Genomic DNA, 144,179 nt, shown 5'->3' with positions numbered 1-144,179 from the left:
GGCACATAACAACACATATAATTTTTTTTTTATTACAAAAGAATGTAATGCCTGTCTATAATCCAAAGGGAAATGAAAAGAATGGAATTTATAATAAAATAATATGAATGTCAATAGGTGACTGCTCAGATACAACTGTACCAGAACACACAGTGAAGGAATCAATTTATCCACACCTGGAATCAATGGGAACTCAACAACTATAAATGCAGACTAATTGAAGCATATTGTGTTGGTGATTTGAATGCCAAATGCAGCATGGCCATTGGGTAATGTGGTTTTCCAAAATGGGGAACGACCCTTGGTAAATCTCCAAATAAATCAAACGCACACTTCCTTCAATTTACATAGTAGCTTTGTTTGTGGAAAATTTTGTCAGTTTTAAAGCCATGCAAAACATACTCTGAGGTTGTATGTAAAAGGTAATTAGGTTCTAGACTCATAATTGTAAACAAGTTTTTCACCTACATAAATAACTACTACACCACCACACCACTAGGGCTCACAGATAAAAGGGAAGCCCTGGTGGCATAGTGGCTAAGAGCTATGGCCGTTAACCAAAATGTCCCCAGTTTGAATCCACCAGCTGCTCGTTGGAAACTTTATGGGACAGTTCTACACTGTCCGTACACTATAAGTCGAAATCAACTTGACGGTCAAGGGAAGAGAATTTCAAGACACATTACTCTCTTCTGTTCTTTTTCCCTATCTCCTTGGTCAAGAAAGGCAGTGAACTGGCTTTTCTTTAATTCTCATACATTATGCTTTCTCTATACAATGGGGACTCCTCTATAATATGAGTTTTCTGTGCTCAGTTAGTGATGTGTTAAATGGGAATTAAAGTAATTTAACAAACTCTTTCTCTCCACAACACCTGGCTCAGAGGTCAAGTGCTACCTTGTCTTTATCTGGGAAAATAAGCCCTGTGGTTTCTCTTTAGGGCCCAGCTCTTTGAAATAAAATGACTTAAGGGGGAAAATAAAATGTATCCGTTTAACATTTGCAAAAATATTAAGCCAAGAATCTCTGTTTTCCTGGTTGATTTTCAGAATTTCATAAATAACATGTTAAGCAACTAGCACAGTTCAGTAAACAGTAGGTAAACATATTAGGTTCCTTCTCTTTGAGCAGCTGATATTATATTGTTGTTGTTGTTGCTGTTAATTACTGTCAAGCAGCCTCCAATTCATGGTGACCCCATGCACAGCAGAACCAAACACTGTCAGCCCAGAGTCATCCACATGATGGGTTACAGATCGGAAATTGTGAGCCACAGTGTTTTCATTGGCTGATTTACAGACGTAGATCACCAGGTCTTTCTTCCTAGTCCATCTTAGTCTGGAAGCTCCACTGAAACTTGTTCAGCATCACAGCATCATGCAAGCCTCCACAAGAGGTGCACTGGTCGGGAATCAAATTCCGCTCTCCCACTGAACCACAAATGCCCCGTGATATTAAATGTTGTTCTTGTTGTCAGGTACTGTCCAGTCAGTTCTGACTCATAGTGACCCTATGTACCACAGAACAAAACACTGCCTGGTCCTGTGCCATCCTTACAATCCTTGTTATGCTTGAGCCCATTGTTGCAGCCACTGTGTCAATCCATCTCACTGAGGGTCTTCTTCTTTTCCATCGACCCTGTACTTTACCAAGCATGATGTCCTTTTCCAGGGACAGATCCCTCCTGACAGCATGTCCAAAGTATGTAACATGTAGTCTCGCCATCCTTGCTTCTAAGGAGCGTTCTGGTTGCACCTCTTCCAAGACAGATTTGTTCATTCTTTTGATAGTCCATGGTATACTCAATGTTCTTCGCCAACACCACAATTCAAAGGCTCAATTCTTCTTCTGTCTTCCTTGTTCATTTTCCACTTTCACATGCATATGATGCTATTGAAAATACCATGGCTTGGGTCAGGCACACATGTCTGTCAGTTTGTCGTACTGTGGGGGCTTGCATGTTGCTGTGATGCTGGAAGCTATGCCACCACTATTCAGATACTGTCAGGGTCACCCATGGAGGACAGGTTTCAGCTGAGCTTCCAGACCAAGACAGGCTAGGAAGAATGACCCAGCGGCAATCTACTTCTGAAAAGAATTAGCCAGTGAAAACCTTGCGATGTTATATAGAAAAATCTTACTTAGGCATGTTAAGCAGTGCTCAGGATTATGTATAGAATAAACCTACTTTTTTCTTTTCCAATTAATTTTTCATTACATACAAGATTCTGAAAATCAAGCAGAGAGCCTGCATATGATAATTCAGGGATGAAATTAACTCGACTCCAGACCGCTTCCTGAATCCTAGTTCTATATCTTTTCCTGAATAGCCTACCAGATCCTCAGACTCAGCATTTCCAAAACTGAATCCATTCACCTTTCCCCAAAACTAGCTGTATTCGTTTCCTAGGGCTGCAGCAACAAGCCACAAGTTGAGTGACTCAAAGAAATTTATTCTCTCATAGCTTTGGAAGCTGGAAGCCTGAAATCAAGGGCTTGACAGGGCCATGCTCTCTCTAAAAACTCTAGGAGAGAATACGTTCCTTGACTTTCTCCTAGCTTCTGATGTTGCTGGCAATCTTTGGTGTTCCCTAGTTGTAGATGCATCACCCCAACCTCAGCTTCCACCGTCACGTGCCTGTGTGATTGTGTCTGTGTCTCTTCTTATAAGAACACCAGTCATATTGGTTTAGAGCCCACCCTAATGACCTCATCTTAACTTGATTACATCTGCAAAAACTCCATTTCCAAATAAGGTCACATTCGTAGGTGAGGACTTCAATGTCTTTTGGGGGAGACACAATTTAACCTATAACACTAGCTTTCCTTCCTTCCTGTCTTCTTTTTATCAGTAATAGAAGCTGAGGCTCAGACAGCAATTCTCAAACTTTCTTGAGTCATGGCACCATTAGTGACTTTGTAATTTTTTCACTAGAACAAAAGAAATGCTTATTTATTAAGTAGTTAAGTCCAAACAACTTAGAAAGTATAGATGACCTAACAACTTAGTTACCATTTGAAAAATAATACACGTAAGTTTTTTTAAATAATATTTTACTTCATTCTTTAAAAAACCCATTGCCATTGAGTCAATTCCAACTCAAAGCAACCCTATTGGATAGAGTAGAACTGCCCCATAGGGTTTCCAAGGTGTGGCTGGTAGATTCAAACTGCAGAACTTTTGGTTAGCAGCTGAGCTCTTAACCACTGCACCACCAGGGCTCCTCATTCTTTAAAAGCTACAATTAATAATGAGATAGATATATGTATCTATTGAACACTACACAACTTCTGAAACCTTGGAATCAGATTGGACACCACTTCTCTCTTTTCTAGTTCCACACTGATTTTCACACTGTACTTGCTTTTCATCACACAGCCACCAAAATTCCAGCTTTGCAAAGATATGACTACACCAAAAAGAATGCACCATTAAGATACTGACACTGTGAACCTCATCAAGCTAATAGTTTGTGCAGTGTCCAACATTTGTACAGTATGACTGCTGTGTCCTGGATTGAATTGTGTCCCCCCAAAAATGTGTGTTTCAGTTGGGCTGGGTCATGATTCTCAGTATTGTGTGATTTTCCTATAGGTTGTAAATCCTGCCTCTCTGATGTTAATGAGGGAAGATGGGCTGTAGTTGTGTTAGTGAGGCAGGACTCAACCTACAGGATGGGATTGTGTCTTGTGGCAATCTCTTGAGGTAGAAAAGAAAGAAGTGAGCAGAGAGACGGGGGGACCTCATACCACCAAGAAAGCAGTGCCAGGAGTAGAGTGTATCCTTTGGACCTGGGGTTCCTGTACAAAGAAGTTCCTAGTCCAGGGAAGACTGATGAGAAAGCTAACAGAGAGAGAAAGACTTCACCTGGAGCTGACACCCTGAATTTGGACTTGAACCTATAGCTTTTTGTTAAAGCTATCCACTTGTGGTATTTCTGTTATAGCAGCACTAGATAACTAAGACAGACTGTTTCCCTGGAAAATTTAAAATATCCCACAACATCCCTTGGAATTCACCTCAGTTGCAGTTTGATAATGATGGGGTTAGAATGAGAGGAACATGCTGCAGTAGATCATTTGCAGTAATGGCCCCAGCGAATCTCTCCTCCCCTCCTCCCCGTACCCGTGACCTTGCAATGTCCCTGTCACACTGACTCAGGCTGAGGGGACATTAGCAAATGTAACACAGGCAGAGGCTGAAAAAGTGTAAGGGTGTCTCTAGTTTCCTAATGCTGCTGTAACAGAAACACCATAAACCGGTGGCTTTGAAGAACAAAAATTTATTTTCTCACAGTTAAAGAGTGCAGAAGTTCACACTTCTAGCTTACAGCTCTAGCTATAGGGGAAAGCTGTCTCTGTCAACTCTGGGTAGATATTCTTGTCCCTTTCAGCTTCTGTAGCCTCTGAGGTCCTTGGTTCCTGGTGATCTTCATGTGGCATCTATCTTCCCCATTTTGTGCTTGCTTGCCTCTGTGTCTGATCTGCTCTTTTTATAGCTTAGAAGTGAGTAGGTTTAGGACACACCCTGCACGAGCATGGTCTCATTAATATAACAAAGAAAACCCTATTTCTAAAAAGCATTATATCCACAGGTATAGGGATTAAGATTCCCAACCCATATTTTGGGGGGACACAATTCATAACAGTGGGCATTGGGGGTACTCTCTCTTGCTGTTAGAAACCTTTCTGCCACCATGTGAAAAGTCCAAGCGAGCTCCCTGAAGGATGAAAGACCTGGTGGAGAGAGACCCTACTCATACCAGCCATCCTTACTGAGACTCCAGACATGTGGGTGAGGCTACCCTAGACCATCCAGCTCCAGCCAAGCCAACCCAGACCTACAGAGCTGCCCAAGAGACCCACAGAATCATGAAACATAACAAACAATTTTTTGTTTTAAGCCACTACATTTTGGGATGATTTTTAGGCAACAAAAAAATGGGTTGATACAATGCTAAAACATTGGGGTTTATACTTAGGAAATGGAAAGCCAATAAAAGAATCCATTTCTTAATTAAGTTGACTATTTTTTTTATGGTTATTAAGTAGATGAATGCATGATCATTCAATTGTTCCCTTGGAATGTGACCCCGTCTCACAGACTCAGGAACAGATCCTGAATTTCATAAACATTTCATCGTGAACAGTATCAGATAATTAGCATTATTTGCTTGAGCCACACTTCCTAAAATTACAAATGTAAATGACCAGTAATGAAGCCTGTTGTAAAGGAAAATGTGAGATTTAATTTGGCTGTCAAAATTTGACAAATAGAAAGTCTGTTACAAAGTACAATAATGGTCTATTGAACCAGAGGTCAGACTTCTGATCACTACAACCACAGTTGGCCAAAACCCAGCAGCAAGCTCAAAAACAAATGGAAATGGCTTCACAGTGGCAGAGAGGTGTCTAACCAGCACCATCTGGAAGCTGTATTTTGTTGCTAATCAGAGCCATTCCCAAGCAAATACTCGTATAACGTATCAGGGTCTCAGAAGAACCAGAATACACTGATCATCAAAAGGAACGTTTCCAATAGGGAAGCAGGCCAACAGTCTAAAAAATACAGACATAACCTTGAAAGTTATGCACACAGGAGCTGCTTGCAGAACATTACCATTCCATAGCACAAAAAAATATGTTCTTTATATGGATGAGACTGAGTCATCAAGAAAAAGTCCAAAGCTTTTTTACATAAACTGAAGATTCTTCAGTAAGATTTCCACTAAGAACAATATTAAAAAATAGTACAGACTCTCAAAGTGGGAAATGCTAGCTATGTGGAAAATTCCCCTTCCCAAGAGCCATTGCAAATGATTGTGATTTTGGCATCTCTGTGAACTGGAGGTAACTCTGTGCACCAGAGTGCCCTGAGCTTATTATCTGTGGCTTTATTCTGTGAGTGGGAGAACTCTCCCATTCCTCAATGGCCCCAGCATGACTAAGGCACTGGTTCTCCTCAGACAGCATTTCCAGCCTCCTGAGAAGGCGATGGAATGGTGCAAGGGAGGAACAGGACTACTATTGCCTCAGAGGGGCCCACAGTTTAGCTCCTTTCTGACCAGGTGAGAGTCTGCAGAGAAGGGGGTCAGTAGACACAGATCACCAGGGGCTCTGGTCCTATGAGAGATGTCCCCGCGAAAGAGTCTGGCTAGAAAAAGCTAAACCAATGCTAGACCTTCTATCAGTGACCAAAACCTTACTCACCTCACCATGGAAACTCTGATGACAAAAGCAATAGAGCAAGCACCAGCCACCTTAACCAGAACAAAAATACAGCCTGTTGTTGTTAAGATGCCATCGTGTCAATTCTGACTCATAGCGACCCCATGTGACAGAGTAGAACTGCCCCATAGGGTTTACTTGGCTGTAATCTTTATGGAAGCAGGTCACCAGGTCTTTCTCCTGCAGAGTCACTGGGTGGGGGCAAGCCACCAACCCTTTTGGTTAGTAGTCAAGAGCTTAACTCTTTGTACCACCAGGGCTCCTTAAACACAGCCTACACAGAGGCAAAATGTAACTAACTCATTTTTATTTACATTTTACAAAAGCAGTTATAGAAGCTTTAGAAAATACAGATGAGGAAGGAAGGAAAAAAAGAGAAAAGGGAGCAGACTATATGCATATTTAACAAATGAGTTACTATGCAAAATGCCATATTGGAATCTACTTTTCTTCATTTATCAGTATGGTATGTTCACAGACAAGACTGGGCAGTGTTTTGTTCTGTTCTACATGGGGTCGCTATGAGTTGAAACCAACTCAATGGCAGCTAACAACAACAACAAAATCCATGGGATCATTTTAAATGGCTATATCATATCCAAATTTATAGTATACTTTTTTAACCTCGTGTTTTTGGGTACCCTTTTTTTTTTTCTTTCTGTTTCTTGGAGTGTCAGGAAGTGCCAGCTCAAAACGAGCTGAGCAACAGAGGGGAGTCACACTTATGGAAATCAAAACATCAGCCTTATTTCTGATAAGAGCTGGAATGGATGGTGTGGCTGATACGTGCAGCCCAATGAGACTCCCAGCACATTGATCTGGAATTAAGCAGAGTTTCCTACACAGGCATAGGCAGAACGGCCCCTGAGAAAAGGCCTTCCCCGTAAAACCTACCACTTGGCAGGAGTCAGTGAGCCCACGTGCTCTCTGCAGGCAGGCAAATCCAAAGTGGGAGAGCAGAGGGGAGAACCCTGGCTCACCAACACAACAAGTCACTCCTTTTCCCCCGCACGGGGTGTGTAGTGAGAGCAGTATCAGAAGTATTAGAGGTCGCTGTGCCTCCACACAGAAACAGAATGCCAGGCAAGAGGAGGCTACCCACCCAACACCATTTTATAAGCAAAGTTTCTTAAATTTACACCTTTCTATAGGAAACCCTGGTGGCGTAGTGGTTAAGAGCTACGGCTGCTAACCAAAGGGTCGGCATTTCGAATCCACCAGGCGCTCCTTGGAAACTCTCTATGTGGCAGTTCTGCTCTGTCCTACAGGGTCACTGTGAGTCCCAATCTACTCTACGGCACTGGGTTTGGTTTTTTGGTTTTTTATACTTGTACACTCTTAAGCGTATGAAAGCTGGATAATGAAAAAGGAAGATCAAAGGAGAACTGACACACTTGAATGGGGGCGTTAGCGAAGGGTATTAAATACACCGTGGACTGCCAGAAAAACAGTAAATCAGTCTTGCAGGAAGTACAGCCAGAACGCTCCTTAGAAGCAAGGATCTTCTGGCATACTTTGCACATGTCGTCAGGAAAGACCAATCGCTAAAAAAGGATATTGTGTTTGGTGAAGTGGAGGGTCAGTGAAAATGAGAGAAATCCTCCATGAGACGCAACAAGGTGCTTAAGCACACGAACTACCGTGAGGATGGCACAGGACAGGGCAAGGTTTTTGTTCTGTTATACATAAGGTTGCCATGAGTCACAGCTGACTCAACAGCAACTAACAATAACAACACACTTGTCCTATTATTTTCTTAAGACACATTTCTAGAAGTGGGGTTACTAAGTCAAAGCTAAAAGCATTTCTAAAGCTTTTCCTCAATGCTAGGAGGCTGCAGAGCAAGGCTGTACAGATTTACATTCCCACCAGTAACGGATAAGGACTTGTTTCCTCACACCCTTTGCTACTGAGATAGGAAAAAGTGATATCTCACTATTGGCTTGATTTGCGTTTTCTTGATTACTAAAAACCAAAAAACCAAACGCAGTGCTGTCGAGTCGATTTCGACTGGTAGCGGCCCTATAGGACAGAGTAGAACTGCCCCCATAGAGTTTCCAAGGACTGTCTGGCAGATTCCAACTGCCAACCCTTTGGTTAACAGCAGAGCACTTAACCACTACGCTACCAGGGTTTCTTCTTGTTTACCGGTGTGGTTTAAACGTTTCCTTTTTTTTTTTTTTATCTTTTTTCTTTCCCATTTTCTAAATTTTTTCATTTGCTCTTTGCCGATTTTTCTCCTACAGTTTTCATTTATTCTTATTCATTTATAAGATGCAAAAATATTTAAGCAAGTCACTCTTCTTAATCTTAGAATTGTGACTCATTGGGTGGCAGTTAGAATCATAAGCCTAACAAAGCATGATGTTGAGAGTGATTATTTCCATATTTATTGAAACTTTTACTTAAGCCAAAGCAAGGACATATTTAGAGACCTGTTTTGGAAGAGGCCAATACCTATAAACCACAGAAGAGCTTAGACTTAACATCTTCCAGATGCACTGACATTTTTATTCCAATTTTTAAGAAACTGAATGATTACTGATCCAGAAATTTCTAACATTAATAAAAAAAAAAAAACCTGCAAGCATCTGGTGTCTCATGTACACGATGTATACTCAGTACACAAAAATCTGAAGTTTCAGGGGAAAAAACTGAGAGAGTAATTATTTATTCTCTTTATAAAAAGATAACCACTGGAAACTTCCAATATGAACCTACTGACTGAGGCAAGTACACTGTTAAAAAGATTGAGCTCATGCAGACATTACAGAATTAGCAGAGAGTTCCCAGGATGTTGATCCAAAATTTGCCAAGGCTATGTACTTTATGGAAACCCTAGTGGCGTCCTTTATGGAAACCGTAGTGGCGTAGTGGTCAAGTGCTACGGCTGCTAACCGAAGGGTCCGCAGTTCAAACCCACCAGGCGCTCCTTGGAAACTCTATAGGGCAGTTCTACTCTGTCCTATGGGGTCGCTATGAGTTGGAATCGACTAGACAGCACTGGGATCTACGTTTTGGAAGCCCTGGTGGCATAGTCATTAAGTGCTATGGCTGCTAACCGAAAGGCCAGTAGTTCAAATCCACCAGCAGCTCCTTGGAAACTGTGGGGCAGTTCTACTCTGTCCTACAGGGTCGCTATGAGTTGGAATCGACTCGACGGCAGCAGGTTTGGTTTTTTTTTGTTGTTCTTATCTACTTTATATTTTTAAGAATTAAAATTGACTATCGATAAACAGTTTTTCTTTAAATGACTTTTCCTAGATTATTCAATATTTTTGTAAAACGTCTTAAAGTAATAGATTGAACAAATGCTAGTAAACAATGCCTTGGCAAAAATGTCCTTACTCTATTGAGAGAATTTCGATTATTAATGGCAACACGTGCACTTTGAAACCTGCCAAATCACTGGATTTTAGAATTCTAGAATTTCTGCTACTATACACTCTCCCGAAGTCATCCCTCCATCACTTTTCTATTTCTCCCCAAAACTTATCAATGCCTATTAGAGCCCTCCTCATTCAACACCATGCATTAATTCAAAAAGCATCTTTTAAGAAAAAGCTGACAAATGTTACTAAGAATTTAGTATGTGCTAGATTAAGAGCCCCACCGGAGCCCCACTGCCTGTCAATTTGTTGTACTGTGGTGGCTTGCATGTTGTTGTGATGCTGGAATCTATGCCACCAGTATTCCAGGGCTACCCAAGGTGCAGAGGTTTCAGCAGAGCTTCCAGACTGAGACAGACTAGGAAGAAAGGCCTGGCAATTTATTTCCAAAAATTAGCCAATGAAAACCTTATGGATCACAACAGAACATAGTCCAACTCACATGCTTTGGACACATCATCAGGAGGGATCAAATGCTGGAGGAGGACATTATGTTTGGTGGAGCAGAGGGCCAGTGAGGGCAAGGGATACTCTCAGGGAGATGCAATGGCACAATAGTCACAACAATGACTCAGACATGCCAGTGATCTTGAAGATGAGGCAGAACTGGGCAACATTTTTGTCTGTTGTACATAATGTCGCCATGAGTCATAATCAACTTGATAGCAGCTATCTATATAGATTAAGTAAGAGCTAAGGATACAAAGGCAAAAAAATATAGTTTCTAATCTCAAGGAAAATATAGCCTAAAGTTTATGGTCTGAGGGAGGAGATAGTTAGCCTATACCTTATACGGGAGGTGAGATAGTCAGGTAACACAACAACAGAGTTCATTGTGATTTACTCAAGTACTGATTGCTAAGACAGCACAAGGGAGCAGCCACTAACTGAGGGGGAGGGAGTTTGCTCTGGACTGAGTACTGTCAAGGAACAGAAACCAGTTGCCTTTGAGGCGATTCCAAATCATGGTTACCCCATGTGTGTCAGAGTAGAGCTCTGCTCCATAGGGTTTTCAGTGGCTGCGATCTTTCAGAAGATCACCAGGTCTTTCTTCCAAGAAGCCTCTAGGTGGATTCTAATTTCCAACCTTTCATTTAGTAGTGAGTGCTTAACAATTTGCACCACCCAGGGACTCCATTCATAAGTACAAAAAATAAACCCAAACAAACACATTGCCATCGAGTCAATTCTGACTCATAGTGACCCTACAGGATGGAGTAGAACTGCCCCGTAGGGTTCCCAAGGCAGCAGACTGCCACATCTTTCTCCTGAAGAATGGCTGGTAGATTTGAACCAATGACCAGTAATTGCTGTATGTTTTCCATTACTCTCTTTCCTAAAGGAGGGTTTTTACTGTAGAGATGCTGTTCCTGCTCCACCATTGTGTATAAGAAAAAGGAAGGGGAAACAGTTGGTCTTTTTAATTCATAGGTCACTGGACCACAAGAAGCCCCCTTTGGACACGATGGAGCAGAGTGTGCAACATCTGGAGATCCTGAACTTTCTGCCGCTGCCAAAACTGCATGGGTCTTTGGGTTGCCTCCTATGGGGAAAGGATAGTGTGTTCTATATAAGGGAAGAAGGGTGAATAGATATTTTGGAACTAAAAGGAAGGACTGTGGAGGAGACCAGCTAGCTATTCACAAAAACTGGAGGGTTTTTGTTTTGTTTTGTTTTGTTTTGTTTTGTTTTGTTTTTTCCTCCTGGCACACTGCTAGACTATGCTTCCCAGCTTCCTTATGGTTAGACACAGCCATGTGTCTGAGTTCTGGCCCATGAAATGTAGGCAAAAGCAGCAATTCTGCTGCTTCCAGGCCTGGTCCATTTAACCTCTGACCCATGACTCTCCATGCCCTTTACCTTTCAGTGGGCTAGAGTGGAGATGACTTGGAGAACTTTGGGAAACATGGTTTTAAGACGGTAGAGCCGAAAGGCCACTGTATTAGTTTCTTAGGGCTGTTATAACAAAGTACCACAAACTGGGTGACTTATAAGAACAGAAATTTATTCTCTCACTGTTTTGGAGGGTAGTAGTCTAAATTCAGAGCCCTGGTGGCACAGTGGTTAGAGTTTGGCTGCTAACCGAAAGGTCAGCAGTTCAAATCCACCAGCTGCTCCTTGGAAACCCTATCAGGCAGTTCTACTCTGCCCTAGAGGGTCGCTATGAGTCGGAATCGACTTGATGGCATCGGGTTTGATTTTTGTTTGTTTTTGTTTTAGTTCAAATTCAGAGTGTTGGCAAAGTAATGTTCTCTGCAAAGGCTCTAGGGGAAGATCCTTTCTTGTCTCTCTCAGTTACTGGCAGCCCCAGGCGTTCATTGACTTGTATCAGCAAAACTCCAATCTCTGCCTTCATCTTCACGTGGCTGTCTCCCATGTGTGTCTGAGTATGTTTCTGTGTATCTTCTCTCTTTTAGAAGAATATGAGTCCTACAGGGTTAGGTCCCATCGTACTCCATTGTAATGTCATGTTAACCGATAACATCTTCCAAGACACTGATTCCAAACAAGGTCACATTCATAGGTACCAAAGGTTAATTAGAACTTCCACATAAATTTTGGGGGGACACAATTTAATCCATAACAGTCATCCTCTAGGAGTGATTGCCTTTGACAATCATCTGAGCAAAAAAATAAACTTTAATTGACTAAAGCTCCTGAGATTTTGGGATTCATCTGTTACAACCTCTAGGTAACCCTAACATATGCACAGGCAGAGGGAAGGGCACAGGCAAAGAAAGGAAGATAAATTAGACGACATAGCCTGAGGAGAGAGAGGACGTGCATCTGCCTGAAATGTAGACACACAGGGAGCATGCCAGAAGATGAGCTGAAAAAGTCCCTCTGAAAAAAATTAATAAGGGTTTTGAATACTATATAAAAACAACTGTACTTTATCCTGTAGAAAATGAGGACCCATCATGGGTTGTTTTTTTTTTTTTAAATATCTTTAGTTTAAAACTGCTCTGGTAAATGCTGCCAACCATGTGCCTTTTATGAGACAACTGAGAATCCAAATGTTCCCCCAGAACTGAGAATATGAAGTGTAATCACCAGGCTGACCACAGCTTTTGCAGTCTGTGAAAGCTGCAACTCATATCAGAAGGGATCCTGCCAAAATCACTAAGAAAACCGAAAATCAATAACCATCAAAGAAAACACTCAACTTGTAAGATTTTGCTTCTTTATCAAATTGTGGTGTGTCTATGTGTGCATTTGAGAGAGAGAAAGTGTGCGTGTGAGTGTATGTGTGTGTGTGTTTTGTTTGTTTTCAGGTAATGAATGATACTCATTAAACACAACAAAATTTGAAATGAGGATTCAATTAAAGCCATATTTACCAAGCTCCTTCCATGAGGCAGGTGTTGTACTAGGTGCCTATGAGGGAGAGATTAAATAAGTGACTGACCAAACCTCAGATCCCTCAAACTAATACATAGATTAATCAGGAAGCAACAGTACACATGCCATTATAGAAATAGGACCCACTAACTCTATAGGGGGTGGGGGAGAATCAGGGATAACCGAAATTCCTTAGCAGGACTCTGAAGTTGGTTGATCCGGTCCAACCTACCTTTTCAGGCTGAATTCCACTGCTTTTCTACACACAATTACTTGTTCTTGTACCTATCCTGTGCTTTTCCACCTCCATGCCTTGCTCTCTAGTAAAAATCCTCTTTCCCACAGCCACACATTATTCAAGATACCTCTAAGTTTCCCTCCATGAAATCTTTCCTGGTCCCACTGGGGTGGACTCTCTCCCTTCTCTGAAGTCCCTTTGGTTCTCTCTCTTGAGAAGTTACCATTCTCTACTTTGCATTATAGCTATTTCCTCTCTTACCTGGTCTCATCTGATCTCCACTTTAAGCCCCCTGAGGATCAGTTTCTCAGTTGAAGGAAGTATTTTAATTCATTTTTTATATTCTCAGTGCCAGGTGAAGCATCTTATATTTACTTAGTAAATGTTCAATAAATGTTTTCTGAATGTTATAATTTCACCCCAAAATCACTTCCTGCAGATACTGACTCTCTACACGCCAATAGTCACTGCAACCCACTCTTTGGTCCAGAGTATTACTTGTTGTGTGATGTGTGATATTTTCTTATAGGACAGGGATAATTTTCTAAGAGGATTCAGTGATAATGAACAGGGAGAGTAAAAATAGTGCTAGATCCCATGTTCCAAATAGTGCCTACTTGTATCACAAAAATTAAGACCAACCAATGAGCTCGCCAGTTAGAAAAGATTGAAAGCGCTAGGTTTTCTTTACTGTAAAACAATCCTTAAAATGTCACATCGGCATTTTTCTCTTAAACAATTGAGCAAGGAGAAAATGAGCAATTGCCTCCTTTTCCAATATCAACACCATTAGCAGATGGTATTGACATGAGGGCAGCTGGGTGGGGAGGAAATATTGACTATCTAGAGTGTTCCCACACTGGTGCAATAAGAGAGCTGGAAGCTTAATTACAAAGACAAATCAGCATTATTCAGCCTGGAATGGTCAAAGCCAAAAGTAGAAATGATCAATGTCTATAAAATATTGAAGTATACAGAATTTGTCCACTAAGATCTGGAATATAAATAAAGGAGATATACACTTGAAGTTTAAGTAGAGAAGTTTAGGGTAGACAGAAACATATACACGTTTTTTCTAAGTGAGGTAAACTTTTTTGTTGTTGTTAGGTGCCATCGAGTCAGCTCTGAATTGTAAGGTCCTTAATGTATTTTTTTATATGTATAACAGAACAAAATGTTCCCCGGTCTTGTGCCATCTTCACAATCATTACTATGTTTGAGTCCACTATTGCGTTATTGTGCCAATCCAAGGAGTAAACTTTGTCTTTGTTAAATTAAGAGACAGGCCAGACACAAGTGAAAACACAAATAAATGCATGAATACTGTCTCCATAAAGTGTATGGATCATGGATTTTTATGGGAGCTATCCCCAACTTGTTGAGTTATGGGGTCCCTGAAGCACTGCAATTATTATAAGGAGACCTTAAATAAATCTACACACCAAGCCTTGTCTATGGATTGTACAAAGGATATGCTCAACACATATGTTCTACCATTTGACACAAACACGTAGATACTTTACTGATGAGTAAAAGAATGCCAGCCAGTTTGGGGAAAGCAAGCAGGCTGTCTAGGAAGGACCCAATCCCACGGGAGATGCTGGGAAAGGACTCCTATTCTTCAGGGGAACACATAATTGATGGGGAGGACTATGGTGAGAGCACAGGCTTTGAAAGGCCTGAGTAAGAGGAGAAAGGGGTAGAATCAGCAAGATGTGTAAGTTGTGTGATGACCAATGGACCCTCTCAGATCTTCAGGAAAACTACTACATTCATGAAATTCTGTATATGGTTACATTTTTTGTGGAAAATGATGAAGGAGCTGAGCTTCTGGATTTGGTGCAAGAGTCATCCCAGACAGCAACAAGTGAGTGTGGAGGGAAGCATAGGGAATTAAAGAGTGAGAAACTCAAAAAAAACGATAGGCAGCATTTTGCCAGTAAAAGGCCCTGAAAATGGAGGTCAAGCCAAATTTAACCTTACCTCAAATGATTTGGGTCCCTTGGAAAATATCTAAATTTCTTATATAAATTCATTGAGGAGTATTCCTGAATCCTCAGACGCTCTTTGCCATTATACATATTGTCTCAGTTGATGAAATAATGCAAGTAGTTCTAAAAAAAAAAAAAAGTTTTACATTTTAAAAAATCAGTCCTTACACTACAAGAATTAAGAACCAGGGGTGGGGGTTTGGGAACCCTGGCTTCAGGGGACATCTAAGTCAATTGGCATGATAAAATCTATCAAGAAAACATTCTGTATCCCACTTTGAAGAGTGGCATCTGAGGTCTGAAATGCTAGCAAGCAGCCATGTAAGATGCATCAGTTGGTTTCAATCCACCTGGAGCAAAGGAGAATGAAGAACACCAAAGACACAAGGTAATTACGAGCCCAAGAAACAGAAAGGGCCACATAAACCAGAAACTGCATGAACCTGAGATCAGAAGAACTAGATGGCGCCCGGCTACAACCGATGACTGCCCTGACAGGGAACACAACAGAGAACCCCGAGGGAGCAGGAGAGCAGTGGGATGCAGACCCCAACTTCTTGTAAAAAGACCAGATTTAATGGTCTGACTGAGACTACAAGGACCCAGTGGTGATGGCCGCCAGACCTTCTCTTGGCCCAGGACAGGAACCGTTCCCAAAGCCAACTCTTCAGACAGGGATTCGACTGGACAATGGGTTGGAGAGGGATGCTGGTGAGGGGTGAGCTTCTTGGATCAGGTGGACACTTGAGACTATGTTGGCATCTCCTGCCTGGAGGGGAGGTGAGAGGGTAGAGGGGGTTAGAAGCAGGCGAAATGGACAAGAAAAGAGACAGTGGAGGAAGGGAGCAGGCTGTCTCATTAGGGGGAGAGTAATTAGGAGTATGTAGCAAGGTGTATATAAGTTTTTGTGTGAGATACTGACTTGATTTGTAAACTTTTACTTAAAGCACAATAAAATTATTTTTTAAAAAATTAAGAACTGTTTTCAGAGCGTGGCCTGTTATGACTGATGTCAAAAGTAACATAAGGTTGTTAGCCTTATCAAAGAGGGAACGCAGAGCTGAGCCCACCACAGGTCTGTGAAACACCATGTAGGCCACTGTCTTTGCTGAGAGCATCTACTGACCACATCCTGGCCCCATGTGCTATTGGATAAATAAGAACGCTGGTCACAAGGAAGGCCCAGAATAGGTGTAAATGGTCAGAGCTTTGATCAAAGCTTCTACCTTCCCAATGTCTATTCTTAGGATACAATCTAATATTTATCAATGTGCTGACTTAGAACAAGTTAAGCACTGTGCTACACACTTTTCTGGCATTACTTCATTTAACCCTCATAACAACCTATATGAAACTTGCTATTATCCCAGTATTAAAACAAGGAAACTGAGGCACAGAAGTACCCGAAATCGCACAGCTAATAAGTGGCAGAGCCAAAACTCAAACCCAGGTTAATCTGACTGCAAAGCCCAAGAGCATAACCATTAATAAATCAATTAATCTGCTGCTAATTGAGTGTCTACAACTGTACAAAGCACTGAGATAAGCATTATTAGAAAATATTACATAAATTACATTTAAAACGAATCTTTCTCTCAACCCTTTCTTATGCTTATAATAACTTTTGAATTTTTTTTTTTTTTCTAATCTGGAATTTAATAGAAGCACTTTTTAGTCCTGCAGTGCGGTTGATTATGGATTGATTAATTTTGTGTGGCCTTTCTAGCCGTGGTCTTATAAATCCCGCCCAGGTGACTGTGTGATAAGGTAATTGTGGCCCACCAAGGGGATTGGTCAGTTTTGCCTTAAAAAAGAGCCAATTCCAGAGCAAGAGAAGGATCCTACCACCACCAAGGAAGAAAAGCCAGGAGCAGAGAGTGAGTCCTTTGGACTGGCGATTCCTGAGCTAAAAGACTCCTGGAAGCAAGAGACCAAGAGAGAGAGCAAGCTGTAACCCTGAAGCTGCTGAGAAACAGTGGCAGGAGACACCTGACAGCAGGAGATGGCGCGGTGGGCTTCCTGGCCCCCAGAGAGAGAAAGCTGAGGGCCAGGGAGAAGCATGCCTGCCAGCACGCCTGGGAAGCGGCTCTCCTAATGGAAGAACTGTATCCTGAGTGTTCCTGAGCCTGAATTTTAACCTGTTACTTCCCTAATAAACCCCATAATCATGAGTATGGTCTTTAAGTTCTGTGTGGCCATTGCAATGAATTGTCAAACCCAGCAGAAAAGTTGAGAGTATTATGGGAGGAATGGTTGGTGTCAGAATTAGTAAATATGGCAGACAGAGGAGGCTTGTCTGACCCTCATCTCATAGGAATCAGCCTAGGACTGTTAGTCTTGGTTCTCCTTCCCCCTTAAGGGGTTGCAGGAGGTCAGACACCTCCCCCAGGCCGTTTTTACAAGTCCCAATACTTAAGAGCTCACAATTCTCTTTATAGCAATTGAGGATATCATTTACATTTACGTATCTTATGTTTTAATTTCAAATTTGATTTTAAATGTAGACTTTCAATTACTGTGTTCTCAGGGAACTCCTAAACTTATTAAGATATAAATTTGACATAATTTTTTTCAGTTAAATACCTTTTTGATAAAAATCTTAAGTAAAGTTTATTATTTTTCATATTTGTTGTTGTCAGCTGCTGTCGAGTTGGTCCCTGACTCGTGGGGACCCCATGCATAGTGGAACAAAATGCTGCCCCATCCTACGCCACACCCAAGAACAGTTGGGGATCAGATCATTATGATCCCCATATTGAAAACTGGGTTTTCATTCGTTGATTTTTGGAAGTAGATCACCAAGCCCTTCTTCCTATGCTGTCTTAGTCTGGAAGCTCCACTGAGACCTGTTCAGCATCATAGAAATACGCAAGACGCCACTGACATAGTGGTGGCTGTGCATAAGTTGCGTTGGCTGGGCATTAAACCTGGGCCTCTGTATGGAGGTCAAAATTCTACCTCTGAACCACCGATTTCCTGTTTTTCAAATTTACCGAATAGATAAAGACAAGAAAAAAGCCTGAGTGGGGGAAATGTGTACAGAGGGGACAGGAAGGACAATTTATGTCTTGTAGTGAAAAGTAGTAACAAAATTACAGACAGCAGCTAATAGAGTACTGGGTAAAAGAGAAAGAAACTTCAGGGCTGTGAGAATGATGTTTAGAACAAGCAATGAGGTTCCACCTTCTAGTCCAGAGTTTAGGGTTAGTGTTAGAAAGGATTAGGTCTCAGGGTTAGGGTTCTCTGATGGCAGGAATCATACATTATTCACCTTTACATTCTTCATCATATGGCAAAATGTAGATATATGCAATAGGTGCTCAATAAATGATTTTTGAAGTTAAAAGAAAATGGATATTTGTGGGAAATATTTCAGCAGGAGGGATTAGAAGGGAAAAGAGATAGGCCAGGCACATGATGTAGCTGCTCGTTAGGTGCTATCTTGTCGATTTTTTACCATAGTGATCCAGTGTGACAGAATAGAACTGCTCCATATAGCGGCTCAATGTGACAGAGTAGAATTGCCCCCTAGAGATTTTTTTACCTATGGGGCGGTTCTACTTTGTCATATAGTGTCCCTCTGCGTCAGAATTGACTTAATGGCACTCAACAACTACGTTTACAAGAACAGATGGCAAGGTCTTTTCTCCTCAGAGCCATTGGGTGTGTTCAAACTGCCAACCTTTTGGTTAGCAGTCGAGTGTTTAACCATCGCACCACCAGGGCTCCTTTGATATGGCTCAGCTACAGGCTTATCGGGTACAGAGTCTGAGTGTCCAAGACCTTCTCTGGATTATCAAAGGAGCAGAGTTTATATGAAGGCTCATTTCCAATGTCTGATATGCTTACTTAATTCAAAAAATGCTTATATTTTTCCCATGGAAATAAAACATAATGAAAATTGGGTATTTCCACTCCATCCCGCACCAACCTGATTTTTTTCTTTTTCTTTTTTTTAATTCCCCCCCTGCCCCCCCCACCCCCGACTAGCTGGTGATTAACTTTTCTTAAATAGAGAGAAATCTTGTTCATTTCCAATTCTCCTTTTCTGATCTCTGCCTTCCTACCAACTTCAAATATTTGAGTTTTATTTTCCAGCTTGAAAGCTCTTTTTTGAAACACACACCTAGGATTTATATCAGTTTCAGTTCTGACTAGAAATGCATGGTCAGCTTCACTTGATATCTAGCATTATGGGAATTCTGATGTAATTAGAGGTCAGACATTCCTTCGACACCACCAGAATTCTTACATAGAAACCAAAACCAAACCCACTGCTATGGGTTTGACTCATAGCAACCCTATCAGACAGAGTAGAACTGCCTCAAATGGTTTCCAAGGAGCAGCTGGTGGATCCAACTGCTGATCTTTTTGGTTAGCAGCTGTAGCTCTTAACCACTATGCCAGCAGAGCTCCACAGGGTTTACCAAGGAATGGCTGGTAGACTCAAACAGCTGACATTCTGGTTAGCAGCCAAGTTTTTAACCACTGTGCCACCAGGGCTCTCACAGATATGTATAGCACTACAAAAATCTTTTCACTTCATATAGTACATTTCCCTGGAAGAAACCCAAAAATTTTCGCAATTGAGATGCGTAGAACACCAATAAAATAAAGCCATCGCCTCAAAGCTTTTGGGAGTGAGAAGAACTTCTGGTCTGGGACAAAGAGTCCAGAACTATGCATCTGGGAAAAGTACCCTGAGGTCCTTCAAACTCCAAATTCCATCTGAAATAATCAGCAGGATCTCTTGTGTGGACACAGTGTCAGCTTACATGGAAAGAGATACAGAAAGGGAGACTTCACAGAAGAACAAGATGGTGCCCGGCTAACACCACCAACCACTTTGATAGGGATCGCAAGAGACAGTCCTGAACAGAAAGGGAGAAAAATGTAGAACAGAATTCAAATTCACAAAAAAAGACTGGACTTACCGGTCTGATAGAGACTGGAGGAACCCCCAAGACTATGCCCCCTACACTCTTCTAACTCAAAACTGAAACCACTCCTGAAGCCCACTTTCCAGACAAGATTAGACAGCCCTATAAAAAAATAATATATGTGAGGAATGTGCTTCTTAGTTCAATCAAATATATGAGACCAAATGGGCAACTCCTGTCCAAAATCAAACGAGAAGACAGGAAGGGACAGGAACTGGATGAATGGACACAGGGAACCCGGGGCAGAAAGGGGGAGCATGCTGTCATCATTGTGGGGATTGTGGTTGTCACAAAACAATATGTACATAAATTTTTGAATGAGAAAAAAAAGGGGGGGGAGACTTCATTAGAATTGAGGAGTGATCAGAGAGGAATGAAAACCATTAACCCAAGGGCTAGATGTCACCCAGTGATTTTTCTAACAACTGTTAATAATGAAATCATAAAATCACAGAATCTTAGCATTGAAAGGAGGTGTTAACATATCATCAAGGTTCTAAAGGAAAACAATGCATCAGATATACTACTATCCATATTTTGCTAAATCATTTCCTACGTTTAATGAGATATGTTTGGAGATAAGGAAAGAAGACATGAATTTAGCATTTTTTCAGTTGTTGGCAATTTTACTTCCAGCTTGAATTAAAAAACAACTTGCCAAAACCCCATGAAGTATAGTATGAAATATTTAAGAAGATAGTTATTTGGGAAATTCTGATAAGCAGTTTTTTTTTTTTTTTTTTTTAATGTTTAAGCATCTGTTTTGAAACTGATTTTAGACAACAGAGAAGACAAGGTTAACAATCAGAAGGAAGAAAGTAGAAAATATCACATGTACACTACTTCTTTGTCAAATGATGAAAACGAAGGTCACAAACATGTGTCCCTGCTGGTTCTAGTGCCCACAGTGGGACCTACGTACATAGGCCATCTGCTTAATCCTTCCAGCTCTACTAAGCAGATGGAGGCAGGTATTTTTTTCTAACATGTCTCCATGGCTTTATATCAGCTAAATTCCTAAAGACTACTTTTCCCCTGGAGTCCAAAGTTTTATTTAAATGATGTGATCTTAGATCACCACTTCCCAAGCTTACATCCATGAGTCAGTCATTTTCTCATTTTGGTTCAATTATCTAAGGCCTTTCACCTAACACAGGGAAAAATGGCCCTGATGAGACTCTTGGGGAGTAATGTGCAGCCTGCCTGGGGGAACAGGCTTTAACAATTATGCCCTCCTTTAAAAATGCACCACTTATGTCTTTGAGATAAAGCAAGGCATGAAGCAAATCACAACCATCATCATGTAACATGGATTTTCTGGGAGAGTCCAAATATCATTTATTGAAATATAGTATTAAGTGTCTGATAGGAGCTTGGTTAAATAAATTGTGATATATCATATATACATCATACAGCTATGCAGCAATTAAAAGATGTTGTGGAAGAATATGCAGTGAAAATGTTTGTACTGTGTGGCTAGGTCAGAAGCCAGGTTACAAAACATTATTAGAGTATAATCCTGATTTTGTAGGAAAAAAAAAAGGGGGGGGGCTAGAAAATGTACAACAAAATAATAATTAGTTATATTTGGGTAGTAATTACCTGCACTTTTTTTTTCTTTGAACTTTTCCTTGTTAACTTTTTTACAAAAAAAATTAAGTGGTTTAAAAATAATTGTAAAAGGAAAATGCAGCAACTGTCAGCCATTAGCGTAAAATGCTCTGAAAAAGAAAACGTTGCCATGTTTCCTATAATCTTCAGTTGAAGCATCTTTTTTACGGTCTTTGAATTTGTTCTTACCCTTCCTTCTATCCAAATCTGTATTATTATCTATTGCTACATTAAAAAAAAATTACCCCACAATCTAATGGCTAAAAGCAGCACACATGGAATATCTCACAGTTTCTGTGGGTCAGGAATCCATGAAAGACTTGTATGGGCCCTCTGCTTCATGGCCACTCACAGTCAAGATGTCCATCAGGGTCTAAAAACTCATCTCAAAGCTCAACTTCCAAAATGGGAGCAGGATCGACTTCCCAAGTTCACTCAGTCATTGTTGGCAGCATTTTGTTCCTCATAAACTACGAGACTAAGGGCCTCAGTTCTTCATATTTGTTGGTTGGAGGTTGCCCTCGGTTCCTTGACACGTGGGCCTCTCTCACATGGAAGTTTGCTTCATCAAAGCATCAAGCCAAGAAGGCAATAGAGTCTGTTAGCAAGATGGAAGTTACAATCTTATGTAATCTGATCACAGAAATGACAACCTTTGGCAAATTCTGTTGCCTAAAAGCAAGTCACTAAGTCCAACTCATTCAAGGGGAGGAGATTACACAAGAGTACGTATACCAGGAGGCAAGGATCTTTGGGACCATCCTAGAAGTTTGCCTACCACGTCATTCTTCCCAATTAGTTCCTTTCTCTGATATACCTTACAGTCAATTATTCTCTTTTACATTTTTCTATTTCTCTTCCTTCCTAGTCTATAAATTACAAAAATACACCAAAAATCAAGTCTTTTGTTTTACACCTCAAAGTTTTTAGATAAAATAAATAATTTTTAAAATCACCTTTTTTTGATACCAAATTGCTGGGTCTTGTGTGTGTGTGTGTGTGTGTGTGTGTGTGTGTGTGTGTCTTGGAAAGGTCTTATATCCCTTTAAAGGGAAAAAGAAAAACTCTATCACCGTGCTCTTTATAATACCAATAAGCTGATTTTAAAAACCTAAACTTTCTGCATATATAAATTATGATAGAGTTATCAGATGGAATAATATGGAATCATCAAAATCATGTTGTAGAAGAACATTTATGACATCAGAAATACTCTGTATTTTTGAATGAAAAAAATCAGAATCTAAAAAAAATAGAGAGTATGATCCCAATTTGTCAAAATATATAAGTAAATGGGAATCCAACTGAAAGTACGCACACCAAATATTAACCTATAGAGTCACTATGAGTCAGAATTGACTTGAAAGCAACGGGTTTGGTTTGGTTTGGTTTGATATCTGGGTATTAAAATTTCAAGTGATTTTTTTTCTTTCCACAATATTTTTAGAACTTGAATATTTTATTAATTACTATGTTATTTTCTTCTTTCTCTTCTTTCAACAAAGCAATATTTAAAATTAACATTGAAAAACAAAAAAAACATTGTCACTAAAATTTAATTAATACGATTTAATGAGACCAATATTATACACAAATTCCTAATAGAATCTTTGATTAATTCTTATAATACTAAATGATTCTGAAATTCAAGTAATACAAATGGATTTTAAAAGATGTGTAAGAGTGGAGAATGTTATAACGATCTCACACAGTGAAGAGAATATTATCTGTTAAAACTAAGAGCAAAATGGAGCATAAATGCTGCAGAATCCTTCCAGATGAAATTTCTTTGGGGCCTGAGATGGGTGGAATAAAAATTAATAAAGTCTAAAATTTTTTTTTTAATTTTTTCACATAGTATTGTCTATTGTATGAAGGGAGGTACCCTATTAGCTCTAAATTCTATTTGTTAGGTGGGAAACATAAAATCCAAGTTAGCATACAAAATTTTCCTGTTTGAGAACCCCTGAGGGAGCAGGAGAGCAGTGGGATGCAGGCCCCAAATTCTTGTAAAAGGACCAGCCAGACTTAATGGTCTGACTGAGACTAGAAGGACCCTGGTGGTCACGGTCCCCAGACCTTCTGTTGGCCAAGGGGACAGGAACCGTTCCCAAAGCCAACTCTTCAGACAGGGATTGGACTGGACAATGGGACAGAAAATGATACTGGTGAAGAATGAGCTTCTTGGATCAAGTAGACACATGAGACTATGTTGGCACCTCCTGTCTGGAGGGGAGATGAGAGGGCAGAGGGGATTAGAAGCTAGCCAAATGGACACGAAAAGAGAGAGCAGAGGGAGGGAATGTGCTGTCTCATTAGGGGGAGAGCAATTAGGATTATATAGCAAGGTGTCTGAGAGGCTGACTTGATTTGTAAACTTTCACTTAAAGCACAATAAAAATTTTAAAAATTTTCCTGTTCATTGTATTAAATTATATTTTTAAAAATTCCAACAGTATTTTCTAGTTTACTTATTGGATTTATTTGTACATGCTTTAAACTTTTGGTACAAGTTGCTTGTCGAATTTTCAGTAAACCAGCCTCCTTCCATTTTTATAACTTTATGGGAAGCAGACAAAAAAAAAAATTAAAACAGAAAGCCCATCAACATTAAAACATCACCAAGAAAATACTGCTGTATTTCAGACTGAGCATTCACCACAGCATCAAGTAGATGAAATTTATTGCTAATAAATAAATAAATATATATATAAAATGAAAAGGAGGAAAATTAAAAGATAAATCTCCCAAAGCTTACTGAAGACAAAGTTAGCCAAGTGAAATTGTCTAACCACTCTGTTTTCATAAATAATATCAATTTTATGATCTTTCTCATGCTTCCATTTCTATAACCACTGCTTTATCTTTAATACTGTTCCTTTTCTGATTAAAAAAGTAATACATAATCATTTTAGAGAATATGGAAAATAGACAAAGACACAAAGGAGAACACAAAAGTCACCCACTATTTTACAACCCATGTTTTATTCAAAACTTTTATCATTTTGTATCAGATGAGCTTTATGCTACATTTGTAAATCAATTGATGTAATTTTGGCATGACACCTCTATGCATTGCAACAGTTTCTATAAAATAGGAAAAGGAACAATAAAAATAAGGCAGTGGTTATAGAAATGGAAGCATGAAAAATATCATAAAATTGACATTGCTTATGAAGAGATTGGTACTATTACCTTTTGTTTATGTTTTTTGCTAACAAAAGGGGGTCCTGCTGAGTATAAACTTATGTGGTCTTCTTTTTTACTAAATATTGGACTATAAACATTTTCTCATGGTACTAAATGTCTTTTGAAAACAACATTTTAACACTTTCCATCATGCTTGGACATTTGGATTATTTCCAGTATTCTGTTTCCATAAATAACGCCAGGGTGATCATCTTTGTATCCAAATCTTTATTCAAGCATTCAAAAATTTTATCATTTGTATCAGATGCACCTCAAGCTACGTATGTAAATTAATTGATATAATTTTGGCAGGACGCCTCTATGCATTGTGGATGGTTTCTATAAAATAGGAATCATAAAACAGAATTATCTGTTTCTAAAACTTAAAAACTCACCTTTTCTAACTATCTGCATATAGAGTCATTTTAGGGGAAAATTCCTTGATCATTATTGAACTATTCAGGTTTTCTACTCATGTTGAATCAATTTTGGTAATTTATTTTTTCATGAAAATTTATCTTTTATCTGTATTTCACTGGCGGAATTTCTTTTTAAAATGGAGCAGACTGTTGCTGTCAATATTCTAGTTTTCAGTATATTTCAAGGTAATTTAAATGGGAAAGTGATGGAAGGCAGATTAGGTACATGTAGCTAGCTGCTGGGGCCCTGGTGGAGCAACAGTTAAGAGCGCAGCTGTTAACCAGAAGGTCGGTAATTCAAATCCACCGGCCACTCCTTGGAAATCCTACAGGGCAGTTATACTCTGTCTTATAGGGTCGTTATGAGTTGGAATCAGTTTGAAGGCAATGGGTTTGGTTTGGTTTGGTTTGGTAGCTAGCTGCCATCCTATTCAAAATCCTCTCTTACAGCTTTTGAAAACTCAATCTCTGCCTGGAATAGTATCAATACAATAATAATTTTATTAGATATTTACTATGTGCCAGGTACTATGCTAAGTGTGTTAGGTAGATTAATATAATCCTTTCAAGAACCTTACAACAAGAAGGTATTTTCCTCATGTTCAAGATGAGGAATGAAATATTGGAGAAGTTAAGCAGCTTATCCGAGCTGTGGCTGGTGTGGCACCCAAGTCTGTACAACTCCAGCCCTTTTTTCTTAATCATTATGCAATATTATCTCTCATTGTGAGCCATTTTGCTCTATCATTCTTCAATGTATTACTTAATTTGATATATTTACATGAATTAACAATTTCACCTGTTACAGAATATGAAAGAATTGGAAAGAAAACAAGAGGAATCCAAGCCTATAATATGTGGAAGGCTCTACCACCACGCTGCAAAGGGATAGGCTTAGAAAACCCCAGAATTTTCCAAAAACTGAAAATGTTATACATCCCACAAATTTTCTTGTCAAAATTAAACTCTAAGTGCAAGCCTTGTTCTGTCGTACCTCAAGTGATATAGCAATGATATTTTACTTACATAACTACCTTTATATCTTAGAGCCAAGAAATTTACAGCAACACGGATATCTCAATGTATACAATGTTTAAAAGAAATGCCATTATATTATCTACAATTTTGAAAACAAAAAAGAAAACATCTATTATGAGAATGGCTGAACTAGTGCCTCACCAATCAAATAATCATGGACAAAATTATACTCATTAAGAGTCAGTGACTAAAAGAACGAAAGAAAAATAAGCATGCATTTAAATCCGACCTTAGAATGAATAAAAGGAAATATCACTATCGTTTAGCATCGCTTGTAAAATCCAATTTGGAAAGTAAATATGTAATTCATTGAGAAGATGCTTTGGCATGGACACAACAGCCTATTCATTCCCTAATGTGATTTTTCTATAGCCTTTGCATTGAGATCCTCTATAATAACATGGAGAAAAAAAACAGTTGCTGACAAGTAATTCCAACTCATGGTGACCACGTGTATGTCAGAGTAGAACTGTACTTCACAGTGTTTTCAATCCCTGTGATCTTCAGGAAGTAGATCGCCAAGTCCTTTTTTTTTTTTAGGCATCTCTGGGTGGATTCAAATGATCAACATTTGGTTCGTAGCTGAGTGCTTAGCCATTTGTGCTACCCAAAATCCACTGCCATTGAATCAATCCCAACTCATAGTGACCCTGTAGGACAGAGTAGACCTGCCCCATAGGGTTCCCAAGGAGCAGCTGATGAATTTGAGCTGCTAACCTTTTGGTTAGCAGCCGTAGCTCTTAACCACTGAGCCATCCAGGCACTCCTATAATAATGAAGTTAGCTTAATAAAATTCTTTCAAGGTAATGATCATTTGCTAGGAACAAAGGATTTTTTTAAAGGAAAAGTAAGAAAATTGGAAGGCCTCAATCATCCAATAAGAGAAGTAAAATACAACTGAAATAAAAACACAGTGGATGGTTTCCCACTTGCTGAGTTCCAGATGAAAGCAGCCCTGATGGTGCCATATCACCAAAGCTCCACAGAAATGTGGAGAGAGGAGTGTCCAAACAACTTGCCTCATACTACACAACTCAACAATTAATCTTGAAGCTTACTTTTACTTGATGTCTCCAAAAATAAAATCCTCTAATGCAGATGGTTTTGTCTTGAGGCAATAGTCTCTGCTTGGGTTATATTGTTTGGTCCTATGTCCAGTAGTTCTTTTCATCAACTTTGCCATAAGCCTCAAGCAAAGACGATGTTAGCTATTTCTTATCCATTATACTACCAATTTGGTATCAAAGGAAAGCACGGTTGCGCAGATAAAGAAAAAATAGTTTACTAATCTATATAAATATGTTCTGGCTAGCTACTTGGGCGTCATGCCACAAAAGGCTGGATGGGTTTTTACCAAATTGGAAAGTATGTTTGGGTTGGTGTGACTGTTAAATATAGACTATTTGGTAGCAACAAACATTGTAGATTGGCACGCTCAACATGTATTCCAGTTTCCTTGCGTTATGCCTTCTTACACTGTGTTGTTTACGTTGTTAGGTGCGGTCAAGTCAGCTGTGATTTATAGTGACCCAATGTATAACAGAACAAAATGTTGCCCAGTCCTGTACCATCCTCACAATAGTAGGTATATTTGAGCCCATTGTTGAAGCCACGTGTCTATCCATCTGCCTCTTTTTCACTGACCCTCTCCACTTTAACATAAAGAAAACAAAAATCCTCACAAGTGGGCCAATAAGCAATAACATGATAAACAGAGAAAATGTTAAATTTATCAAGGATTTCATTTTACTTGGATCCATAATCAACGTCCATGAAAGCAGCAGTCAAGAAATCAAATGACACACCCTTCTAACTTACAACTGAAGATGCTCCCAGAGGTCATCTTTCAGCCACGTAAAACACAGGCCTATAAAGTGAACAATAACACCCAGGAGGAACATGCTCCTCAGAACAATCAACCGAATGAGACCAAAAGGGCAACATTTGCCAAAAAGCAGAAGGGGCAGGAAAACTGGGCAAAAAGAAACAGGGAACCCAAGGTGGAAATGGGGAGAGTGCTGACACATTGTGGGGACTGCAACCAATGTTACAGAATAATCTGTGTATAAATTGCTAAATCAGAAGCTAATCCGCTCTGTAAACTTTCACCTAAACCACAAAGCAAAGATTTCAGGTTCACCCAAACTTAAAAAGCAAACATCTCACTTTGAAGACTAAGGTGCACCTAATCCAAGGCACGGTATTTTCAATCACCTCATATGCATGCAAAAGCTGGACAATGAATAAGGAAGACCAAAGAAGAATTGATGCTTTTATGGTGTTGGCAAAGAATATTGAATATACCATGGACTGCCAGAAGAAGAAATATGTCTTAGAGAAAGTATAGCCAGAATGCTCATTAGAAGCGAGGATGGTGAGACTTCATCTCGCATACTTTGGACACGTTGTCAAGAGGGACCAGACACTGGAGAAGGGCATCACGCTTGGTAAAGTAAAGGGTCTTATACTAAAGAGGCAGAAAACAAAACAACCTTTGCCAGTTTCCCTCACAGCTACTGGTTCCGGATATGATTTAAGTCCTGCCAGTCATATGCACTCAAGACTTAAATTCAGAGCTAAGTTAGTGGTGCGAGAGGCAGGGCATGTGGCATCGTTCTTGCTGGTACAGACCAGAGCAGAAGTGGCATGGCCCCAGATTTGGCACTGATTTAGCAGGAACAGCTTCCTGGCCAGAGCAGCAGTTCCCTTAACCCTCCAAAAACCAGATACCATTGAGTTAATTCCCACTCTTAGCGATCCTATGTGTGTCAGAGTACAACTGTGCTCCATACGGGTTTGTTTCAGTGGCTCATTTTTCACAAGTAGATTGCCAGATCCTTCTGATCCAATGCCTGTGGGTGGACTCGAACCTCCCATCTTTATGTTAGCAGCTAAATGTATTAACCATTTGCACCTCCCAGTGACTCCATAGTTCCCTGAGCAGCCGATTTTGATAGCAAGGCTTTGGAAACTCATCTTAGTGTCTGCCTTCTCAGGTTAGAGACTTCTCTTCAGCTCTTCTAACAATTTGGGGGCCCTTTTAATAATCTATTATAAGTCCCTCTCTGCTTAAAATCACTAGAGCAGATTCTATTCTTTCTAAATGAATCCTAGCTAATAGGATGATTTATATAAAATTTGGTTTAGAGGGTCCAAGGGAAAATGAGAGGTCCAAGAGCATCAATCAGGAGAGACACTCTCTCAATGGCAATTGAGACTGATGCTCAAAGTAGAAATTGAGATGAGCCATAATCTTCCAGATGCCAAAAAAAAAAAAATATGTAACACATAGATAGGCTCCTATGACTGCCTATCAGGAGAGTATGGCCTCTCACGGGCTACTGAAATTCAAGCCCAATTGGGAGATACATGTCATATCTAAAAAAACATTGTGGACAGAGAAAACAAACAAGAGTGTGTAAATGAGCCCCAAATCAGTTATGTTAAGAAATCTAACAATAGTTCAAGTCTGTCATTCATCCTCTAATTGTCCATGCTATTTCTGGAACCAAGCCCTAAGCTCTGGAGATGATGAAAGCCTTTTTATCAAAACATCATGAAGAATTTGGACATTTAAAATGAAATTAGTGCTTAAAACTGGGCTTTTCAGCAGATATACCCAGTTGCTGTCATGTCAATTCTAACTCGGCAACACCATGTGTGTCAGAATAGAACCATGCTTCATAGAATTTTTAATGGCTGGTTTTTCAGAAGTAGATCATCAGATCTTTCTTCTGAGGCACCAGTAGGTAGACTCAGACCTCCAAACTTTTAGTTAGCAGCCAAGTGCAGTAACTGTCTACACCACCCAGGGACTCCCTCAGGAAGTATGCCTGTTGCCGTCCAGTCAATCCTGACTCATGGTGACTCCACGTTTTACAGAGCAGAACTGTTCCATAGGGTTCTCTTGGCTGTAATCTTCAGGGGGAAACCCTGGTGGTGTAGTGGTTAAGAGCTACGGCTGCTAACAAAAAGGTCAGTGGTTTGAATCCCCCAGGCACTCCTTGGAAACCCTATGAGGCAGTTCTACTCTGTCCTTTAAGGTCACTATGAGTCGGAATCAACTAGCCCGCAATGGTTTTTCTTTTTTTTTTTTAATCTTTAGGGAAGCAGATTGACAGGCTTTTTTCTGCGGTGCCACTGGGTGGGTTCAAACTGCCAACCTTTAGTTACTCAGCTGAGCACAAACCATTTGTGCACCCAAGGACCTTTTTCAGTAGACAGTAAATTCTCTAGAAGTCATTGATTTCTTTTGACTTCCCCTTTGCTTTTGCATTTCATCTTTGCTATTCTCACCATGAGCCTCCATTACACCAAGACCAGTTATAAAGCGAAAAGACAATTATTCCAAATTGAGGGTGTTAATTTGTGATCAGCTGCTTCTCTCATGGGTAACTCTGCTTCATACAGCAGCGGGAAATCACATAGTCTGTGTAATGTAGAATGAGTAGTGTGGTCTATCAGAAAGCCAGTTCTGTATTATTATAATTACAGAAAACTATTAAAATTCCAACATAAAAATCTCTTGGTGCTCAACTTGTCTTATTTATTCAGGCAAAGAGCAATTCACAATGCACTGCTTGAAACTTATTTCAAAAACTTTTGGAGCTATGAATGAGATTTGATGGTTTTTAATGTACCTATTTAATTGTTTCTAACAAGTGTCATTTAGCTATAGTTAATGAGTTTCCCAAGCAACATCAGGAACTATACGGCTAATACACAATAAATAAGAGGAAATATCCTATGATAAAGACAAAGTATTGTACCTCAAAAGATCAGTAAGTTACTTAAAGATAAAAAATATCAGAAAGAGGAAAAAGTTCATTGAAGTAACAGTTGTTGAAATAGTAATATACAAATCAATATCTGGCCAGAATTTTATCTCAGTACAGACAAGGTCTCCTCACAGCATGAACAAGTCACATAAGATTGTTTACTAAATGCAAAGAAGAGCTGCCTAAAAGAAGCTCAACTTGTTAATATTTATTCAAGCAAAGAACAACTGAATTCACAATTAACTGCCTGAAACTTATTTAAAAGTTCTGAAGTTATGAATGAGATTTGAAAGTTTTTAATGTACCTATTTAATTTTATGCTTGGTATGAAGCCATCTATAACTTTCACAGGATATTAACCATAATCACCTTTGCAGCACTTCAGTGCTCAGTCATTTCTTCGCCTCTCAGGTCTACAGGAACCTTGGTTCGTTTTGTAGAATCAGGCTTTCGCTCTGAATACTCTCCACGACCAAATGATATAAACCCCAAGGTTCTGAGAAGCTTTCTGGATATCAAAGACACTTTAGCTCTCAAGGGGCTGTTGTTAGTGGGAGCACAGATGAAAATATGAGCTCAAAAATCAGACTGGGATAAATCAGAAAGAATGATAAGAATATAACAAATACCTGATTTGCTATTCAGGTTCACAGAAGAAAATGGGCTTGAGGTAGCAGCCAGAGCAGGCAATGCCACCTACTGGTCAGCCACGTTAGGGGAAAAAATGCCTAATGAGTTCATTTCTGCCATTTTGGGCAACTTGGGTTTCTGGAGAGTAGGGAGATCTGAAAGAGCATTAAGTCATCTGGAGGAATTTTCTGTAAGCTAACTAATTTATTTGAAAGGATTAAACCAAGGTGACTAACAATATCTATCATGAAAGTAGAAAAGGAGAGCCACAGACATACTCCATAGAATTTTAGAATGCTTACTCTTTAAACTGCCACCTGTCTCTATTTCAGTCTATCTTCCTGTTTCAGAATTTCCCTAGACCTCACTTAAGACAGCAATTCAATAAACATGTCCCAATTACAAGTGAATATCTGACCTGCTGCAAAGGAACATGACTGATTTTATTTTTTAAATCACTATAGTTTATAAATAATCTTATTACAGAGTTAATACTAAGGGAGCCCTCACCAATACTCCCTGTTCATTAACTGGCAAGTTAATATGTTGAAATTGATCATTTTTATGGATAGGAAAATACTGAGTAGGGAATACGTAAAGGGAATTTATAATCATCTCCATAAACTCACCCTCTTCGGCATACAAATTAGAGTTTTAGTCCAGAAATGGGCCTTCTGAAGCAATATAGCTTCACAATTCGTTTCTCAGATTCAAGTATCTCAGGGTTTCAAAGTGGTTAATGATACGGCTCCATGCTCCATGAAACCTCAAATGCTGATACCACACGGTATTTGATAACAAGGTGCTGCGTTTTAAAATTTCTGTTTCATAGAATTAAAAAAAAAAAAAGGCCTAAAGAAAAATGGCAATATCCCCTTAAAAGTTCTCTGAAACATAAACTAAACAATAATGACCCCAGAAAATAAAATACAGCCCAAGTCAAAGCAATTAAGCCACCAAATCACTTTAACCAGAAGTTAGAAGGCTTTCTAAGGCCAGTCTTCATGGCCCACAAAATGATTAGAACCTTTCTTTTCTTTTTTTTTTTTTTAATTTTAGCCAAAGTTGGGACCCTTGTGGCACAGCAGTTAGGAGCTATGGTGTGCTACAGCTGCCAACCAAAAGGTGGGCAGTTCGAATCCACCAGCCACTCCTTGAAAACCCTAGGGAGCAGTTCTACTCTGTCAAACTTGCAGGAACTTGTTATGCTAGTTACAACAATCTTCAAAAAAAAAAAAAAAAATCAGACTTGATTACTACTAAATACAATTTTGAACTTAAATTTTACAACCCACACCACTAAAATCCTTCATTATATGGTTTCTAACCTAAAATCCAACATTTAACCACTTAAATCTAATTCTCCTTGGCCTGACCTCTGTGGAGCTGTTCTCTTACTCAGGCTGAGGACGGCAGTTAACTGAATCTATAACTTTTGTTCTCCTGGCTTCACTCCCCTCCACAGCTTTCTTTGGTTGAGTGACTTAGAACATTGCTCTGGTAAGGTATTAACAGGACCAGCTTTGGAGAGAGCACAGGACTTAAAGCCAAAATTGGGTTCAAATTCTGTCTTTACCATTAGCCAAATATGTGTTTTTGAGCAAGTTACTTAATTTCCCTGGACTTGTTTGTCTTTTAAATGGAGATAATCATTACTTATCTCAGGAGGGTGCTGAGGATTAAGTCAGGTGACCCATTTCCTAGGACTGAGTACACAGTAAGCACTCAACAGATGTTTGTTAAACTTACTCATCAATAACTGGTTTTGAGTGCTTATTATATATCAGGCTCCATGCTAGGCTCCATGCTAAGGGCTGGGGATTCAAAGGTGAGAAAAACAGAAACAACCCCATCCCCACAAAGCTGATATTTTAGAGGGGAATAACATAGAATAACAATTACAAATAGCAATGGGTTACAGTGATGCAAACAGTTAACGTGCTCAGCTGCTGACTGAAAGGTTGGAGATTCAAGTCCACACAGAGGCCTGTTGAAAGAAAGGCCTGGCAATCTTCTTTTGGCATTGAAGCCATTGAAAACCCTTTGGAGCACAGTTCTACTCTGACACATATGAGGTTGCCATGAATCAGAATCAACTCAACGGCAACTGGTGTTTTACAATGGAAACAAACAAGCCCTGAGATAGAGAATACAGAGAGAATAAAGGAAAGACAGCAGTCAAGAAAGCTATCTCCAAAGAAGTGGAATTTAAGGCAATAACTGAAGTTATCAGTACCTAGTTACACAAAGAATAGAAGGAAAGGGGGTCAAGGCTGCCAAAATAGCAAATGTGAAAGTCAGAGGAAGGTCAGAGCTTGGAAGTGAAAGAAAATTCACTGTAATGGTAGCACAGAACTGGGGGGTTGGGGGAGGTGGTATGAGGTCAGGTTAGAGATGGGCAGGGTTTTGGAGGCCACAGTAAGGAGCTTGAATGGGAGTGATGTGTTTAATGGTAACAGGTAGCAGGCAGGGTCATTCTCCAATGTCTCTATAGGACAGGGTAGAACTGCCCCATAGGATTTCCAAGGCTGTGATCTTTACGGTAACGGACTGCCACATCTTTCTCCCTTGGAGCGGCTGGTGGGTTTGAACTGCCAGCATCTTGGTTAGCAGCCGAGCACTTAACCACTGTGCAATCAGGGCTTCTTATCTGAACCACAGGGGCAGGGATAGAAATTCTTTTACGAAAACTACTTTTTCAAGGCTAAATTCATTTATGAGATCTTTAAGTTTTAAAAGTCATATTATTTCCACTGTATTTTTAGGTGACTTATAATAATAAACCACAAATTGTGTTTTACACTCTACCCCCTATAGGAAGGGGCCCTACCGAAGAGGAAAATCCATACAAGTAAAATCCAAGTAGCTATTCTATAATCAAAACACCCATTGAAGTTACTCTCATGGAGAGAGGTTAACCTTATCATGCATGTCAATTCTATTCTACGGAAGCCAAAAATGTCCTTTGGAAACCATTAACAGGAGCATCATCTGCAAAACTAGAGGAAGATAACATACCTATCAAGGGTAAAATAAATAGCTGATATTTATTTGTATTAATGGCAGCATCAAACTGCGTATAAACTAAAGCAAAACCATTACATGGGTCTAACCCATAGTTGGAGCCCTAGTGGTGTAGTGGTTAGGAGCTCAGCTGCTAACCAAAAATGTCATCAGTTCAAATCCACCAGTTGCTCCTTGGAAGCCCCATGTGGCAGTTCTACAGGGTCACTAAGAGTCGGAACTGACTTGGTGGCACCTAATAACAATCCATAGTTTGCAAATGAGGAAGTCTATTCCTCTAAGATAACAAATTCTTCCAGTATTGTTGTTGTTGGTAGCCACCGTAGAGTTAGCACCCCACTCATAGTGAACTGATCCTATGATCCGACCGTTGTGATCCATAGGCTCTTCACTGGCTAATTTTTGGAGGCGGATCACCAGGCCTTTCTTTCTAGTCCATCTTAGTCTGGAAGCTCTGCTGAAACCTGTTGAGCATAACAACACAAAAGCCTCCATTGACAGACAGGTGGTGGCTGCATATGAGGTACATTGGCTGAGAACTCAGGTTTCCCACGTGGAAGGCAAGCATTCTACCACTGAACCACCAATGCCCTCTTATTCTAATGTAGCAAGTTACATTTAGAAGATGGCCCACTTTGTAAAAGAAATTCTATTGTCACATATAGCTTTTTTCCTTACATCCATTTTAGCACTTACCTAATTGCATTAGATCTTTTTTGTCTTTGCTTATCCTGATAGATTTTGAGTTCTTGATGTCATATCTATCTATCTACCCTAGTGCTAGGGCCTTCATAGACCTCACAGGAAAAGGCTATAATTCACCTCCATTGGAATCACCTGGAAGACATGTAAAACATGCAAATTCCTGGACCCCACCCCAAACATACAGAATGAGCACAATATTTCTAGGGATTTTTAAGAGCTCTGATAGGACCTTCAAACTGTATCAAGAAGATAATTAACCTGGACATCTAGGTCAATTGGCATAACATAGTTCATAAAGAAAATGTTCTATAGTCTACCTTGGTGAGTAGCCCCTGGGGTCTTAAAAGCTGGTGAGTGGCCATCTAAGATACATTTATTGGTCCAACCCATTTGGAGCAAAGAATGAAGAAAACCAGAGACACAAGTAAAATATTAGTCCAAAGGGCTAATGGACCACATGAACCACAGGCTTCACCAGCCTGAGCCCAGAACTAGACAGTGCCCAGCTACCATCACCAACCACTCTGACAGGAATCACAATAAAGGGTCCCAGACAGAACTGGAGAAAAATGTAGAACAAATTTCAAATTCATAAAAAGACCAGATTTACTGGTCTAACAGACACTCTGACACCATGCTAACTCAGAACTGAAGCTACTCCCAAAGTTTACCTGTCAAAGATTAGATGGGCCTATAAAACAAACAGTAGCCCTGGTGGCACAGTGGCTAAAGTACTCAACTGCTAACCAAAAGGTTGGCAGTTTGAACCCACCAGCTGCTCCGCAGGAGAAAGATGTGTCAATCTGCTTCCATAAAAGTTACAGCCTTGGAAACCCTTGGGGAATCGAACAATAACACACGTGAGGAATGTGCTTCTTAGATCAATCAAGTATACCAAGACCAAACGGGCAATGCCTGCCCAAAATCGAAGACAAGGAGGCACGAAGGGGCAGAAAAACCGGACAAATGGAAATGGGGAACCCAGGGTGGAAAGGGAGAGAGTGCTGACACATTGTGGGGACTACAACCAATGTCACAAAATAATGCGTACAAATTTTTGAATGAGAAACCAACTTGCTCTGTAAATTGTCACCTAAAGCATGATTAAAAAAAAAAAAAACCCAAAACCCAAAAGGAGTAAATACCTAAGGGCTATAGGCTGGTATTTCTTCAAGTTATTTACTCACATTATTATTTATTATTTGGAATCTAATGTCATAAATACTGGTTGAATTAAGGGAGTAAAGGCAAAAGTGTCACCCTGGGTAAGCCTCTACTTATAGCAGAAACATCTTACACTATTTTGTCTTAGGGATAATTAAAGAGTATTGTAGCAGTGCATATCTCATATGTTTTTACTGAAATCTAAGCAAATAATTTTGGGATTTTAAAGCTAAATGGACCTTAGAGGTCATGCCTTGTAGAAAATATGTTAAGAAAAATATACTAAAGATATGTTAAAAAACAAAGACCTGAACAATCATGTTATTTCCATCATTTATTTAAACAAAATTAAAAAGTCTAAAACTCAAAACCCCAAGCCCCTTTGTTTTGGTTTGGTTTTGTTTTACTTAAGGATGAAGCCATTCAGCACCTTTTCATGAAAAGATTTTTATTATAAGGAGCCACACTTTAAATATAAGAAATATTATAACTTATATTTAACTAACATATTATAGAAATATTATAACTAGTATTATAATTATAACTTTACAAATAATTGACATTTTGATCAACACTATGAAATTTGAACACCTACAGATGTTCAGTGTTACTATATAGAAATACAGCAAATAATACATTTTAGAATAGTATCAAAATACAATTTACAATATATTAATTAACAGACATCCAAAATTCAATCTCAAAAAAATTTTTAGTGTATGCTATGATTTTTATAAAAGATAAAATTTTTTCCCCAAAAAAATAGAATATTTTGTGTCTGTAGCAATACAATTACATGAAACAAACTGTTCAAAATAAAAAAATGTTTATTTAAAACTATAGAATTTTTTTTAATTTCTCCTTTTCACTACTGCTTAAAAAATATCTCTGGCTATACAACTTAACGTCTCCAGTTGAAACAAAGATGTCGTATTCAACTTTCACCATCATAGCAGAGAACTGTGAGTCACTTTTTAGAACTCAGTTTTCAGTTAATAGGATAGGAACAGGCTGAGCCATTTTGTACACTTCACAATTTTAAAAACATTTTAGAACAATGATTTGTGTAGGGGCTTGTAATTACTCAGGTATCTTCTTCAACTGTTTCGAGAAAACAATAAATGTGCATTTTCCACAGGACACTAAATACTTGCAGCTGTGAGTTGAATAGCACCTATCTCTTTATTCCCTAATAGCTTGAGTAAAACACTTAACTGGCCTTCTAACCTATTACCTCCATCAAAATAATAGCAAAGCTACTAGTGCCCATGTATTTTTAGATGTATCAGAGAGAGAAAGGGATATTATATCATCAGTCTTTTGCATCTTTGGTGAATAGCTGTGATCTATTTATAAAAACATTTATTCTTTTGAAAACTCCATTTGCAGATGAAATTCATTTTGCTACTGTCTTAGTCATCTAGTGCTCCTACAACAGAAATACAAGTGGATGGCTTTAACAAAGAGAAGTTTATTTTCTCACAGTAAGTTGGCTGAAAGTCCAAATTCAGGGGGCAGCTCCAGGGGAAGGCTTTCTCATCAATCTTCCCCCAGACTAGGAGCTTCTCAGTGCAGGGACCCCAAGTCTAAGGGACATGCTCTGCTCCGGGCACTGCTTTCTCAGCAATATGAGGTCCCTCCTTGTCTCTCTGCTCTCTTCTCTCTTCTATAGCTCAAGAGATTGCCTCAAGACACAATCCAGTCTTGTAGGTTGAGTCCTGCCTCACTAACACAACTGCCGCTCATCCTCCCTCATTGACATCATAGAGGCAAGAGTTATAACATATAGAAAAATCACACGATACCAGCAATCATGGCCTAGCCAAACTGATACACACATTTTGAGGAGACATAATTCAATCCATGATAGCTACCATGCATGGTAAAAATGATAATTAAAGAAGACCAGGAGTCTCTCCAGAATTGGCAAAGGCCTAGCAATAACATGGGCCTAAAACAAGTGTGATTCACTTGGAAAAAAACGTCTATTTGCTAAAGTAACAGGTGAAAATATTATAAATTATACATCATGTGAAAAATTAAGTTTTGTCTCTTCAGTTAATTATCAGTCACATTATAATGCTGGATATAGCAGCTCCAAATAGGAGTGATTACTGCCTTTACGATTGAATTCTTAAAGGATTTCACATCATATATTTTGGAAACATCACAGGAACATAAAATGTGCCTATTTATAATCATCAGAATGTGTACATGTGATGAGGACAGAGTTGTGTTCAAGGCCACACTGAGCCCAAGTTCAATCAGCATCTGCATTCTCTGCCACAATAAAAGAAAATACATCATGTGCTCTTTGTGGCCACAAAAAGAAGATGCTGCTTTATATGAAAGGAAATTAAAAAAAAAAACCTCATCCTTGACTGGAAAAAACTTTCACACGACAAGAGAAAACAAAAGAGTCCTTCTGAAAATATCCGGTGGTACCAATGAAATGTTTTTTTTTTTTTTTTAACTTGGCTCAGCATATCAGCAGGAGGGAAGCCAGCACTTGTAGGTTATGTGATAAAACAGACCCTGCTCCTTTTTGTGCACTGAGAGTTACAAAAAGGTGCAAAGCCCACAAATAGATATATTTCCAAGTATGGAAATGAAATGTCATAAAGAACTGGCCTTGCTACCAGTTTAGCAAGAAAGATGAGAGATAAGGATGTTTCAAAGCAAAATCTATTAGTATATAAAGCACCTGGGCCCAGCCAAAGCCCTTATTAAAGATAACTGCCCATTTAATGCTAAAGGTGGAGCACTGTCCTGGTGGTGCAGTGGTTAAAATGCTTAGCTCCTAACCAAAAGGTAGGCTGTCTGAACCCACCAGCTACTCCCTGAGAGAAAGATGTGGCAATCTGCTTCCAGAAAGCTTAAACCAAAACCAAACCAAATCTGTTGCCATCAATTCCAACTCATAGCAACCCCTTATAGGACAGAGTACAACTGTCCCATAGGGTTTCCAAGGAGCAACTGGTAGATTCAAACTGTCAACCTTTTCAGTTAGCAGCCAAGCTCTTAACCACTGCACCACCAGGGCTCCCCATAAAATTACAGCCTTGGAAAACTTATGGGGCAGTTCTCCTTTGTCCTATAGGGTCACCATGAGTCAGAATCAACTCAATGGCAATGAGTTAAATGAGTATAATTACAGCTGTACATGGATATGGGTACCTTACACATAAAAATTCTAGAAAGATCATTGTGGGCACGGTCACTTTGGGAATATGACCTTCAGTTAATCACAGAGAACCAACATCAAGTGTCAGTCTTCATGCATGCCCAAAAAGGAAGGAGAAACTGACATTCACCAATAATAAACAATGACTCATCATTTCAAATCTAACATCTGGTGCCAAGAAAATTTTGTTGTTGTTTAAATATTTCTGTGGGATGCTTTAAATCATCCAATAACTTTCCCATCCCTAAAAATATCAGTTCTTTTTTTTGTGTGTCCTTCTAAGAGAGATGGTATTAAGAATTAAGAAGTATTTGGGGATCTCCAAGAGAAATCCACTAAGCAAATACCAATGAATTACAAACTGAGCTGGATCCTATTTTCAAATGGCAAGCACAATAATGAGACAATCCACATTCTATAAGCTACTTTTGTTACACAGTAATGGCTGAAACAGCTTCTCTGTGCAAGTTTCAGATTAATCAGACAAAGAAAATCAGCTTTATAGCATTAAACTTGCTATGAGAAAGACGGAGTGGATGGCAGTAAAACTAAAGTTTCACCAGAAAATAACAGAATTATTTAAGCAATAACCCAGCATGAAAAGGGAACTACTTCTGACTTCTTAGATGACATCCCTCACAGGTTATTATTTATGATTACTGTGGTAGAACATAACATTTTTCTTCTAAAGCTTTAGAAGAACACTTGGTCACACCATGCTCTGCCTTATTTAATGATTTATGTAGAAACCATTCATTTCCATTTTCTCTTACATCTGTAAAATGTCAAATAAGAGTGGTAAGACAATTTACCCTCAATTTTCTCCATAAAGTAAGGTTCTGGAAAGTGTGTATAAGAACTCTAAAATAATAGGCTAATAGATTTTCTCAATTCTCCCTTTTCCTTATTCCACTGAGGGGAAGGGGAGGATCTATTTCTGATATTATCTCCTCTAAAGTTCAAGGGTTCTCAAACATAGATACTTTCTAAGTAAATATCTTTCAAAAGAAAATTCTGCAAAGACTATAAAACCTTCCCTGGAGCGTTTATAAAACGTATTGTAAGAGTAGCTGTGAGTGAAAGATGAAATAATGTTTTAAGAACTACTAAAAAATCAAATGTAAGTGGTTCTCCTCAGCCTGCCTCTTTTTCACCCTTCTTCCACACAAGCAAAATACACGCTCAAAGGCAGCACAATAGATTTCACTATAAGTTTTAAGGGCAGTGACAAAGAAGCAAAAGAGAAAGTCAATCAATTCTTGTTGTACAAGTAGGGAAAGTGGGCCATAAATCAAGAGGCCGTAGGAATCTCCCTCACCTTCCTCAGTGAATCAGAAAGAATGCCTCCAAACCCATAACAAGCATAATTCACATATCATTTCCTGAACATATCCTGTTCAAACTAGTATAAACAAAATTGAGGTGTCACAAGGTAAATTATACTCCAATCCTAATTTTCACTGCATTAATATTTACAAAAGAATTACAGAACTACTGCAACAACAACATTGCACTGCAACAACAATGTGCAATTTTCCACATGTATGTGGAAAACAGTGTGGGTGTTAATAGGGAACAAAATCATCATCTATCTAGAAATATTCCTTAAAATTGCCTTCAAAAAAAAACTTCTGAATGAATATTAAAATTGACCATAATTTCAAGTAATTTATCTTAAGCATACTACATAAGCAAGTGCATTAAAAAGGACTCAGAAATCAAAATTATATTTCAAAGAATGTACTCCATACAAATAACTAAACCAGAGTTCATAAAGGTGTACAAAACCAGATCTTCTAAGTTGATGTTTTGTTGTTGTTTTAATAAACAATGAATGGTTCATCCTTCAGACGGATCATCACATCATAATCGTCCTTGTTTGGCATCACCAACAGCTCCCCAAACATCAAAGACAAATTCATCTGGGAACGCAAAGTCTCCAAGAGTTTCGTCAAGTGCCACAGCAAATTCATCTGGATTAACTTTGTCCTTTCCAGCTTCAAACATTGTGGTAGCTATCAAAAGTAATGTGAAGAAATTCATGATAAATGAGATAAGCATCAGACAACTGAGAGAAAATGCTTTCTAGAAGTAACATGCATACATATTCTAATGCAAATTTAAAAAATTATACCCTCTATCATGTCTCAAAGTAGCAAAGATATTTTTTAACAACCTTCCCACTGTACCCAGGTTTGAGGCTGCTACCATTGCCCTCTCCCTCACCTTGGATCCCATCATCCTTGGGATACCTGTGGGTGGAACATGACACCCTGAAAGAAGGCCTGTCACTAACCGTGGCAGGAAACTCAGGGTATGCTCCTTCCTCTACCTCCCCAAAGTCACTAGCTCTCCAGGTCCCATCCACCAGTTCCCTACCCCCAGCTATGATGTAGTCTAGTCCTCCTTCCCCAATGAAAAAAGTCAAAGGATTACAGCTTGTTTTGGGGCACTCAAACTAGGAAAGGGAGGGAAACATTTATATACTCATGAAATTAAGGCCCCTTTTCTGAGCCCTTCTCCAATTTGGATAAAAAGTAACAGTGGTGCCTTTGTTCTGTTTTTCTACTAAGCTGCCTGAGCTCCACTGTTTACCTCCAGAGAGTACACATTCCCGCGGGACCTGTTCCTGCTGGCTGGGAGCCCATGCGATTCAGTGGGTTCTTGCTCAGCCCGCAATGAGCACCAGCGACCAGGAAGAGAAACTGTGAATGTGATTTGGGACTTGGGTAAAGTTCACTCCCCAAACCTCTAGATAAAAGGGAACACTAAACCCAAGAGAAAAGCTCCAGCCCCTCCTTCAATTACAGATTAAGGCCCTGGTGGGTAGTGGTTAAGAGCTCCACTACTAGCCAAAATGTTGGCAGTTTGAATCCACCAGCCACTCCTTGGAAACCTTATGGGGTAGTTCTACTCTGTCCTATAGGGTTGCTATGAATCAGAATCAACTCACTGGCAATGGTTTTGGTTTTTTTGGTTAATCAAAGGTTGCATGATTTCTCTGAAAATGACCCACAAGATCTGGTCTTTCAGCTAAAATTCACTAGGCCTCTTAAGAGCTTTTCCCTTCTCAGGCACTTCAGTAATAACACAAGGCTGGGGGGAAAGGGGAAGAGATGACTTATAGCAGAGCATCGCCAGTCAGAGCAGAAGCTAGGTGGGGTTGGGGTAACCTGGTGCAGGGGTGCAAGCCTAAGCAAGGTGAAGAGGGGCAGCCTGCTGTGGAAGGGGGTCCAGGTGTGGTGAGGAGGACATCGGGAAAGGGGTTGGGGGAGGCAGGCCAGCAGCCACAGTGATGAAAGTGTTTACATACAAGAGAATTGATCACATAAATACAAGTACTGAGAATAATGACAGCCAGGTTTGTCACTGTCGGAGAAGGACAAATAGTGAAAGGGAAAAAAACTGAATCAACCCCATGGCATTGAACTGGAATTGTAGACATCAGAAGGGTTAAAAAAAAATAACATATACGCACACATATTCAATAGAGAGAAGAAGTTTTAAAATATAGATATAGGACAATGGGTTGGAGAGAGATGCTGATGAGGAGTGAGCTACTTGTACCAGGTGGACACTTGAGACTGTGTTGGCATCTCCTGTCTGGAGGGGAGGGTAGAGAGGGTTAGAAACTGGCAAAACGGTCACGAAAGGAGAGACTGGAAGGAGTGAGCGGGCTGACTCATTACGGGGAGAGTAAATGGGAGTATGTTGTAAGGCGTATATAAGTTTATATATGAGAGACTGACTTGATTTGTAAACTTTCACTTAAAGCACAATAAAAACTATTACAATATCTATATATATATAGATATAAAAGCATACACATATTCTTAGCTCAGTCCACTGAGAGGACTGAGAGCAAGACACCCCAATAGCAATGAGCACACAAAGCACCTAGATCTTGGCTTTTAGTAGAAATATTATTCTCTACTAAAAGGAATCAGAGTTCCCTGGAGAAACGGCTGATTTCAGGGCTGGAACAGACACAGTACAATAGAGCCAAGAACATTTAGTGGCAGCAAGTGTCAAGAAGTGATGAGAACATGTGAAAAGGTCGTAGAAGTCAGAGTGAAAGGGCTCCCAATGACCACATCAGGGACAATACGAGCATCAAAAAGTGATGGAAACAGATTATAACCCCATCGAATAAAACAGAAAACTATGAATCCACACTGAAATAGATATAGATGGATGGACGGATGAACAGATAGATAGATATGGAAGGGAATAAGCTAGTTTGATGAAGAACAGCATGCTTAAATAATTTCAAAATATCTCCTCACCAAACAATTAATTACAAAGAAATAACTTTACTGTTGAGAAGTAAGATATGGTTCCTCCTGGTCTTGTGGAAAACAGCAAGAGGGAAGCTGCATACTTGTGTTGGAAATGTTATATGTAATACTGCACTCCATAAATCTTTTAAAAATCAATAATCTGCTATATGAATTCAAAAAAATTAAGAATGGAGCAGGCATTTTGAATTTTTGCCGATGAATAAAGTATAAACATAGTTTTCAAAAATCCTTACATGAGAAATAAGTATAATTTTATTCCTTTCTATAAAAGATTGTATCTCAGATTTAAGAGAAAAGCAAAAGAAACTATAGCAAAATTAAGTAATTTTCAGAAAGTTATTTCACATTAAGATAATGATAACTACTAAAATGTGTTTCACCTGTTAACTATGGTAAATCTGCAATACACTGCAATCATATTTAATGCCTGAATACAAACTGGCAAAAAATAATCTACTAAAAGAGTAGAATTTTTTTCTTTTTTTTTACATATAGCAGCTAAGTGCTGACCTCTAGTGGTCACTGAGACTAAATTTTTATATCCAAAACCAAAACCAAACCCGTTGCCGTTAAGGCTACCGATCTATTTTTCTATTACTGAACTTTCTCAGTATTGTTGACAAACTTATTTTGGTGATTAAGGCCAATCTATATTTTTCCATTAAGTTTTAAACTATTTAAACAGCGATTTTAAGTATAAAATATTACTACATAGTGAAAATCTTGATATCGGTCCCAGGGATTAAATCTCAGCTCTTTCTTGTTAGCGGACTTGGGGCAAGTTACCAAACTTCTCCAAACCTCAATTTTCAAAGCTGTATAATGGCACATAGCAGGATTTAGGTAAAGAGTAGTCATTATCATTGTTAATTTAGCCACTAAATCTGTAACTGTATCTCCTTCTATGGACAGTCCTCAGCACTTATTTTCTCTAAGACTTATCATAAATATCTACCCATTTCAAGCAACTCACACAACAGTCAAACATAAAAAAAAACACAGCCAGTGTAGAATATGTTTTATTTTTGTTTTTTTAATGAACATCTATTTCCAAAACTTCACTGACTTTATCTGAGGATGACTTTGTATAGTATTCACTGTCTTGAATTTGCTGAATAAAGACAGTCATCCCAAAAAGAAATGTAATTATCTCTATAAAAACTCCATTGCTGTATACTTTTAAGACGGCAATAGAAGATTTTATAGGAAAAAATAACTTAGAAACTCATTCATATTTCCTTCCTGCACATTTCTGGATGTCTTAATAAATCAGAAATGCTAAGGCTGCAAAGTTGCCAGGGTGTTCTCCAAACTCCTAAACTGGCACCATCAGAAAATACTGTTACTCTATATACAACTTTCACACAGTTCCCTTAAATATTCAAGAAGAAGTTTATATTTTACAACTTTCCATTAAGTTAGATCAATCCCACATAAAGGTTAATGGAACTCCACATCTTCCAGAATTCCTTCCTCCTACTCCCATCCTCCATGGGTAACATCTGAGATCATTTATATTGGCATTGGATCCACTGAAAAATCATAGTTTGCAACCTAACTTTACAACCAAACATAGCACTTCTACCTTCAGGGTTACTTCCTAAATAAACTTATTTGAATTATTTTCCATTTCCAATTAGCAGATACATCCCAATATTTTGGTTGAGGATGTGTTTTATTTTTAGTCATTTTATTGTCATCTTTTAACATTTTTTTAATATAAAGTTACATTAACAGCTACAGAATAATGTGATGTCAATGTGATTTGAATTAAGAATTAACATTTCTGAAAACTAAGAAAACTGGGAATACAAACAAGTAAATATATTCATCTCTTAAACCAGTATTACTACTTGGGATTTACGTTTCATGCTAATCATATTTGAATGAGAGAAACTCCTAAGTGAACAATGGCTGACATTCTTCAAATAATTACTTTCCTTACTCTTTACCTCCCTAGGTAACTGATCTCATTGCTAATCAGTGCATAATGGTAATGACTTTTCATGTCAATTGGAGGAATTTGCGACATGATTAATTAATTTTACAAGAGGATTACTAGCTAATTTATAAGAAATTGTGAGGAATGTTTAGAGACCTAAATTTGTCAGAGTAAAAGAAAACTGTTAAAGAACCATTGCTTAATTCGCTTATAACTATTTATACCATGGTCCAATGCTCTGCCCTATATAACTACATTTTTTATAACAGAGAGCAAAACTAATTTATTTAACTATCCCCAATTTATAATTAAATAACTGTGAGTCCTATACCCAAAGTTAAGTTCTACGGTTGGGTACTGTTTTAAGTTCTCATCTTTCAAAATTGTGGTTCTCCTAAATTTGAGCTCACTAAGACTCAGCAATTAATAAATTAATTCCTTAATCTTGTAATATTCATAGTTACACTATTTAGAATTTCTCAGCTGAATGGAGATGTATCATATTACTTTTCCAACAAATACTACCTAGTTAACCTAAGTTTAAGAGCACTGCCATTTCTAAATCACCTTTACTCTCATTTGCATACTCATTTGCGTAACTGTCACAGGCTCACATGGTTTGTGTAAATCCCTATATTTTTCCAAATGCAAAAGACCTGGAGTGAAAAGCTGTAAGACACTTTCTACAGGATTAGTTCAGCTTTACCTTCTTGTCTGAATGGAGAATGATCTACTATATGCAAATTTTATATTTCACTTCAAGGAGCTAGAAAAAAACACCAGTTTTTTTTTCTTTTTTTTCCCAGTTACAGACATTACCTCTAAAACCAACATACAAATTTTATTTTAAAAGTTCAGGCAGGCAAGAAAAAATAAGAACAAATTCCATAAGGAAAAATAAAGATCGAGAATGGAAAAGAGAAGGAAGAGTGAGCTTCAACTACTGTACCTAGTAGCGAGCAGGTAAATGAAATAGTCCAAGTTCTTGACTTTAAAAAATGTATTAAATACAAACACACACACATATGCACACATACATGGATGCATGCAGGCACAAATCCCACCACTGCAGTATACATTTACTCCGTTTCCTACCCACCATCCACCTCCCCTCCTTAAGGGAATATTTATCTTGATTCCTCATGGAAGGGGCCAAGCCTTTTCTACTTACAACCCTTGTATTTTGGGGACACTCAGAGTAGAGCATGGGACCCAGACCTAAGTATCCCTCTGTCCTCATAGACTGGCTCAAGTGAGTCAATCAGACCAATCAGAGACAATCCTTGGCATTTTGTCTGAATGACTTGGAAGAGTCCGTCACTCTTTCCCATTAGCTTAAAGCCAAGAGAATTATACTGTAAAAGTTGGAGCTATGGTAGTCATTTTGCGTCCATGAGGGAAAGGCTGAAGCTGCCAGGGGACACCATAAACCTGTGTCGATTCTGACTCGTAGCAACCCCAAAGAACAGAGAACTGTCCCATAAGATTTCCAAGGAGTGACTAGTGGATTAGAACTGCCGACCTTTTGGTTACCAGCCAAGCTCTTAACCACTGCACCACCAGGGTTCCAGGGGGACACCATGGGGGCCTTAAATGAAGCCAGAGTTGAGAGATGGAGGAAAACCACAACCAAAAGACAGCTTGACAACTCTGGACCCAGGCATTCTTAAAGCTAAGATCTACTTTGGACTTTCGAGTCATGTGAACCAATAAATTTCCCTCTTTTTTTTCTTCTTAAGCCGGATGGGGTTAGATAGAGTCTTAATTGATAAATCAATTTGCTGATGTTATCATTCTCAGATGTTCACTCGAAGATGTTCAAAGATCAGATTTATAAAGACGCTGACAATAAAAGATAATAACAAACACTAAAAAAAGAGGTATTCAACTTACATCAGAACCAACTTATAAACAAGTCGAGGAAAGAGAACCCCATCCTAAAGTGGGGTATAAAAAAAAAAGTGGGGTATATGTACATAGAAATTCAACTACTTAACTTCCCTTATCAGTACACATCAAGTATGTTCTTTTTCTTCATATTTCTAATTCACTGCTCACAGGGTTTTAGTAATCTTATTAAGTGATACAGGATTTTAATATAATAACTATGAAATTTAGTCAATATAAATCTGACGTATCACATAATAATGCCATTCTTATGGATCATTTATAAAGTTCTTTCAAATATATATTTTTAAATCCACATAACAATCCTATGAAATAGATATTATATTCACATTTTGTAGGTTAAGAACAAAAATTTAGAAAAGTTAACTTGGCTGTAAGACCTCACAGCTAGTAAATGGTATGGCAAGGCATCCTTTACATTATTCTTTATTATCTTTATTTTCAGTATTCTTTTTTCATCACGCCATAAATACCCTATCTTGAAAAGACTACTTGGCTATGAATGCAAACAAGACATAAGCATTAAAAAAAATTAGGGTCCATCAAATTAAGGGATATAAGACTTTTAATAAGAGTAAATTCTTACCCAAATCAGAATCTCGAATTCCCATGTACAATTCAAGCAGGTCATCAATTTTTTGAATTGCCTTTGTTTCAGTTTCAGATGGCTTTACGAAAGGAGAGAGAAAACATTTTCTTACAATAAATTTTTTTTAATGTCATGATATACACAGGGGCAAATGTGATGCAGAATCAGTCCATGGTTGTGTACTTCAGCTGATTTTAATGGAAACGTATCTAGAATCTGCTCTGTACTCAATACAAATCAATACAGCACATACTTATTTTAGCATCAACATAAAGTGTTATGGATCCAAACATGAAAAGTCAGTGGACACAGCCCCAAGTACCTAACAATCTAGATGAGACAGATATGAATATAATAATTATGCAACAATAATAAGGGCAATTTTAAATATATATATAAAGTACATAAGCATCACAGGAGAGAAGCAAATCAAAAGGGTTTCAGAAAGATGATGATGTAAGAACTGCATTTTCAGAGATGAACAGTTGTCAGATAAGCAGGTGAGGGTACTGCAGGTAGAAAGCAATTACATCTAGGTGAGGTCGCAGAGCCTGACAGAGATTTCAGCATGCTACAGGGTCTGCAGAAGTCCGGTGCGACGGCCAGACAATGAGGGGTCCTATATGCCATGAGATGGGCTTTAGTTTCTATCGTGCAGGTCAGGGGCTCCAAAGTTTTTTTTATGGTTAGCCCAATAGTAAAACATTTCTGGACACATACCATTATTTACTTTTTAATTTTTATTTTACTACAGATACTTTTTAAGTTTTATTTTACTACAGATATTTTTTAATAAACTACATACATGTATTCCCACAGTGACGTTTACATTAGGTTGTTATGTACCATCAAGTCAATTCTGACTTACAGCAACCCCATGTGACAGAGTAGAACTGCCCCATGGGATTTTCTTGGCTGTGATCTTCACAAAAGCAAATCACCAAGTCTTTTTCTGCTGGAGCCTATTATGGGTGGGTGCAAATCAACTTTTTGGCTAGCAGCCCAATGTTTAACCATCAAGTACACAAATACAGAAACTTTAAAAGAATGATGTATAAATATTTTTAAAATAACATATTTTATGTATTTGTGGTACCAAAACACTATTATTAAAAATAATTTTAATGAAAACATGACTGAATGTTTAATGGTATATGTTCAGTTTATACTGATAGTTGGTTTTAAATGGTTTCATATCTGAAAAGAAAATTGTCCAAAGATGCTAAATACACAACTGCAGGTACAACTGTAGAACTCACGATTATATTATAAAAAATTCATATTACTTTTAAGGCTGTCATAGATATGTGTTGCTTTGAATCTTCTAAATTTATTAAAATCATGGGTTTTATTGCAGAAAATATATTTTTTACTTTCTTGAGGATATTTTAGTATAACTTTCTCACATTTTTATTTACATAAGCTAAGCCTTAAAAAGTATTAATGGACACAATGTAGACCTCTTGCTTCATTACAGTGTATCTTGAATTGTCCATGTAAAGCAATAGGCTATGTAAAGTAACCCAGGTATTTATCTGTATATATCCAGCTAGACTGCAAGTTCATCCTTATCATCAGTACGCATACACAATTGGCCACCAATATTTTACCGTTCTACCTCCAAAAAACTTCTGATCTTTTTAACCTCTTCTCCAACCGCATTCTGATTGCTTTGGATCAGCCTTCATCTTTTCTAATTTGCAGTTCCCTAATTTGTCTCCCTGCCTACAGTCTTCACCCTCTCCAATCCATCCTACCTAACAACCCACTCCCTCAAACCCATTGCCGTTGAGCCGACTCCAACTCATAGCAACCCTAAGAACTAAGAGATTTTTCGAAAACACAGAATCAACTGCATTGCTCCCAATTCTTATACGGTTCCCATTATCCACAAGGCGCTCACATCCTGACCTCACCTATACCTCCAGCCTTATCCCTCCCCACCAAGTACCTCCAGCACCCAACACTCCAGTCTCCGTGGAGGGCTTACAAGGTCCCCATGTCCACGCGTAAAACACTCTTCTCCCCATTGTTAATCATCTCAGGCATTTCTTCTGCAGGAGCGCTCTCCCTGACCTCTCGGCCTTTGCCACCTCATCAGCAGCTGATCGCCAACCCACTCTGTGTGACACAAATATATCATATACATACTTCCTTTAACCCTTATCCCACTGTTGTAGTAGCTTCTTTTCATGCCTCTCTCCCTTTAGAGAAATAGTAGCCTATTCATCCTTGTATCACCATCACCTGGATTGTGCCTGTTTCAACAAACACATATTGAATAAATTATGAGACATGGAAGTGAAGAATCTTCCCCAGTTTTCACAATTTGTTCTAAGTTATAAGGCAGTGATTTATTTCAAATGCTATAAATCCTTTAAATCCTTTGGCATTTGAAATTAGATTATAAGTAATTTGTATCAAATTTAATATTAGCACCAAACTAGCTTTTTCCTTTCGTTGTGAGCTATTTTTAATTGCCCTATATAATGAAATAGGCTAGGAAAATAGGAATTGATTTTAGACATTTACCCTTGAGTAAATTTTTCCTACCTCCCCAGACAAGATCTTAAGCTAGTTCTTTTCATCCCATCACCTTACACATAGCAGGAGCTCAACAAATATTTATGGATCATGTTAACTATTAGAAGATGACCCTCCTCCTGTGAGGCGTGGGTTCGTCTTGCTGACCCTGCTTCCTTTGCAAGCTATTTTAAGGTCTATGTCATGTTCCTTCACAGCCTTGACAGGAAAGCAGAGTTGGTGTTTGGTGTTTTCCTAGCTCCCCACTGCCAGTCCCATTTACTGCTCTTCCATTCTCTTAGAAATTGTTTTCTTCCACTGAGGTTTGTTCATTGACTCGCTACGCTTGTATGGCCTTCAAAAGATGCCAAGGACTGTTCTAGGTCCTCAAGAAGTTAAGACCAGAAGTTACTGCCCTGGGTTTTTTCACTTACCTCATTTTTCAAAATGCTTTTTGCTCTACCAGGTCTCTTGGTTACCATTTACCACCAAATCAATCCTTTCACTCACCCAGGATCAAGGTACCTGGCTCATAATCTTCCTCTGGATTCCTGAAAACTGATAGCATCCTGGGTGACTCAAATATTCACAAGGACAGCCTTGGCCTCATGGTTCCTTGAGTGTCTCTGCTCCAAAGAACCACTGCCATGAATGATCCTGGGCTTTGTCACCCAACAAACTCTGGAAAACAGCCACGTAACTTTTCACCTGCCTCACTCCTTTGCTCTTCATACACACGAAGAGTCCTAGTCCAGTATTACAAATAGAGAGACTAGAAGTACCCGATGCCTGGGCCTCTGCCTTCAGGAGCTCTTGAGCCTCAGATGCTTGCCCAACCTCCCCTCTTCCTACAGAATCACCTCATCACCACTGTCTTTACTGTTGTGAGCAAATTTGCTGCACTGCCACCCCTAACCTCAGTTGGCCTCTTCTTCCACTCTTCTTTCCTTCCGTTTTCTCTTCTCCTTCTGGTATTCTTCACTCAAACACTGACATTGTGGTTATTAACTGCCATCAAATTGGTTCTGACACAAGCCAACCCCATGTATAACAGAATGAAATATTGCCTAGGCCTTTGTTATCTTCATGATTGTTGGTATGCTTGTTGCCATCATGTCCATCCGTCTCATTGAGGGTTTCCTTCATTTTCATTGGCTTCTACTTCACCAAACATGATGTCCTTTTCTAACTACCGGTGTTTACTGGTGACATGTTCAAAGGAAGCAAGCCAAAATCTCACCATCCTCACTTCAAAGGAACATTCCAGTTGTACTTCTTCTAAGATTGATTTGTTTGTTCTTTTAGCAGTCCATGGTATATTCAATATTCTTCACGAACACCACAGTTGGAATACACCAGTTCTTCTACTGTCCTTTTTCACTATCCGCTTTCACATGCATATAAGGCAATTGAAAAGGTCATGGATACAACTAATGAATCAGAGCAATCCTTGCTTTTCTCAAGCTAAAATGAACCATTAATTCAGAAAAGATTTGAGTTTTTTTGATGTACCCAGGTACTGTTCTAAGTGCTGGGGATACTTCAGTGAACAAAACGTATAAGCTAGTCAGTAGACAAAAGGTAAACAAGTAAAGGTATAATGAGTCATATGATATTTAGTACTTTAAAGAAAATTAAGGGTGGGAAAGACTGTACAGTGGGAAGGGTGATGGGAATTGCTATTTATACAGGATATTCAGAGAAGGCTTTTAGATAGCTGATACTTGAGCAGAAACCTGAAGAAGGAGAGGGCCATGCAGATAAATAAGGCAAGGCAAGGCCTTCAGGTAGAGGCAATGCAAGTACACAGACACTGAGTTGGGGATACAGGTGGAGTGTTTGGGGATAGCAAGGAGGCCAACATGGCTAAAGCACAGGGAACCAAGGGGAATGACAGGAAATGAGAGAAATAACAGGAATTACACCATTTTGGTCAGTATGAGAACTTTAACTTTTATATTCTGAGTGACATGAGAACCCACTGCAGGGTTTTGAACAGAGAAGCAACAAAATCCCCTCCTCCGCCCCCTCGCCCACGCCCTTGTATTTTCAAAGTATCATTCTGGCTGCCATGCAGAGCCCAGACTGAAAGAGCAGGGTAAAGGCAGAGGCAACAAGTAGGAGGCAACAGCAATATCCAGATGCCAGTGCCTTAAGGCAGAGTGGTGGGGGCAGAGGTGGTGAGAAGCGTTGGTTGTTGTATATCATGGGGGTACATCCACTGGAATTCACTGATGGAAAGCATGTGGGACATGAAAGAGAAGAGTCAAAGATAACTACAAAACGTTCTGCCTGAAGGGATTAGAGTTCAGGAATATAAACTTTCATTAACTAAATCTCCTGAAATATGCTTACTTCTGCAGGTGGCCCTGAGACTTTTTTCTTGGCTCCCAGAGATCTTCGGTTGACTTCTTTTAAGTTTCTAAGCCAGGCAATATGTCTATAGACTCTAGAAAAAGTTGTCTGCAGATAGCTGAGGACTGCTACAGATCACAGTCCCTATGCACTTAGTTTCTATGTTTCCTTCTTAAATGCTTTCAATGATTTTCAGACTGTTTCATTAGGCAGTGAATTAAAATTCATGCTTTAGTTAGAATGTACATATGGCTTTTTATTTAACTTTGTGATTTTACCTTTATTTCCAGCTCTAATAAACATGATCATTCATATATTTCCAAACAAAATAGGAGTTAATTGACTATAACATACCACTTCTTCCACAGTGGCAGGACCTTTTGATCTCAGTCGAAGTGTCCCCTTTCCAGTATCAGTTTTTCCTGCTGATGACTTCCCAGCTTTTGATCTCGGCTCTATTTCTATAAACATACAATGAATGGGAAAAGGTAAATACATTCAGAAAGAATTCCAACAGGTTGCTGTAAAAGCTAATGTAGTTTCCATCACAAAATTTATCTGCAATTATTGCAGCAATTTTATTGATAAAAGATATACCTTTTTATAGAATTTCTCAAAACAAAATAAATCCACCCTCCATCCATTATTCTCAGATGGGAGTCTCTAAATGAGTACTGCCTATGAAAAGTAAAGTTAATATGTGAAAAATACTGATGGAAAAGTCTGGAATTTATAAGGAAGAAACCATAAAAAGAACAAATAAAACAGTTGGTTTTATTATAAGGCTGATATATGTGATAGTTAAGGTTCAATGTCAACTTGGCTGGGCCATGATTTTCAGTAGTTTGGCAATTATGACATAGTCTGGCAGTTATATAATCATGTAATCACCTTTATGATGAGATCTGCTATGAGCAGCCAATCAGTTGAAAGGAAGTTTCCAGGGGCATGGCCTGCATCCAATATATATGGACTTTCTGGCAAAGCTCACTGGCTTTTGCTCTACTCTGGATCCTACACTCGGCTCCTCATCATCTGATCTCCAGTTCTTGGGACTGGAGCCAGCAGCCTGCCATCTCACCTGCTCGTCTTGGATTTGTCAGCCTCCACAGCCCGAGGGCCAGCAGCCTACCTACTGACTTGCTGATTCAGGGGTTCATCAGACCGTACAGCTACATAAGTCAGGAGAAGCCTCCAGCGTACCACCTGACCCACAGACTTGGGAATATACAGTTCAATGGGTTTGCTTCTCTAGAGGACCCAGCCTAAGACAATACAGGTGGTAGGAAAGCAGAGGTAAAGGTTCGGCTGGACTTCATCCAAGTTGTGAAGATGGGAAAGAGTCAAGTCCCAACAGAATGGAGGAACAAAGTAACTAATAATCAAGTACCTACCTTCTGATAGATGCTTTATGTACAAAATTCCATTTAACACTCATACAACCTACGAGGCAAGTTATTGCCCTGGCTTTACAGATAATGAAATTGAACTCAGTAAGAAGCAGAGCTGGGATTCAAATCCAAGTCTTGTGATCCCAAAGTCCATGTTCTTTCCTCAACCACACCCCACCATGTAGAAGCACAAGGGATAAATTCAGAAATGACATACTGAGAGAAGCAGGGTCCTAAAGATAAAGAGGGAGGCTAGGAACAGGTTCTAAGGAAGGCATTCCCCACAGAAGACAGAGAAGAGGGAGTGAGAGTTCACAGGAAGCCACACCTTTCCTTATGCTTAATTTTTGTGTTTTTCCAAAGCACCAAGAGTCATCCCTCCAGTTCACTCAGTAACATCAATGAGTGAAAGAGTAGGGTGAAGACTGAGGATAATCAACGTCATCAAGAAACCTACCCAGTATAATCTGTCTTCCCATATAGATTTCTACAGAAAATGAACTGCTTGGCCAACACATTCATTTTGATTTACCATCACATATCTGTTTCTAATTATAAAGTAATACATCGGCATTCTGACTTACTGACAAGTCTTACAAGTTTGGTGAGTACGACATATTCCTGTAAAATTTAAAAACTCTAGATATACCAAAAAAACTAAAAGCTTTCTAGTACTTACAAAGCTAAAGACCCAGATTCTGAAAGTGGGGACTTCATACAGGTATTGTAATCCCTGCTTGAGAAGTCAGCTGCCCTCCCAAGTAGATGCCTCTGTCTTATCTTGCTCTTACCTACAACACCAGTAGCTAGAAGAAAATGTATGTAGAACGGAAGTGGGTTTTGTTTTGTTTTTACCTTTATGTATTTGTCAAGCCAGCTTGTCTCCTAGAGTAATATCTCAAAACTAACCACGTGGTGGCACCAAAGCAAAAGTTAAATTTTAAGTTCTAGCTTGAAACCAGCTCCAGAGAGGTTATTCTCACTGCTAAGGGAACATTAGCCACGTTTCCCTATGATTCTATGGTTGAGGTACATAAACTAACCTATTTATACATGAAAACAGGCAGGCTGGTCCTGTTCACCCACAGGGGAAAAAAGTTCAGTGTTTTTTGAATGTTTTGAAGATTGTGAACGTTTTTAGTCTGGCCTACTTTGTCCCATCAACCAGGTCAAGCCCTAAATCACTTCACAAGAATGGATTTGCACGAGGCCTTTCTTGGTGCCAAATTATGAGAGGGAAGAGGCTTCTACAACAGACTTTGATAATGAGCCTGCAGCTAGCTGATTCACTAAACTCCCAAGTCCTCCTGAAAAGCGTACAGACTATGTGTCCACCTAAGGCACAAGAGCACTCGGCTCATAGGTGCACAGATACTCCCAGAGTTGGGTTGTATGGCACCAAGAAGTAGTCCTGTTTGCTCTAAACCCTTTTATGGTAGTTATATCTGCTGCCATAATTATATAAGGTAATAATAAAGTGCACGAACTGACTAAATGAGTGCAAGGGGAAAAACTTATTGTTGCTATGAAAACTAGGTTGACTGCTTTGCAGACCTACAAAAGTGGAAAAACATACCTTGCTCATGAATAAGAAGACTCAACATAGTGAAAATGTCTATTCTACCCAAAGTGATCTACAGATACACTGTGATCCTGATCCAAATCCCAATGGCATTTTTTAATGAGATGGAGAAACAAATCACAAACTTCATATGGAAACGGAAGAGGCCCCAGATAAGTAAAGCATTAATGAAGAAGAACAAAGTGGGAGGCCTCACACTACCTGATTTTAGAACCTATTATACCGCCACGGTAGTCAAAACAGCCTGGTACTGGTACAACAACAGATACACAGACCAATGGAACAGAATTGGGAATCCAGACGTAAATTCATCCACCTATACCAAAAAAGCCAAACCCATTACTGTCAAGTCAATTGCAACTCATAGTGACTCTACAGGACAGAGTAGAACTGCCCCATAAGGCTTCCAAGGAGCACCTGGTGGATTCAAACTGCAGACCTTTTGGTTAGCAGCCATAGCACTTAACCACTACGCCACCAGGGTTTCCAAGAGCAGCAGATATTTGGCAAAGTCCCAAAGTCCGTTAATTGGGGAAAAGACAGTCTCTTTAACAAATGGTGCTGTCATAACTGGATATCCATCCAGAAAAAAATGAAACAAGACCCATACCTCACACCATGCACAAAAACTAACTCAAAATGGATCAAAGACCTAAATATAAAATCTAAAATGATAAAGATCATGGAAGAAAAAAATAGGGACAACACTAGGAGCCCTAATACTTGGCATATACAGAATACGAAACATCAATAATAATGCACAAACACCAGAAGACAAACTAGATAACTGTGAGCTCCTAAAAATCAAATACTTATGCTCAACCAAAGACTTCACCAAAAGAATAAAAAGACAACCTACAGACTGGGAAAACATTTTTGGCTACGACAAATCCTATCAGCATCTAATCTCTAAAATCTACAAGATACTGCAAAACCTCAACAACAAAAAGACAAATAACCCAATTAAAAAATGGGCAAAGGATATGAATAGGCACTTCACCAAAGAAGACATCTGAGCAGCTACCAGGACACATGAGGAAATGCTCACAATCATCAGCCATTAAAGAAATGCAAATCGAAACTACAATGAGATACCATCTCACCCCAACAAGGCTGGCATTAATCCAAAAAATGCAAAATAAATGTTGGAGAAGTTGTGGAGAGACTGGAACACTTAAACACTGCTGGTGGGAATGTAAAATGGTAAAACCACTTTGGAAATCGATTTAGCACTTCCTTAAAGAGGCAGAAATAGAAATACCATATGATCCAGCAATCCTACTCCTTGGAATATATCCTAGAGAAATAAGAACCATCATGAGAATAAATCTATGCACACCTATGTTCATTGCTGCAGTATCCACAATAGCAAAAAGATGGAAACAATCTAGGTGCCCATCAATAGATGAATGGATAAACAAATAATGGTATAGTCACAGAATGGAATACTACAGAACGATAAAGAACAATGATGAATCTGCAAAACATCTCATAGCATGGATGAATCTGGAAGGCATTACACTGAGTAAAATTAATCAGCCACGAACAGACAAACATTGTATGAGACCACTGTCATGAGAACTCAAGAAAAGGCTTGAACACAGAAGAAAACATTCTTTGATGGTTATGGGGTGGGGGGGGAAGGAAAGGGGTATTCACTAACTAGATAGTAAAAACAAAAAACCAAACCCAGTGCCGTCGAGTCGATTCCGGCTCATAGCGACCCTATAGGACAGAGTAGAACTGCCCCACAGAGTTTCCAAGGAGCACTTGGCAGATTCGAGCTCCAACCCTTTGGTTAGTAGCTGTAGCACTTAATCACTACACCACCATGGTTTCCAACTAGATAGTAGATAAGAATTATCATAGGTGAAGGGAAGGACAACACACAGTACAGGGGAAGTCAGCACAACTGTACTAAACCAAAAGCTAAGAAGTTTCCTGAATACAACCAAACACTTTGAGTAGCAGAGGCGGGGTCTGGGCACCATGGTTTCAGGGGACTTCTAGGTCAACTGGCATAACAAATCTTATTAAGATAATGTTCTGCATCCCATTTTGGTGAGTGGCATCTGGGGTCTTAAAAGCTAGCCAAGTAGCCATCTAAGATACATCTATTGGTCCCAACCCACCTGGAGCAAAGGAGAATGAAGAACACCAAAGACTCAAGGAAAATATGAGCCCAAGAGACAGAAAGGGCCACATAAACCAGAGATTCCATCAGCCTGAGACCTCACCAACTAGATGGTGCCCGGCTACCATCAACGACTGCCCTGACAGGGAACACAACAGAGTCCCCGATGGAGCAGAAGAAAAGTGGGGTGCAGAACTCAAACTCTAGTAAAAAGACCAGACTTAATGGTCAGACTGAGACTGGAGGGACCCCAGAAGACATGGCTTCCGGACCCCTGGACTCTCTGTTAGCCCAGAACTGAAACCATTCCCAAGGGCAACTCTTCAAACAAAGATTAGACTGGACTGCAAGACATAAAACAATACTCATGAAGAGAGTGCCTCTTAGCTCAAGTAGACACATGAGACTAAATGGGCAGCACATGTCCAGAGGTGAGATGAAAAGGCAAAAGAGGACAGGAGCTGGTTGAATGGACACAGGACATCTGGGGTGAAAAGGAGGAGTGTGCTGCCACATTACAGGGAGAGCATCTAGGGTCACATAACAATGTATGTATAAATTTTTGTATGAGAAACTAGAACTGTAAACTTTCACTTAAAGCACAATAAAAAAAAAAGCAATTAGATTGACTGCTTTGCAAAAAATAAAGATGAGTTGCTGAAAAAAAACTGGTGTGGTAAGATGACTCTAAGAGATAAGGAAGAATATCTTTTACAATCTGGGATTTCACATAGATCATTTATTGAGTATATTTAAATTCTTGTCTTCTTTTAAAAAATGAAATATAACACAAAGACAATGCATTATGGTGTAGTTTACAAAAGAAAGACTTCACAGGACCCCTATTTATATCCTCTACTCAAAGAAAGGCATTTTATATCAAAAATAGGTAAATTAAAATGTTTATATATAAAAGTATCATTCTTTATGATGTCCCATTTTAACTGGCATTGTCAACGTTCAGACCAACTCTTAGCCTCTGCTATATTCTGAAGTTTAGAATGGAGGGAAGGGAAAATGAAAGGGCAGAAAGATGGCTATCTATCTCACTTTTCAATCAAACAACCACTGTGTGAGTCCTAGGGAAAGAAGGTGGGCTGGCAAAGCCCAAGGTGCTGTTTTCAAGAGGGGCACATGAAACATGGTTTGGATGCCCCAACTGACAAAGGGTGACACACTGGGAAAACTGGAGTTCTCCCCACTTTTGCACAGATAGGGCCTTGTTCTGGTCCCACGATGGCCCTTGTTGGCCTGCAGCCTGGAGCATCACTGTCATAGAGCAGGGGCAGGGACCATGACTTCTGTGGGAGGTGGACTCAGATGGACACAGCTCTACCCAGCTCTTGTTCAGTGGACAAGAGATGGCCCAAAAAGACTGGGATGCTTAGGAAACACAGTGGGTCAACAGGGGTACCTAACAGAATCAGACTTCTTTTGAGGACCTCAGACACCCTTCAGAACATCTACAAACAGTAATAAGGGGTAACATAGCAGATGGATGGCAGTCTTGAATGAAAAGTAGGTGGAAGGAAAAAAAATTAGTGACATTTTGGTCACAGAAAAGAAATAAATCACTTGGAGTTCAAATCTGTGAGATAAAAGTTCTAACATTTCCCACTAGATTTCACCTGAAAGTATAGATCCCTTTTTATTTTTCTGACATCTCAAAAAGATAGTTATTAACCTGTCCCTTACAAAATGTCTTGAAAGGTCTTTACTACTGAAATCTGATCATCTCTACCTTCACACGCAGCTGTTCTCCAATGCGGTATCATAAAGCCTGTAAGTTTATCAATTGCATTCTATTAACAATGGTTTTACCCCACAAGAAAATTAATATTTTGGTTGAATCTGTACTGTTATCTATAGTCTCATGGTTAAGAGCATGGACTTTGAAATCAGAGCACCTGGGTTAAGCCCTCCGCTCCTCCATATACAAACTGTGTAAACTTGTGCAATACCTCCTTATCTGTAAAATGAGAAAAGCACCTAATTACAGCAATTGTTTTAAGCATTACAAGGGATAATGTATGAAAGGAGCTTAGCCCAGTGGCCTGGCCCATATTAATATAATGCTGCTGCTAGAGTCTGTAATTTGTTTCTGCTGGTACATTTCAGCCTGTCAAAACAAAAATCTGTTCTTCCCGCACCCTCCCCACAAAACCATTTGCCTTGGTTTTCATTCTGAAAATGAGGAATATGCAAAGGGCCCTCTTCAAATGTTCAGAAAGTTGTAACTTCAAATACCAGGGGCAAATGTCTCTCTATTCTGTTTATCTTTTCTAGAAAACAAGCAAATTTTCTCCTTCAGTTTAGAGGAGGGCAACTGGCTCTCTTATTACTACTCCATTTCAACTTTCACCAAAATGGCTGAGTTTAAGCCCAGCACCTCATGGGAGCACTCAGTAGTGGAGGCCCTCTGGTGTCCATCTTATTGGTAGGGAGGATTCAAATGGAAGGGGAAAGAGAAGGGCCCACTGAAGAGCCAGAGAACTGGAGAGTGAAATCCCTGGTCTCTGTGATCTCATCCACCCCTCACCTGGCAACACCTCCTACTAGGGTTACATGATACCATGTAGGCAAGTGACCAGACCCCTTCATTAACCACCCATAGAAAAGTGAACTAAGCTACATCACCAAACTAACTGATCAGTTTTAGAAATTTCTGTCGTTAAGTTACCCAGCATCAAGAGAAACATCAAAATGATGGCCAGCTGTCAACTCAGACAGTTTTGCAGAATGTATGCCCCAATGACCCTGAGCTTTGCAGGCACAAATACGCTTACATTTTTCAGTGTTCCGAGTTGGTCTGAACCTCAGGGATTGATTTACACTAACCAAATTCACAAGGAACAGGCATCATCACATCACAAAGTGAGGATGGTATCAAATGTTCCTATGCTTCATCCTCATGATCCTGAGGGGGAAACTTCATAGGGAAGATGATGTCCAGAGACCTGAACATCCAGAGCTAAGACGGCAAGGCTAAGTGGGAAAGAAGACAGGGAAAGGGAGGGGAAAGTGTTCTGGGCCATGGATTCAGCAAGTGAGAAAACACCAAAATCAAGGAGTGGAGAGTATATGTTTCAGAGCCCTCCAGATGGGTGACTCTCAGTTAGCCAGAGCTCTAACTGTCCTGGGAATTATTCACTAGAATCTTTCTTATCACTGGGTCCTGTGGGAATGAGACAACAGGAGTTTGCTTGGTGAGCCTGGCACCAAGACTTATGCAAATTCTCCTAGGCCAAGGTTGCAAACAGACAGCTCACCGTTACATGTGATCCACAAATACATTTATTGGGTTTGCAGTGTTCTTTTTTTTGTTTGTTTGTTTTGTTTTTTTTTAATTAGTTACCAGATTTTAAACACTGGGTGATTTCTGATAAAAATTCGAATTTCAAGTTGCTCTTGGAGACAGACACATTCTTACAGGGCAATAAGAGGGTCAACAGCTCTACCTGGGGCCTGCAGCTCTCCAGGTCCCACGGACCTCACCTGTCCCTGTTTTTCTTGCAGTAGGATTAGGTTACTGCTTGGCCCCTACAGGCATCAAAAGTTCTGACCTTTAACCTAGACTCTAGGAAGGCTTGGTCAATATCCCTTATCCCAACAGAGTATGGCTCTCTCGTGACCAGAATAACCATGGCCCCAAATCCAGCGCCTGCCTCCCATGCACTGCACTGAAGAAGTACTGTAATCCTTGCTCTCTGAATCTGCACTTTCTAGGGTTCATGCAGACCACCATGGTCTTCGGGTAATATACAAAATAACTGAAAACTACTATGTTTTGGCTTACTTAGCTTGGATTACCCACTTGAACTAGGCAATCCACCCTGGGAACAGACGCTAGTAACCCAGTCTGTATCAAATCCTTTCCTGCCCTCATCTTCAGACCTTCTCTCAAGGCATGTAAGTTTCCTCTACCAATGGCTACTATCAACCATTTCATGCCATTTCTTATACCAGTGTTAGGAAACCCTGGGTGGTGCAAACAGGAAAGGGCTCGACTACCAGCCAAAAGACTGACAGCTGGAACCCACACAGAGGCTCCTCAGAAGACAGGTCTGGCAACCAACAATACTAGTGTGATTATTAGAGTGTGATTGTATTTCAAAGGAATAAATACACACACACACAATAATTCATCTAGGCACAGTGATGTAAATCATCTGGGGAAAGAAAATTTAAAGGTAATGTCTTTTTTAACTGAGCGTTTAATATGTTCCAGGTAACAGCTAATGTCTTCATATGCTCTCTTATTTAATCCTCACAATATTATTATGAGATAGCTATTATAATTATTATCCTAATTTTATTATTTAGGAAACCAAGGCTTAGAGAAGTGAAATAGTTTCACCAAAGTCATAGGCAACTGGAAAGTGGCTGGAATAAAAGGTCAGGCAGGTCTACTCTGGAACCACTACCTGATTTTACCTTCTATTAAAGACTTTGAGTTACCAGGGGTAATAGGCATTCACTGGTTGCCTTCCCAGTAACCCCTTGTCATTTAGGGATCACTGTGGTTCAGGGAGGAGCCCTTGTGGCACGGTGGTTAAGCGCTCAGCTGCTAACCAAAACGTCGGTGGTTTGAAACCACCAGCTGCTTCATGCGAGAAAGACGTGGCAGTCTGCCTCTGTAAAGACTTATAGCCTTTAAATCCTACGGGGCAGTTCTATTCTGTCCTATAGTGTCAGTAGGAGTCAGAATAGACTCGACAGCAGTGAGTTTGATTGATTTGGTTGGTTTGGTGATTCAGGGAAGCAGATTGCTCCCAGCTGTAGGGGTGGGAAATACGAATGGGCCAAGCCAACTGATCCTCTTCACTGGTGATTGTTTCAGAGGTGGGCATGTGACCTAAGCTGATACAGTCAGAATTAATCTCAGAACTCTTGCTGGAAGTTCTGAGACAAGAGCACCCTCCTATTCTTCTCTATGCGAATATGGAAGGAGATGGCCCCAGAAGTTGCTGACTGCCACCTTGAGAACCTGAATCCTGAAGATGATGCTTTGGGCAGCAGAGCAGAAAGAAAAGGCAAGAAACTGGGTTTGGATCACATTATGTGGGAGCCCCTGCATGGCTCAAGCAGTTAAGTGCTAGGCTACTAACCAAAAGGTTGGTGATTTGAGCTTGCCCAGAGGTGCCTCAGAAGAAAGGCCTGTTGATCTACTTTCAAAAGGTCACAGCCATGAAAACCCTATGGAGCCAGTTCTACGCTGAAGCACATGGGGTTCAACATTAGTTGGAATTGACTCAACGGCAACTGATTTGATTTTTTTTTTTTTCCTAGATGGAGTCTTGCTAATGCTAGCATCATTCATGAACCACTGATTTATAAGATACTCTTTTGTGCTTAAGGCAGTTTGGTATGGTTTTCCACTATGACTGAAAAACACCTCACTAATACTGTGTCTAAACTATGAAGCAACCTATCCAGAAAGACCTTTCCATGCTTGCACATACACAAATGGCACTGTCCATAAACAGCTTATATGATCGTCTCCCCACATCCACCTCTAACGCACACACACACACACACACACACACACAGCTTTCAGAAGAGTTGACAGAAAACCTAGCTTGGGTCCCAAAATTTAAAATTTTAGCTGTGCATTCCTTTATCACAAACATTTTCCTATATGTTAAATGGAATTGCTTATCTTTTTCTAAGAACATACTCTGGCCAAATTTTGAGCATAATTTGTTAGATCCATTTTCTTATAATTACGTGACAATTCCCATTGTACAAATACTCTTGGATCAGAATATATATTATCTGTATAATTGCTGTTTTCCTAATAAAGTACATTATATTCATACTATTCAGTCATATTAAAGGAAGCCGTTTACATTTTAGCATAATTTTTTATTCCTTCATCCCACATTGCTAGTTTAAGCACTAAGCTTAAAAACAGTTTAAAAATGTTATCTACCTGTCATGAATTCCAAATGCTTCTTAAAACACATTACAGTTCTAAGAAATCAGTCATTGTTTAGGATAACGGTCTTGGGAAAAACAGCTTATAAAGTTTTCTGTATCATAAATAGTTATACTAAAGTTTATAATAATTTCACTTTTCTCAGATTAAAAATATGAGCCCAGAAATATTTTAAATGAAAGTTTAAAACTAGAGTAGAAAAGAATACATATTTACATATCCAGCTGAATCTTTCAATTGAAAACACATTTATCAGTCACATTCGGTATTCATCCAACACTTCTGCCACACGCCACAAAAGAACTTCACTCTTCATTTATCTTCTCCTACAGTACCTTTGTGGTAAATGCCAAACCAACGTCTAGCTAGATACAAGGAAACCAAAACGAACTCTATTACACAAAAAGATGATTAAGTGACATGCACTACCCAAAAAAAATCTGTCATTGTGAGCACTTCAAAACTTTGCCAGAATTACACGAATAACAGTGCTACTGTCAGAGAAAATGCAATGTATCTAAAACTGATCTTCTCTTCCCTGACTTTCCCCCAAACCATTTCTATATCCTACTGCTTCATTTCCAATTACAGAATCACTGTTATCCCAGCTCCTAGATGAAATCTTGGGAGTGACATTTGCTCCTTCCAAGCCTACTCTCCTATCCTCCTCATTCCCTTCATCAAATTCTACCCTCCATTCTTTGCAATACCACTCAGGCTTTTTTTTTAAAATCCTCCTAATTACCACTGCTTCTCCTAACCCACCACACCTCCTAACCCCAGCCCTTATCATTTATTCCTGGACTGTTGCAAAAACCTCCTACATGGTTTCTTCTCTAATCAAATATAGCCCACGTTGGTCTTCCAGGCTTGATTTCCAAAAATCAATTTCATCATGTCATTCTTCAGTTCCAATATCTAAATGAGTCCCTATTACCTACTAAAGAAATTGCAGATTCCCTACCCAGTTTTCAGAGCTTCTCTTAATACGGCCTTGAGCTGCTTTTCTAGCCTGACTTGCTGCAGCCCCTGCAAGGCTAAGCTCTTCATGGTACTGAAATTCTCCTTCCACGTCTATATTTTCCTTTCTATCCTCCAAGGCCAAGTTCAACTGCAATCTTCTCTAGGAGTCTTTCTCATCTAGTCCAGCCTACTCATATCTTTCCCTTCTCTGAGCACCCATTTAAATTTCTGTAGTGGATTAAAAAAAATTTTTTTTATTGTGCTTGGGATGAAGGTTTACAGAGCAAATGAGTTTCTTCTTAAACCATGATACACATTGTTTTGAGACATTGTTGCCAACCCCACAACATGTCAACACTTTCCCCTTCTGGACCCTTGGTTCCCCACTTTCATTCATCCAGCTTTCCTGTCCCCCTCTGCCTTCTCATCCTTGCCCCTGGGCTGGTGTGCCCATTTAGTCTCATATACATGGTTGAGCTACATGTATTATTGTTTTATGGGCCTGTCTAATCTTTGGCTGAACCTCAGACGTGGCTTCAATACTGAGTTAAAAGGGTATCTGGGGGCCATACTCTCAGGGTTTCTCCAGTCTCTGTCAGACCAGTAAATCTGATCTTTTTTTGTGAGTTAGAATTCTGTTCTACTTTTTCTCCAGCTCTGTTTGGGACTCTCTATTGTGACCCCTGTCAGAGTAGTTGGTGGTGGTAGCTGGGCACCATCTAGTTGTGCTGGACTTGGTCTGGTGGGGGCTGTGGTAGTTGTGGTCCATTAGTCCTTTGGATTCATCTCTCCCTTGTGTCTTTGGTTTTCTTCATTCGCCCTTGCTCCAGATGGGGTGGGACCAGTGGAGTATCTTAGATGGCCACTTACAAGCTTTTAAGACCCCAGGCACTACTCATCTTAGTAGGAAGTAGAACATTTTCTTTATAAACTATAACAATTGAGCTAGATGTCTGCCAAGATGATGGTACTGTGTCTATGAAACTTCCATGACCTTGCCTTGGTCAAGCTGTGCTGACTTCCCCAGTATTGTGTACTGTCTTACCCTTCAACAAAGCTACCACTTATCTATTGTCTAATTAATGTTTTTCCCTTCCCGCCCCTCCCCTCCTTCATAACCATCAAAGATCGTTTCTTTCTGTGTGTAAAACTTTTCATGAGTTTTTATAATAGTGGTCTCATACACTATTTGTCCATTTGTGATTAACTGATTTCACTAGCATAATGCCCTCCAGATTCACCCATGTTGTGAGATGTTTCACGGATTCATCGTTATTCTTTATAGTTGAGAGAATTCCATTGTGTGTATGTACTACAGTTTGTTTATCCATTCATCTGTTGATGGGCTCTGAGGTTGTTTCCATCATTTTGCTACTGTGAATAATGCTGCAATGAACATGGGTGTGCATATGTCTATTTGTGTGACGGCTCTTATTTCTCTAGGATACATTCCTAGGAATGGGATTGCAGGATCGTACAGTATTTCTATTCTTAGCTTTTTAAGGAAATGCCATATTGTTTTCCAAAATGTTTGTACCATTTTGCATTCCCACCAGCAGTACGTAAGAGTTCCAAGTTCCCCACAGCTTCTCCAACATTTGTTATTTTCTGTTTGTTTTGATTCGTGCCAGTAATGTCAGGGTGAGATATGTCTTACTGCACGTATTTGCATTTCTCTAATGGCTAGTGATCACTAGCATTTCCTCATGTGTCTGTTAGACAACTGAATATTTTCTTTGGTGAAGTGTCTTTTCATATCTTTTGCCCATGTTTTTAATTGGATTATTTGTCTTTTCGTTGTAGAGGTGCTGGATTTTCCTATAGATTTTACAGATTAGACCTTTGTCAAGTACGTCAAAGACAATTTTTTTTTCCCAGTCGGTAGGTTCTCTTTTCACACTTCTCTTGAGCATACATGTTTAATTTTTAGAAGATCCCGGTTATCTAGCGTATCTTTAGTGTTTGTGTATTGTTAATTATGGTTTGTATCATATTTATGTCATGTATTAGGGCCTCTAGCATTGACTTTATTTTTTCTTCTATGATCTTTGTAGTTTTGGGTTTTATATTTAGGTCCTTGATCCATTTTGAATTAGTTTTTGTGTATGGTGTGAGGTATGGGTCCTGTTTCACTTTTTTACAGCGGACATCCAGTTTTCCCAGCACCATTTGTTAAAAAGACTATCTTTTCCTCATCTAACGGACTTTAGGCCTTTGTCAAAGATGAGGTGACCGTAGGTGGATGGATTTACATCTGGGTTCTTGATTCTGTTCCATTGATCAATGTGTCTGTCATTGCACCAGTACCAGGCTGTTTTGATTACTGTAGCTGTACAGTAGGTTCTGAGGTCAGGTAGTACAAGGTCTCCTACTTAATTTCTTTTTCAATAGTGCTTTTCTTATCCGGGTCCTCTTTCCTTTTCATATAAAGTTAATGATTAGTTTTTCCATCTTGCTAAAGAATGCTGTTGGTATTTTGAATGAGATTGCACTGTGTTTGCAAGTAGTGGATTTAAATTTTTATTTTACAATGCCAGATATAAGAAACTTCTAACTGAATCCGACTTTGAGCCCCTATTCTACAAGTTTGGTAGGAAATTCGGCCTTGATTTTGTTTTGGAAGTCTCTCTCCTCCTTCCAGGATCCAGAAGTCTGATGTTCTGCTCAGTCCATCATAGATCCTGCCCTGAAGCTCTATATACAAGTCAGCATGTCCACAGGGGCGCTTTCACATCAGATTGCTCTAATATCCCTATATTACCCTATCAGGCATCCTGTCACCTCACAGGGAATTACATGGGAATGACAGGGATTCTGGTCCCTGATAATGGTGGGACCACCTGTGCCATACTTTCCTGTCCACACTTTCCTCTTCAGGGAAGTTTTTCCCAACTTCACCACTTCTCCCTGCCCCCAACACTCTCCAAGCCTTAAAATCCCTCCTAAACTTGGACAATTCACCTCTCAGCTGAATTGTACATTGTTTAAATATGTATTACAGCACTTACCACAGTCTGAGTTATGACTTATGTTCTAAGGAGGCAGTAACACAGAATGTTTAAGAGCACAAGTCTTGCAAGCAAAAAGGACTGCATATCAGCACTTCCCATCTACCACTGGGTGACCTATGCAATTTATTTAACTGCCCAAACCTCAGTTTACCTATCCAGAAAACCCTCACAGGAATATCATGAGGATTAAATCCAGCCATAATAGCAGTAGTCCCAGTAGCAAAAGCTTACATTCATGTAGCACTATGTGCCAAGCGGGGCCCTAGTGGCTCATTGGTCAAGCGTTTGGCTGCTAACCAAAAGGTCAGCAGTTCCAATCCACCAGCTGCTCCTTAGAAACCCTATGGGGCCATTCTACTCTGCCCTATAGGGTTGCTATGAGTCAGAATCAACTCAACAGCAACAGGCTTTTGGTTTGGTATGTGCCAAACACTATTCTAAGCACTTTACATACATTAACTAATCTAATCCTCACAACACTTTCTGGATAAGTCATCAGGCACAAAGGGGTTAAGTAACTAGCCCAAGATCACACAGCTAATAACTAGCAGACAGAGGAATCAAACCCAGGCAGTTTGACTCATAGTCTATGCCCTTAACCACTACACTACATTACTTCTAATAAGCACCCAGTAAATAATAGTTATCATCATTAACGATAGAATTTCTTGAGTCTTAACTTACATCTCTTTATATAAACTATAAGCTCCTGGGGGACAGCAAGTATACTAACTCATCTGTAACAGTTGTTAGAGAGCCAATTCCAGAGGCTGACTATGCAGGTTAGAATTCCAGCTCTGTCACTCACTAGCTATAAAACCCTGGGCAAACTGCTTAATCTTTTTGGATGGTTGAGAGAATTAAATGAGTTGATACTTAGAAAGTGCTTAGAAAAGTGAATGGCAGTATTTAGAAAGGTGAATGGCATCTACCATTACAATACATAATATATTTCATTATCTGAGATGTGATATCATTATTATCATTTGTCCTTTCAGAATCTGGAAAAGTACCAGGGTTCTCAAAAAATAACTGCAAATCACCAACCCACCTACACTGAGCACTCCTGTTTCATGTGAATTTGTCTTGTTACTAAAATTACTCCTTAAAGAAAAGGCTACACCTTCATAATAACAGTAATAATAATAGCTATTATAAGTCCTTAACACTTACAAAGTGCCAGGGACTGTTCTATGCTTTTTTCGTGTATTTAATCATTTTGTAATCCTCACAACTGGCTGATGTGGTAGATACTACAATCATCTTCTCTTTTATATGAGGAAATCCCGGGACAGAAAGGTTAAGTAATGCACCAATGTCACATTATCACACAGCCAATACATGGCAGAGTCTACATACTTAACTATTGTGCTTTGTTGTCTCACTTGTAACTTTTTTTTATATTCCCCAGTATATCTGAAGAATTCAGTATATATAAAAAAGTCCCAATAAATATTTATTGGTTGAAACTTTTTCACTAGAAATAGTATGAATATTTTTTAAGAGTTGTTTTAAATATTTTTTAAATGTTTGAAATGTCTATCAAAAAAGTCATACGAAAGTCAAAAGCTGAAGTTTATCTCTTAATATGAAATAGGCTTAGCCTGTAAAGATGAGTGCATCAGTTAAGCTGAATCACAAAGATGAGGTCCGAGTTTTCCAGCTGTGAATGACTCAAAGGACTAAGAGGTCCTTCACATACTTAACATCCTATTCTGGTGGATACATAGCACAGAAATGAACCCTCTAAAAGAAGACACAGTTTAGAGATCTGTTACAAAATCTAACCTCAAAGAAAGATTATAACTGCTTTAGGAGATAAACTTTTTCTTTTAAGTTCCTTTTGAACCGCTAAAACACTTACAGAAATATTTCAGTTCTCCCCCTGCAAACTTCTTTCCATAAAGGGCTGCAATTAAAAATTACAGAAGTTCTTCAGGATAAATGAAGTAGAGAGACTCATGTAGGAAAAACTGAATCAAAGCATCACGGATTTGATTGTTATTTCTCTGCAATTAAAAGGCCTCATAAGGAAACAAACAAGTTGGACTAGTCTGGTCATAGTCATTTAAATGGAAGAGCAGATTTTCATAGCTTTGGGAAAATTGAGGTTTACAGGGCAAACTCTGCAGGGCTGATCTCATCGTGGAGACATGCTCCTTTTCATTGGCAAAAGGGGAAAGGAAGTGAGCCATGCCCTAAAAAATATCACTAGAGACATTCCAGCTGATACTTGATAAGGGCTGGGAAGGTTGCCATCAACTCATGGCTGGAAGAAGGAAAATTTGGATCAGAAAGCAGCTGACTAGGAGAAACCATGTTAGGTATGTAGCTTTTCCACTAAACTACAAATTTTCAACAAGGGAGTCATTTAAACCAATGGCTTTCACATTTTTTTTTTTTACTATGACCCACATTAAGAAATATATACATAAATATACACAAACATATATATAAAACTGAAATACACGTATATATGTAACTGAAACAATACCCTTACTACACACAAAGCACTATGATATTTTCTATTCTATTCTGCTTCATGTTCTGAACACACTGGTTGAGACCCACTAGTTTGAAAAACTAATGACTCATAAATCCAGCTTTCTAAACCCTAATTTCCAATACTCACCCACCTTTTACACATGTACAACTGAACTGTCCCACAGATTTCAAACTCACAGTGTCAAAAATTATAGTTATAATCTCTCTTTCCTATCTCCTCACTCAAATCTACTTATTTTCCAATATTCCTTATCTCAAAGAATGGCACCACACTCCAGCCTTTACCTAAGCCACAAATCTGTGGGTATTCATTTGCAATCTTTCTTTCCTTTGCCTCTACACTCAGTGGGTAACCAATTATATCTTCTTAGCATTGGGTGGTATTCAAGTAAACGTTTAACAATCAGATCTCCAGGGGAAAAGAGCCCTGTTTGCAGTGTTTGCCTATTTCTGCAGTGTAAATACCTCTACCATAGCCAATTTCAAGTAACCAGCCTGAAGCTATTGAATGTGAGTTGGGAAGAGATGTGCACAAATGGTTCCCGCACACCACTGTCTATCCCTCAGAATCATTTCCTTCTCTCCATACCCACTGGTACTGCCTTAATTCAGGCCTTCATCTTCTTTCTCCTAGATTAGCATAATAGAATCTTTATGGATCACCTGACCTCCATCTCATATTCCACCCCTTCATCTGACACAGTGTCCAAAATATCTTTCTAAAATCAAAGTCTCATCATGTTACTCCCCTACCTAAACACCTTCAATGGTTTTCCATTGCTACTCTTTACCTTTATATAGAGGGCACTTGATAGTTTGGTCCCTATCTACTCTTCAGCTTCATCTCCTGTCACACCGCCATCATAACCTCTATTCTAATCACAATGACTTACATGGTATTCCCAAATATATCATGCTGTTCCATACCTATGCACCTTTGATCATTGTGTTCTCGCTCTCTAAACAACTTTCCCCAATTTGTCCACCTAGCAAGCACCAACTCATCTTTCAAGATTCAGCTAAAATTTCCTCTCTGGGGAGCTTTTCTTGAACTTCTTAAGTAGATTTGATGCCTCCCATTTTTTTACCACTGCTATATTTTAGCACCTTTTATATATTTTAGTACCTTTTATTGGATCTACTTCTTTTCTTATCCATGTCCTTTCAGTAGACATAAACTTGTTGAGGGCAAAACTTGATCTTATTCATCTTTGAACCAAGCATGTAGCATGGTGATGGTATATAGTAAACTCTCAATAAACGATGATTTATTATCCCAAGCAACTACCACAGTAAGACCAGAATATACTAATTGTTTGATAAATGTCTGTTGAATGAAAACATATCAATATGTTCTTGCCATCTGCCCAAAGCCATTGAACTGCTAAGATACCCAATAATCACCTTCTAGATTGTTAAAAAAAAAAAATTAGGGAGCCCAAAATCTACTCCCATAATCAAATAACTTGTTCTGTAATTTCTTCTTCCCTACTGGCCTCCCACTAGACCGTGCACTCCTCAAAAGACAGGAGCTATAGCTTAGTCTTCTTTCTTAGTGTCCTCTGTATCTTACAGAGTTATCTGGAACACAGAAGATCCTCAATAAATATTTGTGTGGTACATAAATGAAGGTCCTTTCCTGAAGTACAGTCCAGAAGCTTTGGAACTGTGGCCCCCTCCAAATCTAATGGCCAACACCAAGAAAAACGTGGCTTTTCTCTTTCCCTGAAAGAAAGTTCCATTGTATCATGGTCTGTAGGTAATATACTGCCAAATACCTATCTATATGGCACCCAACACATAGCAGAAAAATAAACCCCTTAAGGCCAGACACCTAAAATCAACTGTATCCATCCTGATACAACTAGACTGAAAGCTATCATGCATGGCTAGAGTCAGATTCAGAATCAAGAGAAAACCAATACTTCTCTGCCTGTAGAACAAGGTGTAACAGCTTGGGAGAGTTGACAAAATGGACATCTTCTACATTTTTCCTACCTTCACTGTTAGGTGTGATTTTGGGCGGGCCTAACAATCATTTGGAGCCCTGGTGTTGCATTGGTTGGGAGCTACGTCTACTAACCAAAAGGTCGGCAGTTCAAATCCACTAGTTGCTCCTTGGAAATAATTATAGGGCAGTTCTACTCTGTCCTGTAGGGTTGTTATGAATCGGAATTGACTCAACGGCAATGGATTTGGTTTGGTTTGTTTTGGTATCAATCACGTAGCCTGCCTTCCTCACTATCAAGATTGGCACATGACCTAATCATCTCCCTCCTCTCTTCCAGGAATTTAAATATTGAGTGGAGTGACATGAAGACAGAAAATAATTGGAGGGAGTCAATTAAGTCAGTACCATGAAGGGTTCCTGGTACACATGTCCCTGGAATGGACTTAGATCCTGACCTTCTCAAGGCCAATTCTATCCTGGTTTCTGACTCACATGGTAATCTTCCAATAAATTCATTTTTCCTTAAATTAGCCAATTTTATTCTGTTGCTCTCAGTCAAGAATCTTGACACACATTGTGGTCTCTGGAAGTTGGGTGTGGCTAATGGTGGACCTAAAATAAGGAAATGGGAGCAGGCAGTAAGGGTTCTCCTATCCACTGATGAGAATTTGTGTTCATAATCCTTATTATGCAGTTGCAAAACAGTTATTTTACACTATTCCCTCTTGTATTTTGGGACATAGTTCACATGCCTCCCCAGCCTAAATCTTTAGGAAGATATCAAAATACTGGTGTGTATTGACCATTCCTGGCAACTTTTGGTAAGATCCTGGAAATAACTTAGCTTCAGCTAAAGTCTGAATACAGAGAGAATAAAATTGTGCCTCACTTAGTTTGGCCCTTTCTCCTGGTAGCAATCCAAGATGACAGAGAGTCGAATAATCATTAACTATAAAATCTGAATTCTTGGCCCCAAGCCAAAGATAATCTAGAAAACACAAGGAAGGAAGGAAACACCGCAAAAGAAAAGATTAGGACCAAGAGAAGCCAGGAGAATTGGAGGAAGCCTGATTCCCCAAGTATCTTCTGATACATACTCCCTCCCTGAAAAAGAGCTAAGGGCTGGGATGAAGCTAGGGTATGAGGGACAAGTTAGCTTTGCCTTTATCCCAGAGGCAAAAAATAAACAGCAAAATTAGGGCTGGAAAATGGGCAGAGCACCAAAGCCTACTTCTAAGAGAGGCCCCCCTCCCCCCACCCAGGCTAGGGCCTAGAGTCAAGGATCAACCCAGAGTGGAAATGTATATAGACCAACAGCCTGAGTTGAACTGTCCTACAAACTTTGGCAAATAAAATCCTATTATTACTTCAAAAGCAGTCTCCTAGCCTCCTAACCCACATCACCACCAGCATTTAGGATGATAAAATAATATCCCCATTAGAAAAATCTAACCTAGTGTCCTCTCAACATGCCCATGGAATTCATGGGAGGCAACAAAGAGCAGGTTCAACAGTAGCCAGATCTATAAGGCAAGGGACTACATCAACCATCCACACATGTGCCCCTAATGTTGAAGGAAAAAAATCTAATCATAGAATTAGCTAGTACTAACCAGTTGCCATCAAATCAATCCCTACTCACAGTGACTCCAAGTGTGTCAGAGTAGAACTGTGCTCCATAAGGTTTTCAGTGATTGATTTTTTTGGAAGTAAATTGCCAAGCCTTCTTCTGAGTACCTCTGGGTAGACACGAACCTCCAATCTTTCAGTTAGCAGATGTGTACATGAACCATTTGCACCAGCCAGGGACTTCAATCATGGAACCAAACCAAAAACCAAACCCACTGCCATCGAGTAGATTCTGACTCATAGCAACCCTATCAGACAGAGTAGAACTGCCCTCATAGAGTTTCCAAGGATCGCCTGGAGGATTTGAACTGCCGACCTCTTGGTTACCAGCTGTAGCACTTAACCGCTACGCCCCCAGGGTTTCCAATCATGGAACAGTAGTGGCTAAATACAATGGCCTGTATGACATCCAAGACTATTATCAACCTGACATCCAAGTCAAGGTGTATCAGCAACTTTGTACAGACAGACAAGGAAAAACTGGAAAAGTACCGACTCTAGGAATTAAATTATGTGGTGGAGATAAACGTGCAAAGAAATTATATTTCTTGAGTTGCACTAAGAGAATGATACAAACAGTTAAAATAAGAATATTTATTTCAAACAGCCTACACTATCAGTTGATACTCTGCAATACCTGGGGACTTGGGTTATCAAACTCAGCCATTTCAGAGGGAGCTGCTGGACAGAATCCTGAGCTCTGTCCGTCTTCCCATGTGAGATCTCTCACAACCTTGGGTCAATAGCACTGGTTCCTAGAGTGGTCCCTCCAGGAGCAGCACTAATATAAGGCATCCTTTTCTTACATCTTCTGTGAAACTTTGTCTCCCAGAGGTAATATAAGCTATACTGTATTTCTACTAAATGGCACTGAATCATTTGGAAGCAGAGAAAAATTTTCAATTCTTTATGGTGAGGGTCTGTTCCTTGCTTGCTAAAGGAGAGAAAACTGTGATTTCCCCAGACCCTCTCCATTCGTCCTTCATTTTTATTAACTGCCATGAGAAACCCTATTAGAAACAAACTACTGTGAGAGCTGGAACTCAGTGGGACTGCCTTGTTCTTCCAGGTCTCGCAAGTTTTCCGCCTTTGACAGGGTGCAGTCTTATCACTTTCCTGTCTCTCTTTTTAGTGGAAAATGTTTGAGTTTTCCTTCTCTGACAGGTTTCTGCCTTACACGGGTTCCAGTTTTTGCAGGCTTTACTGTATAAGGAATATTTATTTCTGTGAGCAGAGGGAAGAACATAGGGTGGGTGGGGTTGTGGATGAGTAATGGCAGGCCTGGAATGATCCTGCTGAAGATATTTTAACACTGATGAGCACTAGGCCATTATCTGTGCTCATTGAAATAGTGCTGGGTAGTGAGAGAGAGGCTGGCACATTTTCCTGTGGAGGAAATGGCCCTAGGGGTTTGAACAACAGTTGGGATACAGCTGCCATGGCTAAACCTAGGCAAGTATAGATGTCACACCAAAGATGAAGTAATTTCATACCATCCCATGCTGCCCAATTTAAAAGCCAGTGAAGGAAAACTATCAGTTAAGGAAGTCTTTAAAATAGATAATTATTTTAAATACCAATTCCACGCGTAACTAAAATTTTTGTTGTTGAGGTCCATGAAAGGCAGTTATTATGGTGTCAAGAGCTCAATCAACAATTGCACTGCTCAGCAACATGAGTGAAATACACTGTGTTGTTCTTAGAGGGTAGAACAGGCACACCAAATTCAAAGCCACTAGATGATGGACTTCTTGATTCCAAATTTTTTTTTTTAGAAAACATCCTGTATAAGGCAAGTCCTTTTACCTTTGTCTTTCTTTAATAGTTCTTTTCCTTATAAGCATTTTTGTTTGGGTCCATCATTTTCTGTGTTCCTGATATGTTAGATAAGGAGCTACACTAATGGCATGTGGCACCACAACACACATTTCCCTCAGAAAGATAAGCCAGAGATGGAAACATTCCACATACAGAGAGAAAGACACACATACACTCACCAAATGCCTTCTTAGGTTCTATTAACTTCAAGGTAAACAGCTCCTCTTTTTTTAATTCCTTTAACTTCTTAGCAACATCATAATGACGCCATCCAACGATATTTTCTCCATTTATGGATTCGATATGATCTCCCACACAGATTGTTTTAACTGAGTCAATAAGGCTACCATCTTTGATACCCTGAAAGAAAATTAACTATTACACCTAATATAAAATAGAACCATATAACATTACTTTTCATGCTCATAGTGTACTGTATACAATGTACTGACATATTAACAATGCAGTTCAAGGCTCTGTTAAAGATGGAAGACTAAGAAACAAAAGACAACCATCTTACCTCCATCTCTTCCTCTTCCTTATTATTCAGAATTCAACCTCCATCTTGGTCCCGCCTCCGCTGTAAAGCTTTCCCTGACATTCCCCAACCTCCCTCCCCAAACAGGGCAAGGCGCATCTCTCGTGTGCTACAGTACTTTTTCTACTTGTGCTGCGCTCTAAGCTAAGCACTTTACATTTGCTATCTCATTTTTTTTTTTTTTTTCATTTAATTTTAACAACCTTTATGAGACTCTCATGTCACAGGTGAGAAAAATCAAGGCTGGGGAAGATCAAGTAACTTGCTGAAGTTCAACATTTATTGTTGTTAGTTGCCATCAAGTAGATTCCGACTCATGGCAACCCCATGTGTGCACAGTAGAACGGCTCCATAGGATTTTCAAGGCTGTGATCTTTCAGAAGCAGATTGCCAGGGCTGTCTTCTAAGGTGCCTCTAGGTAGGTTCGAACCACCAACATTTTGGCTAGTAGCCAAGTGCTTAACTGCTGCACCACCCAGGGACTCCTAGGCTCAACATACTATACTGCAATTGTTCATTTATTTCCCAGTCTCCATTACTAAACTGTGTTATCCTTAACTGTGTTATCCTTGGGGTCATTCACTATTGTATGCCCTGCACCTAGCACAATGCTTGCCATGGAAAAATCCTCCCATAAATGATCTTTGAATCACTTCAACATGAGGCGCATTACATAAGAATAGAGGTTGAGTTTTTCCTACTGGCTACGTTTTCCAAAACCTCAACTACAAATGCAAAGACTCAAAGAATGGTAAACCTTAGCTAAGACTGATACCTAACAAGAGATAGGTGTGGTTACCATTTTAGGAGCCAGAAAGGGTGATTTTATGTTATCATTTTTTATTTATGTAGATGAGGACAACTTAGAACTCAAGGAGAAACTTCAAGTTGATCTTTCTTAAATTTTTCTTACTTCTGTACACCACATCCAAAGTGTAAAGTCTCAAAATAAGGCCTAACTCACCAAGACAGCACCAAAAATTTCTGAAAGGACCTTTGGGATAAGAACTCCAGGAAACACTGCAGGAATAACCGCCCTACAGAAGGATCTACAAGCTCTTCCACAGTAGTGAGGAGTTGGGCAACATGAAGGCAACAACCTGCCTTAGGAGTCACAGGATACTTCACAGGGATGAACAGATAGAAATACTAGGGGTTGCTGCTAATGTGTAATAAAATTAAACATATTCTCCACCTTGCTTCTGAATCAGCAAGGTGATCCTTCTGTCTGGGAGTTATAAGACAAACTGATCTCACGTACCTAAGCATCTCCATCATAATATTATCAGGAAAAAAAAAGTTCTAAGACACTTAACTGGAAATGTTAGTCACCTTTTAAATTTTTAAGTTATTATATGCCGAAACTCATAGTTCATTTCTTTTTACTCCAAAATTTTAAGAATATTTCTGTGTTCATTGCCATGGTAACTGTTATGTCATTGCTTTACGCAAATGACACAATTATGCCATTTCAAACAGAACATATTATTTTATCACCACTAAGAGTTAATTATAAAGCAAGGAAACCATGGCTTTCAAAATCTGACATTATTATAAACCTGTATTAGCCTTATATACCTAACAGAAACAAATAATGGTAACCACAACATACCACTAGTACAACTGGAGTTACTACACTGTCAGAAAAATAAACAAGGTCAAATGAAAGACTTGTGTCTAAAGAAAAAAAGATAAGAATTCTCTATTAAGTACTCTGTTACATAACCATTCCTAAGCCATTAAGGGAATTCAAAAAAGTCTATATTTGATGTTTTTCTTAATTTGTATTCCAATACAATAAGTTGTATTCCAATTTATTCTTTAATTTACTATACTGTACAAATTTCAGTGCCCAGCTACATAATACTTTCCATTTCTAAGACTGTTATAATTTTATTTAAAGTAAGAATTATATGGAAACCCTGGTGACGCAGTAGTTAAGTGCTGTGGCTGCTAACCAGAAGGTCGGCAGTTCGGTTCCACCAGGCGCTCCTTGGAAACTGTATGGGACAGTTCTACTCTGTCCTATAGGGTTCCTGTGAGTTGGACTTGTTATAATTTTATTTAAAATAAGAATTATATAGAATTAATAAAATGAAAGACTTTAAAGACATGTATGAACCTTATCAGTGAATAAAAGGGCAGAGTAACAGGAACCTAGAGTTGCCTAGGCCTATGAGTAGTCACAGAAGTCACCAGAAGGGTGTCCAGGCACAGGAAAGAAAGGCAGTTACCAGAAGTCAGAACAGGCAGCAGGGCAAGGATCCAGATGGGCAAGAGAAAAGTCAAAGCATGTATTATCAGAGGCAGCAGATGAGGATCTGGGATGAGAGACAAGATGATATAAGAAACCTAGAGAAGAGCATCGTAAAATGAACTAGACATAGAGGCAAAGTCGAAAAATTTGAATATACATTCTGTGGGCTTCCTGAGCCTTACTCTTCTAAGTGTATAGAATAAAGCATGAAGTAGCAATTAAGTTTCTGAAATCTAATGTACTTTGATAATCATTTCATAACTTGCTTAAAGAAACAAAAAAACATTGCCCTCAAGTTGATTCCAGCTCATAGCAACCCTACAGGACAGAGTAGAACTGCCCCATAGGGTTTCCAAGGAGTGACTGGTGGATTCAAACTGCCGACCTTTTGGTTAGCAGCTGTAGTTCTTAACCACTGTGCCACCAGGGCTCCCATAACTTGTTAGAGATTAATAATATTGCTAAACATGGTACTCAGGAACAAAGGGTTAAAAGAGATGAATTAATTCTATATATTTACTAGGTCACTTATATCATTCTCTATTAACATTTATGAACTTTCTCTTACCTGGTTTTCCAATTTAACACTGCATAGGGCAGAAAGGACTTTTTACTAAATGTTTTTTGGTAGACAGACTTTACAACATTAAACAAACCTAAAGGTTCCCAACCATTTCAGATCATCCCTAAAGGTTCCCAGCCATTTCAGATTATTATTATAGTATCTTCCAATGCGTTCATCCCATATATTTATAGAACTCTATCTTCTCATCACAGACATTGGCAGAGCTCTAGTATGGCATCCTGCCCTCCTCAAAACTTTGAGCACAAGGCACAGTGGTTGTTTGAGCCATATGTCATGCAGTCATTACCACAATTTTTAAATATATGCTGTTGACCCTTTGTGGTGTAATGGATTGCTTTTCGTGTGGCCTTTCTAGCCATGGTCTTATAACTCCCACCCACATAATTGGGTGGGACAGTGTGACAGGGTAATTGTTGCCCACTAAGGTGATTGGTCAGTTTTACCATCCCACTGGGCTTGAAATGAGCCACCCTGGAGGCAGGAAAGAGAAGAGCCCACAACCACTAAGGAAAGAGAGACTGGCAAGAGATGGCACAGTGGGCTTTCCAGTCCATGGAGCAAAAGAGCTGAGTGTCTCTGGGCAGTGACTGAGGGCCAGGAAAAGCCTACGCTTGACCCAAAAGTTTGGGACTTGCTAGCCTCCACAACCGTGTGAGCCATTCCTTTACACTGGTTTATGAGTTCTGTGAGACGCTGAAGCAAATTAGGGAACCCAAAGAAGGGAGAATACTGAGAGGAGAGGGAGTAGTTGTTAGTGATGATGGAGTGGTACAGCAGCTTGGAAAAGTTGGGCATTTGGGACATCTTTGACCTCTGCCTCATAGGAACCAACTTTGTGCTGATCCTTATAAAAGAAATTATTCCAACACTATTCCCAAACCTTGTTCATAATAATAAATTAACATTCATATAACAATTCTAAATATTGTAAACAGTTATATCATTTAATCCTCACAACAACCCTAAAATCCTTGCCATCTAATCGATTCTGACTTATAGGGACCCTGTAGGACAGGGCAAAACTGATCCATAGGTCTCCCAAGGATATGATCTTTATGGAAGCAGACTGCCACATCTTTCTCGTGTGGAGTGGCTGGTGGGTTTGAATCACTACCTTTTGGTTAGCAGCTGCGTACTTAAACACTGGAATATTTGATATTCCATTTAATGAATGAGAAAATCAAGGGACAATGATGGCTTGACCAAAATAGCACAACTACTAAACAACAAAACTGGGTCTCAGACTGGGGTGGTATAATTATAAAATATCATGCCCTTTCCACAAAACACTCAGAATCAGACATACCTAACTACCAGGATCAAACGGCTAGTTAAAAAAAGAAAGAAAAGGTCAGGTCTAGAACCCAAAGTCTTCTGACTCCAAGGCAGCGTTTGGGGTAGAGCTATCCAAAATGATCTATCACCTTTGAACTGAGAAACTTCTCTGAGTTATTTTTGTTATTTCTGCTGAAGCTGTTCCTCATCTACATCATGCTCTCTAGATCTTAGACATTACCTATTTTCTTAGATAATCACTTCTATTCCTACTTTATATCCCTCTGTTCATAAATTCAAGCTATGGGTCCCCTGTCCTCTTGGCCTCCTACATTTCCATCCTTGCAGTTGCTTTGCTGCTGTTACTTTTGTTGTTAGGTGCCATAGAGTCGGTTCCAACTCATAGCAACCCCATGTACGACAAAACAAAACACTGCCTGATCCTATGCCATCTTCACAATCGTTGCTATGTTTGAGCCCATTGTTGAAGCCACTGTGTAAATCCATCTCGCTGAGGATTTTCCTCTTTTTTGCTGACCCTCTGCTTTACCAAGCATGACGTCCATTCTTCATGGACTGGCCCCTCCTGATAACACATCCAAAGTATATTATGTAAAGTATCGCCATCTACCCTTCTAAGGAGCATTCTGGCTACACTTCTTCCAAGACAGATTTGTTCGTTCTTCTGGCAGTCCATGGTATATTCAATATTCTTTGCCAACACCATAATTCAAAGGCATCAATTCTTCTTCAGTCTTCCTTATTCACAGTCTAGCTTTCAGATGCATATAAGACAATTGAAAATACCACAGCTTGGTATTTAAAGCCAGCATTACAAAATGGTAAAAAACTGGTGAATCTGGATAAGGGGTTCTTTGTACTATTATTGCAACTTTTCCATAATTTTGAAATTATTTCCAAAATTTTTTTTTGATGGTATCAATCTTGTATACAGTATGATATTCAATTCTCTTCTAAGTAGAACCGCATGTTGGCAGTTTGGCATATGCTCCACTTTCTCCTTTGCCAACATGCTCCCTGTCTCCAGAGGGATAGTGACTAGTACTCTGCGGCAGGTACATGTCTCACACAGCATTAAAAAAAAAAAAAAGAAACACAAGCTTTAAACATCAGAGGACAAGATCTAGAAAATCCACGTATGTTTGAAAACTTCCAAGCCCTTCTCTGCTAACATTAGAAAGGCATTGCTGCATGTGCCTCATGTCCTGAGCTTCCCTTGGATAATCCCACATGACTTTCCCAACTCTCGGATTTTCCATTTGGTCACCCTCTCAACCTTCAGCACAGTCAAATCTTTTGCTGAGCTAAAAATAGCCAATTTATCAAGTGGGAAGTTAAATAAAGCACCATTTACAGTTAAGCAGATAACTTTCCCAAGACAGTTTCTTCAATGATGACAATGCAGAAGCAAATTAGGAATCTGGATAAAAAAAGGCACGAAACTTGCTCTGTGTCATGAAGTTTAGCACTAATTCTTAGTTAAGTGGTTAGGAATGCTGGTTTTGGAGTCAGATCACTTGGATTCAAATTCTGAATTTGTCCAGTTGTGTCACTTTGAGCAAGTTACTTGACCTTCCCGGCCCTGATTCTGCATCTGCCAAAGAGGGGTTGCTAATAGTATCTAAAAAAAAAAAAAAAACTAGTGCCATCTACCCTGGGATAAATCTCACAGACATAATGCTGAGTAAAAAAAAGCCAGAAACACTAGGGCACATAATGCATGCTTCCACTTATACACAGATGAGCAAGTGAAACTCTGGTGATGGAGGTCAGATAGTGGTATCTTTGGAGGGTGAAGAGGATTGACAGGCAAGGGACAAAAGGGAGCCTTCGGGGTGGTGGAAATGTTCTAAACCTTCATTTGGGTATTGGTTATACAGATGTGTGTATGTAAACATTTATTGAGCTGTACATTAAAAATTTGTGCATTTTAACTTGAAAGATTAGATAGGAAATTTAGGGGGCAGTAAGTTTATGTTAATGAGGATGGAACAACCCAGAAAAGGAGAATGAAAATGGTAGCACAACTCAAAGAACGTAATCAATGTCACTGAATTGTCTGTGTAAAAATGTCGAATTGGTGTATGTTTTGTTGTATATATTCTGAACAACAAAATAAGTAAATTTTTTTTTTTTAATCTGTGCCTTTTAACCATCTGTTACACCTGGACAAAAAATGAAAAAAAGAAAGCACAGTACAAACCAAAAAGAATTATTGCCAAGGATTAAATGAGAAAACATAAGCAAAGTTCTTAGTACCTGGTGAGTACTTGATATGTTAGCTGTTGTTATTATTACAACTACTTATTACAATAATACAACTGTTATTGTTAAGAGGTAAGCCTGTGTTTCTTTTTACCACTCCTCAATTCTCACAATTTTTCACACCATTTCCAAACTTCTTTTCCTTGCCTTTACAGCTCTATACTGATGTTTACATTTTAAAAAAGGAATTTTTTGGTTCAGATAATTTTGAAGAGCATTTTTAAAGAAATAAATAAGGTTTAACCAAAAATATATGCAGTTGGAAATAATCCTAAATGAATGGAAATCAGCAAGGAAGCCATCAGATGTTAATAAACTGCAAGAGCTTATATGGGACCAAGACCAGACTTTTCTTTTCAATAAATTCTAAATCCTAGAGGAAGTTTAAACTGAAGGGAAGAAAGTCAGTAAGATGATGAACAGATATGATATATTAGAAACATTTTAAGATGAAAGTGAAACATTACCAGTCCATCCCTTGCTGCTGAGGGGCTCTTACTCTTGAGACCATTTCTAACTTTCTTTGACATGGTAGCTTTTCTTAAATGTTACTCTCAGTTAGGTCACACAGTTCTATTTTGTTTTTCTTAAACTTACCTTTATAAAAGCACACCCAATGCCATTATCTGTAATGGTGAGACCAAGTGAATCCTCAGATTTATATACATTTACTTCTTTTTTAATTCCTTTCACATGGGCAAATATGAAATCTTCAAGGCCTATTTGTACTCCTAAGAGTCTTCTCATGTCAACTTTTGGTGTATTTAAAGTACAGTACAAAATCTGCAAAAAGAAAAAAAAAAATTAAGGTCACTTTCCCTCAGGAAAATATTCTGGTCATTAATTAATTTATTCAATAAATATTTAGTGAATGAAACAGCACCCAATTTATGATGTAAGTGGTTATATCATAAAATGTGTTTACATGTTGGTTAGGAAGAATCTGGGACATATTTTCTTTTAATAACATTAAAACCAAACAACAACAACAAAAAAAACTTCTTGCTGTCAAGTAGATTTCAACTCAGAGCGACACTACAGTACAGGGTAGAATTGCCCCAGAGGGTTTCTTATATAAACAAACTGCCACACCTCTCTCCTGTGGAGTAGCTGGTGGGTTCGAACCTCTTCCCTTTCAGTTAGCAGCCGAGCACTTAACCACTGCACCACCACGGCTCCTTTTAATAACATTAAGTAACATGCATTGGGGAGTTCTGGTGGTACAATGGTTAAGCGCTCAGTTGTCAGCCAAAAAGTCAGCAGTTCAAACCCACCAGCCACTCCATAGAAGAAAGAAGCGGCAGTCTGCATTCATAAAGATTACAGCCTCAGAAACCCTATGGAACAGTTCTACTCTGTCCTGTAAGGGTCGCTATGAGTCGGGATTGACTTGATGGCAATGGGTAGCATGTATTGTTTCCTATAGGCCAGGCTTTGTGTTAAGCACTTTACATATTTATTATCTCATCTAATCCTCACAATAAATTTATAAAGTACATTATTATCCTCATCTTGCTGTTGCTAGGTGCCATTAAGTCAGTTCTGATTCATAACAACATATGTATAACAGAACAAAATGTTGCCCAGTCCCGTGCCATCCTCACAATTGTTGCTTTGTTTGAGCCCACTGTTTTAGTCACTGCATCAATACAACTTGTTGAGGGTCTTCCTCTTTTTCACGGGCCTTCTACTTTACTTAGCAATAGGAAATTGAAACCTAGCAAGATCAAGTAATTTGCCTAAGGTCACAAAGCCAGTACTTGTCAGAGCCAGGATTCAGCAACATCAAAGAGGCTTAAACTTCTGTGTTACATACCATTTACAACACTGAAATAAAATGTTGCATTCCCAAAGGTAAAATCATGATACAATACTACAGTGAAAATATAGACAAGGTTATCTTTAAAAACTGGTCATTGCTTTTTTAAAACATAAGGAAAATTTTATTTATCTTAAATTCTAGTGCTTGAGAAAAGCAATTTAATTAGCGAGAAGTTACAGTAAAAGTGTTTTAAACCTAAAATGGACCTTAAACCCAAAGCCCGTTGCCGTTAAGTCGATTCTGACTCATAGTGACCCTAAAGGACAGAGTAAAACTTCTCCATTGAGCTTCAAAGGCTGTAAATCTTTCGGAAGCAGACTGCCACATCCTTCTCCTGTGGGTCAGCTGGTGGGTTCAAACTGCTACCTTTCTGTTAGTAGCCGACTGCTTTAACAACTGTGCTACTAGGGCTCCTTAACATGGACCTTAAAGATTAATTAATCCAATCCCTTAATTTAAAAAAAAAAAAAAAGAGGTAACAGCGGTCTAGAGATCTTAAAAAGCAATTTGTCCAAAATCACATGGTGGCAGAAACAAAACAAAAAGAAACTGGAACCACGAAAAATCTCCACAAGAGATTTTAAAGGAATTTCTTATGTTTACCAAATCGTGATTTAGGCTAATTTTCCTTCAAAAATATGACTCATTTTACTAAAACTCGCAGTGCTACTCTTAAGCTTGTCAACTGTAACTTGAGTAATTGCGGAGCCCAAATAGAAAACTACAGAAGAGGATGAGGAGAGGAAGGTTGAGAACATGTCACTGGTTAAATGATTAAGTTCAACAAACATCTATTGAGCACCTTAAAGAACATCTTAATATGGTTGTTGCTAAATAAAACTTTTTAAATTTTTTTTATTATTAAATAATATTTGCTGCAAGTATTGCTAGCCCTTCCTCCACCCGTGTCTTCAGCCCTCACTCTCAACCATCTCTCTCTCTCTCTCTCAGTTTTAAACCATTCCCAACTGTCATTCAAACCTTGAGCCTTAACGTATCCATAAGTCATGAAGTTCAGAAACTGGGTGCAGTTACTACTTTTTGAACTGCTTTTTAGGCCTTATCTAAATGGGTCTGAATTGAAAGGGCTTTGTAAAATAACATGTCTAGTATGCAAGCCAGGTTTTGAACCAGAGACTAAAGATTCAATGATAAATAAGACACATCACCCGTCCTTGACTCACAATTTACAGGGAGAAGCAAACACGTGAACAGACCATTTTAGTACAAAGCCATAAGCTCTAGAGCAGAAATACGCACATGGCTTCACAGGAGCCTGAAAAGCAAGCATCTAAAAGGTAGCTGATCCAACTTCGATTGTTCAGGGAAAGCTTTCAGGAGATGACACCCGTTCCTGAATCTTACGCAGGATTCAGCTGAGTAAAGGAAAAGGGGGAAGACATTCCAGCCAACGAAAACAGCTTTTCAGAAAGGCCCATGTGGTATAGCAAATTGTTCCTGGTATTTCAGTACAACTGAGGCTCAAAGTGGGTAGAGAGATGAGCAGTATTTCCTGGGCTGGAATTAACTGAACTGTGAAAAATCAATGAGAGAAAGAAAAAAGCATGGGTTCACATGAACCTCTCTTCAACAATAATTTCACTATATGTCCCTAGTACCATATTATACTGTTCTGTGTATATTATGGGATACAGTGAGTAAGTATGTTGATATCACTGGGAATCAGAATTTTCAGCACGGACGAAAGAAGATTTTAAAAAAAAAATTGTCATCAAGTCGATGTCGACTCATGGGGACCCCACATGTGTCAGAGTAGAACTGTGCTCTACAGGATTTTTAATGGTGGATTTTTCATGAGAGGATCACCAGGTCTTTCTTCCAAGGTACCTCCGGATAGACTCAAACCTGCAACTTTTCAGTTAGCAGCCAACTGGCTTAACCATTTGTGCCATCCTGGGACCCCATGAAATTGATAGAGTTACATAAAAGTACTAAAGTCTGGGAGGCGGGGTCAAGATGGCAGAGTAGTCAGATGCTTCCAGTGGTCCCTCTTACAAAAAGAACCTGAAAAAACAAGTGAATCGATTATATATGACAATCTAGGAGCCCTGAACATCAAAGGCAAAGTTCAAGAATCAGAATGAGTCACATGGGGAGAGAGAGATGGTTCAGAAGCAGCGAGAAGTGGCCAGATCAGACCCAGTGGGAACCGGCACCCTGCAGGCCAGATCCTCAGGCACAAGTATAGTGAACCATGCAGTGTTGTTCGGGATGTGTTTTCCACATCGGGAGAGACCGAGTGACGGAGAGTTCACTCATGCCTCCAGAATCAGCAAAAAGCGGCACTCTCGTCAAAAGATAAATACGTGCATCTAATCTACCACGCAGACCAAAAAAATACCCCTTTGGAAAAAATTCTCTCTCATTTAACTGACCCCTCCCTGTTCTGCACTGGGTCCCAAGCCGGCTTCAGAAATAGCCACTTTAGCTGGGCTGGAAGTAAGACCTATTGTGCGCCCTAAGCCATCCTCCCAGCCTCGGAGAAGGAATAAATTAACAAACGGGACAAAAAAAGAAAAATCTGCTGGCTTCCCTAAGCTGGGAACTCAGGGCAGAAACAGGGCCTTTGCCTAGGCACAGGCACAAGTGGTCCACAGCCTTTGAATGCCTTTCACCCCTGCGTAGACATGTGTAGGCCTGTTTTAATAGCATAGGCCCTCATTAACACAGTACAACAGTGTATATACCTGAAGTCTAACTTCAATTGTTTCAGCTACATGGTGGAGAGGCAGGTTCGTAACATTTGATACCACTCTCCGTATTAAGCAGGGTCCTCACCTATCCATATCAGGGGCCTGAGAACTGGTGGCTTCGCCCATGCCATATACCCACCATTGATGGGGGTCCAAGGTTAAGTGATGCCTCCCAGTCCTTACAGCCAACAGCACTGGGAGCCCATAGTCCATCTGCAAAACCCACCCACATATGCTCTCTAGGGATCAGGGGCACACTTTCCTCACAGATACTCAGAGGTGGATGTCAGTCCACTGTCTTGTTCAGCGTGTGACCCCCTACTACAGCCATATACCTGTGCCTACACCAATCACCCCCACTTGTCTAAGACTGTAGATGAGAGCCTATACCACACACTTGGTGACCAACTACCTGGACACCTGAGCTGAATCCATACAAGAAAATTAAATGGACTCCTCGGTTCCTTACCTAGTAACAGCTCTAACCACTTGGTAACAGGACGTTAGAGCTTCAAAGGTGCCAATAATCAAACTAGGCCTCACAAGCAGCCTATATGGGCATATCAAAACAAAACAAGAAGCTAGGACACGGTAAGCAAACATCAAATAAATAAATACAATAACTTATTAATGGCTCGAAGACAACAGTCAATATCAAATCACATAAAGAGGAAGATCATGACAGCTTCAGCAAGCTCTCAAAACAAAAAATCAAGAAATCTTCCAGGGGAAGAGAATTTCCTGGAATTACTGGTGGCAGAATACAAAAGATTAACATACAGAACTCCTCAAGAGATCAGAAAGGACATCAGCCAAAACACAGAACAAGCCAAGAAAGGCATACATATGGCATTAGAGGAACTTAAGAAGATTAAAGAAGAGTATAATGACAAATTTAATAGGCTGCAGGAATCCAGAGAGAGACAGAAAACAGAAATTCAGAATATTAACAATAAATTTTTAGAATTAAACAACAGAAAGTCAGAGGAGCAGAATTGAGAAAATGGAAGGAAAAATTAGTAAGATTGAAGATAAAACATTTGACACCAAATTATTTGAGCAAAAACCAGATAGAAGAATTTTAGGAAACCCTAAGAATTATGTGGGACTCTACCAAGAGAAATATATATATTTTTTTTCTTTCTACCAAGAGAAATAACCTATCAGTGACTGGAGTACCAGGACAGCAGGAATAAGAGAAAATGCAGGGAGAATTGTTGAAGATTTGTTGGCAGAATATTTCCCTGATATCGTGAGAGATCAGAAGATAATCTATCCAAGATGCTCATCGAAACCCACACAAGGTAGATTCCAAAAGAAAGTCACCAAGACATATCATAACCAAACCTGCCAAAAGCAAACATAAAGAGAGAATTTAAAGAGCTGCTAAGGATAAATGAAAAGTTACCTAAAAAGAAGAGTAAATAAGACTAAGCTTGGACTGCTCAGCAGAAACCATTCAGGCAAGAAGGCAATGGGATGACATATATAAAGCCTTGAAGGGAAAAAAATGCCAGCCAAGAATTATGTATCTAGCAAATACGAAGGTGAATTTAGGACATTTCCAGATAAACAGAAGTTTAGGAAATTTGCAAAAACCAAACCAAAATTACAAGAAATACTAAAGGGAGTCCTCCAGATAGAAAAACAATAACATCAGAAAACAACCCAATACAAGAACACAGAACAGAGCAACTAGGTATCAGCCCAGATAAGGAAATCACAAAAATAAATCAAAGCTAAAATGCTCAAAACAGGGAAATGGAGACATCACTATGTAAAAAAGAACAATATTAAATCAGAAAATAGGGACTAAAAAGTATAGTCATAGATCTTTCAATGGAGAGGAAGTCAAGGCAATATAAAGAAACAAAAATTTGGTTTAAACTTAGAAAATAGGGGTAAATATTAAGGTAACCAGAAAGGAAACTGACAATCCTACACATCCAAATAAAAAACAAGAAAAACATAAAGACTCAGCAACTACAAAAGCAACAACAATGAAAAAGAAGAAAAGGAAATGCATAAAGAAAAATGACTCAGTACAGAAAATTAAGTGGAACAAAGAGACTGTCAACAACGAACAGAAAAAGATATCAAAATGACAGCACTAAACTCATAAAAAAAAAAATCAATAATTACACTCAATGTAAACAGACTAAATGCATCAATAAAGAAACAGACAGTGACAGAGTGGATTGAAAAAAAACACGATCCGTCCATATGCTGCCTACAAAAGACACACCTAAGACTTAAACACACAAACTAAAACTCAAAGGATCACAAATACATCAAGTAAACAACAATCAAAAGAGAGCAGGAGTGGCAATATTAATTTCTGACAAAATAGATTTTAAAGTAAAATATACCACAAAGGATAACGAAGGACACTATATCGTGATTAAAGGGTCAATATATTTTTTATATCAGGAGGACATAACCATAATAAATAATTACGCACCCAATGACAGGGCTCCAAAATACATGAAATAAACAGCATTGAAAAAAGAGACAGACAGCTCCATCATAATAATAGGAGGCTTCAACACACTACTTTCGGTGAAGGACAGAATATCCAGAAAGCAGCTCAATAAAGACAAGGAAGATCTAAATGCCACAACCAACTTGACTTCATAGACATATACAGAACACTCCACCCAACAGCAGCAAAGTATATTTTCTTTTCCAATGCACATGGAACATCCTCCAGAACAGGTTATAAAGTAAGCCTGAACAGAATCAAAAACATCAAAATAATGCAAAGCATCTTTTCTGACAATAAAGCCATAAAGGTAGAAATCAATAACAGAAAAGGCAAGGAAAAAAAAAAAAATCAAAGACAAGGAAACTGAACAACACCTTGCTCAAAAACTACTGGATTATAGAAGAAATTTTAAGGCCTTAATGAAGAAAGAAATTCACAGAATCAAATGAGAATGAAAACACTTCCTACCAGAACCTTTGCAACACAGCAAATCAGTGCTCAGAAGTCAATTTATAGCAATAAATGCACACATGCAAAAAGAAGAAAGGGCCAAAATCAAAACATTAACACTACAACTCCAACAAATTGAAAGAGAGCAACAAAAGAAGCCCTCAGGCACCAATTAAGAAAGCAAATAATAAAAATTAGGGCAGGATTAAATGAAACAGAAAACAGAAAAACAATCAAAAAAGTTAACAAGACCAAAACCTCGTTTCTTGAAAAGATCAACAAATCGATAAACCACTGGCCAAACTGACAAAAGAAAAACAGCAGAAGAAGCAAATAACCCAAATAAGAAATTAGATGGGCAATATCACAACACACCCAACTGAACTTAGAAGAATCATAACAGAATACTATGAAAAATTATACTCTAAGAAATTTGAAAACCTAGAGGAAATGGACAAATTTCTAGAAACACACTACCTACCTAAACACAAACAGAGATAGAACAACTAAATAAACCTATAACAAAAGGTAATTTAAAAACTCTGAACAGAAGAAAGCCCTGGCCCGGACGGCATCACTGGAAAATTCTACCAAAATTCCAGAGAAGAGTTAACACCACTACTACTAAAGGTATTTCAGAGCATAGAAAAGGGTGGAATAATCCCAAACTCATTCTATGAAGCCAGCATAAGCCTGTTACCAAAACCAGGTAAAGACATCATAAAAAAAGAAAAGTACAGACCAATATCCCTCATGAACTTAGACGCAAAAATCCTCAACAAAATTCTAGCCAAAAGAATTCAACAATATATCAAAAAAAAAAAAAAAAAAAATTCACCATGACCAAGTGGGGTTCATACCAGGTATGCAGGGATGGTTCAACATTAGAAAAACAATCAATATAACCCATCACATAAATAAGACATAAGACAAGAACCACATGATCTTATCAATTGATGCAGAAAAGGCATTTGACAAAGTCCAACATGCATTCATGATAAAAAAAAAAAAAAACTCTCAGCAAAACAGGAATAGAAGGGAAATTCCTCAACATAATAAAGGGCATTTATACAAAGCCAACACCCAACATCATCTTAAATGAAGAGAGTCTGAGAGCATTCCCCTTAAGAATGGGAACCAGACAAGGATGCCCTTTATCACCACTCTTATTTAATATTGTGCAGGAGGTCTTAGCCAGAGCAATTAGGCTAGGAAAAAAAAAAGGCAACCAAACTGGTAAGGAAGAAGTAAAAGTATATCTGCAGATGATATGATCTTATTCACAGAAAAGTCTTAAGAATCCACAAGAAAGCTACTGGAACTAATAGAAGAATTCAGCAGATTATCAGGATACAAGATAAACATACAAAAATCAGTTGGATTCCTCTACACCAACAAAGAGAATGTCAAAGATGAAATCATCAAATCAATACCATTTACAGTAGTCCCCAAGAAGATAAAATACTTCGGAATAAATCTTACCAGAGACATAAAAGACCTATACAAAGAAAACTACAAGACGCTACCGCAAGAAACCAAAACAGACCTACGTAAGTGGAAAAACATTATCTTGCTCATAGATAGGAAGACTCACCATTGTGAAAATGTCTATTTTACCCAAAGTGATGTGTAGATACAATGCAATCCCAATCCAAATTTCAATAGCATTTTTTAATGAGATGGAGAAACAAATCACCAACTTCATATGGACAGGGAAGAGGCCCGGGATAAGTAAAGCATTACTGAAAAAGAAGAATAAAGTGGAAGGCCTCACACCACCTGATTTTAGGGCTTATTATGCCTCCACAGTAGTCAAAACACCCTGGTACTGGTACAACAACAGATACAGAGACCAGTGGAACAGAATTGGGAATCCAGGCATAAATTCATCCACTTACAGAGCAGCTGATATTTGACAAAGGCCCAAAGTCCATTAAATGGGGAAAAGATAGTCTCTTCAATACATGGTGCTGGCATAACTGGATATCCATCCAGAAAAAAATGAAAGACCCATACCTCATACCATTCACAATAACTAATTCAAAATGGATCAAAGACCTAAATATAAAATCTAAAATGATAAAAATCATGGAAGAAAAAATAGGGACAATGTTAGGAGCCCTAATACATGGCAAAAACAGCATACGAAACATTACTAACAATACACAAACACCAGGAGAGAAACTAGATAACTGGGAGCTCCTAAATATCAAACACTTATGCTCATCCAAAGACTTCACCAAAAGAATAAAAAGACAATTGACAGACTGGGAAAAAGTTTTTGGCTACAACAAATCCAAACCAGTATCTAATCTCTAAAATATATAGGATACTGCAAAACCGCAACAACAAAAAGACAAACAACTCAATTAAAAAATGGGCAAAGGATACGAACAGGCACTTCACCAAAGAAGGCTTTCAGGAGGGCTACCAGATACATGAGGAAATGTTCACAATCATTACCCATTAGAGAAATGCAAATCAAAACTACAATAAGATACCATCTCACCCCAACAAGGCTGGCATTAATCCAAAAAACAAAACAACACATGTTGGAGAGGTTGTGGGGAGACTTAGACACTTAGACACTGCCAGTGGGAATGTAAAGTGGTAAAATCACTTTGGAAATCAATTGGCACTTCCTTAAAAAGCTAGAAATACAACTACCATACAATCTAGCAATCCCACTCTTTGGAATATCAAACCCATCAAACCAAACCCACTGCCGTCGAATCAATTCCAACCCATAGCAACCCTATATGAGTCTTTGGAATATATCCTAGAGAAATAAGAGCCCTCACACAAACAGATATATGAACACCCATGTTCACTGTGGCACTATTTACAACAGCAAAAAGATAGAAACAACCAAGGTGCCCATCAGCAGGATGAATGGATAAACAAATTATGGTATCTTCACAAAATGGAATACTGTGCAACAATAAAGAACAATGATGAATCCATGAAACATAACATGGAGGAATCTGGAAGGTTGTATGCTGAGTGAAATTACTTAGTCGCAAAAGGACAAATCTTATACGAGACCACTATTATAAGAACACAAGAAAAGGTTTAAACACAGAAAGAAATACTCTTTGATGGTTAGGAGGGTGGGGAGGGAGGGGGAGGGATATTCACAAATTAGATAGCAGATAAGAATTAGTTTCAGTGAAGGGAAGGACAACACAATACAGGGGAAGTCAGCATAACTGAACAAAACCAAAAGCTAAGAAGTTTGCTGAATACAACCAAACACTTTGAGGGACAGAGTAGCAGGGATGGGGGTCAGGGGACATGTAGGTCAATTGGCCTAACAAAGTATATTAAGAAAACATTCTGCATCCCACTTTGGTGAATGGCACCTGGGGTCTTAAAAGCTAGGGAGCGGCCATCTAAGATGCATCACGTGGTCTCAACCCACCTGGAGCAAAGAACACCAAAGACACAAGGAAAATATGAGCCCAAGAGACAGAAAGGGGCACATAAACCAGAGACTACATCAGCCTGCAATTGGAAGAACTAGATGGTGCCTGGCTACCACCAATGACTGCCTTGACAGGGAACACAACAGAGAATCCCTGATGGAGTAGGAGAAAAGTGGGATGCAGTCTTCAAATTCTAGTAAAAACAGCAGACTTAATGGTCTGACTGAGACTGGAGGTACCCCAGAGGTCATGGCCCCCAGACACTCTGTTAGCCCAAAACTAATACCATTACCAAAGCCAACTCTTCAGACAAAGATTAGACTGAACTATAAGACATGATACTGGTGAGCAGTGTACTTCTTAGCTCAAGTAAACATATTAGACTATGCGGGCAGCTCCTCTCTGGAGGCAAGATGAGAAAGCAGAGGGGGACAGGAGCTAGCTGAATAAAAAAAAAAAAAAAAAAAAAGACAAGGGAAATACAGGGTAGAGAGAAGGGATGTGCTGTCACATGGTGGGGAGAACAACTAGGGTCACATAACAATGTGTGTATAAGTTTTTGTATGAGAAACTGACTTGAATTGTAAACTTTCACTTAAAACACAATTAAAAAAAAAAAAGTACTGTAGTCCTGAATTTTAATTAGAACTATAAGTATGAACTTAGAATGCATTTTCTCTTTTTTAAAAAAATAATTACTACTATTTCCTAGCTGTGGTAGACATGGAGATGAGCTGCCCAGATCCCCCTTCAAGGAAAGATCTCAGTAGCACAAAATCTGCCTCAGCTGCAGAGAGCCTCTTCACCCAAGTCCCTTCCCAGAGCAAATCGCATTCAATGACTGAGACAGAAATACAAAGCCCTGGCAATCTCGGCCAGACAGGAGATAACTCTGAATGACAATATTCACTCCAGAGATCCCTGATGGGTCAGCCAAAGCTTTACAAGTCAATTTCCACCTTTGTTCAATCCTGCCTCTTCTCCCTTCCTTTCACAGATGTCTATCCGTAAGGATTATCCTGCATAACAAACTTCATCTCAGTGTCTGCTTCCAGAAAACCCAACCTACAACACTAGCTTAGTTCACTGAAAGACCCAGAAACAATGACCAACCCAGTAGTATGACCACCTGAAGTACCCAATATTTCTAAATACCATTTTCCACTAAAAGAAATGGGGCTCATTTCAGGAATTGGAACACGGAATTTGCAAAATGAGACTAAAATGTCTTGTCATGCTAGAAAGCAAGGAAATTCTCAAAAACTACTGAGGTCATGTCAAAATTATTCAGAAGCCAATTTGAAGAGGCTACTTCTGGCTAAAGAAGGACAATTTGCACACCAATAAGAACAATAATTACAACGGGCTGAAATATGTCACATATATTTGAAACAATGAATTAACACCAATACTCTTTTTTAAAAACTGCATTGTTCACCTTTGGGGGATGTGAAGGATCAGCTCATTACTTTGAAAACTAATAAAGAATGAATCAACATTTACCTTGAGCTATGAGTCGGAATCGACTCAACGGCAGTGGGTTTGGGTTTTTTTGGTTTTGTCTACACAGACAATGCGTCAGAGTAATCAAATAGTTATAGAAGAATTCTAGCTAATAAATAAGTTATCATTATTTTGCAATTCTTTTTGAAATAATAGATCTAGGCAATGATCATTAATGGCTGCTAACATTTCAAAAGAAAGACAGCCAGACTTTAGGTACCACCTGAAGGAAGTACAGAACCTCATCTATAAAGTACTCTTGCAGTACTTTATAAGAAAACAAAAACAGGTTGAATCTGATTAAGCCTCTGCTCTGAATACCAATTTACAGAAGACACAGGAGACAGAGGAACATATTTAACAACTCCACAGGTATCAATCAGCAAAATTCAAACCATGGGAAACTCTAGAAAATAAAATGATTTCTTCAATAAATAAATGGCAAGAGAAAAGCATTTAGAAAAAAGGGGAAGAGGTGAACCAATGTCAATAGGTACCTGCCTCTGAACTTAAATGAGGTAAATAAACTATAAAATGGAGGGGAGGGTTAGTTAAGAGACATCCACTGATTGCAATAAATGGACTTTATGTGGATCCTTATTTGAACAAACTGTAAAAACATGATTTATGGGAAAGCTGGAAAATTTGTTGTTGGTGATTACATGTAATTATGGTATTCTGATTATGCTTTTTTTAAATAGTCTTTATTTTTTAGAAATATATACTAAAACGTTTATGGATGAAATGAAATACGATATGGAATTTGTTTTGAAATAAGCTGGGGGAGGTGAGTGGGGGAGATGCGTTGATGGAAAAGATAGGCCATGAGTTGATAACAGTTGAACCTGGGTGATGGGTACACAGGGATTCATTATACTATTTTTGTACGTATCAGGAAATTTTCCACAATAAAATTTTGTTCTTTTTTTTTAAATGTTGTAATCAAAAGGGTTTTTCTGTTAAATCAAAGGTTATTATCAAAATTTATAAAAACTTTAAGTAATGAATTGTACTTATTATTATAAGGTGGGGCTGAAGCTTTGGATTTTCTTTTTTTCTCAGTGTCAGGCTGTTGTTAAGTTACAGACTTACAAAACTTTGGAGCAGAAAAAACACAACAGCTCTAGCAGCTTGGCTCTCACTGCTATAGGATTAAAGAAAGGCTCAGGCAGCCAGCAAAGTGCAGACCAAATCCCAGAGGTGTGTGAAAGGAGCCGGCTAAGGACAAAAAGGCGCCAGGGTACAAAATACTGAATGCCCAAAAAGAAAAACTCCTCCTCCCTCCCCTTCCTCTTTTCACCCGGTCAGGGGTGAGCAGAGTTGATGGGTAGGACTTTAACTTATTCTGTGTTCCTGGGGAGCCCTGGTGGTGCAGTGGTTAAGCACTCAGCTGCTAAACAAAAGGTTGGCAGTTTGAACCCACCAGCTGCTTTGTGGGAGAAAGGTGTGGCAGTCTGCTTCCCTAAAGATTTATAGCCTTGGAAACTTATGGGGCAGTTCTACTCTGTCCTGTAGGGTCACTATGAGTTGGAATGAACTCGATGGCAATGGGTTTGGTTTTTTTGTTTGTTTTTGTGTTCCTGCAGGGCAAAATATATTTGCCTTTGCAGATAAGTTTTGTAAATATTCTCTCGTGTAAGAACTATATTATTCCATGAAAGGAAAAAAAAAGTCATATAAACCAAGAATGGCTCCTATTTCTGACTTTACTATGAAACCAATGACTTAGTCTACTAAAAAAAAAAAATCAATTGGAGGCACATACATAGAAAACAATTTTTCTGACTTCCTTTCTCAAAATAATGGAAAGTGAACCACAATGAAATACTATATCACTCCCATTAGAATGCCACTGAACAAAAAAATGGAAACAATAGGTATTGGCAAGGTTGTCAAGAAACTGGAACCCTCGTTCATTGCTGGTGGGAATGTAAAATGGTACAGCTGCTGTGGAGAACACTTTGGTGATTCCTCAAAAAGTCAAACCAGAACTACCATCTGACTCCACGATTCCAATCCTAGGTATATACTCATAAGAAGTGAAGGCAGGATCGTAAAAAGAAACCTGTATATCAACGTTCATTCCAGCACTTTTCACAACAGCCAAAAAGTGGAAACAACCAAAATGTCCATCAACAGATAAATGGATAAACAAAATGTGGTACGTACATACAATGGAATTTACTCAGTTATAAAAAGAAATGAAGTCTTGATGCATGCCACAATATGGATGAATCTCAAAAACATTATGCCAAACAATATTACATCAGTCACAAAAGAACAAGGACTGCATGATCTCACTTATATGAAATAAGCAAGTATATAGAAACCAATTAAGTTATAGAGTATTATAATGACATGTGCAAAGACCTGGAGATGGAAAACCAAAAGGGAAGAACACGCTTAGCATTTTTCAAGCTGAAAGAACTGATGAAAAAATTCAACCCTCAAGTTGCAATACTGAAGGGTTCTATGGGGAAAATACTAAACGAAGCAGAAAGCATCAAAAGAAGACGGAAGGAATACACAGTCTCTATATCAAAAACAACTGATTTTGATGTTCAACCATTTCAGGAGGTACCATATGAGCAGGAACTGATGGTACTGAAAGAAAGGTCAAAGCTGCACTGTAGGCACTGGCGAAAAACAAGGCTCCAGGAATTGACGAATACCAACTGAGATGTTTCAAGAAACAGGTGCAGCACTGGAAGTACTCACTCATCTATGCCAAGAAATTTGGAAGACAGCTACCTGGCCAACCAACTGGAAAAGATTCATATTTATGCCCATTCCCAAGAAAGGCAATCCACCGAATGCAGACATTATAGAGCAATATCATTAATATCACACACAAGTAAAATGTTACTGAAGATCACTCAAAAGTAGCTACAGCAGTATATCCAAAGGGAATTATTGGACATTCAAGACGGACTGAGAAGAGGATGTGGAACCACGAATATCGTTGCTGATGTCAGATGGATCATGGCTGAAAGCGGAGAATACCAGAAAGATGTTTATCTGTTTCATTTACTATACAAAGGCATTTGACTGTGTGGATCACAACAAATTATGGATAACACTGCAAAGAATGGGAATTCCAGAACACTTAATTGTGCTCATGAGGAACCTGTACATAGATCAAAAAGCAGTCTCTTGAAGAGTGCAAGGGGATATTGCGTGGTTTAATGTCAGGAAAGGTATACATCAGGGTTGTATCTTTTCACCATACCTATTAAATTTGTATGCTAAGGAAATAATCCGAGAAGCTGAACTGTATGAAGAACAGGGCATCAGGATTGGAGAAAGACTCATTAACAACCTGGGTTACATAGATAACACAACCTTGCTTGCTGAAAGTAAAGTGGACTTGAAGCACTTACAACTGAAAATCAAAGACCTCAGCCTTCAGTATGGATTACGCCACAACATAAAGAAAACAAAAATCCTCACAACTGGACCAGTAAGCAACATCATGATAAATGAAGAAAAAATTGAAGTTATCAAGGGTTTCATTTTTCTTGGATCCACAGTCAATACCCATGGAAGTAGCGGTCGAGAAATTAAAAGACACATTGCATTGGGCAAATCTGCTGCAAAAGAACTCTTTAAAGTGTTGAAAAGCAAAGATGTCACCTTTAGGGTAAGGGGCACCTGACCAAAGCCATGGTGTTATCAATTGCCTCATATGCATGTGAAAGCTGGACAATGAATAAGGAAGACTAAAGAAGAATTGATGCCTTTGAATTATCGTATTAGTGAAGAATATTGAATATACCATGGACTGCCAAAAGAACGAACAAATCTGTCTTGGAAGAAATATAACCAGAATGCTCTTTAGAAGCCAGGATGGCAAGACTACTACGTCTCACATACTTTGGACATGTTGTCAGGAGGGATCAGTCCCTGGAGAAGGACATCATGCTTGGTAAAGTAGAGGGTCAGCAAAAAAGAAAAGACCCTCAATGAGATGGACTGACACAGTGGCTGCGACAATGGGCTCAAGCATAACAATTGTGAGGATGACACATGACTGGGCAGTGTTTCATTCTGTTGTACATAGGGTCACTAGGAGTTGGAACTAACTCGATGGCACTTAACAACAACAACGACATAGAAATCAAAAATTATCGGTGGTTACCAAGGATGGGAGGGAGGAGTTTTTGCTTAGGGGGCATTGAGTTTATGTTTATGGTGGTGGAATAATTTGGAAAAAGACAGTAATAATGGTTGTACAACATGAAGAATATAGTCAATAATCAATGTCACTGAAATATACATATAGAAATTTTTGAATTGGGGAATGTTTTGTTACGTATAAATTCACCAGAATTAAAAAAAAAATCCTGGCCAATAAAAAAGGGGGGAGGAGAGTGAGTAGAAAAAAGCAATAATGAGCAAAGGTAGTTTTCTCCTTGGTTTTTCTCATTATTGTTGTTTTGAGTTATTTTCAGTGAATCTGTTAATAGTCATACTGAATCCCAGACATCACTAACGTAAAAACAACTTACCAGTTAGACAGGAAATACAATCTTAAAACACAATGACAGGTAGAGGAAAGGACCCCCCAAAAAAATCTCACACAAACGGAACTTCTAGTTAACTAAACTTCTTCCTTCGTTTCCTTTTTAATTCTTCATATGCCTCACTGCAGAGCAAATATTAGATTTCCTGTAGGTAGAACCTTTTTCCAATGTGTTTCCTCCTCTGCAGAATTACAATCCATTTCAGGCAGCCAAAAGTTGGCAGGCAAGGGATCATTTTTTCTGCAAAGAGTGCAGTAAGTTACATCCTTCAACGAAGAGCTTCAAGTTGCCCCGTGGGAAAGTTGTTTTGAAAACCTGCAAGAATGTAATGGTGCTGGGAAGTAGAGAAGGAGCTCCCTGTAACAGCAGGAAACTAAAGCTTCACGACTCCAGATCAATTCTTCACGTCAGAATAAAAACCTAACGCTCATGCAATTGCAATACGCACCTGTCTTACATCTGTAAGTATGTGATATAGGTATAGAATTTCAAATATCCTCGTAGATAGATACTATATTTTGAATTGAAAAATAGGGGAGGAAATGATACCCTACTTTCTAAATGCTTACGAAGTTCTTGCTCATTCATCCACTCACCAAAAACCTATTAAGCACTTGCTTTTTGCCAGGTTTTGTACTGGGCACCAAGTGTACAAAGGTGAATATGACATTCCCTATACACAAGGAACTCCCAGGCTGGTAGATGCACTACCGAAGTTGCATGAGGTAAAATACAGCCTATTACAATAAAATCCATGAATATTTAAATCAAAGGGAATCTCAAATACCTTGTCTTAGTTATCTAGTACTGCTATAACAGCAATACCATAAGTGGGTGGCTTTAACAAATAGGAATGTATTTATTTTCTCACAGTTTAGGAGGCTAGAAATCTGCATTCAAGGTATTGACTGTAGGAAAAGGCTTTCTCTCTGTCAGCTCTGAAGGAAAGTCTTTGTCTCTTTTAGCTTCTGCTCCTGGATGATCTTCATGTGGCTTGGCATATCTCTTCCTCCATCTCTACTTCCTAGCTTGCTTGTTTAATCTCTTTTGTATCTCAAAAGAGATTGATTTAATACATACCCTACATTAATCCTGTCTCATTAACAAAGACAATCCATTCCCATATGGGATTATAACTACAGGCATAAAACCAAAACCAAGCCCATTGCCTTCAAGTCAATTCCAACTCATAGCAACCCTATAGGGCAGAGCAGAACTGCCCCACAGGGTTTCCAAAGAGCAGCTGGTGAATTCAAACTGCCAACGCTTTGGTTAGCAGCCACAGCACTTAATCACTGTACCACTAGGGCTCCAACCACAAGCATAGAGGCTAGGATTCACAACACATATTTTGGGGGTACACAGTTTAATATATAACATACCTACTGTGAACTTTCCTAGCTTCACTCACACAGTTCCCCTAATTCAAAATCTAAAATGCCTGCCCACCCATCCCAGCCCTATGTCCCTGTCTATTGAGACCCTGGTCCAGGTGACTACACAGGTGAAATGAATAACTCTTTTCACTTTGCTCACATAGTATGAATCTAGTACCTTATTTAAGTGTCTGAGTCACTTTGTCTTGTAGTCCAATTGGCTTAACATACATACCTGTCATTCTCACTCTGCTGAGTATTACTGTTAGTACTAAGATTACTCTTAGTAATCTTTCTCTCTCCTACAAGGTCTAACACAGTGCCTTGCCCAATTCACACCTGAATAACATTTACAGAGCACCTTCACTGACTTAGGAGTCCTTGGGTGGTGCATATGGTTAAGTCACTCAGCTGCTAACCAAAAGGTTGGAGGTTCAAGTCCATCCAGAGATGCCTTGGAAGAAAGTCTTGGCACTCAACTTCTGAAAAATGAGCCATTGAGAACCCTACAGAGCACAGCTCTACTCTGACACACCTGGGGTTGTCATGAGTCAGAGTCAGTGATGTAAACTCATTTACTGGTTTCATTTACTTCATTTCATACAACATACTAGATTTTATTACCCCCATTATGTAGATGAAAAAATTATGACTTTATCCAGTTAACACATCTAGTAAATGTTTAAATGTTAAAAGAAAACGCGATAGGAAAAAAGAAATAACGAAGTCATATTATCAAAGTTCCTTTAAGAAATATTGCTTCCAGGGTTAAGTATGCCACATAAAAGGCAGCCAGATGAAGTACAAGAGGACTTAACATCTTTTTTTGCGCTGCTGATCCACAATCAATACCCATGGAAGCAGAAGTCAAGAAATCAAAAGATGCATTGCATTGGGCAAATCTGCTGCAAAAGAACTCTTTAAAGTGTTGAAAAGCAAAGATGTCACCTTGAGGACTAAGGTGCACCTGACCTGCACCATGGTATTTTCAGTCGCTTCATATGCATGCAAAATCTAGACAACGAATAAGGAAGACTGAAGAAGAACTGATGCCTTTGAATTGTGGTGTTGGTGAAGAATATTGAATATACTGTGGACTGCCAAAAGAATGAACAAATCTGTCTTGGAAGAAGTACAACCAGAATGCTCCTTAGAAACAAGGATGGTGAGACTACGTCTCACATTCTTTGGACATGATATCAGGAGAGATCAGTCCCTGGAGAAGGACATCACGCTTGGTAAAGTAGAGGGTCAGCAAATAAGAGGAAGACCCTCAAAGAGATGGACTGACACAGTGGCTGCAACAATGGGTTCAAGCATGGCAACAGTTGTGGGGATGGTGCAGGACCGGTCAGTGTTTCGTTCTGTAGTGGATGGGGTCACTACACTTGGAACTGACACAACGGCACCTAACAACAACAACAACAAAGGGAATAAACTAAACTAAAATTTAAAGGTTAGGAAAGCAAGCTCATGGTTAGAAATAACACAATATAAAGACAATTACCAATTCACTATATATAGCCTTTCCGGTGGTTTTCATTATAAAATGAATTCAACACCTTCTCGGGTACCTACATTTGGTGCTTTTCCCTGCATCATTCATTTTCATGAGACAGATGGAATAGTCATGACTATTTCCTTTTCTAGAGCAGCACTGTCCAAGAGAAATACAATATGAGCCCCACAAGTAACATTAGCAAAAGGAAAAAAAGGTGAAATTTAATATAATCCATTTATTTAAATTATTTAACCCAGTATATCCAAAACTTTGTCATTTCAATATAAAAGATGTAAGACATTTTACATTTTTTGTATTAAATCTTCAAGATCTGGTGTGTATTTTACCCTTACATCTTAATTCAGACTAGTCACATTTAAAATCCTCAGTGGCACCGTATTGGGCAGCTCAGTTCTAGAATCTCATGTCTTTGTCAATCTTATACTTTTCCATCTCCACACATCTGCTCATGTTATTCTCTTGGCCAAAACTGAACCTAAGTTCTAAACTCAATCTTTTCTATTCAGTAAGGCCTCTGCAAATTATTATATTTTCCTTTATTATCTCTCCAGCCTAACATTATTTCTTCCTATTCTATATACCTACTGGATTCCATACCTCTCTTGTGGGGCTTACCACATGCTGCCTTGTAAAGGTAGGGAGTTTGTCTTTTTATCTTTGTGTGCCTATCTCTGTACCTTATCCATAGGGACAGATGGATTAATCAAAGGAGAAAGCTATTGTTCTTTGGTACAAAATGATGGAGAGTTTTGAATCATTATTATTTTGCTGGACATCAATTTCTACAGCACCCATTCCTCTACCCCCTGATATTCCTCTTGCAACCTCTCCTTCCCCATTTTAAGCCATAAGTTGGTTTGGATGTGAGAGAACCCATCCTCAGTTCCATTGAGAATGAATCCTGATTAGAGTTAAATCAGTTAATAACTAATTCCTCATCCAATTTGAGCCAATACAATTCAGGAGAGAATTTGCTGGGATTTCTGGGGAAAGAATCTTTTTTTCACAGAAGCTACTAAAAAGGTTGCTCTCTCTCAATCTCTGGATGATATGGAGTCTAAAACTACTGCAACATCACTACAAACATTAGAAGAAAAAGCCTGGGGGCAAAGCTGACACATGGAGGAGGGCAGAGTCTCTAGATCAAGTCTTACCTAAAGACTGTAGGCAATGGGCACTGGAAGTTGTCCACCCTTTTCCTAAAAACAGAATTCTTGTTTTACTTGGTATCTACACCTCCCCCTGTGCCTTGGAGAAAGATGACTCACATCACCTGGTCCAGGGATAAAACCAAAAAACCCACTGCCGTCGAGTCGATTCCGACTTATAGCGACCCTATAGGACAGAGTAGAACTGCTCCATAGAGTTTCCAAGGAGCACCTGGCAGATTCAAACTGCCGACCTCTTCTTTAGTAGCCATAGCACTTAACCACTACGCCCGCCACCAGGGTTTCACGTTCCAGGTATACTGGGACAAAACTTGACTAGTTTAAGTCAGTCAGGTACTTCCATTCCCCTAATTTAGGAATAGGCATGTGACCCAATCCTGGCAAAGAAGACATGGAAAGAAGATGTCCAGGAAGCTTCTTGAGAAATATTTTTTCATCCCTAAGAAAGAAACACAGGAAGAGACTATTCCTTTCTTCCTCTGGATGTTGCCATTTCTGGATGTGATCTAGGCACTTCCACTGCCATCTTACTAGCAGGTAAGGAAGATACAAATGCCAAGAATGACAAACAGAGATGGACTAAACCTAGGTCCTTAACGACATTTGTGAGTTGTACTGTCAACCAACTCTGGAGCCCTCTTTTATGTGAATTAATAAATTATCTTGTTTTAGCCAGTTTGAGTAAGTAGTTTTCTGTTACTCGCAGCTAAAACCATTCCATTTGGTGCACAACTCTACCTCTGGAATTTTTAGGTATATGAGCCAATAATGTCATCATTTTGGGTTGGATTTTCTGTTACTTTCAACTAAAATATTCCTAACTGATAAAATCATTATACCTCGTAACTTCGTAACTCTTCACAGTTTAAAAGTTCTTCCTACCTACTAGCTCATCTACCACCGTCTGATGAGGAGGCTTGCATGTTGCTATGATGCTGAACAGGTTTCAGCAGAGCTTCCAGACTAAGACAAACTAGAAGAAAGGCTTGATGATCTACTTCCAAAAATCAGCTAATGAGAACTCTACAGGTCACAACGGTACTACCCAATGAGATCACTGGAATGGTGCAGGACCAGGCAGCTTTTCTGTCCTGTTGTGCATGGGGTCTCCACAAGCTGGAGACGAACTCCACGGCAGCTAACAACAACAACTGGTTCACTTAATCCATAAGAAATATCTTTGAGGTGCATGGTGAAACGTGTTACTTTTAATGCACTGAAGTATCATGGCATCATTACCCTAATTTCATATCCTATTCCTTGTAGAAAAAAAATCAGGTAATGCCTCTCCCTTACTTCCAATATCAGCAAAACAAATGGATCTCTAAAGAGGAGCTATTTTATTCTCCTAATGGTTGTTAAAAACAAAGGGAAAGAAAAACACAGACTAAGAGGTAAGAGACCTGGGATCTACTCCTAATTCTACACTCCTTGCTCAGTGAGCTTGGTGCAGTCATTTGACCTTCCCAATTCTTACGTAAACTGTGGCATCAGTAAAGCTTGATCTGCATTACAGAATTGTTGTAAAAATTCAAAAAAAGTCTACATAAAATGAAAAGTACTTCGTAAATGAAAAAATCCTATTTAAAGGTTATTATTATTCCTAGAATGAGTGTTTCTTGAGCAATAATACTTATACCTATGCTTGACAGCTTCTTAAATTGCATGACTTTTCCTAATGATACCAGGTTTTCCTCCTTTTTAATATCAAAAGGGATGGATTTCATTTTCCCCTATCAAGTATTGCTATGCATTTATATTTCAATTCCTACTTTTCTCAATATTTTCAAGTTCTTGTCACATGGTTATGATTAGTCATTCTTGAAACTCAATATGGTTAGGATGATAAAAATGTGAACCATTGCATTGAACCATTAATATTGCTTTTTCTCTGATGGCACCATTATATATTCCACAAATGTGTTTAGTGAATAACGGTTAAATATATCATTTGTCTCATTATCATTTCAGAAAATACTCTGGTCTACAAATAGGTTAACAAATCTCTCCGAAAACATATCAAATTAATTTTTGTTAAACTCCAGGAAGTCCATTTCCAACTTTCTTTTGTCTAACGCTTTCCTTAAACAGGAACTGAGTTGGCCAAAGCATTCTGCGTGTTCCAAAGATCTCTGGAAGAAATTACAGGATTCTGTAGCTGGAATCACATTATTTGTAGATGTGACTTTAAATATAAGTGACAGGAACAGTTACCTCTCATGGTTATTTAAAGTAGCAGTATTACTAAATATTTTAATACAATTACTTTCCTACATCTCAATATACCCCAAGAACCTTGTTTCCTTGTTACATTTTATCTACAATGAGCATTGTAAAACTATCACTCAATAAATAAAAAATAATAATAAAGAGGAGAAAGCACATAATAATACACCTAGTAATTAACAAAACTGTGCTTTTATCAGGAGTTAACACCACATCTTCACACACAAGAAAACTACTTGGATTATGTTTCCTTTGTTGATGAGCAAGTTTTTACCTAGGCAGTTCTTATTATCTAAGTCTCAAAAACTTTCTTAATGAGAAAAAATATATATATATTTTACCCCTTTATTGTTAAATGCCCTTAAAATTGCCATTAAAAAATAAAAACCTGAAACTAAGAACAAAATAATTATTGGGGGAAAAGTAACCCACTTACCCTGAGGGCTCAAACAAAAGGGAACAGTCCTAGACAAGCCAGTGACAGAATCACAAGAAACACTTCAAAGATCTCTGAGGGTCTTGTGCTATGCGATTCCCCAAAATATCTGGCAATATTGTATCAAGAAACTTCTAGAATTGGGCAGTCAAGGGGCTTCCTGATAAGATACCACCCAGAAGAGCAGCCAGTCCCCACCCTTTTAAGGCTCTGTCATTCTTATACTCATTATTACTTATAGAATCTATATTTAATATGAAATTAAATACCTGACATCAAAACTCAAAAAAGAAAGAAAGAAATTTATAGAACTATTCTTCAACTATATTCATAACGTGGGGCACCTGTTCATCCCTCTTAGTTACACACAGTTTGGATACTGGTTCCTATTTCCAATAATGTGAAAACAAACCAAGGAGATGAGGTCTGCAAAGATTGAAAAAAAAAAAAAATTCAAAATTAAGGTCCAAGAAACATTTGCTGATTACTCACGTGTCCCAGGTACTTTCATCTTGCCATGTTACCTCATTTAATTCTTACAATAACTCTGTATGAGAGGTATGATTATACCCATTTTTTTTTACAGATTAGAAAATAAAGGCTTAGTGAAAAAGAAAAGCAGCATTTGGTGCAACTGGGACTCCAACCCTAGTTTTCCAATTCCAAGCTCTTTTCCCTACCGAGTTGCCTCTTTAACACCTAGTATTGCACAGGGACACCTAAGGTCCTATGCAGACACTGAACACTTCCTACCTCAACTAATCCTTTTGTGTCGGGCCATGAAGGCAAGTATCACTATGCCCTGTACAGAGGAGAAAATCAGCTCAGATCTGCTAAGTGATTTGTCCAAGATCTTATAGGTAGTGGATGACAGAGTCAGACTTTTCAGCTTTTTCTGACCTATAATACTGTAGCTGTGATGTAGATATAAACTCAGCTTTGAATTTAAAACTCCTAGAAAGCAGAGTATAAAGTTTTATACTCTATATAATGCATAAACCATCCACTTACTAAAAGAAGACCGCTTGCAAAAAGCTATTTGTAATTGGACTTTAAAAGTCAAAATATTAGATGATTAATAAATATCAAAATACCATTAACACATTACTGTTCAATTTGAATCACTGTATCTAAGTAATTTTGAAATTATTTCATCTAGTTATGTAATTTTAAAACTGACTAGTTACATTCATTTTTGTACTGTAAACACAGTCATTTAAAATTTCATGCCTATTGTTTTCCCAGGGTAATACATGTACTAAATTCTAAGGTTTGTTTTAAGATAGACACTATTTTATATACACAGTGCCTCTGCCCTCACCTTGTCAATGGCTAACAGTCATCGAGAAACGTGTGTCAGAGTTTGGAAAAGATAAAAACTTGGCAACAAGACAGAAATTTAGAAACTCAATACTGTATGCTCTATTTAGATCTTCATGAGGATATTATATAAAGCCCTGCCTCGAACTGTGTAGAACTTTCTATAAATGAATCACTTCTAAATTAGCTACCCTGGGTCAGCAGTGGCAAGTCTTAAATAAAAAGTGAATCATCCTTTGTAGTCTTCCTTCTCCGGTACAACTACTTTTTTTCAATATTTTGAATGAGTAAAATAATATGACAAAAATACTTTCATCCAAAAAAGGGAAAGATACAGTCAACTCCATATTGTTTAATCCACCAGATGATTTCCCAGAATAACCAAAGGAATATTTTCTTTTGTTAACAAAATCTAATCAAACCAACTATGTATCAAAGTAAATCAAAATCCCAAATTAATTCTTGAAACACAGAAAGGGTTAACAGGGACAGATTTTGGTCTTGCCTTTGTAGATATTACATAGGCACTTTACCAAAGAATAAATCAAATGCATATTGCTATATATATCATCCTCTCCCACAATATTCCTCCAGTCAGATGAGATATCTGAGCTTTGCCCTAGTCTAATAATGCTGCAAGGTTACATGACAGTTTTAAAGACATCATAAATCACTGCTAGTCCCCCTTGTCAGGTGCTGTCTCAAGTTTTCCAGCTTTCTGAGCCACTTTCTTAAAAGCGTCCTCTCGTTTGACAGTTAAAATGAAAGAGAACTTAAACAGCGCAAGGAGAAAACGTAACAAGGTGGCATTTTACATCTTAGGGCAATGTGGTATGGTGGTTTAAGAGACATAATAAATTTTCTAAATTATAATTATTAGCAAACAGACTTAGGAATTAAGCTTTACATTTTACCAAATAAATACACAAATATAATTTGTAAAATACCAGATCTCAAGCATCCTTAAACAAAAATTTTAAAATTTGTCCTTGGCAGCATGCTCATGTAGCACTGTGTCCGTATTAGCCCAGGAACCAGGCTTACAACTCCTAAAGTGAAAAATGTACCAAGAATGTGATATTTAAAAGTCACCCAAATAAATCATGGAAAATTAGAAAGTAAGCATGGTGAGCCACTCAAGTATCAAGATGGAGTGATGGGAGAGAGTGATCTACTCCTCACTATTCTCTAAAACAGAAACGTTGACAGAAAAAGATGAGCTCTTTGTGAAAAAAATACGGACCATACGAGGAACTCTCAAACATCTTGAGACAGAGAGAATCAGAAAAATTGAGACTGATTCTAAACTACAATACCTGAAATAACATTAAGAAAACATTCAACAGAGTTCCCTAGGTGAGGAGCAAGAAAGGCTCTGGGGTAGAGGTGGGGGAAGGGGTTTGAAACAAACTCACCACCTACATTATTCTTTAGGAAGTTTGAGAAGCAGTAAGAAAATTCACTGACAGGTAAGGTAGGTTATCTAGTCTTAGTTATCTAGCGCTGCTATAAAAGAAATACCACAAGTGGATGGCTTTAACAAACTGAAATTTATTTTCTCACACTTTTGGAGGCTAAAGTCTAAATTCAGAGTGCTGGTTCTAGGGGAAGGCTTTCTCTGTCTATAGGCTCTGGAGGAAGGTCCTTGTCTCTTCAGCTTCTGCTTCCTAGTTCTTTGGAGAGCTCCATGCCTCTTGGCATCTATCTCTGGCATCTACCCCATCTCTACTCTGCTTGTTTGCTCAATCTCTTTTATCTCAAAAGAGATTAACTAAAGATACACCCTATACTAATCCTGCCTCATTAAAATTACAAAGACAAAGACAACCCATTCCCAAATGGGATCATAACCACAGGCGGAGAGGTTAGGATTTACAACACATATTTTTGGGGGGGACCCAATTCAATCTATAACATGTCACTCTTTGGACCTCAAAAATTCATGTACTTGCCACCTGTAAAACACATTCACCCCATCACATCAAATCCAAGTCCAAAATCTCATCTTCTGAATCATCTAAATCAAATATGGGTGAGACTTCAGGTGTGTTCCATCCCGGGGCAAAATTCCTTTTCATCTGTGAACCCGTGAAATCTAGAATACAAGTTGTCTGTTTCCAAAGTACAATGGTGGAACAGGCACAAGGTAGACACTTCCATTACAAATGAAAGAAATAGGAGGGAAAGAAGGGATAACAGGCACCAAGCAAGTCCAAAACCCAGCAGAAAAATTTACATAGCACTCAAGGCTTGAAAATAATCCTCTGTTCTCTGAGATCACCTGAGCAATGGCCCTACCCTCCAGACGCTGGGTGTTGGGCATGCTCTCTAGATCCTGGATAGAGGCACCTCAGCCAAGGGATTCAGCTCCACCTTCCAGGCCCTCTGGGATGGCAACTCTGCTCCCTTGGCTTTAGGTGGCCCCATTCTCCTAGTCCACCTGAGTGATGACCCTACCATGTCAGTCCCCCATAGACCCTATTCTTCTGCCCCTTGGGCATGGCAATGCCACCCCCTCAGCTCTGGGTGGCAACCCCATACCCCTGACACACTTTAACGGCAGACCCCACACTCCAGAACAGAGCTGCAAAGATCCAACTCTTTGAAATCTAGGAGGTGTGGCCCTGCCTTCTGAGATTCAGGAGACCCTGGCTCCACCCTTTGTGAAACTGCGAAGGCCCTACTTCCCATGCTGCTTCCAACAATTCTGCTGATCTCCAACTGCTCCACGAATAGTTCTTTTCTTTTCTTGGAGGACAACAGATGTAGCTTCTTTGGCCCGTTTCCTGCCTGTAGAATTCCAAGAGGCAGTCAGCCTTCTCTCCTTTAGTTCTTTCTCTGACCCCTTCAATCCAAGCTGATGGGTTTTCTGCTATGGTAGTTGGTTAGATCCATCAGTCACAGGCTTAATCTCTTTAACAATGTTCCCTGGAAAACATTCCAGGACACATTTCCTTAGTTTGTACAACAGAGTTTTCCAAATCTTTAAGTTCTGTTTTCATTTTGCCACAGTTCAGTTTTAAGTCCATCTCTTTCCTCTCGCATTTTACTATGAGTGGTAAAGAGAAACCATTTGGCCCCTTTAAGATCTTGCTTAGAAATCTCCTCAACCAGATATCCCAGTTCATCATTTACAACTTCAACCTTCCACCAAACATTTGAACATAATTCAGAAAAGTTCTTTGCCTCTGCATAAAAAGCATCACCCTTCTTCCACTGTCCAATCACATGCTCTTCATTTTCTTTTAAAGCCTCACCAGAAGCACATTTAACATCCACAGCATCATGAACATAACAAAAACAATCAGTTCCCAAAAGGGATTATAACCACAGGCACAGAGGTTCGGATTTACAGCACATATTTGGGGCGGGGGGGGCCATAATTAATCCTTAGCTGTGCCTAAATGCACAAGAGAAAAAAAAAAAAAAAAAGGGAAGGTAACCCTAAATCTGGAGAGTGTGTGAGGATTCTTCTGGGCTCCAGGTTGCTCCAAGGATAGAAAGAACAGAGGATGGGAAGGGTAGAGAAGAGCTGCCAAAAATAGAATTCTGTCACAGGCTGGGAGATACTTAGGCATAGCCTTGGCTGAACGACTCTCACCTTTGCTTGGACTTGTTTATTACTAGTTCCCAGCTTCCCACTCTCACTAAGCAGCTTCTTCCCACCCTCTGCTTGCCAACATCACTGCTATTACTGCCAAGGGATTAGAGTGAGCACAGCACTTACAGAAGAGGGGGAGAAGATCTAGCAGGGTCGGGAGGCTTCCTGAAGAAGCTGGCAGGCTGCATCCTCAACTCCCAGAAATGCGTCACCAAGCCAAAGCTAGGACAAGGAGTACCACAGTCTCCTGGCTCCAGGCTTGGTGCTGACGCTGTGTCCTTACTACCTGCTTCCATTTTTATGACTACACACTCACTTCCCCACCCTCTCCTGCACATACTATAATGTGAAATCTTCCTATTGCCCAGAAAACTAGATTATGTGTTGTTGGTACTTAATTAGCAAATGAATTAGAAACTTTATCACATCACATTTTTCTTCTTTCTCCTTTTCTAATAGGCAATTTGATTATAGTTAGGCTGACTCCAGGTCCCAGTTTACCCCTGTTGTCCCAGTGTAATTATTAATAGCGTCTCTTTCACTCTCTGAAGTATCTGGGTTCAGTGTATAAATTATATGGTCATCTATTTATCAAAAAATATATATATGTATCATGTACCTCCTATTAAGCTGAAAGAAAATGTAAGCACGTTCCCATTTCAGGATGCTGAGAATAAGACAGCAAGGAACAGGAGGGAAATCATATGATTCAGATGTTGAGGATAGGCAGTGGTAAAGTTCCTCCTCTATCCCTTGGCATTCACGCAATCTTCTCCAGATGAGAGAATATCAGTGCCCATGACCTGAGTGTAATTACCAAGATTCTAGGAGACTTAATGAATGTGTGGTTAGTGGAAAATTAGCTCTAAAGGTTCAGTGGGGGGTGAGGTTACAATAGCAGAATTATATGCTGAGACAAGGTTCTCTCACAATTACTCATTTGAGTACTTCTCTCTCGAGTACTCTCACAGGTACTCTCTATGCCTAGAAATATGATACAAAGACACAGATGTATTACTAAAGAGTTATTTCTGGCTCACGAAAAATAACCATTGGCAAATACAACAGAAAACAATCCTGAATAAACCGGCTTCTTTAATATTTCTCAAGTTTACCTGAGATCTTTGACTATGCTGACTGAAACCGTTTATCAAGTTCATAAATAATTTTCTTGAAGAAGCCCTCATCAGGAAAGCCCAGATTAATTACTATAACATAGAATTCCACACTGAGGTAGTTCAGTTTTAGAATCATGTAGAGAGACATACTTTTAAGTTAGTTTCATTATTTTCTAGGATTAGTCAAAGGATGGAAGAACAGTGCACAGACCCAGAATAGAAAAATTCCAAAGAAACATGGCAAAAACATTGTCAAGCATCTTTTTTCAGGGGAAGAGAACCAACATTTATGGCACCATTGTTCTAGACACCTATCATGCTATTTCATTTAATTCTCATAACAACCCTATAAGGTAGGTATTATTTGCACATTTTTCTGGTGATAAAATTGAGACAAAGAGAGGTTAGAGCCTACAGAAGGTTGCATCTAGGAAGTGGCATCTCCAGGAATCAAACCTGCCACCCTGCCCCCGCAACCCCTCCTCCCCATCTGACTCACCTCGAAGCCTGTGCTTTTCTATTCTGCCTAACTCCCCACTGCCACAGGACCCTGTTAAGTAGCCACAGCAGCATGTGATGCTTCAAGATATTAGAAAAGCTCGGAACATCACAAATTAACTAACTACATCTTCCACTCTGTATAATTACAATCTTATAAGACTGATCCTAGAACTAGAGTACAAAACCAACTGGAGGTCTTCTCATTTTCCTTTCTTGATACTTTCCCATTTCTTACCTACTAACTTCACAATGTAGAGCAATTACTTAACCTCAAGCATCAACGTGTAAAGCAAAGATGTGGAAGAGTATGATACTGGTCCCCAGAAAAGAGTTTCAAACTTTGTGGGAGCCTTTTTGGTGGTAACCCTGGTTATGTGACATCACTGGCATTTGGGGGAGGCAAAGGGAGACTGAGATACTATGTGAACTGCAGTGCTCAGAGAAGTCCAATTCAATGAAGAACTCTTTTTGCATTCCACATGACTTCCAAATGCCCTAACAGACATTCATGTTGGGTGGGGGAAAAAAAACATAAGCATAGACCCTAACTCTGTGTTGTTGCTGTTAGTTGCCATTAGGTCACCTTTGACTCATGACAACCTTATATACAACATACCAAAGTACAATGTCACTTGATTATGTGCCATCTTCAAGACTGCTGGCATGTTTGAGTCCATTGTTGCAGCCACTGTGTATTTTAAGTGCTTTCCAACCTAGGGGGCTCAGGTCTTCCAGCACTATATGTGACATCATCCTGTTGTGATCTATAGGGTTTTTATTGACTAATTTTCTGAAGTAGATTGCCAGGGCTTTCTTCCTAGTGTCTCTTAGTCTGGAAGCTCTGCCGAAACCTGTCCACCATGGGTGACCCTGCCAGTATTTGAAATAAGTAATATAGCTTCCAGCATCATAGTAACACACAAGCCACCACAGCACAACAAACTGACAGACGGGGTAGAACTCTGTGTTACAGATAAAATATTTTTTGTTCTGAAATTTCTTGGATTCCAACTACCATCTAAATCAAGGAAAGACTGTACTTTGTGCAGAACCTTACCAAGAGTTGTACACTATTTCAGAAAATCAAGTCACTGACAGCAATGCGAGTCACATTGTTTTCAATATAATACATTTGTATCAGTCTGCTTCCATTGTTGCATTATGGTGATTCTATGAACATCTACAGATATTACTTATCCCTTGTTTCAAAACGTCACACATAAAGAAAAAGAGTCAACAGAATTCAGCTGAATACTGTCTTGTTCTTATTCCTTTTAAATCTAAATTTATTCATGGTAAGTATGTACAAGCACCTGACTATTTCATTATGTCTTCTAAGATAGTTTTCCCAAGTATTTACATATTAAAATACTTATTTGTTATAAATTACTTTCCTTTGTTTCTCTGTAATATTAGAAATAAGGAATATATTAATTTTTAAATTATGTGCATAGATAGGTAATATTGTTTAAATTTTTATATCAGGATAGTAAAGGTGATATTTCAAAATACTTGTTATTTTGGACTTTGGGTTCCATAAGATTAAGAACCACTTGTGAAATGAAAAGAGCATGACCTTTGGATTCTGACAGACCTAGAGTCAAAGACGTCCCTCTGGACTGTATGACTTGAATAAGTTATTTTCACTCTCAGTTCCAATTGCCTCATCTATGGACCATAATAGTGACTGAGGGTTCTGGCAATAATTATCATTCCAGATAAGATAACACAGGTTAAGTGGCAATAGGAGGTACTCCACAATAGTTCCCTTCTTGATTCTCAAGATAGATTCCCCATGGAGGCAGAGCCAAGACGGCACTATAGACAGAAGCACCATGCCATCCCTCTGCAGCAAAGACCTGAAAAAGTAAGCAAAACAGATACAAATGTCAATCCTTGAATCCTAAGCATCAAATGAAGGGATAAAGAACTCGATCAAGCACTGAATGGAATAAGAAACTAACAGAGAACACAGAATGAGGAGAGCTACAGAGTGGAGGTCCCCTACCAGCTAACACGGCACAGATTCACCAACTTGGACTTCAGCCACCAAGAGCAGCAGACAGGGAGTACAGAAGGCAACCTCATGGAGCTCCCAACAGGAGACTGACTACCCACTCCACACATTACATCCTCTCCCTTCCCTTCTGCCTATCTGCACCACATACCAAGCGCTGCACCCCAAATGCCACCAGTACAGGCCACCAGACCCCATTCTACACTGCCCCCAGCCCCGCGCCACTGGCCCCAGTACATGCCGCAAACAATCCATCCCCACCCTTCCCCTCCCACTTGGACCTACCCTGCTGCACCATAGCTGAGCAACTGGCCCTGCCCACCTGGACAAGGTAGTAAGAAGTATCATGCCCACAGACAAGCAAGCAACGAAACACACCCAGTCTGTCTACCCAGACATAACAAAATAAAACAAAAAAGTAGGACAAAACAAATCTACAATCAATAAACGAAGAGAATACTGAATGTCCTTGAGACAGCAGACAATATCAAAACATACAACATACTTAAAAAAGAAAAAAAACAGGACAGGACAGCTCCAGAAAGCGACCAAAATAAAACCACCAGATGACCTCTGGTAAGAGAAAAGGTGCTAGAACTACCTGATACGGAATTCAAAACTCTAATATTCAGGGCCCTCCAAGAGATGAAGGAAAATGCAGACAAAAATCAGAAAAAAAAAAAAAAGACAAAATCATGGAAAATACAGACAAAATCACTGAAAACACGGACAAAGCAATGGAACAATTCAAGAAAACAATACGGGAACAAAATGTCAAAAAAAAAAAAAAAAACAAGAAGTCATTCAAGATAGGCTTCCTTCCTTACCTACCTTTACATAAAAGCAGGAAAATTAAAATAGGAAGGAGGAACGTACAAAGAATACAGAAGCAGAAGGAAAGTCACAGGAACCATGACCAGCACCTAATACCTAATCACACCCAGAACACAGTGGCTAATATCAAATGTGAGAAGCTTCAGGAGGATAAATTAAGGTTCTGGTCCTAGATCACGAAGGATATAGTGTTAACACCAATCACAAAACCATTACTGCATTAATGTAATATATGGATATGTAAATTGTTTCAAAAATGGATATAGAGTTATCATTCCTCAAACCTGTTACTTGTATCCTTTGAGGCCATTTTAACACTGTAATTTATTTAAGAACCTGTGACTTTTACTCCCTCAGATGCACATCCTGGATTTTAGCCATTAAAAAAAAAACAAAAAATTACAACAGTTCCTCTGCATGTGCTTTATCTCCAGGGAGATCTTTATACACAAAGCAAACACAGTTTCTGAATCCTTGATTTCTTAAGCCTCTTAGCCACTACTCATGGAGGATCAGGTATAATTCTAAAAATACATTCCATTTTTTATCACTGATGAACTCTAAAGTCCCTTCTTGCCTTTCGCTCGTCCATAGAAGCCACAGGACCTCCCTGGTATTAGTCATGTCCAAGCTTCAGCTTCCTAGTCCACATTTTAATCACCCAAACCTCAGAATACTCAGCACACCCCACACATCAAGGGTAGAGTTTCTAAAATGAGTGAGGAAGGCCTGTTTCCTGGATCCCAATCCAAAGAACCAGTAACTGATCCATTCACCCTCAATGGACTGTTCCTATTTTATCTCAGCAAGCCACTGCCCAAAGTGAATTTTTAATAGGTTACTTCTTTCTGAACAAGTAGTTTCAAGTTTCAAAGAACACCTTTGATTACCTCAGAGGAGATACCAAATTACCAAGCAATACACTTGATGTTGGAAAAGCAGAAAATATACCTTAGCTTCTAAAAAAAAAATTATCTCAAGTTTCTATTATTGTGTCTTACTGAATTATATACATGGAGCTCTGTTTTCCAAAAGTCTTCATAGAGTTCAAAACTGCCTCATCTTCATTGTTTCATTTTGACAAGGAAGGCTATTAGCACTTTAGGTTTTCTGTTTGTCTGTTTGCTGCAAAAAGAAGCTTTATTGTTTCCACTCGGTCCAGGGCTTGGGAGATGGTTCCATGGTGGTTAAAAAGCTGCCTCTTGGCTGAAGGAAAAGACTCAGGCAGAAGCCTCCACATGCTGTGGGTTCTGTCCACACAGACCCCCATCTCTGTGACTTTTTGGAAAGCACTTCAGTTTTAAGCTTTTTGTTAAGAATTTCTTTAACAAGAAGTAATTGATTTCTAAATGACCATTTAAACACACTAAGGTCTCTGCCATTCCGAGGATTTCTACTGTCCATTCACTCACAAAGTAGAGAGAACTTTCACTGTTTTATTTAGTTTTTTAGTAATAAGAAAAACCACCTCTAACTTAAAGTCTTCTTTTTTTTCCTGGTTTGGTACCACATTTTCCTATGCAGTTATAGTTTGGCCTTTATGGAATCACCATTACATGCTAAGTACATACACTGAGCAGTAAATGTACACGTGGCTAAAGACCACAGTGGATCTTTCATCACTGTACCAATCAGATTCCATCTCACCCTTCTTTAACCTCTGTTGTTGTTGTCAGGTGCTGTCGAATCAATTTTCGACTCATAGCGACCACACGGGATGGAATAGGCTGAAAACCTTACATGACCAAATCGCCAGGACTTTCTCCTATGGAGCCCCTGGGTAGGTTTGAACTGCAGACCTTTCAGTTAGCAGCCAAGTGCTTCATGATTGTGCCACCAGGGCTCCTCCCCCCATTTGCATATTACATGTCAATGACAGCATTCATCAGATTCCACCTGGTATTAAAAATATATGTGGAGAAACTAATAGAAGAGTTTGGCAGAGTCTCAGGTTATAAGATAAACATACAAAAATCACTTGGATTCCTCTACATCAACAAAAAGAACATCGAAGAGGAAATAACCAAATCAATACCATTCACAGTAGCCACCAAGAAGATAAAATACTTAGGAATAAATCTTACCAAGGATGTAAAAGACCTATACAAAGAAAACTACAAAGCTCTACTACAAGAAATTCAAAAGGACATACTTAAGTGGAAAAATATACCTTGCTCATGGATAGGAAGACTTAACATAGTAAAAATGTCTATTCTACCAAAAGCCATCTATACATACAATGCACTTCCGATCCAAATTCCAGTGTCATTTTTTAAGGTGGTAGAGAAACAAATCACCAATTTCATACGGAAGGGGAAGAAGCCTCGGATAAGCAAAGCATTACTGAAAAAGAAGAAGAAAGTGGGAGGCCTCACTCTACCTCATTTTAAACCTATTATACAGCCACAGTAGTCAAAACAGCCTGACACTGGTACAACAACAGGCACGTAGACCAATGGAACAGAATTGAGAACCCAGATATAAATCCATCCACGTATGAGCAGCTGATATTTGACAAAGGCCCAGTGTCAGTTAAATGGGGAAAAGACAGTCTTTTTAACAAATGGTGCTGGCATAACTGCATATCCATTTGCAAAAAAATGAAACAGGACCCATACCTCACACCATGCACAAAAACTAACTCCAAGTGGATCAAAGACCTAAACATAAAGACTAAAACGATAAAGATCATGGAAGAAAAAATAGGGACAACCTTAGGAGCCCTAATACAAGGCATAAACAGAATACAAAACATTACCAAAAATGATGAAGAGAAACCCGATAACTGGGAGCTCCTAAAAATCAAACACCTATGCTCATCTAAAGACTTCACCAAAAGAGTAAAAAGACCACCTACAGACCGGGAAAGAATTTTCAGCTATGACATCTCCGACCAACACCTGATCTCTAAAATCTACATGATTCTGTCAAAACTCAACCACAGAAAGACAAACAACCCAATCAAGAAGTGGGCAAAGGATATGAACACACACTTCATTAAAGAAGATATTCAGGCAGCTAACAGATACATGAGAAAATGCTCTCGATCATTAGCCATTAGAGAAATGCAGATTAAAACTACGATGAGATTCCATCTCACTCCAACAAGGCTGGCATTAATCCAAAAAACACAAAATCATGAATGTTGTAGAGGCTGCGGAGAGATTGGAACTCTTATACACTCCTGGTGGGAATGTAAAATGGTACAACCACTTTGGAAATCTATCTGGCATTATCTTAAACAGTTAGAAATAGAACTACCATACAACCCGGAAATCCCACTCCTCGGAATATACCCTAGAGAAATAAGAGCCTTCACACAAACAGATATATGCACACCCATGTTTATTGCAGCTCTGTTTACAATAGCAAAAAGCTGAAAGCAACCAAGGTGTCCATCAAAGGATGAATGGGTAAATAAATTGTGGTATATTCACACAATGGAATACTACGCATCGATAAAGAACAGTGACGAATCTCTGAAACATTTCATAACATAGAGGAACCTGGAAGGCATTATGCTGACCGAAATCAGTCAGAGGCAAAAGGACAAATATTGTATAAGACCACTATTATAAGATCTTGAGAAATAGTATAAACTGAGAAGAACACATACTTTTGTGGTTACGAGGGGGGGAGGGAGGGAGAGAGGGAGAGGGTTTTTTTTACTGATTAATTAGCAGATAAGAACTGCTTTAGGTGAAGGGAAGGACAATACTCAATACATGGAAGGTCAGCTCAACTGGACTGGACTGGACCAAAAGCAAAGAAGTTTCCAGGATAAACTGAATACTTCAAAGGTCTGCGGAGCAAGGGCGGGGGTCTGGGAACCATGGTTTAAGGGGACTTCTAAGTCAATTGGCAAAATAATTCTATTATGAAAATATTCTGCATCCCACTTTGAAATGTGGCATCTGGGGTCTTAAATGCTAACAAGCGGCCATCTAAGATGCATCAATTTGTCTCAACCCACCTGGAGCAAAGGAGAATGAAGAACACCAAGGTCACACGATAACTAAGAGCCCAAGAGACAGAAAGGGCCACATGAACCAGAGACCTACATTATCCTGAGACCAGAAGAACTAGTTGGTGCCCGGCCACAATCGATGACTACCCTGACAGGGAGCACAACAGAGAACCCCTGAGGGAACAGGAGATCAGTGGGATGCAGACCCCAAATTCTCATAAAAAGACCATACTTAATGGTCTGGCTGTGACTAGAGGAATCCCGGTGGTCGTGGTCCCCAAACCTTCTGTTGACACAGGACAGGAACCATCCCGGAAGACAATTCATCAGACATGAAAGGGACTGGACAGTGGGTGGGAGAGAGATGCTGATGAAGAGTGAGCTAATTATATCAGGTGGACACTTGAGACTGTGTTGGCATCTCCTGTCTGGAGGGGGGATGGGAGGACAGAGAGAGTTGGAGGCTGGCAAAGTTTTCACGAAAGGAAAGACTGGAAGGGCTGACTCATTGGGGGAGAACAAGTGAGAGTAAGGAGTAAGATGTATATTAACTTACATGTGACAGACTGACTTGATTTGTAAATGTTCACTTGAAGCTCAATAAAAGTTAATAATAATAAAAATATATATATATATGTGGATGCCTCCACAAACAACTGTCTTTTTTTCCCACAAGACCAGAAGGGCTGGATGATGCCTGGCTACCATTACTGAACGTTTTGATCAAAGCTTCCATAGAAGAATCCTGATCAAAAGGGGGAAAATGTAGAACAGAATTTAAAATTCCCATGGACTCCAGACCTCCTGGAGCCATGAAGGTTGGAGGAACCCCTGAAACTATGGCCCTGAAATAATCTTTAAACTTTAAACCAGAAGCATCCCCTGAAGTCTTCTTAAAACCAAACAACAGTTTAGCTTAACTAGAAAAAATGTCTGCCTTGAGCATTATACTCTTTTAAGAACTATCTGTATGGGATCAAATTGACAGCAGCAACTCGAAAAATGAGATAGGAACCTTAAGAGGCAGGAAATTAATTTCAATGGGGGAGGAACAATTCAGAAAAGAAGAGCAAGAATGGTTACACAACTCAAAAAATGTTATTTATGTCACTAAATAGTATATGTAGAAACTGTTGAATGGGTGTACTTTTTGCTGTGTATATTCCCAACAATAACAAAATAAACAGACTTGTCTTAGCTTCCTTTTACTATCACCATCCCTATATGCTGTGAACTCTATGAGACAGGTGCCATCTTAGTTATCTTTTTATGTCCTTTGAAACCTTTTATAAGGCCCTCGCATGTTTTTAATTAAGTGCAGACTCTAACATTCAAGCTGGAAAAGACCCTGGACAGCCTCCTTTAATCCAGTGGTTCCCAAAAACACATCTACCAACTGATAACTAACTGGCTGCCTAAGGATATCAAGGAAACTTTTAAAAATTCAACATTCTCAGGCCCTACCCCAAATCCACAGGGAATGGGCCCAGAAACCCGCGTTCTTTAAAAAGATCACTAGGTGATTCTGAGATGCAACTAATTTGGGAACCACTGGTCTAATCTACCCAACTCATATTACATATGAGAAAACTAAAGCCCAACAATCTGAAAGACTTGCCCAAAATTGGTTAGAGAAGTGAACAGAAGAGCAAAGGTATCAATAAAGGACAAGGAAAAAAATGGAAATTACCTGGCAGAGCTCTTTAGAATGAAATAACAAAGATAAACATTAACTAATTAGAACATTATTAATTACAGTTAAGAGCTTTTTATCACAGAATAAAATAAATGGCAGCTTTTTAAAAAACATATCAGCACATTTTAAAGTATGTACCTTGGAATATTGGTTTAAGGAGCATTATACAGAAAAAAGAAGTGTGATAAATGAGAAACACCAAATTTTTTTTTTTTTTTAGAGAAATTCTCAGAGCCTTTAATATGTATAGTTGGCCCTCTGTACCCTTGGGTTCTACTCTGTCTTACTGGGTTGCTATGAGCCAGAACTGACTCAACAGCACACAACAAAGACAATAGTAACATCATCATTAACCTCATTCTACAGCCAAGGAACAGAGTCAGAGAGCAGCCAATAACCTGCACTCCCAACAGTAAGCTATACTGAAATTCAATGCTTCCAGGCAGGAGGGAGGTTTAAGAGTATACAGCACACAAAAGATGGAAATGACCTAAAATGTCCATCAACAAATGAATGGATGAGCAAAATGTGGTACGTACATAAATGGATTACTACTCAGTCATAAAGAAAAATGAAGACCTGATACATGCCACAGCATAGATGAACCTTGAAAACATTATGCTGAGTAAAGTAAGTCAGACACAAAAGGACAAATACTGTATGATTGCACTTACAAGAAATATCTAGAACAGGGAAATGTATACAGACCTAAGGTTATTATTGGATGGTTACCAAGGGTGGATGGAAGGAAAGGGGGAAACTCACTGCTTAGGAAATGCTGAGCTTCAGTAAAAGTACAAACAGATGGTTGCACACATGATGAATATAATTAATGTCACTAAACTGTATATGTGAAAAATGTTGAAATGGCAAATGATTTGTTACATATTTACCATAATAAAAAATGAAAAAGAGGATATAGCACAGAGGAAATACTGAGCACCCATATAAATGATGTAGGGTTGCCCAGCAAAAAGTATAAACACTCATATGTTCTCCTCCAACTTGGCAATAGCTCCTAGGCCTGTTTTTCTTACAATGCAAGAAATGTGTATGCAAAAAAAAAAAAAAAAACTTCACATTATAAGGGCTGAGAGATTAATGAATGCCCATTGTACTCAGTCTGGCTGTTATTTGTCACTGCCTCGAGCAGCACCCATCTCAGAGCACAAGGACTAGAATGTAAGCTCCATGCAGGCAGGGATTGTTGTCTATCCTGTTCACTGATGTATCCTTAGATTTGGAACAGTGACTATTACAACATTGGTGATCAAAAATTTTTAGTGATCAGTCTGAGACCAGAAGAACTAGATGGTGCCCAGCTACAACCGATGACTGCCCTGACAGGGAACACAACAAAGAACCCCTGAGAGAGCAGGAGCAGTGGGATGCAGATCCCAAATTCTCATAAAAAGACCTGACTTAATGGTCTGACTGAGACTAGAATGACCCTGGAGGTCATGGTCCCCAGACCTTCTGTTAGCCCAAGACGGGAACCATCCCTAAAGCAACTCTTCAGACAGGGATTGGACTAGGCTGTGGGATAGAAAAGGATAATGGTGAAGAATGAGCTTCTTGAATCAAGTAGACACATGAGACTATGTTGGCATCTCCTGTCTGGAGGGGAAATGGGAGGGCAGAGGGGGTCAGAAGCTGGCCGAATGGACACGAAAGAAATAGAGAAGGGAAGGAGCGTGCTGTCTCATTAGGGGGAGAGCAATTAGGAGTATATAGCAAGGTGTTTATAAATTTTTGTATGAGAGTCCAACTTGATTTGTAAACTTCCACTTAAAGTGTAATAAAAATTAAAAAAATTTTAGTGAAGTTTGAGATGAGTGCCTTCTACTAAAAAACTGCATTATAATCACTCTCGTATCAATTCATAATACGTAAAATGATAAAATACACTTTTTTATAGGATAAACAGCTTTTAATCAAGGTCTTTGTCATTATCTTTTTCCAACACTTGCTTCTCTATACACATAGCAGGACGGTATCTCCCCAGTAACTTTCTTTTAAAGAATTAAAATTCAGCCAGCATTTTTTTTGAGATGTAGTAAGGAAGCAGCTGGCCCTGCCAAGGGCATGCCTGAGAGGGTTTATTAGGGGTTAAAAGCTCACAATAGTTCTAGCCATAGATTCAGAGAAGCCTTTAGAGGGCTCTGGCAGGAAGCAGTCACTACACTATGTAGATAACTGATACATAAAACATAGGACTTTTTTAAATGGGCTAGAGTCTATTACAATAGGAATATTACCGGTATTTTAAAAGGTAAGACTTTTCCTACTTGCCCTGTTAATTGTATTAATTTATTTGTTCAATAGAAAAGAATTTTAAAAAAAAAAAAACTTATCTGATTAAGCTTTAACACAGAACTATCAATTTACAATAAATACTGATGCTAGGGGATGTTAACGTACACTACAAGAATGAAACCAGAGAAATACAAGTTATGGGAAACTCTACAGGGTGATCTGATTTTTTTAATAAATAAATTGGAAGTGAAAAAAAACAAGATGGAGGGGGAACCTGTGATTTTAAAAGACCCAAAATATATTTTAAAGCAGTCAAAATTAAATTAGGGTGTTTAGGAAAGTGCACTGAAGTGGTAAGACTATAAAGAAAATAAAGAATTCATTACCACAAAAGTCAGTGGTTACTCTTGCGGGGCAGATAGGAGGGAGCAAAGGAAAGGTTCTAGGGTGACTTCACAGAGTCCTTGGGTGGTGCAAGAGATTAACATGCTCAGCTGGTAACCAAAAGATTAGAGGTTCAGGTCCACCCAGAGATGCCTCAAAAGAAACGTCTAGTGATCTATTTCCAAAAAATTAGCCACTTAAAAACCCTATGGAGCATAGTTCTACTCTAACACACATGGGGTCATCTTAAGTCAGAATGACTCGACAACAACTGGTGGTGGTGGTAGGGTGGCTCACAGGGTTCTATCTCCGGACATGGGTGTGGTTACACAGACGTTCAACTCACTCCCTTTCTTAGTTACCTAGTGCTGCTCTAACAGAAATACCACAAGTGGACGCTCTAACAAAGTTTAGGAGGCCAGAAGTCCAAATTCAGGGCACCAGCTCCAGGGGGGAAGGCTTTCTCTCTCTGTCGGCTCTGGGGGAAGATCCTTGTCATCGATCTTACCCTGGCATTCTCAGAGAGCTTCTCAGCACAAGGGCCCCAGTCCAAAGGTCATGCTCACTTCTTTCTTGGTGGTAATGAGGTTTCTATCTCTGCTTGCTTCTCTTTTTGTTTATCTCTTATAAAGATAAAAGGTGATACAGATCACACCCCAGGGAAACTCCCCTACACTGAATCAGGACTGTGACCTGAGCAAGGGTGTTGCATCCTAATCCTCTTTAACATAACCTAATCTTGCCTCATTAACCACAGGCAGAGATTAGGATTCACAACACGTAGGAAAATTACGTCAGATGACAAAATGGAGGACAACCACACAATACTGGGAATCATGGCCTAACAAAGTTGACACACACTTTGGGGGGGCATAATTCAATCCATAACACTCTCTAAACTATACATTTGTTTTATGTGCTTTTCTCCATTTATTTTGCATTTAATAATAAAAACTTGTTAAAAAGAAACGGGAGATGTGATAGAAGAAATTTTGGCAAAATGATGATAACTGCTAAAGCTGGACACATGGCAGTTTATTACACTGTTCTCTTTACTTTTGCATGTATTTAAAGTTTCCAGAATAAAAAATTTAAAATAGTTTTACTGTGTACTAATTGCCAGTTTCTGCCCAGAACAGCTCTCATTCTTATGGAGGAAACTGCCAAGTAAATCAACAATTACCACTCAGTTTGATAAGAGTAATGGAAGCTCAGAGGAGAGGCATGTCATTCAGTCCTGGGGTGGAGGGAAAGCTTTGCGTAGCAACTCCCAGGTCATGCAGAATAAGTAGGCATTAACAGGGGAAAAGTAAGAGAAAGATTTTCAGGCTAAGGGGAGAACACATAAAAGTCACAGAGAACTGCAAGTAGTTTGATGTTCTGGACAAGCTATGGAAGATATCTGCCATTTATATTCCCCCGATTCAAGAAGCCTCAGAATACCTGCCATGCCCATGGACCTCTCCTGTGGACTGCTTACCCACTGTTCACCTGCCTTTGCACCACGTAATCCTGTATGTTGGACCAGAGTTGTGCCTCTGACCACAGCCCATGGTTCCTGTCCCATGTACTATACCATGACTGGCTGACACAACAGAAACTCCCTTAAGGAGTTTGGATTTGAAACACACAGAGGGGGATATAGAGAGTAGAGAGGCAAAGAAAAAGAAAGTCACGAAGACAGGAGGCACTAAGTGAGGGACTTTAAAAAGCAAAGTCAAGAGGATGAGAGGAGATAATCAGTCAAAAGCAGAGTAAGTAGAAGAGAGAGAGGATGAGATGTAGGGTAAAGGACAAGTAGACTTGTTCGTTCTCCAGACTCCAGAGCGATGGCTTTAACCAAGACAGCATGAATGCTTTTCCAGTTTTCCATGGAACCTGAGCAGCTATAGAGGCTGTCCTGAGCTTTCTTATTGCCCTGTATAAACAAAAACCTGTTGTTGTCAATTCCAACTCACATAACCCTACAGGATAGAGTAGAACCCCGGCATGTGGTTTCTAAGACTGCCACATCTTTTTCCCATTAAGTGGCTGGTGGGTTTGAACTGTAGACCTTTTTGTTAGGTTAGCAGCGAAGTGCGTAACCACAGTACCACCAGGGCTCCTTATGGACAACTCATACTTGCCCTTTGATGTTATGTAAATCTGTCCTCACTTTGAAAGAATTGAACCAACCCCTATTCCAACAAATCCTTCATCACAATCACCTTTACTTCCTGCATGTGTGGCTTTTAAATCACTGAAAAATCTACAAGCCTTTTCTTACACTAAACAAACCCACTGTCAATGAGTCGACTGTGACTTGCAGTGACCCTAGAGGATAGAGCTGAACTGCCCCATAGGATTTCCAAAGCTGTAAATCTTTATGGAAACAGACTGCCACATCTTTCTCCCACAGAGCTGCTGGTGGTTTTGGTTAACAGCCAAATGCTTTAACCACTGCACTACCAGGGCTCCTTCTTGCACTGAAGTAAGGCTAAATAAGAATTGTTTTGTTTTGATATGCCCAAATGGGTTGCGTGAGTGAGCTAGCTTGATTATTTTCACCTTTGAAGCTCTGACGTCCTGTCACCAGATGGTTAGAGCCGTTATGAGGTATATCAGTCTAGAAGTCCATTCACTTTTCTTGTATGGATTCAACATCTGGTGTCCAGGCAGCTGGGCATCAAGTGTGTGGTACAGGCTCTGTCCTACATCTTAGTGGGGCAGGGGTGATTGGTGTAGGTACTAGTATCTGACTGCAGCAGGGGTCATGCTCTGAACAAGGCAGGGGGCTGAGAATCCTCCCCCAAGTGACTCTAAGGAAAGCGCACCCCTCTTCCCTAGAGCATACAGGTAGGTGGGTTCAGCAGACGGACCATGGGTACCCAATGCTTTTGGCTGTAAGGACTGGGAGGTACCAGTTATTCTTAGACCCCTGTCGTGGGTGGCTGGGTGACCTGAGTGGAACCACCAGTCCTTAGGCCCCTGATGTGGGTAGGTGAGGACCCTGTTTCATAGGCAAAGTAGTGTCCATTATCAAACACCGACCTCTCCACCACACAGCTGAAGCAGATGCAGTCTGCCAATTCTCATGAAATAGGCCCACACAGGTCCATGCAGGGGGGGAAAGGTATTCAAAGTCCACGGACCATTTATGCCTGGACAGGAGCTGCTTCTGTCTGGAACTCTCAGGTTAGTGGAGCTGGCAAATTATCTTTTCCCCCAGTTGTGAATTTATTCCTTCTCCAAAGCCGCGAGAATGGGTCTAGGCACTCAACAGGACCTATCTCAGGCCCAGGGAAATCAACAGCCTCTGAAGCCAGCTTAGGGGTGGGGGTGGGGGAGGGGACGCAGTAAAATATACGTAAGCTTTTGCCAAGAGCACCATTCTGCTCTGGTTCCGGAGGTGTGAGTAGGCTGTGTGGCTGGCTGCATCTCCCTGAGGAAACTGTGGCCAAATGCTGCTACCAGCCCTCCGCAGCTGCTTCCAGGAATGGTGCCTGAGGGATCCTGGTGATTCAGGTCCAGCAACTCCTCTTCACTTCTGAACTGTCTCTCTCTCCCCCTACCGCTTAGTCTGTTTTCTAACTTTGCCTTTGATGTTCAGGGCTCCTAGCTTGTCATAACATAATCCTCTCACTTGTTTTTTCGGGTCTTTGCTGTAAGAGGGATCGTGGGAAGCATCTGGCTATTCTGCCATCTTGGCCCCGCCTCTAAATAAGAATTGTATGTGCCTGTTCCAACTTACCTACAAATTCGACTTAAAGACATATTTGTTGGGGGACATCTAGGTAAACTGGCATAGCATAGTTTATAAAGAAAAATGTTCTACGTTCACTTTGGTAAGTACCATATGGGGTCTTAAAAGCTTGTGAGCAGCCATCTAAGATACATCTATTGGTCCCATCCCAAGTGGAGCAAAGGAGAATGAAGAAAACCAAAGACACTAGGAAAATATTAGCCCAAAGGACTAAAGGACCAAATGAACCAGAGACTCCACCAGCCTGAGACCAGAAGAACTAGATGGTGCCTGGCTGCCACCACTGACCACCCTGACAGGGAACACAACATAGAGTCCCAGATGGAGTGGGAGAAAAGTGTGAAGCAGAACTCAAATTCATGTAAAAAGACCAGAATTAATGGTGTGACAGAAACTGAAGAAACCCCCAAAACTATGGCCCCCAGATGTTCTGTTAACCTAGAACCGAAACCATTCCCAAAGCCCACTCTTCAGGCAAAGATTAAAAACCCCAATTCCGTCAAGTCGATTCCGACTCATAGCGACACTATAGGACTATAACACAAAAAATAACACACGCGAGGCATGTGCTTCTTAGTTCATTCAGATATATGAGACCAAATGGGTAGCTCCTGTCCAAAAGCAGGATGAGAAGGCAGGGAGGGGCAGGAACTGATTGAATGGACTCAGGGAACCCAGGGTGGGAAGGGGGAGTGTGCTGTCACATTGTGGGGATTGCAACCAATGTCACAAAACAATGTATATATAAATTTCTGAATGAGAAATTAATTAGAGCTGTAAACCTTCACTTACAGCAGTTAAAAAAAAGACACACTTAGGAACTAATATCGTTCATAACCTAAGGACTGCCTGTATCTCCATCTCTTGCAAACTTCAAGAGCCTATCATATCCACTCAGGTGGAAGCAGGTGAGGGAAGAGGAAGGGGCCAGTCATTGGGCTATGCAATAGCAGGGACTTGAAGGGGAGTCTGGCCCTGCCCAGGGGTTCGGACTTTATCCTAGGGTTGTTCACACACCTGCTTCAGGGGATCTCCAACACAAAGGGAAATGCTCTTATCCATTTATTACCTTCCATATGACAATGAGGTCTATAAGCTGGTTGGATTCTCTTCCTGCTTCTCAAAATGAGTCTTGAGTTTCCTCATATAAAACTGAGGCTGATCCTCACGAGGGGATATGAAGCATACAAAATGATGGTAATATATTTAGAGCTTCTCAGATGTCACCACACAATTCCAGAAAATACCATTATGTGCAACTTAAACATTATTTATAAAAAAAATCTAATGAATGAATGGTTGCTTGTTGTCCTGCTTCATAAAACACAAGTCAGGGATCATTCCTCTGCTGAAAAAATTCTGAGTTATTCTTGTTTGCCTACAGAATAAAATCTGTACAGCTTCAAGGATATTTGATATCTTCAGCTTCATTTCCTACTATATCCATTATCTACTTTTATTTATCAAACTTTTATGAAGTACCTAAACCATCTAGGGGTGCTAGTGCATGCTGCGAATGAGATTTAAAACAAAACAAAACTGTTCCAGTCCTCGAGGGTAGATGAATAACTAAATTCAATTCAGTGTGCTAAATTCAGGGAGGAGGTGACAGCTGAGATTTGAAAGGTGAGTAGGAGCTATTGGAATAAAGAAGTGAGAAAAAGCAAAGAGGAAAGGTACAGCTAAATATTCTGGAATGCAAAGAGAGGATTGTTGGGAGATGACACTGGGGCAGTAGGCACAGGACAGGACTCAAAAGGCAGGCAGGAAATATACAACATGCAGTTTTGCTGGGGCATGGAGAGAATGCAAAGGAGCTAACCTCAGAAAAGACAGGTTCTGGAAGGTATTTAATATTATGCTTAGGAGTGTAGTGGGGATTGTAAGCAACTGGAAGTGCTGGAAGTTTGTTGAGTAGATGAGTATGATCAGGTCTGTGCTTCAGGAAGATTAATCTAAAATCAAAATATTAAAAGAGAGGATGGGTGGAGAGAGAGAAACAATATTCAGGGTGGCTCTTTAGAATCTGCATTATAATAGCCAGCCAAATAAATACACCAGTGACAATTGTCAATGCCCTCCTGTCAAAGACCACCAGGAATTCACACCTATAGTTTACTGCTCCTTCCAACAATGGAAACCCATGTGTGTAGTAAAGAATAGCATTAATTTAATCCCCAAAATGTGGAGACTGATCCAGTCCTCACATTCCTACTTCTCCATCCTTATCGCCAGCTGCCCTTCCCCCCCCCACCCCCACACAGCACTTCTCTCTGAACCTAGCCACTGGAACTATTCAGAGCTCACAAGTTAAAAGGACACTGTCCTTCAGATGGGAAACCTTGGTGGCATAGTGGTTAAGCACAACAGCTGCTAACCAGAAAGTTGGCAGTTCAAATCTTCCAGGTGCTGCTTGGAAACTCTATGGGGCAGTTCTACTCTGTCCTATAGAATCACTAAGAGTCAGAGTTGACTCGATGGCAGTGGGTTTGGTTTTTTTGGATCCTTCAGATCAGGCTGCCAAACAGAAAGACACTAGCTGCAAGTTTGGGGAGTCCACATGACATCCCAACCATATGACTTGCTGGCCCAAATTTCAGACTGGTTTCCCACTACTCCTTCAGGATGCCAGCTGCAAGCTCAGGATTCCACGTGGCACCCTTACTTTCTGACCTCCTGGCTCCCACTGCCTCTTTGGGTTCAATAATTCACTGGAACGATTCACAGAGTAGATACCATACTTGTGGTGCAACAGTTAAATGCTTGGCTGCTAACCCAAAGTTCCGTGGTTCAAACCTACCAGCTGCTCTTTGGGAGAATGATGGGGCAGTCTGCTTTTGTAAAGATTACAGCCTTGAAAACCCTACAGGGCAATTCTACTCTGTGCTATAGGGTTACTATGAGCTGGAAACAACTTAACTTTGGCAATGGGTTTCATACCATACTTATGGCTACAGATTATACCCAAAAAAGATACAAATGAAGAGATCCCTAGGGCAAGATCTGGGAGGTTTCCCAACACAAAGCTTCCATATCTCAAGGAATGTGCTACCCTGCCAAGATCAGGTGTTCATATTAACCAGGAAGTTCTCTGTTCAGGGCTTCTGTCAGCCAGTCCTTAGTAATAGGCTAAATCATGCCTCCTGAGGCTAGTTGATATCAGCCTCCCAGGCGAGTCTTTTCTGGTCTGGCCAGCCCCTACTTATCAGCACAAAATTTTCAGGTTTGGCCTGAAAATCCCAGACCAAGGCACTCCAATTACTTCCAGGGTTATTTCTCCAGAGCCAAGGACTACTTACTTAGGCCCTTTACCCCACACCATGTCTCAGTAAGAGAATTTTAGAAAGAATTTATCGTAGGATTTTCTTTTGTATTAAGTGTTAAGTGATTCTGGAGAGAGTTCAAGGAAGTGTTTGTTCTGGATTAGATGCTGTTACAGACCAAAATCCAGTTACTATCAAGTCGATTCTAGCTCATGGCGACCCCACATGTGTCAGGGTAGAACTCTGCTCCATAGGGCTTTCAATGGCTGTGATCTTTCAGCGCCAGATCTTTCTTCCAAGGCAGCTCTGGGTGAATTTGAGCTGCCAACTTTTCGTTTAAACTGAGCACTTAACCATGTGCACCACCCAGGGACTCCAATCCACCTATAAGGTGGAAAAAAACTGATCAAAGCTAAAGCTGTGATTGGTAAAGGAGAAGCAGTCACTCATATTAGCCAGGATAGGGGGATGCCTGGTTATTTTATAGTTTGGACAATGTTCATATTTTTGTCTGCGTTTAGACATAATTACAAAGTGGTCTTGTTTTCATTTTGCTGTATCACAGTCACAGAGTGGCCTTGTCTGATGTTGATGTTCTGTGAAATTGTTTATGGGGAATTGCTGAAGAAAATGCCAAGCCTTAGCCAGTTCTCAGTATCAGGGACTGTTTTTTTCTTCCTCATACATTTTCATCTCAATTTTGCTGACCTTGCTTTGGAGTCCTTGGAGCTTGATGGTAAAATTCACTCCAAATTCCTAATTCCTTCATTTTGTTGTGGGTTTTTGTTTGCTTTTCCTAGGTGGCGGAGGGCAGCTATGTACAAGTCAGTGAACCACATTTTGCTGTATTTTTCCCAGATTGTCCACTTGTAAAAAGAGAAAAATGCAGTTCTATTTGCCAGTTATCTGCATTGCTGGAAAATGTTAAGTCTGCAGAGCATTTCATATTCTTCAGAAGTGCCACATAAATACAGAATATTGACTTTCATAAGAGCTAAGTGTTTGTGCCAGCGAGTTAAGAAAAGAAGGCAGTTTCTGGGAAGCCTCACAAGGCAGCTCCCCCCACACTATAACTCATTTAGGAAGTGAGTACCAACATTTCTGGAATTTGTAGCAATGCAAGTATCTGACATTAAATAATTCTTTTACTTAGTTTCCCAGACTCTCCATACTACACCCTCTTAATCCTCCTTCAAGATAGGAGTGATTCTTCTCACTCCTACCCACCCACCCCTCCCCCCACATAAAGGCTAGTCTCCCTCTTTCCTCACACTACAACATAAAAAAATTGACACCTAAAAAAAAAAATTAACACCTACCTAAGACACCAGTACTATAACCAGTACTAAAGCTTTACATTAATGATACATGATTTTTTTTTACCATTATTAGATCATAAATCAGAAGCATAAAGAAAAGAGCGATGTGAGTGTAGATGATAAAACCCCTTTCCATGATGTTCAGCCAGTTACCACAAAATGCTCTTAACACAGGAATACAAATTTTAACATACAGTGCTGTTGGGAGGTCTCCAAATACATACACACACCTGAAGGAATCAGCTCATGCAATTTTGGAGGCTGGCAAGTCCAAAATCTGTAGGACAAACAACAGGCTGGAAATTCCAACACTCTTGTGTCTTAAAGTAGTAGGCCAGGGGCTGGAAATTCTGGCATGATATCTATGTTGCAGTCTTGAAGCAGGATCCTTTCCCCGTGGGAAGTCTCAATTTTTACTCTGAAGGCTTTCAACTGATTTGATGAAGCCCACCCACGTGATGGAGGGTAATCTGCTTTACTTAAGGTCAACTGATTTAAGTGTTAAACCAAAAAAACAAAAACCAAACCCATTGCCGTCGAGTTAACTCCAACTTCATAGACTGATGTTTGACCTAGCCTGATGTTTGACCAAACAACTGGCACCATAACCTAGCCAAGTTGACACATAAAATTATCACAAATGGCAACAGTTTGTCAAAAGTATGCAGAACCATAATGTTATGCTTTATGCAGCAAGCTACAGAATGATGTAAAAACCATCATACAATTTGTCTTCTAAAAAAGTTATTTCCTACTGACTAAAGTCTAAACTTTTTAGCAAGGCACCCAAGGCCCTCTGACATTTGGCCCCATCCAACATTTTCAGCCTCATCTCCAACTATATCATCTCTTCTTGTTACTTTACCTGTCACACTTAAGAATTAACTAACCATTCTCCCAATGAGCCAGGTCGGATGATCTCATGCCTCCTTTCTCTCCTTAGTATTTGTTGCTATCCTGGCATCTCTTTTCTCCGTTCTCCTGTTTCTCCAGTCAAGATCCTATTAATCTTCAAGTCCAGCTCAAATCCCCCCTTTTTTTTTTTTTATTGTGCTTTAAGTGAAAGTTTACAAATCAAGTCAGTCACTCATACAAAAACTTATACACCTTGCTATGTACTCCTAGCTGCTCTCGCCCTGAGAGCATTCCTCCTCTCCACCCTGTATTCCCCGTGTCCATTCAACCAGCTCCTGTCCCCCTCTGCCTTCTCTTCTCACCTCCAGAAAGGAGTTGCCCACATAGTCTCATGTGTCTATTTGAGCCAGGAAGCTCACTCCTCACTAGTATCATTTTCTGTCTTATAGTCCAGGCCAATCCCTGTCTGAAGAGTTGGCTTTGGGAATGGTTCCAGTTTTGGACTCATAGAGGGCCCGGGGACCATAACCTCCAGGGTCCTCCAGTCTCAATGCGATCGTTAAGTCTGGTCTTTTTATGATAATTTGAGGTCTACATCCCACTGTTCTCCTGCTCCATCAGGGATTTTCTGTCCTGTTCCCTGTCAGGGCAGTCATTGGTGGTAGCTGGGCATCATCTAGTTCTTCCAGTCTCAGGCTGATGTAGTCTGTGGCCCTTTCTGTCTCTTGGGCTCACATTTACCTTGTTTCTTTGGTGTTCTTCATTCTTTGATAACGATACATGATTTCAAGGTCTGTGTTTGTGAGGATTCTCTTGTTCAACAAATATTTCTTGAGCTCCAACTATGTTATTTGTACAGTACCAGGCCCTTGGTGCTACACTGGTAAACAAACAGCCAGAATCTTTGCAATTATGGAGATTATATGTGTATAGGGGTAGTGGGGAGAGATAGGCAATAAACAGAATAAGTTAAAAAAAAAATTAAGTGGGAAAGGAGGTTGAGGAATAGGAGGAGTTACGATTTTAAATAGGATGATCACTGATGACCTCACTGAGACGTGACAATTGAGCAGACATACAGGAGGAGGAGCATTTTGCAGGACGAACATCCTGGCAGAGAGGATAGCCAGTGGGAAAACATTAAGGCTCTCATGTTCAAGGAATAGTGAGGAGGCCAGACTGGCTGGAGCACAAGGAATTATGTTAGAGAGGTAACAGGGCCTGCAGGCCATCATAAGGTTTTGGAAATTGCTCTAAGTGAAACGGAGCCATCAGAGAGTTTTGAGCAGAGAGATGAGATAGACTACAAAGGGGCAAGGGCAGAAGCAGGGGGATCAGTAAGGAGGGTACCACAATTATCCAGACAGTGATAACAAAGTCTGAATGAGGGTGACAGAAGTGGGATTAGCAAGATGAGGTAAGAATCTGGATGTACAGTAAAACCTGTGAGATGTGGAACTCAACAGGACTACTTTGTTTTTCCAAGTTTCACAAGTTTTCCACCTTTGATAGGGTACAGTCTAACCACTTTTCTATCACTCTCTATTAGCGGAAAATATTTGAGTTTCTCTTCTCTTACAGGGTTCCACCTTACACAGGTTCCAGCTTTCACAGGTTTTACAGTATTTTGAAGATTAAGTCAAAAGGAGTTGCTTATTAATAGGCTGTAGCTATGACATAAAGAGAGGAGTTGAGGATGACTCCAAAAACTCTGCTCAGAGGAGGATGGACTTTCCATTAAGGGAGATGGAAAAGACTAGGTATAAGGGAAAGGAGGAGGAGATGAGTTAGTTTTAAACATCTCCATCTTAATATTCAACAGGCAGTTGAATACAGAAGTATAGATTTCAGGAGAGATGTGCAAGCAGGAGATAAATTTGGCAGTTATCTCAGTGCCTAAGCCAGGAGTCTAGATAAGGTCATCAAGGAAATGAAAACACATAAAGAAAAGCCCCAAAGACTGAGCCCTGGGAACTCCCACATTAAGAAATCAGGAAGAAGAGGAGAAACCAGCAAAGAATAATGAAAACAAAAATCCATTAGGTCAGAAAAAAACCGAGTGAGGGTGCCATCCTGGGAACCACGTGAGGAAAACACTCCAAGGAAAATGGAGTGATCACCGGGCCAAAGGCTGCTGGGGATCAATTAAAGTAAGGATCAAGAATCGATCACTTGATTTAGCAACCCCAAGATCTTCGATGAACTTACTTAAGTACAATTTTGGTGGAGTGGTGGGACAAAAACTTGGTTAGAGAAAGTTTAAGAGGAAAGAGATTAATTGGAGATGGCAGCTTTCTAAGAATTTTGCTACAAATGAGAAGTGGAGTAGTAGCACAGGGGTAGGGACAGGTGTCAAGAGAAGGTTTTATTGTTTTGGGGCTTTTTTGTTTTGTTTTTTGTTTTTAAGAGAAATAACAGCATCATGTTTGTATGATGAGCATAGGGCTTGAAACTAAAATCACAATTCTTATGTTTTCTGTTTCCCAAGTACGCTGCTTTATTTATCAACAGAGTTGGAGCTATACCTACTTGCTTGATTCATTCAATGAACTATTCAGCATCTACTGTCTTAGTCATCTTGTGCCGTTATGACAGAAATATCACAAGTGGATGGCTTTAACAAACAGAAATTTATTCTCTCACAGTCTAGGAAGCTAGAAGTCCAAATTCAGGGTGCCAGCTCCAGGGGAAGGCTTTCTCTGTTGGCTCTGGTGGAAGGTCCTTGTCATCAATCTTCCCAGGGTGGGGAGCTTCTCAGGCGCAAGGACCCTGGGTCCAAAGGATGTGCCCTGCTCCCGGTGCTACCTCCTTGGTGGTATGAAGTCCCCATGTCTCTCTGTTGTTTCTTTTATATCTCAAAAGAGACTGGCTCAAGACACACTCCAATTTTGTAGATTGAGTCCTGCCTCATTAACATAACTGTCAATAATTCCACCTCATCAACATATAGAGACAGAATTTACAACACGTAGGAAAATCACATCAGATGACAAAATGGTGGACAATCACACAATACTGGGAATCGTGGTCTAGCCAAATTGATACATATATTTTTGGGGGACACAATTCAATCCATGACATCTATCATACACAAATGTGATCCCTGGGGGCACAGTGGTTAAAGTGCTCAGATGCTAACCCAAAGATCCATGCTTAGAAACCACCAGCTGCTCCATGGGAGAAAGACGTGGCAGTCTGCTTTCGTAAAGACTTACAGCCTTAGAAACCCAATGGTGCAGTTCAACTCTGTCCTATAGGGTCGCTACGAGCAATGCTTCAAACCAGTTCTTCCTGGTTAAAAAAAATCACATCTGAGGAAGCAACACCGGAACAGACTTGAATTTTGTAAATTTGGGTGAACCAGAACCATAACCAGAATGGAAAAAAATCACAGGTCAGAGCCCTGCTAGAAACTTAATCTCCCTTTTAGAAAAAAGGGCAGTGTACGTGTTGCACAGCAACCAAATCTTTTGCCCATGGGATTTTGTGCAGAAATAATGGTGCCCTGCTCAAAGATGGTGGCCGACCATGCCACTTTGAATGTGTGTCACTTTCCTCAGTCCTGCCAATAATCCAATCTCATGCATTTGGCTCCTGAAAGGACTCACTACAGAACACCTCTTCCGAGTCTCTCATTCATGGGCTTCAACCTGTAATTTTTCCCATTCTTGTTGTGATTCCAGATCACCTAAATTTTTAAAGGTTGGGTCTGCTCCAGTTTTACTTAATTGGCCATGACTGAACTAGTTCAAAGCCCTGGCTATGAGCTGGAATTAACAGCAACAGGTTTGGTTTCACTTTGGCTGCTAACTGAAAGGCTGGTGGTTCAAACCCACCCAGCAGATCCTCAGGAGAAATACATGGTAATCTGCTCCCATAAAGATTACAGCCTAGAAAACCGTATGAGGTAGTTTTACTCTGTCACATGGGGTCGCTATGATTCAAATTGACCGGACAGCAACTAGCAACATCATCATACACAAATTAATATAACCAAATCAGAAGAAATGAATTCTATACAAAAATGAGTCTAATTGAGTTTTCAGTTTCTGAATATGTAAAGCTTCTAACTACAAAATTGATTTATTTCTAAAAGAGCTCTTTTAAATTATCTTTTCCTATAATCCTACTACATAACAGGGAATTAGGTTAAAATGACATGGTATGATCTACTTGTCAAACAACTGCAATGGTCAAATATTCAAAATGCCCTTTCAACAAATTTATATGATTACAGCCAAAGAGTTTAAAGATCAATTCATTTATGTAACCCAAATATTTTAAAAGATGGTATTAAGCTTTCTGTAAAAGTATCCCTGCATTTAAATTGAGTCAAGTGTTCCTTTAGACAAGATTAATTTTCTTTACTTTTTACTGAATTGCTCATTTAGTTCCTTTGAAAAAGACATCAGATATAAGGGATTTTTGCATAATTGGCCATCTGTTTCAAGGTAATCATAGTAGACTGCACCCTGCCTTGCTATCATTTAAATCTTAAGTGATTCATAAGCTTCATTAGCTTCCTCCTTCAGGGACCATGGAATAGTTGTAATCCACGATTGTCAGTATCTCAAGAGCACCTTTTTGAAGCAATAAACATTTCTGTGTTTGAGTCTGAGGCTTTAATTGAAAACACCATTGTCTAAGCAAAAAGAATTTTGAAGTTTTTCCAGATTTGTATAAGGAATTTGAATGCTTATAGCCATCTCTCTAGAGAAAAGGCAGATCCATTTATGAGTTAACTGTGTATTCAATCCTACTAATGAGAGGGGAAAAAACTTTGTTTTGACCCCACTGATATCTCAAAAATTATTTACACCACTATGCACTTTGCTGGGGGAATAAGATGGGAAATGAGACCTCACTGATGTGTATTTTATTTTAGTAAATTATTGCTGTTTCAGAATTAACTACTTAGTTACTTATGACATACTGTACTATGATGACCAAAACTTTATCCTGGATATACTTATTAACTCTTTTTAATCCACATGGAAAACTTGCGTTAATATTGGTTTTATACATAAACATACACATATTATATACAATAAAAATTACTTATGAGCTTTGATATAGCACATCAAAATACATTGTTTATTATCTTGGAATTTTATCTTGCAAGTCAGTGCACTGAAAGCTGAAAATATTGAACACAGCTTCCGAGCTATTGCTCAGAGACTCTGGAAAACTTGGGAAACAATACAGATTCATAGATTTTGGAGTCAGAAAAAAAAAAAAACCCAGGTTTGAATCCAGGCTCTGCCACTTACTACAGGTAATTCGGGGGGGGCGGATGCTCTGAACCTGAAAGCCTCAGTTTTCTCTCTGTAAAACAGGGATATTAGACTGAGAGAAGTTAAGAAGCTTGTCTGAAGCAAAACAGGTAGTGTCATGGATTGAATTGCATCCCCCCAAAATATCTGTCAACTTAGCTAGGCCATGATTCTTAGTATTGTGTACTGTCCACCATTTTATGTGATTTTCCTATATGTTGTAAATCCTATCAGTATGATGTAATAGCAGCAGTTATATGGATGAAGTCTACAAGAGTAGGTGGTGTCTTAAACCAATGTCTTTTGAAATATAAAAGAGAAAAGCGAGCAGAGAGATGTGGGGACCTCATACTACCAAGAAAGCAGTGCCGGGAGCAGAGAACGTCCTTTGGACCTGAAGTTCCTGTGCTGAGATGCTCCCAGACCAAGGAAAGACTGAAGACAAGGACCTTCCTCCAGAGTGGACAGAGAAAGCCTTCCCCTGGAGCTGAAGCCCTGAGTTGGGACTTTTAGCCTACTGGACTGTGAGAGAATAAACTTCTCTTCGTTAAAGCCATCCACTTGTGGTATTTCTGTTATAGCAGGGCTAGATGACTAAGACAGGTACTAAGTGGTAAAGCCTAGATTCTCAAGTTTATTAGTCACCAAGCCCTGCGGCTAGTTCCCTAATGACGACCTGCCCACCTACCTACCCTAGAGAAGATCAAAAGGAAATTTTTTCAGTGAAAGTTTTTTGAGATTGCAAGGTCCTGTATAGGGTCGCTATGAGTCGGAATCAACTCCACTGTAACAAACGTAATGTATTATTTTTACTTACTACTATATATCAATATAAGTAATTCGTAAAATGGGTTTGTGCTTTGCCCTTTAGTGCCTGAGAACCCTGAAAGAACAACTATTACACTTCTAGCTCTCTTTCATCTCTTCTTGGAATTTTGCCTTGACCTCAATTTCACTTGAACAAACCTGATAAACAACATTAAAGAACAGAAATCTAAATGCTGCTATGTGCCACTCACTGAAAGGAGGGTTACTGCATGCCTGGCAGGCCAGGGCAATACAATCTTGTGCTTTTCCTAGAAATAAAAGACAAAACATTTTCTTGGGCTAACTTCTCACACATAAATTTGCAGTTCACTTGGGTACACGTAAAGTGGTCACATAAACGTCCACACTGAGGAAGCATAAACGTGCTTTCGAGATCACGCCCATTGCCAAGCACTAACGCATGCGTTCAATCTAATTAAAGAAAATTTCTGTCCCTTTTCAAGGGTATGATGTAAAATTTAGAGCTGATTTCCCCCATGAGAATTTTGTTAATTAGTCTCAGGTAGTTAAGTATATCAACTATCCACCCTTGGAATAATAAACTTCTTGGAAATAACCACCAAAGGGTTTCTGGTGTCGATACCGGAAATGGTAGATGAGGAGCAAAGTGGGCCTCGGTTTGATATCATCTGGAAGGCACTTTGATTTTTCCCTCTTACTCTGGGGCGATGCCAAGCGCAACCCCCTTACTCCTGCGGAAGAAACAGGAGAGTAAAGTCCAGATTGGGGAGGGCGTTGATTGCTCACAACCTGCCCGGCTGAATCCCGGCCTCAGAGAGCAAACTCAGACGCAAGAGGAAGAAAGGTCGCCCCTGGTTTCCCAGAGGCCGGATCTCCGAGCATGAGGGTGTGACTCGCCCTCTCTTCCCACTGCCCCCTGGGAAGTTCTCGACCGACTCCACCCGCATCCGATTTCGGGCTCCGGGAGGCACCGCCCAAACTCCCCAGGCCACAACCGAAGCCGACGCGGCGTGTCCGACAGGCAGGGAGAGGGAGCGGAGGCTGCACACCCGGCCCCTTACCTCCGACGGCGAAATCTCAAAGGCGCCCGCGATCTTGGCATAGAGCTCCTGGATGCTGGAGAAACCCTCAACTCTGCCTGTGGCGCTGCCGTGCGCCAGCTGCGTGTGGAAAACCAGCCTGCGTACGGGAACCTGGTCCGGGAGACTCCCGCCGCCCGCCCCCGGCTGCTCGCTCTCCACCAGCTGGGCAGTCTCCTTGGCTTTGGCTTTCTTCTTTCTCAGCAGCCCCAGGGGCATCTTGCCGGATTGAAGGAGCGGGATCACCTGTGCTGCGACCGCCTTCTCCTCCGCCCGGCGCTACGGACTTTGCGCTCCTGGCCTGGGGCCTCCGCGCAGGTAAAGGCCGCCGCCCGGCCAATGGCAGAGGCGCTTCCGCCTGGCAGCGCCCGTTCGGGGCTCCTTCCTCCACCCGGAGGACCCAGAGCAGCCGTCCGCCCTCCCTCGGAAAAGAAGGAAAGGTGGGCACAGTTCCGCACCTCCCAGCTTCTTTCTTTAAAAAATGTTTCCATTTCCGTAAGGGCCTCGGGATGCTGAAGCTACAAAACACACGTCTCAGAAAACAAACAAGCACTTCTGGTGCTTTTCATAAATTCATGAGGCACGCATGTTTCGGCCGGAGACCTTCCTGTCTGTACAGTACGTCTAGGCCAATGGGGATAGGGATTTAAGTAGAAGTCAGCCTTCATCTGCTGTCTCTGCGCCTTACACCCTGTAGGGCAGAATTGGAGGGAAAAGTCACATAATCTTGAGATTGCTGCCACATTAACTTTATGGTGAGCACCCTCAGCTAGGCCTTCAACACCTCTCAGTAATCCTTCTCCCCGCCCCCTCGCAGCTTTTTCTCCTAAACCGTTCCGCAGTCTCCCAGAGCCCTTTGCCCCACCTCCGCCCTTCTCTGTCTCCGGAGAACCCTGACTCTATGGAAAAGATGGAGGCCATTATGTGTGAATTGTGAGTCCCTTAATACCCAACTCCTTGTCCGTAACTCCAAGGAGCCCTGGTGGAACAGTGGTTAAAGCGATAGACTGCTAAGTTCTGTGATTCAAAACCACCAGAGGATCCGGGGAAGAACGATGTGGCAGTCCGCGTCCACAGAGATTTATAGCCTTGGAAACCCTATGGGGTCACTATGAGTCGGAATCGAGTCCGCGGCAGTGAGTTTGGTTTGTTTTTGGTGTCTGTAACTCCTTCCAGCTCCTTTCCCCAAACTCCCAAGAAATCTCTTTTCTTTTGGCCTTTGGTATGATCTCCTTCGCCCCTCTTCAGGGATCTCTATTTTTAAACTACTTGTTGACTCTTCCTCTTTTCCACATGATGCCACTGGGGGTCCACAAATTCAAACATCTTTGACTCGAGGTGGTTCCCTCTAGCTACATTTCCTCAACAAAGCAAAACAGTCTCCAATTGCTGTAGTTCCTAGCTTCCCTTTACTCTTAGACTCACTGTGATCAGAAGTTGCTCTGATTATGGTCAGCACTTTTTAATCACCAAATAAATAATTTTTTCAGTCCGTATTTTACTTGGCATTTAACAACATCTATCTCTGTGGACCATTTCGTTCTTCTTAAACTTTGTCTCTTTTGGCTTCCTTTCCTCCCACCCCACCCACCTTGCCAACTGGTTCTCCAGAAATTGTGTTCCCCAAGGCTATTTTTCCTTGCCTCCTCCTTTTTCTGTCTGCTGTCCTTGAATGATCACATTTACTGTCTCGGATTCAACAAATGTTGACTACCAAATTTATATCTCCGGTTCAGTCCACTAGAAAGGCAATGTACAAAGCAGAGCTCATCATTGCCCCTAAACATTTTGGGGCGGGGGGGGCAGGGGGGAGAACTCCTGCTTTCAGTAAATAGGACTACCATGCACTCAATGGCCCAGACCACACACCTGTGAATCATCATACCGTGCTTCCTTTTCCTTCACCTCTCACATCAGTTCAGTCCTGAAAAATCTTTATCAAATTAAGGTTAGCAGCTATACTTAGGAGAGAAGTCTGAATTCTTAGGATAACTCTTTAAACGTTGTGTTTTATATTTCTATGACTTAAAAAATATAAATACATACATATATATAAACATTCTGGAACATCTGGGTGACTACCTGATGATGGAATACTGCCTCAGGATCTCAGGACTAGAAATTGCTATTGTGTTTATCATTGCTATGGCACCAAATACTTTTATTGTCTTGGGTTAATGAAGGCCAGATAACTTCACAATGAATTGTATGAATAAAGAACTCAAAGAAGTTTGAAGAGAAGTAAAAGAATAAATCATAGCATCATGGCAGGGCTACCACTAGCATATAGGGCACCTTTATGCAAATTAGGAAAAAGCACCCGCTCAAAGTAAATGATGTAAAAACAGGTGTACCAATCTGGGTAGGTGCAGCATCTTGCTAGGCTGCATGGCTTGGTAAGTTTCTCGAGCCAGACTTAACTCCCACTTATCCCCTGAGATAGGCACCTTTGGCAGTGTACAGACTGCCTAGCACCCTAGATAGAGTCAAATGCAAAAGAAGCTGAGTCATGATTATCTGTCAGTACCAGTTTCACGTACAAGAGGCAATTTAGATTCAGCTAAACGTCATTTGGAGTCCCTGGGTGGTACAAACAGTTAACACCCTCAGCTACTAACCAAAAGGTTGGAAGTTCCAGTCCACCCAGAGGCACCTTAGAAGAAAGACCTGGCAATCTACTTCCAGAAAATCATCTGTTGAAAACCCTGCAGTTCTACTCTGACACACATGAGGTTGCCATGAATCAGAATGGACTTGACAGCAACTAGTGTCAGCAGCTGGTGGTGATGGAAACATCATCTGCTGTATTAAAATAATGTTCATTTGAATTGTATTCACTTTAGTTTTATTGAATTTTTTTGTTTGTTTTATGATTGTAGAAGACCTTTTGTACCTAGATTTGTTTGTACATATTTAATAAACCTTTCGAGGAAAATAATTTGTAAACCCTAAGAGCCTGTGTGTTGTAATGAGTTAATTGCTTAATATGGCCCTTTTAGCCACCAGGTCTTTGTGACTCACACACAGTGATTAAGTGGGACTATGCAAATAAGGCATATGGGACCTGTGATGGTTGGGGTTATGTGTCAACTTGGTTTGGCCATGATTCCCAGTATTGTGTTGTTGTCCTCCATTTTATGTGTTGTGGATTCTGACCTCTG

The 144,179-nt window shown here is 39.6% G+C and overlaps 1 protein-coding gene across 1 annotated transcript; it reads right to left on the bottom strand.

Annotated features, from left to right (window-relative positions):
- Nucleotides 1–37,445: 37,445 nt before the first annotated feature.
- On the bottom strand, nucleotides 37,446–141,752 carry GIPC2 (GIPC PDZ domain containing family member 2). The gene is made up of 6 exons (XM_049879589.1): nucleotides 141,001–141,752; nucleotides 83,951–84,136; nucleotides 76,591–76,771; nucleotides 53,844–53,950; nucleotides 48,609–48,690; nucleotides 37,446–41,886 (listed from the first exon to the last, which is right to left on the bottom strand). Exons 1-6 carry the CDS (start codon nucleotides 141,235–141,237, stop codon nucleotides 41,735–41,737), a joined length of 945 nt encoding a protein of 314 aa, XP_049735546.1. The 5' UTR covers nucleotides 141,238–141,752; the 3' UTR covers nucleotides 37,446–41,734.
- Nucleotides 141,753–144,179: the final 2,427 nt, after the last annotated feature.

Source organism: Elephas maximus, chromosome 3 (assembly GCF_024166365.1).
Source record: "Elephas maximus indicus isolate mEleMax1 chromosome 3, mEleMax1 primary haplotype, whole genome shotgun sequence".
Taxonomy (NCBI): Eukaryota; Metazoa; Chordata; class Mammalia; order Proboscidea; family Elephantidae; genus Elephas; species Elephas maximus.
This window is presented reverse-complemented; position numbering and strand designations above follow the sequence as displayed.

What these genes read in the sequence shown, in the direction of transcription:
- GIPC2 (XM_049879589.1), bottom strand. Translation starts at nt 141,237, where the DNA reads ATGCCCCTGGGGCTGCTGAGAAAGAAGAAAGCCAAAGCCAAGGAGACT. An exon ending in AGAACCTAAGAAGGCATTTG is followed by an intron (nt 53,951 to 76,590) that starts GTGAGTGTATGT and finishes GTATGTTTATAG; the next exon opens with AAATAGAGCCGAGATCAAAA. An exon ending in CTGCCACTGTGGAAGAAGTG is followed by an intron (nt 48,691 to 53,843) that starts GTATGTTATAGT and finishes CCTTTCGTAAAG; the next exon opens with CCATCTGAAACTGAAACAAA.